We start from the raw sequence: 121,015 nt of genomic DNA on the forward strand, positions 1-121,015 counted from the left end.
GGAAATTGATATTCTTAGTTTTTTTCCAACTTATAGGAAGATATTGGGGGACGGGCAGAAACCCTCACCCCCCCCCCCCCATTTTCTTTCCGGTCCTTCCAACTAAAGGCAGAATCCACCTTCCGGGTCTTAGGGATTTAGAGGGAGATGGGAACCCTGCACCCTGGGGTCCCCACGGTAGCGAAACAGGCGGGAACGCAGGCTCGCGGCCGACAGCGGGGGCCACGCTCCAGCCTCCGGTCACGTCTCTCCCCCAGAGGTGCTGCCTCCGCCCTACCGTCTGCAGCAGGTGGCGGTGAGCGTGGTGGAGAACGCCGTCTGTGACCAGCAGTACCACAACGCCACCAGCCACCGCTTGGCGGGCAGGAAGATCATCCAGGACGACATGCTGTGTGCGGGGACCGAGGGCCGGGACTCCTGCCAGGTGAGCCCCAGCCCATCCCGGCCCCCACCCCGCGCTGGAGGCCAGCCGGGGCTCAGTGCTCTCTCTCTCCTTCCTCAGGGCGACTCCGGAGGCCCTCTGGTGTGCAAGACAATGGGTGCTTGGCACTTGGTGGGAGTGGTCAGCTGGGACCAGAGCTGTGCCCTGAGCAACTGTCCCGGGGTCTACACTCGCGTCGAGACGTACGTGCCTTGGATCATGCAGCAAATAGGGAGGGGCCTCTGACCAGGGCCCGCTGGCCGTCCGCCCGGCTGGGCCCGGAGGACCGACGCCTTCCTCCCCCCAGAGCCTGCTGCTTCAGCCTCTGCGCCCCCGTCCCTGGCCTGGGCTCCGCCTTCCTTCTGGCCTCCTCAGTGTCCGGGACTTCCCTGACTGCTGGGGGAAGGAGCAAGAAGATGCCAGGGGGCGGGCGGGAAGTCCCTGGGGCCCAGGGTGCCTCGCTGTGCTGTCTGTCAAATTAAAGAGCTTGAGGAATGACCAGAGTGCGGTCAGTCTCTGTGGAGTGGGCTCTCCGTGGGAGCGTGTCGGCCAGCCCCGAGGTACAGGGGGCCGCGCTGGGGCTGGTGTCCTACCAGGCTTGGCAAGGGAGAGTGAGGATCTCAGGGTTGGCTCCACTCTGCGGCCACAGCCCCCAGCTCTGTCCTGCACCGGAGGCCACCACGTGGTTCCAACCTTGCATCCATTCCTCCTTCCATCCCCCATCCTTCCAACCATCCATCTGTCCATCCCACTTCTCTCGTAAGGCAAGGTCTCTTCTGGGAATTAACCAGTTGCCACGCAAAAGTGACCTGGATATGATGCCAATTTGTCCTCCCCTTTAGGGACGTGCTTGCCCATCTGGGTACCTTCAGGTGAGGGTCTTCGCTGGCTCCCCAGGGGGAGTTGGGTATGAGCTCCATGTTGGGAGCTCCTGGTTGGGTATGAGCTCCAGGTACTGGGCAGCAGGCGGAGAGAAATGCCCGGTAGGCAGCCGGGTGAGGGGCTGGAGACCACGGTGCCCCAGGGCCATGATGTGTGTGTGCTGCAGTGTTAGGAGGTGCCCTGAGCCCATGTGCCGGGCCAGGGTGGGGCAGGGAGGGCCCATTCACCTGCTGTGCAGGCGGGAGGAGGGAGGTGGGAGGAGGGAGGAGCTGAGGGGCAGGCTCCGTGGCAGGCCCCACCTGCTCCTTCTGGGCACCTGCAGCTATGGCTGTCCCCACCATTTGTGCCCCGTGGATCCTGCCCCATGGACTAAGTGGTCAGCTCTGGGCCACACAGGCCACAGCAGGACCAGGGCGGCCCCAGGTGGCCTGTCTGTAAACCCACGTTTGTTTTTCCTCGTCACCTGGACAGGAGTGGGGATGGGTGTCCCCCACCTCCAGGAAGCCCTCCCCGGTTCCCGGGGGGCACACTGGCTCGTCTCCTCTGTCCTCCAGGAGTCGGGTCTTCGGGGCCGCCCCGGAGGGTCCCAACTCGAGGCCCAGAGTGAGCCAGGAGACAGGCCCTCATGACAGGCGTCTGTGCCAGCCCACGCTGCCCACGTCCCTGCCCCCGTGCCCGCTTGGGGTCCCGTGGCCTTCACCGCAGATCAGATGGGCACAGCCCCCAGCTGCCCAGCTCAGAGCATGCGCTTCCTAACCGTCCGCCATGTGGCCAGGGCCTGATGACAGAGCTGATTAGGGGCCCTGGGAGGGGGCTGGACTTGTCTGTACCTGGCCCCGGCTTGAGAGAGAAACTCTGAGGGCCATCTGTGCCCCCCCCCCCAATGTCTCTGGACACGGTGCCGTTTCTGCCCCCTATTTGACAGGAGAGCAAACTGAGGCACAGGGAGGGGGGTCCTGTCCCTAGGTGCCTTCCTTCTCTGGCCACGGGGATGCCCTCCCAGCCTGCTAGGGTCTCTGGTTGCCCAGGGGACATGGATCACGTGGGCCCACGTGGTGGCCTCCGCAGGAGGACCCCTCCTCCTTGCCCTCACACCCACACTAGCCGCTGACTCGGCTCTGGCTGCCCTCGGCCCTGACCTTTCCTGGTCTCGGCTGTGTGGGTTTGGTTTCCAGGCACACCCGAACCCCCCACCTCTGCCCCGCCTGAGGTTCGCTTCATCTCTGATCTGCAGCTCTGGGCGTGAAAGAGCCTAGTCCTGTCTTTCCACCCTCACCCTGTCCCCTCGGAGCATTTCCTTGCAAGACGCGCCTCTGTCCACACCTCATCCGGCCCGACGCCTACCCAGGCCTCAGAAAGTTCTAGAACTCATCACCCCAACAACGGACAGTGACAACCCCTGGGTGGGATGAGGGAAGGTGAAGGAGGACGGATTTCTTGGTTGTTTCTTTTCTTTACCTTGACACGTCCATATCCGCCAAGAGTTTCCAGGGGGCACGTACTACACTTGTCATAAAAATAACTTCCGGGTTAAGAAGAAGGTGCAGCCTCCTTGCCCCCCTGTGGCGAGGTCTCACGTCATATTGCAGCCGAGGTGGTCTGATGGGCAGAGCCGGGGCCCGGTCTCCCGATGCCCCTCTGGCCCCTACCCTCGCTGGGTCCCTTCCCTGAGGGCTCGACGCGCACCAGGGGAAGGTCCCGCCTCGGTTCTTCCACAGCCCCCCTTGATGTGAGGTCAGTTCTAGAAGGAGTAGAGCGCACGTGTGTGAACAACCGAGAAATCTTCAGTCTACATGCACAAACACCTCTGACTGCGAAAATGTTATGCCCAGAATTCATGATCCCCAAAGACCACCAGGGAGTCGAGTCCGATGCAAAAGCAAAAGAGCCATTATACGAGCTAGCTCGAGCTCAATCCCCTACCTGCACCTATGCAGCGGTGAGATACCAGGGAAAGAGAGCGAGTTTCAAAAGGACAAAGGTTTTACTGGGGCCTAGGAGCAGCTGGTGAGGTAATGGCTGTGGCCTCAGCCGATTGGCTGGGGAAGGGTCCGAGTCCTGTGAGGCAGGTGAGCAGGAGGTTACTCAGGGGACGAGGCGTGGTCAAGGTGAAGGACACAGAACAAGATGGAGTTGGCCGGCGGAGGCCCTTTCATTCCTCCCTTGTCATGTAGCTTTCTGACCCAATCATGGGACCGGCTGCATTTATGGTGACAAGGGCAACAGAGTTTGGAGGTTTACGCAAATTTCTGGGAACCAAGTGTCCCTGGGGTGGCTCTGGGAGGTCTGATTAAGTAGTGTCCCTGAGCCGGTGTCTATGATCTGCCAGGTGGTGTTTTGGGGGCGTGGGGACTCCCGGCAGCATGAGCAATGACATGCAGAGTTAATAGAGTTACGAATATTCGGTGGGTGGGCTTGAGCGGGTTGTGTTTATCCCGATTGATGGTTCATTGTGTGACAAAGTCCTTCCGGATCGAGGAGGGGTCCACTGGCCAAACATGGGTGTGATGGACCCAGGTCGCGATGCCGTCTACTTTGAGAGCGGTGGGGGTTGTCAGCACCATGATGTAGGGTCCTTTCCAGAGTGGCTCGAGGTCTCTTGGTGGTGCCTCTTAATGTAGACCCAGTCTCCTGGCCTGTACTGATGAGGTGTCGGGGTCGGGCTAGCCTCGTAGATGGCACGGAGGCGTGGCCAAATGTCCTCATGCGCCCTTTGGAGCCCTCTCAAGGAAAGAAAAGGTTCTTGATCTTTAAACTAAAGGTTGGGAATAATAGGGGGTGGCCTGCTAAACATGATCTCGTAGGGAGTAAAACCCAGTGTAAGGAGTGTTCCTAACCCGGTAAAGGGCGTAAGGTAGGAGAGTCACCCAGTCCCCACCAGTCTCCATGGTTAATTTGGTAAGGGTCTCTTTTAGGGTTCGATTCATTCTTTCTACCTGTCCTGAGCTCTGAGGCCTATAAGCACAATGTAATTTCCAGTTTGCCCCCACCGCCTTGCCTACTGCCTGTGTTACCTGCGAGATAAAAGCTGGTCCACTGTCTGATCCTACCATGGCAGGAAAACCAGACCCGGGTAAGATGTCTTCTAGTAGCTTCTTAGCCACCGTCTGAGCCAATTCATGCTTGGTTGGGTATGCCTCCACCCAGCCAGAGAAGGTGTCCGTAAATACGAAAAGATATTTATAATCGTAATTTCCTGGTTTGACTTCAGTGAAGTCGACCTCCCATTGGGCTCCCGGTCTGGTTCCTCTGAGCCTGGTTCCTTTTTTATTTGATGTGGCCCTCTCGTTGGTGAGTTGGCAGGTCTTGCAGGCAGATACAACTTGCTCTATTCTGGTGTCCTGTTGGTGAATCTTGATTCCGGCATGTCGGATTAAGTCTTTTAATTTTCGGGCCCCCATGTGAGTAGACCGATGCATGTGCTCTAATATTGAGACCCCGAGCCGGTCTGGCAGCACGAGCTCCTTGTTAGGTGTATACCACCGTCCCTTTATCTCCTGGGCCATGGGGGGTTTCTTGATCCGCTGTAACTCCTCCTGGGAGTATTTGGGCTGGTCTGGTAAAACTGGGTCTCCCCAGTCCGATAGTTGTTGAGCCGTTGTCCAGCTCCCGTTAGCACCTTGGTGAGGGCGACGAGCTCTGCTCGCTGGGCTGACGTTCTGGAGGGTAGAGCCTCCGCCCATACGGTGTCCATTTTGGTGACCACCGCTGCACCCGCATACCTGTGTCCGTCTCGCACAAAGCTGCTGCCATCAGTGAACCAAGTAGCCTCGGCATCGGGGAGGGGCCGGTCTGTCAGGTCCGTCCGGAATCCATGTACTCGTTCCAGGATTCCCGCACAGTCATGTAGTGGAGAACCTAGGTCAGGGTCGGGCAGCAGGGTTGCAGGATTGAGGGCTGCACTGGGGTGGAACCGCACACGTGGAGGGTTGAGTAGCAGGCTCTGGTAATGAGTCACACGTGTGTTGCTCATCCATCTATCAGGAGGCTGTTTCAGGACCCCTTCAATGGCGTGTGGGGTCGTGATCCAGATCTCGTGTCCTAGGGTCAGTTTGTCTGCGTCCTTGACTAGGAGTGCTGTCGCCGCAATAATTCTTAGGCATGGCGGCCAGCCGGCAGCCACTGGGTCGAGTTTCTTGGACAGGTAAGCCACCGGGCAATTCCAAGGGCCTAAGGCTTGAGTTAGAACCCCTTTTGCTATTCCCTGATGTTCGTTTACAAAGAGGTGGAAGGGCTTCGTAGTGTCTGGTAGGCCCAGGGCTGGGGCACTTAGGAGGGCCTTTTTTAACTGATTAAAGGCAGTTTCTTGTTTTTCAGCCCATTTCAATGTTTTCCCCTGTTTGGTAGCTTCATATAGGGGCCTGGCGATCTCAGCAAAACCCTCTCGCTGCGTATGTGAGCCTTCTTCGCGGATGCCCGGTACACTAAGGCCCCCAGGGTAGCCAGCAGGTCCTGGGTCCCTCGCTCACAGTCTTTGGCCATGTCGGCAGCAATCAGGATGTCATCTACGTACTGTAGGAGGGCGAGGCCAGGGTGCTCCCTTCTATACTCACCCAGGTCCTCGTGTAGTGCCTCGTCGAAGACGGTGGGGGAATGTTTGAATCCCTGAGGTAGCCGTGTCCAGGTGAGTCGCCCACTGTGGCCCTCCTCCGGATCATGCCACTGGAAGGCCAACAAGGGTTGGCTCTAGGGTGCCAGCGGCAGACTGAAGAAGGCGTCCTTTAAATGTAGTACTGTATACCAGACCCTGGAGGGCGCCAAGGAGCTCAAGAGAGTATATGGGTTGGGAACAGTTGGGTGTATGTCCCTGACCCTCTTATTTACTTCCCGGAGGTCTTGTACCGTTCGGTAGTCATTTGTGTGAGGCTTTTTGACCGGCAGCAGGGGGTGTTCCAGGCAGACTGGCAAGGAACGAGTACCCCTAGGCTTCGTAGTCTCTGGATGTGTGGCTGGAGCCCCTTCTGGGCCTCCTGAGACATGGGGTATTGTTTGATCCTTACCGGACTCTCTCCTGGCTTGAGCTCTACCAGGACTGGGGTCCTGGGAGCGGCTAGTCCTATACCCGCCCCCCCCCCCCGCCCGTCTCTGCCCAAACCGAGGGGAATTCTTGAAGCCATCTGTCTATATTATCCTCTCTCGGGAGCGCCTCCTGGTGGAGGCGGTATTCATCCTCCAGTTTCATGGTCAGGACGTGGATGGGGTGGCCCTTGCCATCGGTGACCTGAGGCCCCCCTTGTCTGAAAGTTATCTGAGCTCCAATCTTGGTCAGTAGTCCCGTCCTAACAGCGGGTAGGGGCATTCTGGTATTACCATAAAGGAGTGGGACACTCGGCCCGTTCCCAAATCTACTGTTCTTTGGTAGTCCATGTATACTGGCTCATACCAGTTGCCCCTTGGACCCAGGACTTCTTGCTGGCTCGTTTTCCTTGTGGGGTGCGGAGGACCGAATGTTGTGCTCTGGTGTCGACAAGGAAGTCAACAGGGGTCCCCTCCACTTTAAGAGTTACCCTGGGTTTGGGGAGAGGGTCCGAACCCCGACTCCCCTAATCACTCAGTTCATCTAGCTCTAGGACGTTTACTCGAGCAGTCTTGCCTCCCTTCCCGCCGGCCATTTTCAGACAATCTGGGGCCCAATGCCTTATCTCCTTGCAGTATGCGCACTGATCCTTCTGCAGCCTCTGCTTCCCCCCCTCCACCCCCCCTTGGTGGTTCCTTTACCTTTTCTTGCGTCATCTGCCAGCTGCCGGAGACGGTGGTCTCGTTCCTCGGGGGAGTCAGCATTGGTAGCTAGTAGTATTCTGGCCAGGTCTCGAGTCTGTTTACTGCTGGCAGCCACCGTGGCGCGAGCCTGCTTGTCCTCAGGAGGCTCCCAGTTATTATATACATTTTCGGCTACCACAGTAAGCCCTGCAGACTTTTTCTCCTAGTCTATCTATTTTCTGTAATTTTCTCCTAATGTCTATGGCCGATTGGTTTACAAAGGCCATGATAACAGCTGCCTTGCTTTCCGGAGCCTCTGGATCCAGGGGGTATAGGTACGGAATGCCCCCATGATCCGTTCTAAAACGGCAGCCAGAGATTCATCTTTTCCCTGTTGTACATTTCCTACCTTGGCCAAATTGGTTGGCTTTCTAGCAGCCATTCGGAGACCCCCCATTAGAGTCTGGAGACCCCCCATTAGAGTCTGGAGACCCGGAGCCTCTCCTTACCTTCTGCTGTGTTGAAATCCCACTGGGGCCGCGTTAAGGTGGGGAAGGAGGCATCTATCTGAGCCTGGTTGGTGGTGGGATTCCCATCTGTGCCCGGAACTAGTTTTCGGGCCTCATTGAGGATTCTTTCTCTTTCTTCAGTCGTGAACAGGACCTGCAAAAGCTGCTGGCAATCGTCCCACGTGGGCTGATGGGTAAAAGGAACAGAGTCTAATAAATCAATAAGCCCTGCTGGTTTCTCAGAAAACTTAGGATTCGGAGGTTTCCAATTGTAGAGGTCACTAGTGGCAAAAGGCCAATAGTGATGGGGCCGATTCCCCTCCGCGTCTGGGGGTCTGGTGGCTCGCAGGGGAAGAATGGTGGAGTCGGCGGCGGAGGTGGATTGTTCCTTCTGAGCCCTTTGTCTGGTAAGGGGTGGGCTTCCCACTGGAGCGTTTCCACCTCCCGCTCTCGGAACAGCGTCTGCCTCCCCCAGAGGGGAAGGATGGTGTTCTTCCGGCATCCTAGAGGGGTTATATGGGGGACGAAAATTAATTCTTCTTCAATCCCCCTCTGCAAAGCAAGAATGGGTTTTGGCTCCAGAGGGAGTGGGGCTAGGAAGGGCTTAAGCCAAGAGGGTGGGTAGAGGGGTAGTCTGAGTCTGTCCCATAACGTCCGTCCAGTAAGTCCACAGAACAAAACAGAGAAACACAGAAACAGACAAACAGAGGGCGCTTAGAAAGTCTTCCAACTCCATGGAAGCAAAACTGAAAGCTAGCTTAGACCTTTGAGGGGATTCCACGTCCCTCCAAAACCGATGAGGGGATTCCGCGTCCCTTCAGAAGGGAGGATCGGAACGTCTTCCGAAACTCCCGGCCCGTGGTCCTCCAGTGTATCCACTTAGACCACGTCGGGCACCACCAGAATTCCAGAAATGAGCTCACACAGAAAAGACGGAACGAACAGACATTAACCGTGGCCAGTCAGGCTCTCCGGGTCAGGGGTCCCTCGGGGGTCTTGGGGACCACGGGTTGAGCCCCCAAATGTTATGCCCAGAATCCATGATTCCCAAAGACTGCCAGGGAGCCGAGTCCGATGTAAAAGCAAAGAGCCTTTATTCGAGCTAGCTCGAGCTCAATCCCCTACCTGCACGGACACAGTGGTGAGATACCCTGGAGAGAGAGCGAGTTTCAAAAGAACAAAGGTTTTACTGGGGCCTAGGGGCAGTTGGTGAGGTAATGGTTGTGGCCTCAGCCGATTGGCTGGGTAAGGGTTGGAGTCCTGTTAGGCAGGTGAGCTGGAGGTTACTCAAGGGGAGGAGGCGTGGTCAAGGTGAAAGACACAAAACAAGATGGAGTCGGCTGGCTTGGGCCCGCCCTTTCAAAAAGCACACAAAACGGCTTGCGCCAACTGTGGACAACAAAGTGTTGACGCATCTGGCTGAAAATCTCAGAATGAGGAGAAGGCCAGAACTCTGACGAAGAGGCACCGGGCCACCAAAGGAGACACCCCCCGGCGGCGCAGGGGATTCCAATCGTGGCCAGAAACGAGACGGGTGCGGGTCTCGAGCCGACACGGCAGAAGGACGTGCTGGAAACAAGGCAGTTCCCACACTGGCTGCCTAAGTTGCTTACACCAACCCCACCTTCCTGTGCTCTGGCGAGACTGGCCTTCTAGGTCATTCAAGGTTGCCTCAGTCCCAGTGGAGCTGGCCCCTTCCCCAGAAGACCAGGTGAAGCCCATGACCACACCACCTCTCTTGACCAAAGAGTTGTGCAGGCCTTCACTTCTAGGAGCAGCCGTTTCAAGGCCATTTAGCAAGCAGATCAGAGCAGACCTAGATCAGACTCGCCACATTCTGGCCAAGGACCCTACCTTTCCCATACAACTGCCCTGAAGGATAGCGCAGCCAGAACACAAAACAGGGCACGCAACACACGCCACAGACACTCCATGAAGTGCCAGGCCCTGGACATTGGATGACCTCCTCTTCATAAAACCATTCAACTCACAGGCAGGTAACACAATGAGCTTTGGTAACACAGAGATGGCACACACTCAACCAAAATTCCAAGACAAGAGGAAGGCACCCCAAATGAAAGAACAAGATAAGGTCATGGGCAGAGAAATGGAGGGAACACTTCCAAACTCATTCTATGAGGCCAGCATGGCCTTGAGTCCAAGCTGGACAAAGACCCCACTAAAAAGGAAAACTACAGACCAATTTCCCTGATGACCATGGATGCAAAAAATCTCAACACAAAGTGGCAAACTGGATCCAACAATACACAAAAAGAATTATTCAGCACAATGAGGTGGATTTTATTCCTGGGATGCACAACCGATTCAATATCCTCAAATCAACTGATGTGATATATCACGTTGATAAAAGAAAGGATAACAACCACATGAGCCTCTCCATAGATGCAAAATAAACATTTGACAAAATGCAGCAGCATCCTTTCTTGATGAGAAAAAAAAAAAAACCCTCATGAAACGAGGGATAGAAGGATCGTGCCTCAATATGAGAATGTCCAGATATGAAAGTCCCACAGCTAATAACATCTTCAATGGGGAAAACGTGAGAGCTTTCCCCCTAAGGTCAGGAACACGACAGGGATGTCCATTCTCAGCACTGTTATTCACCATTCTGTTGGAAGTCCCAGCCTCAGCAATCAGACGACAAAAAGAAATACAAGCTGTCCAAGTTGGCAAAGAGGGGTCAAGCTTTCCCCCTCACAGATATGATGCTCTCCGTGGAAAATCCAAACGACTCCACCAAAAAACTTCTAGGACCGATACAGGAATTCAGGAAAGTCTCAGAATATAAAATCAATATACAGAAGTTGATTGCATTTCTATACACCAATAATGAATCAACAGAAAGAAAATTAAGGAATTGATCTCACTTACAACCGCACGGAAAAGCATAAAATACCCAGGGATAAATCTAACCAAAGAGGTAAAAGATCAGTACATTAAAACAATAGAGGGGTGCCTGGTTGGCTCAGTCGGTTAAGTGCCGACTTTGGTTCAGGACATGATCCCGCGTTTGTGGGTTTGAGTCCTGTGACGGGCTCTGTGCTGACAGCTCGGAGCCTGGAGCCTGCTTCAGATTCCGTGTCTCCCTCTCTCTACCTCTCCCCTGCTCACGGGCTCTTGCTCGCTCGCTCACTCTCTTGAAAATAAATAAACATTAAAAAAATTAAAAGAACAAACCATACAACATCTATGAAAGAAGGTGAAGAAGACACAAAGAAATGGAAAAACATCCCATGCTCATGGATTAGAAGGACAAATATGGTGAAAATGTCAATACTACCCAAAGCAATGGACAAATTCAATGTAACTCCTATCAAAATAACACCAGCATTCTTCCAGAGCTAGAACAAACAATCCTAAAATCTGTATGGAACCTGAAAAGACCCCAAAGAGCCAAAGTAATGTTGAAAAAGAAAAAAACAAAACTGGAGACATTACAATTCTGGACTTTACGATGCATCAGAAAGCCGCAATCATCAAGACAGTATGGGACGGGCACAAAAACAGACACATCGATCAAAGGAACAGAATAGGGAACCCAGAAATGGACCCTCAAAATTATGGCCAAGTCATCTATGACCAAACAGGAAAGAATATCCAAAGGAAAAAAAGAGTCTCTTCAGCACATGGTACTGGGGAAAATGGACAGTGAGAAGAATTAACCTGGACTATGTTCTTAAACCTCTGGGTCTCTCTCTCTGTCTCTCTCTATCTCTCTCTCTCTCTCTGACTCTCTGTCTCTCTCACACACGCACCTCAAAAGGGATGAAAGATCTAAGTGTAAGACAGGAGACCATCAAACTCCCAGAGGAGAAAAAGGGCAACCTACTTCTTTGATCCTGACTGCAGCAACGTATTGCTTGTCAAGACTCCAGAAACAAGGGCAATAAAAACAAAAATGAACTATTGAGACCTCAAGATAAAAAGCTTCTGCACAGCAGAGGACACAATCAACAAAACCAAAAGGAAACTGAATGGAATGGGAGAAGATATTTGCAGGTGACTTATCAGATAAAGGGTTACTATCCAAACTCTATAAAGAACATATCACACTCAACACCCAAAAACCATATAACCCCGTGAAGAAATGGGCAAAACACATGAAGAGACACTTTAACAAAGATGACATCCAGATTGGTCATACATGAGAAGATGCTCAACCTCATTCGTCATAAGTGAAATACAAATCAAAACCACAATGAGATATCCCCTCACACCTATCAGAATGGCTAAAATTAACATCTCGGGAAACGACAGGTGTTGGCAAGGATGCAGAGAAAGGGAACGCTTTTGCAACGCTGGTGGGAATGCAAAGTGGTGTAGCCATTCTGGAAAAGAGTATGGAGATTCGTTACAAAAAACCGTAAGAGAACTACACTACGACCCAGCAATTGCACTAAGAGGCATTTATCCAAAGGATATACTAACGCTGACTCGAAGAGGCACATGCACTCCAATGTTTCTAGCAGCATTATCAACAATAGCTAAATTATGCAAAGAGCCCAAATGACCACTGGGAGATGAATGGATAAAGAAGATGTGGTATATTCATACAGTGGACTATTACTCGGCGATCAAAAAGAGTGGGATCTTGCTATTTGCAACACGGTGGATGGAACCATACTTTATTATGCTAACCATAATAGGTCAGAGAAAGACACACATCATACGATTTCTCTCATGTGTGGAATTTAATACACTGATGAACATAGTGAAAGGAGAGCAAAAATAAGATACAAACAGGGAGGGAGTCAAATGATAAGAGACTGTTAAATAGAGGGAAGAAGCTCAGGACTCCAGGAAGGTTTCTGAAGAGGGGTATGGGCTAAATAGGTGATGGGCACTCGGGGTGGGGGCACTTGGGATGAGTACTGGATATATTTTGTAATGGATGGATCACTAAATTCTAATCCTGAAACTGTATTCCACTACAAGGTAACTAACTTGGGCTTAAATTTTAACAAAGAAGAAATATAAAAATAGGGAAAGAAATGTACTACCAGTCAAAAGAAAAGAATATTTAAATCAGACTCTTGGAGTGGAAATGAAAGACCAAACGTGTTACAGACAAGAAAGGATCAGAGAAAACATCAAGAAACAATGGCAAAACAACTAGTAGAATGTCACTAAATATATACTTATCAATAATTACTTTGAATGTAAATCCACTACATGCTCCAATCAAAAGACAAGGATAAGGGTGTCAGAATGGACAAACAAAAAAAATAATAATAATAAAGAAAGAAAAAAAAAAAAACAAGGTCTATCTAGATGCTGCCTACCAAGCCTTATTTGGACATATGTCACCTGCACATTTAAAAGGAGGGAATGAAAAAACATTTATCATGACAACAATGTCAAAAGAAAGCCAGTAGCGGGACACCTGGGTGGCTCAGTCGGTGAAGCGGCCGACTTCAGCTCAGGTCATGATCTTGCAGTCCGTGAGTTCAAGCCCCGCGTCGGGCTCTGTGCTGACAGCTCAGAGCCTGGAGCCTGTTTCGGATTCTGTGTCTCCTGCTCTCTGACCCTCCCCTGTTCATGCTCTGTCTCTCCCTGCCTCAAAAATAAATAAAACGTTAAAAAAAATTAAAAAAAAAAAGAAAGCCAGTAGCAAAACTTGTATTAGGCAAAATAAACTTTAAAACCGAGAGTGTAGTTTGGTACCCTTTGGGTCAATACCTAGCAGTAAAATTGCATGCACCCAATATTTATAGCAGCATTATCAACAGTAGCCAAACTATGGAGAAAGCCCAAGTATCCATCAACTGATGAATGTATAGGGAACTTGTGGGGTGTGTGTGTGTGTGTGTGTGTGTGTGTGTGTGTGTGTGTATGTATACGCATATGTACTCACGTGTATGCTCATATACACATACATATATACATACGTACATACAATGAAATGTAACTCAGCTTCAAAAAGAATGAAATCCTGCCACTTGCCACGATGTGGATGGACCTAGAATGTGTTATGCCAAGTGAAATATGTCAATCAGTGAAAGACACATATATGATTTCACTCGTGTGGAATTTAAGAAACAAAACAGATGAAAACATGGGAAGGGGGCAGGAAAAGAGAAGAGTGGTGACAAACCACATGAGTCTCTTAACCGTAGAGAAGAAGAGTGAGGGTTGATAGAGGGAGATGTGTCGGCGCTGGGCTAGATGGCGGACGAGTATTGAGGAGAGCACTTGTTGTCATGAGTACTGGGTGTCGTATGTAAGGGATGAATCACTGGATTCGACTCCCGAAACCGAGAATACACTATATGTCAACTAAGACTTATATTAAAAAAATAACTAAAGCTGTAACAAGAGATGAAGACAGACACTATCTCATGCTCAAGGGGACAGCCAAACAAGAAGATCCAATGCTTGTAAATTTTGATGCGCCCGCTATGCAATCACCAATATATAAAACACTTAATAAAACCATAAAGGAGGGGCGCCTGGGTGGCGCAGTCGGTTAAGCGTCCGACTTCAGCCAGGTCACGATCTCGCGGTCCGTGAGTTCGAGCCCCGCGTCAGGCTCTGGGCTGATGGCTCGGAGCCTGGAGCCTGTTTCCGATTCTGTGTCTCCCTCTCTCTCTGCCCCTCCCCCGTTCATGCTCTGTCTCTCTCTGTCCCAAAAATAAAAAAAAAAAAAAAAAAAAAAAAAAAACCATAAAGGAATTTATAATAATATAACGATAATAGAGGACTTTAACACATCAGTCACATCAATGGACAGAACCTGTAAACAGAAAATCAACAAGGAAACAATGGCTTTGAATGACACTCTGGACCAGATGCATTTAACAGATATATTCCGAACACTCCATACTAAAATGGCAGAGTACATATTCTTTTCAAGCGCCCATGGGGCATTCTCCAGAAATGATCACATTCTATGTCACAAATCAGACCTCAACAGGTACCCAAAGACAGAGCTCAGACCAAGCATCTTTTCTGACCACAAACCTAGGAAACTTGAAGTTAACCACACTCATACACACACACACACACACACACACACACACACACACACACACGGGGAAAGGCCACAAATCAAGGGAGGTTAAATAACATGCTACAAAATGAATGGGTCAAACAGGAAATCAATGAGAAAATACACTGAAACAAATGAAAATGAAAATATGCTGGTAAAAACCTTTGGAATGCGGCAAAAGCAATCTGAGATGGAAGTATATAGCAATACAGGCCTACCTTAAAGAGCAAGAAAAATCTCAAACACTCCTAACTTACAACTAAAGGAATGAGAAGAACAGCAGGAGGAAGGAAATGATTTTTTTTTTACTTTTTTTTTTTTTTAATCATCCCTTCAGTTTTAGAAACTTAGAGGTAATGCTTTATAAGGCTTTCTGGAGGTTAGTTTGGTTTTTTTTTCCCCAATATATGAAGTTCATTTTCAAATTGGTTTCCTTACAACACCCAGTGCTCATCCCAAAAGGTGCCCTCCTCAATTCCCATGACCCAGTCTCCTCTCCCTCCCACACCCCATCAATCCCTCAGTTTGTTCTCAGTTTTTAAGAGTCTCTTATGCTTTGGCTCTCTTTCCCTCTAACCTCTTTTTTTTTTTCCTTCCCCTCCTCCATGAGTTTCTGTTAAGTTTCTCAGGATCCACATAAGAGGGAAAACATATGGTATCTGTCTTTCTCTGTATGGCTTATTTCACTTAGCATAACACTCTCCAGTTCCATCCATGTTGCTACAAAGGGCCATATTTCATTCTTTCTCATTGCCACGTGGTACTCCACTGTGTAAATAAACCACAATTTCTTTATCCATTCATTGGTTGATGGACATTTAGGCTCTTTCCATCATTTGGCTATTGTTGAGAGTGCTGCTGTAAACATTGGGGTACAAGTGCCCCCATGCATCAGTACTCCTGTATCCCTTGGGTAGATTCCTAGCAGTGCTATTGCTGGGTCATAAGGTAGGTCTATTTTTCATTTTTTGAGGAACCTCCACACTGTTTTCCAGAAGGGCTGCACCAGTTTGCATTCCCACCAACAGTGCAAGAGGGTTCCCGTTTCTCCACATCCTCGCCAGCATCCACAGTCTCCTGATTTGTTCATTTTGGCCACTCTGACCGGCGCGAGGCGATATCTGAGTGTGGTTGGAAATAATAGACATTAAGGCAGAAATAAGGGATATACAAACCAAAAAGACACTAGACCAAATCCATGAAACCAGGGGCTGGTTCCTTGAAAACAGTAATCAATATGAAAACCTCCTAGGCAGAGTTTTCACAAAGAAGAGAGAAAGGACTCAAATAAATAAAATCACAAATAAGAAAGGAGAAACAACAGTCAACACTACAAAAATACAGTTAGAAGATAATATTATGACCTATATGCAACAAATTGGACACTCTGAGAAAAATGGACAAATTCCTAGAAACACAAAAACTACCAAAACTGAAACAGGAAGATACATAAAATCTGAAAACAGAAAGAAATCAAAGCAGTAAGAAAAAAAAAAATCTCCCCCAACACAAGAGTTCAGGGCCAGAGGGCTTCCCTGATGAAGTCTACCATCCATTTAAGGAAGAGGTAATATGTATTCTCCTCGAATTATTACAAAAAGTAAAAAAGAAGGAAAACTTACAAATTCATCTTATGAGGCCATCATCACCCTGATACCAACACCAGATAAAGCCTCCACCAAAACCGAAAACTGCTGGGGCGCCTGTGTGCCTCGGTAGGTTTACTGTCCAACTCTCAATTTTGGATTAGGACATTATCTTGCGGTGCGTGGGTTCGAGTCCCACATTGGACCGTGCATTGACAGTGTGGGGCATGGCCAGGATTCTCTCTCTCCCTATCTCTCTGCCCCTCCCTCACTTTTATGTACTCTATCTAAGGAAAGAAAGAAACATTTAAAAACATGTTAAAAAAATTTAAATAAAACTGCCGACCAACAGCCTGATGAGTATGTATGCACAAATCCTCATTAAAATACCTTCAAACTAAAGTCAACAATACATGAATAGAATCATTTACCATAATCAAGTGGGATATATTCCCGGGCTGCAAGGGTGGTTCCACATTCACAGATCAATCAACATGATGCACCACAGTAATAGAAGAAAGGATAAGAACAATATGATGCTTTCAACAGATGCAGGAAAACCATCTGACAAAATGTCACATCCATTCATGATAAAAATCCTCAGCAAAGTACATTGAGACTCAACCTACCTGCAAATCATAAAGGTCATCTAGGAAAAACCCACAACTCGTCTCATCCTCAATGGGGAAAAACTGAAAGTGTTTCCTCCAAGGTCAGGGACAGGACAGGGATGACCCCTCTCACCACTATTATTCCACATAGTACAGGAAGTCCTAGCCACAGCAATCAGACAAAAAGAGAAACGAGGCATCCAAATTGGCCAGGAAGAAGCAGAACTTTCTCTGTTTGGAACTGACATGATGCTCTCTATAAAAAACAGGAAAGACTCCAATGAAAATTGCTAGGATTGATATACGAATTCGACAAACCACAATGTACAGAAATCAATGCACAGAAATCTATTTCATTTCTGTAGACGAATAATGAATTAACAGAAAGAGAAAGTAAGGGATCCATCCCATTGACAGGTGCACCAAATACCCCAAGATACCTAGAATGAACCTAACCAAAGAGGTGAAAGATCTGTACTCTAAAGGCTGTGAAACACTGATGAAAGAAACAGAAGAGGATACAAAGAAAAGGAAATAGATTTCACCCTCATGGATGGGAAGCAGAAAATACTGTTAGAATGTCTACACTCCTCAAAACAATCTGCATATGTAATGAAATCCCTATCACACTAACAGAAACATTTGTCACAGAACTACAACAAATAATCCCAAAATTTGAATGGGACGACAAAGACCCCAAACAGCAAAAACAAAATTGAAGAAGAAAACAAAAGCTGGTGCATCACAATTCCAGACTTCAGGTTGTATTAAAAAGCTGTACTGAACAGAACAGTATGGTCCTGGCAAAAAACAACATCATCATCATCATCAACAACAACAACAACAACACAGACGCAGAGATCAATAGAACGGAAACGCAGAAATGAACTCACACCTATATGGTCAATTAATTCTCAACACAGCAGGAAAGCATATCCAATGGAAAAAAAAAAGATAATCTGGGGACTCGTGGGTGGCTGCAAAGTGTGTGATTGTGGGTTCAGCTCAGGTCATGATCTCAGGGCAGTGCAGAGCATGTGTGGGATTCTCAGTCCCCATTTCTCTCTGCCCCTCTTCTGCATTCTCTCTGTCTCTCAAAAATGAATACATAAGGAAAATCTCCTCAACAGATGGTTTTGGAAAAACTAGACAGCAACCTGCAAAACAAAACAAGACCAACAACGGACCACCTTCTTACAACATACACAAAAGTAAATCCAACATGGATAAAGACCTATGTGTGAAACCTGAAACCAGAAAAATCCCAGAGGATAATTAACACAGTCAGTATCTTATTTGACATTGGCCGTACAAACGTCTTTGTAGATACATCTCCTGAGTGGAGGGAAACACAAGCAAAAATAATGGGACTTCGTAAAAATAAAAAGCTTCTGTCACCAAGGAAATAATCAACAAAACTAAGACACCTACAGAATACTATTTGCAAACGACATCTGATTAAGGGTTAGTGTCCAAAACAAATAAAGTCATACAGCACCCAAAAAGGAGAAATCCGATTAAAAATGGGCAGAAGACACGAATGGACATTTTCCCAAGGAAGACATACACATGGCCAAAGCCATGTGAAAAGATGCTCAACAATACTGATCTTCAGGACAATACAATTCAAAAGTACAACGAGATAACACATCACATCCGTCAGAATGACTAAAATCAATGAAGGTTGAAACAGCAGGTGTTGCCAAGGATGTGAGGAAAGAGAAACCCTCTTGCACTGTGGGTAGGAACGCAAACTGGTGCAGCCACACTGGAAAACATCACGGAGATTCATCAAAAAAAAATGCAAATGGAAGTACCTTACGATCCAGCAATTTCACCACGAGGTATTTACACAAAGAATACAAAAAAAAATCCTTCAAAGGGATACATGCACCCTGATGTTTACAGCAGCATTTTCTACAACAGTCAAATTATGGAAACTTCCCGAGCATCCATCAACTGATAAATGAATTGAGATGTAGTATATGGAATGTAATATTATTTAGCCGTGAAAACAGGAAATCTTGTCATTTGCCACGAGGTGGAGGAGCAACAGAATGTTATGCTGGGTGAAAAAAGCCTTCAGAGAAAGACAAATACCAGGGGATTTCACTAACACGTGGAAATAAAACAAAACAAATGGGGGGGGGGGTGAAGGACACAGTGACAAACAAACAGACTCTTCACTGGGAAACAAACTGAGGGCTTCCACAGCGAGGTGGGGAATGGGTGAAACAGCTGCTGAGGATTACGAAGTGCACCTGGGATGAGCACCAGGTGACGCGTGCAAGGGTTACTCTATATTGCACACCGGAAACTATTCCACTGGGCCTTCACTCACTGGAATTTAAATTGAAAGATAACCTAAGGTTAATGACAGGTACGAACCAGGTTTTCTGTAGTTTTCAATCACTTCACTAGGTTGGAAAAATAACAACGAACTTTTTAAAAAGCATGTATGATGTGGGGGACAGTTGTGCCTTTACCTCCGTCTCTGGTTCCAGCAGGACGCAGAAACTGGGTCCCAGCTCATTCTTCTAGAAGGTCCTGAGACGAGCATTTCATGTGTTCACGTCCTAACGGAATGCAGCTCCCGTGCTTCTCAACTTCTGTCAGGGTTTCTTCCCAGAAACGAGCCTGAATCTGGAACAAACCATCGACTGCATCGATGAGGTGATGTCGTGGGACCCCGCAATCCACGAGACCTTTAGTAAAATACGTCTTGTTCAAATACTGCCCGGGAAGGGGAGGAATGAAACACGGGAACAGCCCAGAAAATGCAAGGGCCTGTGCTGCCCAGCAACCAGCTTGCCCAGGGAAGCCACCCAGCGCCCCCTCCTCAGCACTCAGTACAACAAGGCAGCGACTCAGGAGATGCCAGGTTGCTGCAAAGCTCCCAAGGTCTCCCCAGGGGTGGGCGGCAGAACGCGCTGGAAAGGCAGCTCTGCTCTCTGTCCTGAGGCAGCCACAAGAGGCCCTGAGTCCTCTGGGAGCAACAGCGACCCTTCCTGCTCTGAGGTGTCCTGGGTCAGAAAAGCCGATGGTGCGCCCTCTGCTGGCCATCACTGCCCAGGCAGAGGAGCCCGCCCCTCCGGGTCTGTGGTGCTCGAGCTCTCTCTGCTGGTCATCATGGGAATTCCTGCAATGTTGAAGGCCCTGGGGGCTCAGCTGAGGGACCGAAGGTGCCCTGGGCAACCCAGCCTGTTCTCCACATTGGGAAGGGTCTTAGTGACAGCGCCTGGGACACAAAGAAATCTTTTCCTTCTCCTTTCTTGTGAGTGAAGAATGAAACCGAATTTATTAACGTAATGACATCATTTGTAATGCTTTAAGCAATGTTCCCAGAAAAATAGACCGCCAAACTACACATGCTGAACAAGAGGTAATGGTGTTGACCACCTAAGTGTGTAGGTTAGATAAAGAATGGACACCTTTGAGAGAGAGATACCGGCTTCCAGCTATGGAATGAATGAGCCTAGGGATACAAGGGACAGCCAATGGAAGAGAGTCAATCCTGTAATAATACTGTTGCATGCTTTCACAGGATAGCTACACTTGTGCTTAAGTACAACATAATTTGGCCCCAGGGATGTTGAGTCTTAGAGTCATGAAACTATGATGCCCATGATACCAGCCCTTTCTGCCCCAACACTCAGAGCCACTTCACACATCCCCTCTCCCCTGGCCCATCTCTCCCCGTCCATGTACCTGGACCAGGTCTCCACTTTTCACCTTGTACTTCCTCTTTGTCTCTGTTTCTCTCTAACCAACCTCTCTGTGTTTCTTCCTTTCACTCTCTCGGTCTTGCCCCATTCCCCTATCACTCATCCAGTTTCTCTCGCCTTACCTGTCTCTTTGTCCACCTCTCCCCAGGCTTCAGGCTATCTGCTCTGTGCATGCAGCCCTGTCCAGGAGCACAGGGCACTCCTGTCTCTCTCTCGCTCGTCATGGTTTGTCCCAGGCCCTGATCACAATGGGGGAGAATCCCCCATACAGCAGCTGCTCATATTGACATTTGCTAAAGCAAGGCTGGCAGCATGTGGACAGCCAGACGTTTACCTTTGGTGGCCCAGCCAGGACCCCAAAGCTGCTGGAGGGCTGGCTGCTTCCCTAAGCTGGAAGGAAAAAGGGGCTCACAAGGTTCAGGGTCCCTGATGTAGATTGGATTTGCTGATGTAGAAGGAGCCGTATGCTTACACCCAACTCTCCTGGGTGGTGTCAAAGGAACCTATCTTAGCCCATGGACCTCTGCCCTCCCCATGCCTCAATACGGCATCAAGGGGAGCTTTAGGGGACACCGTGTGACTCACCACAAAAATTGCGTCATTTGCCCCCTTGGAGGCCACCTGGATGGGTGCTATTGGTGGCAGCTGGGAAGGTGGGCTGTGAAGCCGGGTTTGTCCACTCAGGATGGGGTGGAGGCCAGGGGATGGGGACCCTGTGCCACGTGCGGGGGTCCGTCCGTGGCCCTGACGGCCGGGCCAACGCGGGGGAAGAGACGTGACTGCACTGGCCAGAAGCGGGGCAGGGTGGGTGGACAGCGCCCCGGGCCGGGCCTGCCATGGGCTCTGCGGCCTCTGCTGCTCAGACGTGTCGTGAGAAGCACATTCAGCCAGGGGTGGGCGGCCAGGGTGGGAGTCTGGCCTCCTGGGTGTGTGATGGGGAACCGGCTCCCCACCCCCCTGAACACACTCTGCTGATGCTCGGCGGCCTTCTCAGAGGAGCAAAGGTCTCCCTCCTTCTGGAAGCGCCCGAAGTAGGAACGTTGGCCGGGGCGGGGGCGTCCTGGACCCTGGGAGTCCGCCCACCCTGGGGGAGAAGGTCTGCCCACTGCGTCACCACATGCCTGAGGCCTGGGGACCCGTGCTCCGAGCTGGGGGTGAGGAGGGGTGCCTCCCCGGCCTCCGGGGAGGCAGGAGCCTGCCTTGGGGCGTGCGGGGATCTTCCTCTTTTGGAGACACTGGTGGGGGCCAGTCCGCGTGGCTGAGGGCGGCCGAGTCTCAGGTGGGGCTTGGGCCGGAGACGGCGTATCCAGGTGGCAGCCGCCCCCGGGCTCAGCCTGACACCCGGCTGCCTTTCTTCCCCAACCTCCACCCCCCCCCCCAAATGGAGCACTGCCCAAGTCGCCCGCCCACTTCCTGTGGCCAAAAGATAAAGGACCTCGGGGGCCCCCAGAGCAGAGACCCGTGGAGCCTGGCAAGGTAGGGGCACTGTCCCCTCTCGCACATCTGCAGAGGCCCCTGGCCCCCTCCAGCCCTGAGCTGTACCTCCGTGCCCTCTCTCTTCACAGATGCTGTGGCTGTTGCTTCTGACCCCCTTCTTCTCGGGGACCTGCGTCGTGGGGAGCCCAGGTGAGTCCTGATCCCACGCGGGTCCTCCCTTCCCAGAGGCTCTTGTAACCTTGTCTCCAGTTCCAGTCACTGGGGGGCCTTGGGGCTGCCTGTCCGTGCCCTGGGGGGAGGCCTAGGTGGGGACGGGGCTCGGCCCCGGGCCCCGAGGCCCGGCCTCCCTCCCCCCTCATGTTGCTGCCTGGCCTCCCTCCTCCCTCATGTTGCTTCCTAGCCTCCCTCCCTGAAAACGAGCTGGTGGGCATCGTCGGGGGCCACAGTGCCCCCCAGGGGAAGTGGCCATGGCAGGTCAGCCTGAAAGTCTACGATTATAACTGGGCCTCCTGGGTGCACATCTGCGGGGGCTCCCTCATCCACCCCCAGTGGGTGCTGACCGCCGCCCACTGCCTCGTCCGGTGAGTCCCGCTCGCTGCCGTCCAGCTCTGGGTGAATCAGGAGGTGTGGGAATCCGGGCTCCAGGCCGGGTTTGACCTCCCCGCGGGGCGGAGGGGGCTGCCCTCGAAGGACCCGCCTCCGTGGCTTCTTTGCGACCCCAGGAAGGACGCCGACCCAGCAGCCTACCGCATCCATGCCGGGGACGTGTACCTCTACGGGGGGAGGACGCTGCTGAATGTGACCCGCGTCATCATCCACCCCGACTACATCTACGTCCATCTGGGTGCGGACGTGGCCCTGCTCCAGCTGTCAGACTCTGTGAAATACACGGCTAACATCAGGCCTGTCAGGCTCCCGTCGGCCCCGCTTGAGGTCACCCCAGAGGACGAGTGCTGGGTGACCGGCTGGGGCAACATCATGATGCATCGTGTGTACGGGGTGGGGGTTGGGAGGGGTTCGGGGCCGCGCGAGGCATTTCCAGACCTGGCCACACGGAGAAGTCCTGGCGGGTGGGCGGCTCCAGGTTCTGGAAAGGAATCGCCTTCCGACACCCTCCTCCACCCACCCCGTGTGCGCCCCAATCGGGAGATCCGACCCCAGAGGCTGGAGGGTCCCTGAAGCACAACTGAGCTCGGGACCCAACACTGTGACGAGGAAATTGATATTCTTAGTTTTTTTCCAACTTATAGGAAGATATTGGGGGACGGGCAGAAACCCTCACCCCCCCCCCCCATTTTCTTTCCGGTCCTTCCAACTAAAGGCAGAATCCACCTTCCGGGTCTTAGGGATTTAGAGGGAGATGGGAACCCTGCACCCTGGGGTCCCCACGGGAGCGATCCGGGCGGGAACGCAGGCTCGCGGCCGACAGCGGGGGCCACGCTCCAGCCTCCGGTCACGTCTCTCCCCCAGAGGTGCTGCCTCCGCCCTACCGTCTGCAGCAGGTGGCGGTGAGCGTGGTGGAGAACGCCGTCTGTGACCAGCAGTACCACAACGCCACCAGCCACCGCTTGGCGGGCAGGAAGATCATCCAGGACGACATGCTGTGTGCGGGGACCGAGGGCCGGGACTCCTGCCAGGTGAGCCCCAGCCCATCCCGGCCCCCACCCCGCGCTGGAGGCCAGCCGGGGCTCAGTGCTCTCTCTCTCCTTCCTCAGGGCGACTCCGGAGGCCCTCTGGTGTGCAAGACAATGGGTGCTTGGCACTTGGTGGGAGTGGTCAGCTGGGACCAGAGCTGTGCCCTGAGCAACTGTCCCGGGGTCTACACTCGCGTCGAGACGTACGTGCCTTGGATCATGCAGCAAATAGGGAGGGGCCTCTGACCAGGGCCCGCTGGCCGTCCGCCCGGCTGGGCCCGGAGGAGCGACGCCTTCCTCCCCCCAGAGCCTGCTGCTTCAGCCTCTGCGCCCCCGTCCCTGGCCTGGGCTCCGCCTTCCTTCTGGCCTCCTCAGTGTCCGGGACTTCCCTGACTGCTGGGGGAAGGAGTACGAAGATGCCAGGGGGCGGGCGGGAAGTCCCTGGGGCCCAGGGTGCCTCGCTGTGCTGTCTGTCAAATTAAAGAGCTTGAGGAATGACCAGAGTGCGGTCAGTCTCTGTGGAGTGGGCTCTCCGTGGGAGCGTGTCGGCCAGCCCCGAGGTACAGGGGGCCGCGCTGGGGCTGGTGTCCTACCAGGCTTGGCAAGGGAGAGTGAGGATCTCAGGGTTGGCTCCACTCTGCGGCCACAGCCCCCAGCTCTGTCCTGCACCGGAGGCCACCACGTGGTTCCAACCTTGCATCCATTCCTCCTTCCATCCCCCATCCTTCCAACCATCCATCTGTCCATCCCACTTCTCTCGTAAGGCAAGGTCTCTTCTGGGAATTAACCAGTTGCCACACAAAAGTGACCTGGATATGATGCCAATTTGTCCTCCCCTTTAGGGATGTGCTTGCCCATCTGGGTACCTTCAGGTGAGGGTCTTCGCTGGCTCCCCAGGGGGAGTTGGGTATGAGCTCCAGGTCGGGAGGCCCTGGTTGGGTATGAGCTCCAGGTGCTGGGCAGCAGCCGGGGAGAAATGCCCCGTAAGCAGCCGGGTGAGGGGCTGGAGGCTGAGAAAGGAAGCCGGGAGTTGTCTCGATAGAGCTGACGCTCAGACCCCGGGGAGCAAAGGGGTGACGATGCCATAGGATTCAAGGGGGGCAGGAGGAGGCCAAAACATGGGTGTGCTTTCCTGGGCTGCCCCAGAGCGGGCGGCCCGGCCACACTGGGGGAGTCTCCCAGGATATGCAGATACCCCCTACCCTCCCCCCACCACACGCTGGGTCTCCCCCGAGGCACAGCCGGGTGAAGCAGGAGGCTACGGTGCCCCAGGGCCATGATGTGTGTGCACTGCAGGGTTGGGGGTGCCCTGAGCCCATGTGCCGGGCCTGGGGTGGGGCAAGGGCCCATTCACCTGCTGTGCAGGGGGGAGGAGGGAGGAGGGAGGAGCTGAGGGGCAGGCTCCGTGGCAGGCCCCCCCTGCTCCTTCTGGGCACCTGCAGCTATGGCTGTCCCCACCATTTGTGCCCCGTGGATGCTGCCCCCTGGACTAAGTGGCCGGCTCTGGGCCGCACAGGCCACAGCAGGACCAGGGCGGCCCCGGGTGGCCTGTCTGTAAACCCACGTTTGTTTTTCCTCGTCACCCGGACAGGGGTGGGGATGGGTGTCCCCCACCTCCAGGAAGCCCTCCCCGGTTCTCGGGGGGCACACTGGCTCGTCTCCTCTGTCCTCCAGGAGTCGGGTCTTCGGGGCCGCCCCGGAGGGTCCCAGCTCGAGGCTCAGAATGAGCCAGGAGAGTCAGGCCCTCGTGACAGGCGTCTGTGCCAGCCCACGTTGCCCACGTCCCTGCCCCCGCGCCCGTCTCAGGGTCCCGTGGTCTTCACCGCAGATCAGATGGGCACAGCCCCAGCTGCCCAGCTCAGAGCAGGCGCTTCCTAACCGTGTGGCCAGGGCCTGATGACAGAGCCGATTAGGGGCACTGGGAAGGGGCTGGACTTGTTTGCACCCGGCCCCGGCTCCCGGCCCAGCTCCAAATCGCAGACCAGGTGGGAGGGTCCCTCTGAGACCCTCTAGGTCAGTGAACCCTTTAGGTGTGGGGAAACTGAGGCATGAGGGGGTTTGCCTGATGATCTGGCAGGATGAGGCTTCTCGGGGCACAGACTTGTGTCTGCTGCCAGCTCTTGGTTCAAAAGGCATGTTCGTCATCTGTCCTGATGAATGAGGACAGTGACACCAGCTGTGTGCTGGGGCCTTTGCTGAGGCCATCATGGCCACCCGCCAGATGGTGAGCCTCGGGAAGGGGTGACCTGCCCATCAGCCTGGTTGGGGTGGGCGGCAGGGTCAGGCCCAGGAGGCCTGATGTCACCCAGTGCAGGGGCGGGTCTGGAGACACCCAGGCACCACCCCCAGGTCCCCCCAGGCATGACTTTGGGGCCGTCACCTGTGCTGGCTCCACCAGTGGGGACCCCTCTCCCCACCCGTAACCCCTCACGTGGCTCCCCGCAGAGCCCTCAGCTTCCCTGGACACCTGGGTCTGTCGAGAGAGAACCTGGACACCAGCCTTGGAGGCCCCTGATGTCTCTGTGGCGCCGTGCCGCTTCTGCCCCCATTTGACCCGAGAGCAAAGTGAGGCGCAGGGAGGGGTGTCCTGGCTCTAGGTGCCTCCCTCCCCTGGCCCTGGGGATACCCTCCCGGCCCGCTGGGGTCTCCTGTCGCCCGGCGGACACAGTGGCCCTCTGGGAAGGGCCCTACCAGCACGGTGGGAGGGCTGGACCCCCCACAGCTCCCTCTGCCCCTAGTACCCCCACCCCCTGCACCTCTCTGTCCCCCACCCTCTGCAAGCTGCAGGAGTCAGGGTGGGCTGTAGAAGGAACCTGGTGGACCATTCCAGAATCTCACCGCTAAGGACAGAGACTTTAGATTAAATGCATGTGTTTGTGTCTGACAACCGGAAGGAGAGAGGTGAATGTTGATCTAGAAAGCTCCTTCTGGCCCAGAGAGCCCAGAAGACTCCCCGAAGGACGGTGGTGATGTCATTCTCTGTGTGTTCGGGCACATGGCTGTGTCTGAACAGCCAGGAGACCACAGACTCAAAGGCAAAGGTTAGCGCTGTCTACCTCACAGAAAGACCCGGAAACGAGTAAACAGTCTGCGACTAGAATTGCTCAGTTGGGAGAGGACAGGAGGAGTCTGCTTGAGTGACTGTGTTCCCGGCGCGGCCGCGGGGCAGGGCCCGCGGGGGGAGGGGGGCGGGGGGGCAGGGGGCAGGGGGGCTGAGGATGGCAGGAACGGCCGGGGGCCCAGGGAGCCATCTCCGTGGGGGCGTCTGTGCTGAGCAGCGTCTGAACGGCAAGGCCGCTCCACCTAGAAGCCAGTCTGCGTGCTGGCGTGAGCGGTGACGGGGGGGCGGGGTGCGACCCCCAGGTGCCCAGAGGGAAGACGGGACGGGTCGCAACTGGAACACCCAGCAGTGGGGCCCTTGGACCCTGTCCGGTGTTGCAGGTGGACCGCCGTTCCGCTCCCTGTGCCGAGGCCGAGGGCTCCAGTCGCCCAAGGGACCCCTCTCGTCACAACTCACGGAGATGCGAATTAAAACCTTAACGAGGTGCCACCCCCGACCAGCACGGTGGTCTGCGGGGTGGGGTCGGCCGACCACTCTCCCCGTTGCTGCGGGTGGGAGGTGGCCCACGTGGCCTGTCCAGCTCGGGTGTGCACACAGGAAGGGCCACAGCCGCCCGGCCCTCAGACCCTGGATGGGGACACCCCACGCCCCCCGTAGCAGCCTGGACAGCAAGGGTGAGCGCGGCCGTGAGAGGTGAGGGCGTGCAGGGAAACGCGAGGCTCGGGGGGTGTCTCACGGGGGGAGGAGGGGACGGGGGTGCGGGACGTCCCCTCAACCTCCACCTCAACCCCGTCTCAGTGCCTGGGGGTCCCAAGAAATGTCTTTTCAACGGTCCTGGTTGCTTTCTCTGTCCCCAAGTGCATGTTGTCACTCACCAAAGAGACAAGCGAGTGAGCTGAGAAGCGGCCCTGGGTACAAGGGCCTGGGCAGGGCACGGTGGTTGGGGGCTGGGGACCCCACGGTGACCGCAGCTGCACCCGGCCGTGCCCTGCGCCCCCTTCCCTCTCCCTCAGTGACCCCCCCACAACCGGAGCCACGGCGACAACCACATGTATTCTGCAGGCACCGTAAGAGGATTAGCGCCCATGGCCTGCTCTCCGGGCAGGGCGCGGGGACGAAGCAGCGATCGGGGGCAGCAGAGGGCTGGCAGCTCCGGGGACGGCTCAGGGCTCTTCGGGGACATACCGGTGGACTCAGTCCAGGTAGTGGGTGACCCGGGTGTAGATGCCTGGCCAGTCGGCCTGAGCCCAGCCATGGCCCCAGCTGACCACGCCCACCTGCAGCCGGGTGCCCCTCACCTTGCAGACCGGGGGTCCTCCAGAGTCACCCTGCGTGGGGGGGGGAGGGTCAGCGGTGGCCCGTGAGGCAGGGCGTGTGGGGGCGGCAGGGGGTCACAGGGGGGCAGGGAGGCCACACCTTCTTCTTAACCCGGAAGTTATTTTTATGACAAGTGTAGTACACGCCCCCTGGAAACTCTTGGCTGATATTGACGTGCTAAGATAAAAAACAGAAAAAACCAAGAAATCTGTCCTCCTTCCTCCTTCCCTCATCCCACCCAGGGGTTGTCACTGTCCGTTGTTGGGGTGATGAGTTCTAGAACTTTCTGAGGCCTGGGTAGGCCTCGGGCCGGATGAGGTGTGGATGGAGGCCCGTCTCGCAAGGAAAGGCTCCGAGGGGCCAGGGTGAGGGTGGAAAGACGGGACTAGGCTCCTTCATGCCCAGAGCTGCAGATCAGAGATGAAGTGCACCTCGGGCGGGGCAGGGGTGGGGGGTTCCCGTGTGCCTGGAAATCAAACCCACACAGCCGAGACCAGGAAAGGTCAGGGCCGAGGGCAGCCAGAGCTGAGTCAGCGGCTAGTGTGGGCGTGGGGGCAAGGAGGAGGGGTCCCCCTGCAGAGGCCACCACGTGGGCCCACATGACCCATGTCCCCTGGGCAACCAGAGACCCCAGCAGGCTGGGAGAGCATCCCCGGGGCCAGAGAAGGAAGGCACCTAGGGACAGGACCCCCCTCCCTGTGCCTCAGTTTGCTCTCCTGTCAAATAGGGGGCAGAAACGGCACAGTGTCCAGAGACATTGGGGGGGGCGGGCACAGATGGCCCTCAGAGTTTCTGTCTCAAGCCGGGGCCGGGTGCAGACAAGTCCAGCCCCCTCCCAGGGCCCCTAATCGGCTCTGTCATCAGGCCCTGGCCACACGGCGAACGGTTAGGAAGCGCCTGCTCTGAGCTGGGCAGCTGGGGGCTGTGCCCATCTGATCTGCGGTGAAGACCACGGGACCCCGAGCGGGCACGGAGGCAGGGACGTGGGCAGCGTGGGCAGGCACAGACGCCTGTCACGAGGGCCTGTCTCCTGGCTCACTCTGGGCCTCGAGCTGGGACCCTCCGGGATGGCCCCGAAGACCCGACTCCTGGAGGACAGAGGAGACGAGCCAGTGTGCCCCCCGGGAACCGGGGAGGGCTTCCTGGAGGTGGGGGACACCCATCCCCACCCCTGTCCGGGTGACGAGGAAAAACAAACGTGGGTTTACAGACAGGCCACCCGGGGCTGCCCTGGTCCTGCTGTGGCCTGTGTGGCCCAGAGCCGGCCACTTAGTCCAGGGGGCAGCATCCACGGGGCACAAATGGTGGGGACAGCCATAGCTGCAGGTGCCCAGAAGGAGCAGGTGGGGCCTGCCACGGAGCCTGCCCCTCAACTCCTCCCTCCTCCCTCCTCCCACCTGCACAGCAGGTGAATGGGCCCTCCCTGCCCCACCCTGGCCGGGCACATGGGCTCAGGGCACCCCCAACCCTGCAGTGCACACACATCATGGCCCTGGCCCCGGGGAGGCTGTGAGCCCCCAAGAGACTGGGGTGAAGCAAGGAGTGGCTGAGCCTGAGGCCCTTCACTGTGTGTCCTCTGCCCACTGGGGTCAGTGTCAGAGAGCTTAGGTTGGACTGTGGCCCCAGACCGGGTGTTGTCCCCCTGGGTCACAGCACATAAGCTCTGTCCTCAGCCAGGAGGAGCCTCCCACCACACAGACTACCCTGGAGGCAGCCGTGGCCGGGGGGCCACAGTGGGGTCCTGCTTTGCCGTATGGCAGGAAGGGCCTGGACCTGGCCCCGGGGCTGGTCTGCACTACCCTCAGCCACCAGCGTGGTCACAGCTGTCACCCACAAGACTCTGGAGCCATCCCAAGTCCTATCCTGTCCCGGCCCGTCTATACCCGCTCTCATGCTGGGAAGGAGCCCTGGGAGGCCAGCGGGGCACTGGGGAGGTGAAAGGTCAGGGCCAGAGTCTTCGGGGCAGGAAGAGGACCGAGTGGGCAGACGGCGCAGCCTCAGCAACTTGCCCCCCAGCACCCAGCCCTGCTGGGAGCCCTGGCAAAAACTGGCCAAGTTTCCCCAGAGTGTGAATGCCCACGTGTGAACTTGGTTCCCCTCTCGTGAGCCTGGCTCTTTCTTTCTTCCAGAACCAGAGGGGGGCCGGGCCAAGCCTCCGTGGAGACTCCGAGGCCGGCCCGGGAGCATCACCCAGCCCCACTCTCGGTGAGGCAATGGGCCCGCCGCGCTCCTGGCAGCGGTGAGGGTCCCGAAGGCGATAACCCAACGCGTTTCTTAAATAAGTTAATATTTATTCCCCTTTGCTTTGCCCCCCACCCCCTTCCCCCTTCCCCCTTCCATTAAGCAGCCAAATTTCCTGTATCAGATTATTGCAACGTTTAACCTGAATTTGTCAAAGAAACGTCCGCGAACCGCAGGGGCTTTGCTGCAACCTCCCAGCCCGGGCGGGGCCGCCAGCAGAGACGCCGGCTTATTGCACGGACCCCACTCCCTGTGGACGCGAGCGTGCCTCGATCGCCCCAACACAGATGCTGGGCAGCGGGCCCAGGAGCGGAGGCGGACAGAGGGGGACGAGGAGGGGGGACAAACAGGTGAGGACTCAGACCGTGAGCAACAGTGAAGCGTGGCCGTGGTGGCCTCGGGGACCGAGCTGCCACCAACCGGAGCACAGGTGGCCCCGAGCACGTGTTCCCTAGAAAAGTAAGTGGGTGTGAGGACGGGGCTCTGCTGGGCAGCCTCCGACTTCCTCTTTTTGGTCGTTTTCTGGTCTTTGTCCCAGGGATGCAGCGGTCGCGAGGGGACCGCTGACCAGGCCTCAGACCGCCTTGGCGGAGCTGGGAAAACCCAAACCCGAGCGCACCGGCCGGAGGCTCCCAGGCCGACGGCTACCCCCTGTTCTGCTTCGTCCAGACCCGGCGTCTGCCTCCCTCTCCCTGGGCGGACGGCCTCCTGGGCTCCTCTGCCTCGGCAGGGCCCGAGCTGGGGTCCACGCACAGCCCTGCCCGGGGCCACCACCCTGCCGGGTGCGCCCCAACCCCAGTGCTAAAACCTGTGTGGCACCGTGCCCTCAGCTACACGGGCTTGTCTACGTGGTCACCCGGGATGGGGGTGGCCGGGGGGGACCCCGCTTTCTTTGGGGGGCTCTGGAGAACTTTGAGGTGCAGCCCCCGTCCCTTCTCTGGGGGGTCGCTGGAGAGCACGGGAGGCTCTGTTTTGTGGGGTTCAGGAGGCACTGTGGCCCCCGAAAGGGAAGCTCTGGGTTCAGGGGCCACGCTGTGGCCGCTGTCCGCAAACAGGTCTCCGCCAGGGCCCCCCACGTCCAGCGGCTCAAAGGCGAAGCTGGGGACGGTCAGGTGCTCTGCGCGGCAGACCGCCTGTGCGCGCCGCTCCCCCTTGGCGGCCGCGTCCGCCCCCGCCCCCTCCACGGGCTCCAGGGAGTCCCTGTGTGGCGTGGCCTCACAGGACGGGGTTCGCCGTCTCAGAGTGCCACTGCCCTCTGCCGCCGGGGGCCGCGCGGTGCCCTCGTCCTCTGCGGGGGGGTCTACGGAGATGCAGGGGGGGCTCATCTTCTTCTTCCTGCGGGCCCCTGAGGGGGGCTCTGCCTCCAGGACCCGGGCCTTCACCTCCCGGACCTCTGAGCGGCCGTCCCCTCCTCCCTGCTCCGCCGAGGGCCGCCTCTGCTCATCCGCCTGGCCCGGCTGCCCCCGGAAGCCCTGAGCGTCGATGCCGCAGAACCCGTGCAGGTCCGGCTCACCGCCCGCTCCCGGGGCATCGGGGGAGGCCGAGGGGCTCTGCGCCGAGCTGGTGATGTGGCTGACCTCCTCGTCAGCAGGGTCCGGGACCTCGGCCTCCTCCCCTCCTGGGGCCGGCGGCCTACCGGAGACGCAGCGCTGCCCAAAAGTGTGCTTACGGGCGCGGACGCTGGCGGGCCTTGGGGAACGGGGTGGGGACCGTACGGAGGTCCCCAGGGACGCGTGCCTCACGGGGGTCTTCCCGCCAGGCTCCGCCCAGCCTGGGCCACCATCCCTGGGGCCGGCCATCTGCCCTTCCAGGGAGCTGGTGCGCACGGCCTCCTGCAAAGATACAGGGTCAAGTGACCAAGGAGGCCGGGCAGGACCCAGGCAGCAGCCAGGGGCGCGGGAACCCCCACCCCACCCGCAGAGTAGGACCGAGACTCCCCAGGGCGAGCGGACACGCCGTCCCCCGGCCCCACCTATGCCGAACGCACCGCTCGTGCTGGGGGCACAGCGAGGACAGAGGACTAAGGACCTGAACTCCCGTAGGCAGAGCCTGCTGTGGCCCGGGAGGCCCCGCTGGGCACAGAGCCCCCACCCTGCACAGCGCCAGCAGGGCCCGGAAGCCCAAGCACAGGGCACGTGGCAGAGAGAGGATCTGAGGCCGCGGCAGGTGGAGAGTGCTCTCAGGGTATGGGCGAGGCTCAGGGGTGCTGCGCTGCACGGGACTGAGACTAGTGCCCGAGGAGACGCGGTTCCTGGGCTCTGTACGTCGTCCCAGACTGCAGGGACGTGCCCCCCTCCCCTGGTGTCCCCGCTACTCATCTTTCAAACGGGAGGGAACCACGGTGGGGCCCCCAGGCCTGGGCCGCGGGACTCGGAGGGCTTCTCCTACCTGTCTGCGGAGCAGTCGGCTGAGGCTGGGGGAGCGGGTTGCGCCCCGAGGGGACAGGGCACCGAGGGCGTCGCTGTCCCTGGCTGGGGACGGTGCGGCCGAAGAGACCCGGAGGGAGGTGCAGGGCTCCGTGGGCAGGGAGTGTGCAGAGGTGGACAGACCCGGGGCAGGCCCTGGGGCAGGAAGGTGAGAACGCTGCAGCCTCGGCCACCTGGCGGAGGCCCGGCCGCCCCGTCCCACCGGCCGCCTCCAGGGGCCTTACCTGAGCAGGTTTCCGCATCCGCTTCCGGCAGCGGGCGAGGGTGTGGGGCGGAGGCGGGCGCCACGGGCCGGAACATGTAGCTGTCGTTGGGCAGGGACAGCATCCGGGACACAGACACCTTGCGCACGACCAAGAGGCCGGGGGCGTCCGGGCTCTGTGGGGCCGCGGGCCTGGGGCGGGCGGGGGGGCCTCGCGCCACCTCCAGCTCCAGCTCGGCGTCGAGCTCGGCGTCCTCGCGGGCCTCCTTGTTGCTCTCCTCCAAGTGCTTCATGAGCACGGCCACCACCACGTTGACCAGCACGAACTGCGCCACCAGCACGAAGGTGACGAAGTAGATGGGGGAGATGGCTGGCAGGTACGTGAGGCAGTGCTTGTCCTCGCGGGCGCACTCCCGCAGCGTGTCCTGCGGAGGCAGAGCAGGCGACTGCAGGGCGCCCCGCCCCCCGCCCCCCTCCCCCCCATCCCCTGGGTGCCCCACCCCACGCAACGGCTCAGGTGCTACCTTCATGATCCCGTTCCAGTTGTCCCCCGTGGACACGCGGAACAGCGTGAGGAAAGCCATGCCGAAGTTGGAGAAGGTGGCATGCCGGCTCAGGCCCTCGCAGGGGTTGTCGTCACTGCACTCTGCCGGGGAGACCCTCGCTCGGTCAGCCCGAGGGCTCTGCAGGGCGGTGTGTACCCTGGGCCCCGAGGCCACACAGGGCCACGCCGGACCCAACCGAGAGCCCTGCCCTCCCCCAGGGAGCAGATCGCGCTCTCTTGGGGAAAAGGACCCGCGCGCAGCTCGGGGGCCCTGGCAGGTGGGTGCTGGCCTCTGTGGGGGCCGTGTCCTTTCAAGGCCGGGGGAGGGGAACAGGGCTGCCTGGAGCCCCACCCCGACATGTGAGACTTTCCAGGTGGACACGGTCTGCGGGTACACAGGCCAAGCCCTCCGTGGCAGCCGGTTCTGGCTGAGCCCCAGCAGAGGGCACCCCTGCTCCCCAGGCCTGCCTCTCAGGTCAGCATGCCCTCGGGCCCCAGGGCCAGGACGGACACGGCTGCCTTGTCGCAGGGCACAGGAAGCACCCCGAATAGGGGGCTGGGGTCTGGGGCACCAGCTGCCGAGTCCCAGGATCCCCTCTGGGCAGACCCTGAGCTGTGACGGCCACCTCCGCCGCCTTATAGACAAGTCCACGCTGGCAGCTGCCGGAAGCCACTAAGCACTCAGTGACATCGGGTGTTTTTGAGGAGATCCCAAGGGACTGGGCTGTCCTGGAAAGTCCCCACCTGCTCCCTGGCCATGCCAGAGCCTCGGGCCTGGGGGGTGGAAAGAATCCCCGGTGACCATTAAAAAGGACACGGGGCAGCGTTTGTATCCCAGGGACCACAAGAAGCGGGGAGACGGGTGCATGTGCCTGCGAGTGCGTATCTGCACGCGCACACTTCCTCACGCTCACGTATGGCCCCGTCCTCCTGGCTAGGCGTGAACACGTGTGTATCCGTGCACGTCCGTGTGTGCATGCGTGTCAGGGGTCTGGCACCACGCTCCTGCGAATGCGCGGATGCCCCTGTGTGAGGCCGATGCACGGGCGGGTCTTGGGCAGCGAGGGCTGATGGGGGCGGCGGCCGGGTGAGGACACAGATGGGGCAGGAGGCGGGTGGCCGGTGTCTGCCGGGCGGGCACCCGGTGCCCGGGGACCGCATGCGCGTGGGCGAGGCTGCGCACACTCACCGAGCCTCCCAAACAGCTCCACCCCCAGGGCAGCATAGATAAAAAACAGGAGCATGAAAAGTAGGCCGAGGTTCCCTACCTACACGAAGAGAGAAGCAGAGTGAGGTCAGGGGCAGCCTCAGCCCCCACCCGCTGGGCTCTCGGCGCCCCACCTCGCCGCCCTCACCCACGCTCCTGGCCAGGCTCCCGAGGCTGCCTTCGAGCCCCGTTCTCCACCCGTCCCTTCAGGCCCTGGAGCTCTGTGGCCCCCGGGGGCCCCTCTGCCAGCACCCCCACCTCGGTCCCTCCTCCGTTCAGTTCCTCACACCCACCCTGCACCCCGGGCCCCACCGCCCCCTGCTCCTCTGCTCCTCAGAGCCCCAGGCCACCTCCAGCCTCAGGGACCCCACTGGGGACTAGCTATGCAGACCTAGGGCGTCCTGCCCCCTGCCCAGCCCTGGCACATGCCGCATTCGGCAGGGCGCCCTGGCGTCCTGTGACCCGTGCCGCTCCTTCTCTAGCACCCATCCCCCTGACTCCTCCACCCCTGCCCCCCATCACTCCTGCTGGCACGGGCCTCAGGGGCCGCAGAGGGGACAGGAGGGGGCTGGCCGAAGGTGGGAGGGGGTGTGTGGTGTGCAGATGGCTGGAGAGGAGGGGCTGTGGGGGTGAGCGAGCGGCTGGATAGGAACGTGCTGGGCTAGCAGACGGACAGCTGGCTGGGAGAGCTGGACATGGACAGAAGGACACGGGGGTGGACGGACGCCCTGGATGCGGTCCTCTGAACTCAGACAAGTCCTTCTGGTCCACATCCTCTGCCCACCGCATCCAGAATCGGACTGGGGGAGGTGCGCCCTGGCCTCCAGCCTTTCCCAGAGGAACCGAGGCCCAGAGAGACACAGCCCTCCTCTCTGCCAGCACAGCAGAGGCGTTCCCTGCACACGTGGGGCAGTTACCGGGGCTTTTGCAAGACCGCTGACCATGTTAGCGAATGAATCGCGTCGAGTGAGGCCCCCCCCCCCCCCCCCGCGTCTCGTGGTCTTGGGGGCGGCTGTCATGCCCACCTCGGGGCCGTGAAGCGGACCCGGGCCCCGGGTCGGGGAGCTGCTGACCTACCTGGGGCAGGGCTTGAACCACCGTGTCCAGCAGGGCCCGCATGCCTGTGGCCATCTTGAGCAGCTTCAGCACTAGGGCCAGGAGCCGAGCATCAGTGGGGGGCGTGGGGCCTGGGCCAGTCTGACCCTCCCCTGCTGCCGGAGACCCCGGGCCCACCCCCATCCCTTACGCTCCCCGGCCCCCAGACCGAGCCCAGGGGGACGCCGCAGGGCGAGCCGAGGAAGGACGCTGGGCCCGGGCCGCGGAGGCCACGGGCAGGGGTCCCCGGGCGGGACAGGCGGGGGCGGCCTACCGCGGGCGATACGGAGCACACGCATGATGCGGATGATGGTGGGGTTGATGGGCAGGGCCGCGTTCATCTCGATCTCCTCCAGCGTGATGCCCATGATGGACAGCAGCACTATGGCCAGGTCCAGCTGGTTCCACCTGGGGCAGGAGGCGGGCGGGCTCAGGGCCCCCTTCCGGCGCCCCGGCTGCGTCCCGTACCGCGACGCGGCAGGACCGCGTCGTCGGGCCTCGGGCCGGGACCACGGGGCGCAGGGCTGTGGCTCTCACCCGCCCGTGCCCCAAGGGTCCTCCAGGCTCCGGGGCCCCGCCCCACACACCTGTCCTTGAAGAACCTCCGGAACCCAAAAGCCACCAGCTTCAGCACGGCCTCAAAGACAAAGACGATGGTGAACACGTAGTTGCAATACTTCAGGGCCTCGTCCAGGGACTGTGAAGAGAGCGTCAGGCTGCAGGGCCCGCCCGAGGTGCCTGTGTGCCAGCCCCACCCCCCTCCGCCCCAGCAGACCCTCGTCCCTCGGGCCTGGCCAACAAGCCCTTGTATGCAGGGCAGCGCCTGGTCTGGCGGCGTGGACAGCCTCTGGGCCGAGGGCACCGGTCCCTCCCAAGCCCAGACCGCTGGCCCAGCCTCAAGTGGACCCCTACCCACATCCCAGGACGTGGCCATGCCACACCCGGCGTGGCTTCAAGGAAAGCCACGTAGGTTCAGGGTGGGAGGCTCTGTTGTTCTCGTCCCTTCCTCTGCAGGAGAAAGACAGCTGTCCTTTCTTTGATGAAATGGGGACGCAGACCAGATCAGGGTGAAATAAAAAGCCGACTGCCTTCCCCCTGCCCGTCCCCTGCCCAGCTGATGCCTGGGCAGCTGGATGTTCCCACAGACAGCACTACTGGGGGGGAGGGCCCTCCTCATTTGCAGATGGCACCATGGAGGTAGAGGGGGAGGGCCCCCCAGGGCACACGGCCCAGGGAGGTTCAACCAGTTCTAAAAAAAGGAAAACAAGGACGCCTTGCTCAAACCGTAGCTTCACGTACCCCACCGACCCCAGCGAGGGCTTGGGAAAGTCTGCAGACGTGGGACCCCCGCCCCTGGCTCTGACCAGGCCCACCCCGCTGAGCGTCAGACCCCACCAACGGCCCTCCCAGGGCTTGCGTCCTCGCCACTGGTCCTGCGGACGGCGGTGGGGGGCGGGGGGGGCGGGAGTCCCCAGGCACTGAGCCCCACCTTGGGCTGGTTGTAGTGTTCCACGGACATGGTGATGACATTGACCCCGATGATGAAGGTGACGAAGAGGTCAAGGTAGTGGCTGGTGCACAGCGAGTGGATGGACCGGCGGGTGGGCGAGTAGTCCGCATAGTAGGGCCGGCGCTGGGCCTCTGCAGGGAGAGGGTGCCGTGAGCTGGGGCAGGGGGCTGCCTGCGCCCCGCGGCACCAAGATGGCCCCGTTCGTCTGCTCGGAAGCCGCGGTGTGCGAGCTGCTGGGGAAGGGCCTTGGGCTCAGACACGGGGGTTTGCGCGAGCCTCGGGGGAGAGTTTCTCCCCAGAGAGGGGGCACCATCTGGGGCAAGCAGTGGCTCCCTGCGCGTCCGGCTCCTGCTGCCGGCTGGAACCACGGGAGGGGAGGCCTGGGGGACTGGGTCTCAGGAGCATGTCGCCCATCTGATCAGGGGGCCCCAACCCCAGGGCAGGGCCTAGGAGTGGGCCTGGCAGCCGAGACCCCACCTGGGCCCTGCCCTGGGGCCCCGCTCAGTCCCCACCCTGCCGGGGGCTCCCAAGCTGGGCTTCGTCGTCGGCCCTCCTGGGCTGACAAACACCAGTGCAAACGCCCTGACCAGGAAGCCTGAGCAGACAAGGGCCTTCCCGGGCGGCAGGGTCAGTCCATCCCCGACCCCAGCCGCCACAGGGCAGGCTGGCCTACCCCCTGCGCTCTCTCTCTCTCTCGTTCCGGGCATGAGCTGGCCCCGGTCGCCAGGCCCAGAGTCCCTCCCTCCTCGTCCTCCAAGGGGCCAGTGGCCACCGCCTGCTGTCTGGGCTCTGCCGGACCTCTGGTCCATCTGAGGTTGATGGCCACGACCTGGGGCGGGGGTCATGCGTCCTCCAACGGTTCTGCCTGCACTAAATGCTGCCTGCAGTCACCCCGTTAGAGCTTATTGGTGTCGGCTGAGCACCAAGTGAAAGCACAGCTGCCCCCACCGCACACAGACACACTCCTGGGCCACAGCACCCTGCACAGGCATGGCCAGGGTGGCAAGAGCTATGGCGGCCCGAGCCAGATGGCCCAGGGCCTGGGAGAGCAGGGGCTGCTGGGAGCCGACCCCCCCCCGGGACCCTCATGCTCCCTGGGCTGGCGTGCAATCACTAGAGAGCTTGGCTTAGCTCACAAAGCCAAAAAATGCAAACAGCCGGGCGGGGCAGGCCAGTGCCGGGGACGGGGAGCGGCCACAGATTGGCAGGTGCCCCAGGACACAGCAGAGCTCCAGCCATGCAGGCAGCCAGGTGGAGGGACGAACCCGAGCTTGGAGACCGCAACACGGACACCAGGCAGGTGAGCCAGCGGATCTTCCCTCCCGCCGATGCCTGGCGCCCACCCCCCAGCCATCCTGGGCCCACCCCGCGATGGACCCCAGCAGGCCCGGCACCAGCCTGCCATGTCCACCCGTCCCCATGGCAGCAACAGAGCAACGGAGCCCAGGCCAGCCCGTAGCCCCGTGCACTGGCTGGCCGAAGCGGGAGGCGCTAAGACATGCAGGGCGGGGGGCAGATACCTGGGCTGGGGAAGGTGCCTGGAAAGACAAGGAGATGGTCTGAGCTGGCCTCGGGGGGTGGGGCATGGACACTCCACACGGGGCGGGGCAGGTGGGGACACCCAGCAGGCCCCCTCCTGCAAGAAGCCCTCCTTGCTCCCCAGCTGGCTGGGACTCCCCTAAGACCCTGTCTGACTGACGGCTTCGCTCGCTCTTCCCTCGGGAAACGGACCTGCCCCTGTGGCAACGGGCGCTGGAAACCGGGGGTCTCGTTCGTGTCCTGTGCCCCTTGGGAGAAGACCCCCGCGCCACCTGTCCCCGGCGCCCTCCCCTGTCCTGGCCCCTCCTTGGTGGGGGGGGGGGGGGGGGTCCGGCCCCCACGCAGGCCCAGGACGAGGCGGGGCACTCCGGTCCCACCGCGGAGAAGCTGCTGGGGCCCGCGTGGGAGGGAGACCCGGCCGGAGCCGTTCCGCAGTCCCACGGGCACGGGGCTCCCGCGGGTGGAAGGGGCCCACCCACCGCCACCCGGAGCGCCTTACTCCTGCGTTTCCTCTCCAGGCGCCGCTGCCGCTTCTCCTCGCGCCGCCGCGCCTCCTCGGCCTCCTGGTGCTGCCGGCACTTGTGGAAGTTCTCCACCACGACGCCCACGAACATGTTGAGCACGAAGAAGCTGACGATGAGCAGGAAGGAGATGAAGTAGAGCAGCATCCACGGGTTGTGGTTGGGCACCGGCTGTGGCACACAAGTGACACGTGGGTCCCCGTCCTCCAGAGGGCACCTGTCCCCAGGACGGCCCACGCACGGCAGGATCCGAGACGGGGCTGCCTGGGAGAGCTCTGGCCCCACACGGCCGCGAGTTCCGAGGCCAAAGGCAGCCTCTTGGGGTCATGTTGCCCGAGACAACCCAGAAGACACGGAGAAGTGGGTCCCGGGAGGCCAGGCCTGCCGCCCCCCGCACCTGCTGATCTATGCCCACGGCGTCCAGCCCGTCATACATAATGTTCACCCAGCCGTCCTTGGAGGAGAGCACGAACAGGGACATCAGCGCCTGCGGGGCCGGAGCAAGGGTGGTCACCACAGCCCTGCCTTCACCCCGAGACACCCGAGGGACCACACGACCCCCCGCTGATGGTCTCCGGCGCAGACAGACCTGACCGTGACTGCCGTCCGGGGTTTCCGTTTTTCCCAGAAGGAGGAGGGCAGCCTGCACCCGCTGCCTGCACCCCATCCCTGCCCTGCCCATCCCCCACCAGAGCCCCGCCCCGCCCACCTGGCCTAGGTTGTCGAAGTTGTACTTTCGCCGGACCCAGCGGTAGCGCGCCGCCTGGCACTCGGCCTTGGTGGAGATGTTCCTGGTATCGGCGCCTTCGCAGTAATAAAACTTCCCCTTGAAGAGCTGACCAGGGCGTCGGGGTCATCCGGAGGGCCCCGCCCTCCTGGCTCCCAAGGCGGCCGGGACTTCCCTAAGACCCTGACTCTGACGGCTTTGCCTGCTCTTCCCACCGGGTCGGAACTCACGGGGGCGGACCCACGAGCCCACCAGACCCGCCCCTCACAGCCCTCCCAGGGCTGCCGGGCTGCTGCTGACCACAGACCACTATCCCACAGCCGGGACACCCACGGGCAAGCAGGGTGCGCACCTGCACCCCCAGGATGCCGAAGATGATGAAGAAGGCACAGCAGATGAGAACGATGTTCCCGATGGGCCTGAGTGACGATATCAGAGTCTCCACCACCAGCTTGAGGCCTGGAGCACGGCTGATGACCCTGGACGCAGAGCAGGGGCCCATCCTTGAACCCAGCCCCCAACCCCCATCCCCCATGCCCCCCCTCCTTCCCGCTTCCCTGACTCCAGGACCCGCCCCTCCACAACCCCACCCCCACCCGGCAAAGGCCCCGCCCCTTCCCCCACTCCTCCTCTCCCTGCCTCCTCCTTGACTCCAGGCCCCACCCCTCCCTGGCTCGGCCGAGGCCCCGCCCACCTCAGAGGCCGCAGCGTCCTTAGCAGGCGCAGCACTCGCAGGATGCCCAGGATCTTGGCGCCACCGGCGGAGGCCATGGCTACCACGATGTCGACCAGGGACACCAGGACCAGCAGCCCGTCCAGCACGTTCCAGCTGCTCTGCAGGTAGGCGTGATCGCCGGAGACCAGGCCCAGGGCCACCACCTGGGAGGCGCAGAGGAGGAGCCCAGGTGGGGGGCACATTCAATTGGGGGCTGGGACAAGTACAGAAACTGGACACTGCTGGGCCCGCTGGTACCTTCACCATCATCTCAGCCACAAAAATCGCCGTGAAGATGTAGTTGGAGACGCTGAGGAAGACACGCTCCTGCAAGGACAGGCTGGTGAGAGGGGCCGGCGGCACTCAGCCGTGCCCCCACCCCCCCCCCCGGGCCAGAAGGGCGCCTCACGGTGCTGCTGGGGTCGATGTCAGGCCTTTCCAGGGCGATGGTGATGCAGTTGAGGAAGATGAACACCAGGACGATGTGATCGAACATCTTGTGAGCGATGATCTTCTGGCAGGAGACCCGGAACCTGGGCGGTTGGGCACGTGAGGCAGCGTGACCCGCTCCAGGGACAGCATGGCTGCTACAGCCCCAGAGAAAACAGCTCCGGGCGCAAGAGACCCCGAGGCCCAGGGACGCTCACTGCGTAGAGGGAGCGCAGGAACCCAGGGGGCGGAGTCAGCCCCTCGCCGCGTGCCCCTCACCTGTTCTGCGGGGAGAAGAGGTACAGGGCCCAGGGCTCCCGCCTCCGACACCACGCGGGCTTGTAGGGCTCCAGCACCTTGCGCAGGCGCAGGCAGCAGCTCTGGGGGCAGAGGACGCAGGTCCTCAGGGCCCCTCCCAGCCGGCCCCCGCCCCCCACCGCGGGCCCTCCCACACTCAGGGCCCGCCTCCTCCTTAGGCCCAGCCCCATCCTTCTGTCTCTGGGGTCCCAGCAGTTCCAGCCTGGTCCTCCCCACCCACTGACAGAGACCCCCGCTGGGAGTCCAGGGGACCCCTCCCCCAGCTGGCCCCCATCCTGCAGAACCACCCTGAAAAAGGGCCTCACTGAGAAGGTGGCCCTGCCCTCTGCATCTGAGGAGCTGCCTGCCAGGGGCTGACCTGCTCAGGGCTCAGAACCACCCCTCAGGTGGGCGCAGGGTCGAGCCCGGGGCCAATCTGCTCCAGGGCTCCGGTGGATGAGCTGAGGCCATGTCCCGGGACGGCATCAAGGGCTGCTCAGCCTGTCCTGCTCTCCCCACCCACTTGTCTTGGGGCACCAGGAGACCCCACGAGTGACGTGCCCTGGGTCCCCGCCTCAGACTCTGCTTTGGAGAACAAACCCAAACAGGAGGGAGGTGTGGAGGACGGCCCCGCTCACATTCTCCACGTCGTCGTCATACTCGGCCGAGTCCTCCTTGTGGCTGTCGATGCGCAGAAAGAACTCACTGGGCAGGGCGAGCACCTGCCCGTTGCAGTCGTGGAACTTGCTGGGCAGCAGCGCGGCTGGCCGCGGGGGCCGCAGGTCCAGCGTGCTGCGGTGGTCCAGGGACTCGGCGCGGCGCAGCGGGACGGTGCGCGTCCCCGGCGAGGCCCCCGCCCCCGGCCTGCCGTCCTCCGCCTCCTCGTCCGTGCTCCCCTTGCCCTCCCCGGACAGCAGCGACTCCCGCTCCCCGCACTGGCTCCGGCGCTTGAGGCTGGGTGCGCGGCCCAGGCTGTTCCAGCTGGAGCGCCGGCTGCTCCAGGCGCTGTTGGGGCCCCAGTGGGCACAGGGCGAGCTTCGGAGGCTGGACTGTGTGTGTGTGTGGGGGGGGGGGGGGTGAGGAGTGAGCAGGGCCAGCCCCCCGCCGAGACATCCCAGGCCCTGGGCACCTGGCCACAGGGGCTTTTCCTGACCAGCTGCATTACTACTAACGCTGTAGGCGGCATCTGTCTGTGGATCACCTCCTGTAACGCGCACACAACCCTACCAGCGAGCAGACTGCGTTTTCAGTGGTCTGCCTGTGGCACAAAGCCGGTCAACGAAGAGCCTGAGACAGCCAGTGAGTGTTGGGAGTGCTGAGTTGGGCTGGGGCTGGGGCTGGGGCTGGGACTGAGTTGGGGCTGGAGCTTGGGCTGAGCTGGGCTGAGGCTGGGGCTGGGGCTGAGGCCGGAGCTTGTGCCAGGGCCCGGTTGGGGCTGAGGCTGGGTTGGGGCTGGGATGGGGCTGGGTTGGGGTTGGGGCTGAGGCTGGGGCTGAATTGGGGCTGAGTTGGGGCTGAGCTGGGGCTGGAGCTTGGGCTGAGCTTGGGCTGACCCGGGCTGAGGCCGGGGCCGGGTTGGGATTGGGACTGGGCAACTTTGACCGTTCTGGCCTGGAGAGCAGGTAGGGGTGCTTATCAACAAGCCTGGCACCAGCACTAGGCCAGACATCCTCAGACACTGGTAGAGCTGCTGGGTGGGCCCCCAAATCAGCTCCTAACTGGCCACCGTTGGACTTGTACAACTGTTGGGCTGCTGTCTCAGAAGAGACAAGGGTTTTGCCTCTGCCTCCTTGCCCTCTCCGCTGTTACTCACTTCTACCTCCTGGGGCCAGCACGACGCTGCCTGTCCCCCTCCCTCGGTCCCCAGCATCCAGGCTGGATGAATCAGGCCGCTATGCTGCTGCTCGGCTGAGTGCTTCTCGGTGATGGCCACACTACGTCCCATCTTCCTGCTCTGCCTCGACTTTCCTGCGTGTACACGCCCCGCCCACCCCTGGCTTCCCCTCGGCGGCTAGCTTCTCCCACTCTGCCCCCCCTACCCGCCCCTCCCCTGCCTTCTGGAAGCAGGGTGGACTGTGTCTGCTGGGGCGGCGTTTCCTGGGTTTGCATGGGGAGCCCCCGCCCAGCTTCTATCATGTGTCCCCCCTACCCCCCGGCTTCTATCGTGTGTCCCCTCCTTGCTATCTCTTTCCTTTGCCCTCCCGAAGTATGTCCTGTGCTCTACCGGCTTTTATGTTTCACTTCGGTCGGGAAGATGAACTGCCGGGGAGGAAGGGATCGCCACGCGCTCCCACGTATGCTCCGCTCCCGCTCCGTCTGCAAGAGCTGCCGCTCTGGCTCCACGTACGGGAAAACGGAGCGCCTGTCTCCTCCACTCGGGGATGGGGACCCACGGGGTGGGACTGTGGCACGTGCAGGACCCACACTCATACTGGGAAAGGCCCCAAGGACCCGTGTGGGTGAAGCCTGGAGCCGGGGCAGGGGAGGGTCCCTACCAGTGACTTCTGGTCGCCCAGCTGGGGGTCCACAGAGCTGCTGCTGCCGCGCCTCGACTCCAGGAGGCCGGGGGCCGGGTCCAGGTGTGGGGAGCTCTTGGGGGTGGGCATGGGCGTGGCCGCTGTGCGCATGATGAGGGGAGGGGGCAGGCTGCCTCGGCCCTCCAGGTGCCCGTTGGGGGTCACTGCCAGTGGGTACATCTTCACCTCTGCAAGACAGGAGGCGGGGATTTGCACCCCCAGAGCTTCCAGGAAGCGAACGTGCCCCCTAGAACTTGCCCACGGGAGCCCGTGCTAGGCCAGGATGGGGTGAATGGCACCCCCTCGACCCCCATGGTGCAAACGCTCACCCGTCGCCCGGGCGTCTGGGAACTTGTCAAAGTCCTCCTCCAAGTGGGCGGATGTCTTGTCCTCGTCCGTGTCGGATCTATTGGCGTCACCCTGTGCCCGCAGACAGAAGACACACGTGAGGCTCCCCTGGGACAGGAACCATCTGCGTCAAACACCCCCACGCAGGCCTCCTCCCTGGGCTAGGCTGGCGTGGAGTTGGGCGTAGCCGGGAGGGCTCGGCCCGAGATTACTGCCAAGGGCAGGTATGGTGGCAAAACGACGCTCGCTCTCCATGTCTGTCTGGTGGGATGCCCGCCCCTCACCTCTGCCTGAAAGCCCTCCACCAGGATGGCCACCAGGAGGTTGAAGAGTACATAGTTGCCGAAGGTCATCAGTGCCACGAAGTAGAGGGCCGCCCAAGAGGAGGTGGAGGCCATGCCGTTGTAGAGGACAACATTCCAGTCCTCCTGGGTGAGGATCTGCGGAGAGGGGCCGGTTGGGGCTGGAGATGCCGGGGAGCCTTGGGGGGCGGCTTCACCGCACTGGCCTCAGACAGACCAAGGCACATGCTGGGGCTGCCCCGAGCAGGGCGGGGGGTTCTCCCGGGGACCGCCGTTCCCGTCAGGGGATGCCTGCCCACCCCGGCTGTACCTGGAACACGGTGACGATGGCCCACAGCAGGGAATCAAAGTTCTTCCTGTCGGGGACCGTGTCTCCGGTGTCTGTTGTCAGGCTGAACTTGCACCCGAAGAGGTGCATGCCCAGGATGCTAAGGGCAGGACAGGATGGCAGGGAGGCGGGCAGCAAGTGAGCAGGTGCAGCGCCACGTGGCCATCCCTGCCCCCAGGGGTTGCCCTTCCACGCCTTCCCCATTGGCCCAGTCCCCAGCTTCCTGCTTTACAGGGGCCTCCCTGCCGGTGCCCATGGCCTAGCCACCTCCATCCTACAGGTGGGAAGACGGAGACCGGGGTGGGAGAAACCGGGGCCTGTCTCGCTCAGCCTGCCTGGGCCGTTCTCTGCCCCAGCCCATCCTTGAGGCTTGACCCCACGCCAGGCTGGCACACAGTGGGTGCTCAGCACACAGCAGGTGAAGGCTGCCCCCACTCCTTCCCTGATTTCCTTGGGGCACAGATCCTCATCCATCCATCTGGGGGTCCTGCCCATCCCCCCACCCGGCTGCGAGCCTGCAGAGTGGAGCCCACTCTGGGGTCCCACAGGTCCTGCCAGCACACGGAAGGCCAGCCAATGAAGTTTGAACAGAGAACCAGTGACGGAGCCTCCGCAAACAGGGGGCAGAGCGGTGGGCGGGCCGTGCCCGGCACGCGTCCTGCGCTCCAGGTCCCGACCACGCAGCCCCGCAGAGGGGGAGGACGGCTCCCCGGCAGCCGGCCCACCTGAAGATGAAGATGAAGAGCATGAGCAACATGCAGAAGGTGGCCACGTTGTCCATGGTCTTCATGAGCACCACCAGCTGGCGCCGCAGCGCGGGCATGAAGCGCACCAGCTTGAGCACCCGCAGCAGCCGGAAGGTTCGCAGCACCGACAGGCCGCCGTCCGCCTGCCCGACGATCTCCCAGACGCTGCGGGCCGGGCGGCGGGTCAGGAGTGGCCCGCGTTGGGACCACGCCCCCTCCTCACGAAGACCACGCCCCCGCCTTGGCCCCCCCCCCCCCCCCCAACACACACCCCCTGCCATGCCCCCTGGCCCCTACTCTTCCCAAAGCAGGAATGCCAGCCCGGGAGCCTCAAGTGGCTGAGGAGAAGTTAAGCTGTGTGTCAAGGCGACTAGAGCCCCGCGGGGGGGGGGGGCGGGGGGAGGTGCGATTCGCCATCTAAATAGCTGCTGTCGCTGGTGGCTGCCGGCCCCCAGCAGCTGCCAGAACTTGGGCTCTGATCTGGTCAGAAACTTCTCCATCCGGGGCCCTTTCCCCATCCTGTGCCTCTCACAGCGAGCTCTGCCTACCTCTTCTGCTCCCACTCAACCCTGTCCCCGCCAGGGGGGACCCCCTTGACTCCCGAAGGCCCTGCTTCCTCCTGGGGGGAGACAGGTATCCCCAGATTCTCCCACTCCTTCCCATGTTGACGCCATGCAGCAGATATCCCAGAGGGAAGCTGGCCTTCCTTGCAGGCACGGAGCCCTGAGTGGACTCCAGCCAGGAGGCAGAAGGGCCGCCGAGGGTCTACGCTGTCCCCACAGGCAACGGCTCCACCACATTCTGGAAACATTCTGAAACGTGGTGGACTGCGTGCAGCTGGCAGCGCCAGTAGGAAGGGACCTGGTCCCAGGGAGGGGACCCCGCCCTGCCCACGATGTGTGACCCTGTAGCCTGCCAGAAACACTGCCAGCAAGCCCTCTCCCTCCGACTGGGGCTCTGCTCTCGGGGCGGGGTGGGGGTGCGGTCCCGGGCCCCGTGGCCCAGGCGGGAGACAGGGGACCACCTGATGACCACGATGATGCCGTCGAAGATGTTGTAGGGGTTCCGGATGTAGCCCAGCGGGCCGCAGGCCAGCAGCTTCAGCAGCATCTCCAGGGCGAACACACTGGTGAACACGATGTTGCTGATCTCCAGGGCGTTGGTCAGCTCGTCAGGCTGCGGGCAGTGGGGAGGCCGTCACGCCCCACCCACGGCTCCCACCCCTCCGAGGCAGGAAGGCTCCCTGCCCCCAGGAATCTGAGCGCGGGCTCAACTACACTGATGCAGCGGCTTGGAAGCAACCTCACTGGCTGCCATCTGGAGGAGGAAGCGGATCCCAGCCTGCCTGGCCCTCCCGCCCTGACCGTCTCTGGCTCCCCTAGGCCCTGCCAGCATGTCTGAGACCGGAGCAAATGGAGGCCACGGGAACGTGGGGACACCAGCTCCAGGGTAGGCGTGGGGGACCTGCCTTGCACCTGCTTCCCTGGCGTCTGGGGGCCTTGCATACCCCTTCTTGCTGGCAGGAGGTTCCAGAGGTCTTCTTACTGGGGACCTGCTGACTTATCTGTGTGTGTGCCTGAGCTAATGTATATGTTCCCACGCATGTGAGCACGCCTGTGCACACACGACACGTGTCTATACCCGTGTTCCCATCTGCACGGGTAGGTCTTACACATGTCCACATGCACTCACATAACCACACACACCGGCGTGTGCACGTGTCCACGTGTGCAGAGGCTCTTCCTTACCAAGGAGTCCCCTGAAGTCTGCTCACGTCCCTGTCCTTGGCTCTCACCCTCCCGAAAAGAGCCTCCCCACACGGGGCCTGCGGAAAGCCACCACTGCTCGGGTTTTCCCTAAATCCTCCAGAACGAGAAAAGCCGTGTAAACCCCTGGAAAAGCCTGAAGGATGGGACACGAGGAACTCCATTTGGTCACCCTGAGTGAACCAGCCTGGTCCCTAAAGAGGACGCCTTCTCCCTGTCAGACCCGGCTGCCGCCCTTCCTGCAAAGGCCTCGGTCCAGGGCTGGGGGGGGGGGGGGGGGGGGGGGGGGTGAGGAGGGCTTCAATGGCTGCTGAGGGGCCAGACAACCCCATCACAGGCTCCCAAGGGCCATTCTACACTTTGGGCTTCCGTGGCCACGATGAGCATCCCAGAGGGCCTGGCTCACGGAAGGGGAGCCCTGATCTGCGAGAGCTGAGCCCATCCTCAGACGAGCCACCAGGTGGCCTGGGGAACGCCCTTGGCCTCTGCTAGGTCTGTGGTGCTCTCCCCGGACCCCAGATGGGTAGAAGCTCCACATGGGAGGCACGGCGCGTGTCCGTGCTCACTCGATGAGGACCCAGTCCCAGAGAGGGACAGGAGCGTTTGTCAAGCGACTGAGCAGCCACCGTCCCTGGCCCCGCCCCCACCCTCAGGTGGGCCCGCGGCCACCTGCCTGCTCGTGGTACTCGACGCCCATGCTCAGCGTGTTGGTGAGGATGGCCACCATGATGCCGCGGTTGAAGTACTTGCTGTCCACGATCCGGCGCAGTTTGCCACCGAAGGCGGCCCAGACGCGGCCCGGCCCGCCCCGCTCGCCCGGGGCCGCCCGCCGCCGCGCCCGCTGCCGCGCGCTGCCCTGGCCTGGCGCGTCCGCCGCCGCGGGGGGCCGCATGGGGTCACGGCGGTCCCCGTGCCGCACGTCCTGCGTGAACTCGTAGACCCCGTTGCCTTCCGAGCCCCCGCTCTCGGAGTCGCTGAGCTCGAAGTCAGGGTCCTCCGGCGCGCTGGCACAGTACGGGCAGCTCTTCAGTTCACAGGTCAGCGTGCCCGCCTGAGGGCTGGGCAGGGGGCAGGGTACGCTCAGGCCCGACAGGCGGCTGGGGGCCCGGCCCAGTCCTGCGGGGGGAAGGACGCGGGCGGGGTCAGGCTGCCGGGCCGCCCCTGCGGCGGAGGCCTCCGCGGGGTGAACGGCGCACGCGCGCACACCCGGGTGCACGCACGCGCACCCCGCGCTCACTCCGCCCACACCCAAGGGTACGGGCTCGAAGGAGCAGAGTGGCCGATCGGCCCCACAGCCACGCCACCCACGCAAACAGAACGCGAGCCACGGTCTCGGACTTCGCGAGGCGTAACTCATTGCAGCATCCCGAGTCACTGCTATCTGAAAACCTCCGTCACTCTGACACAGAAGAGTCACAACAGTCGCCGAGGAGCCGTGACACCGCTCTCCTGTGCTGAGTCTCTGGGACCCAGGGCGGGCTTCACCCCGACGTCACCCTGCAGCTTCAACCGCAGCTCACACTCCCGGGAGGCACCCGGCGGCCCTGCCCTGCCTGCTCCGGATGTGCCGTGGCCCGCGCCCTGCACGCACCCCCTGGGAAGGCCCTGCAGTCTACAGGGGACCTGGTGTCCCTCCACCTGCCTATCCGAGGTGGGTGCCGCGGAGCTCCAGTGGGGAGGGACCGTGAGTGTGTCAGGGGACATCCCCGGGCCCTCGGGGGCTCCGTGATCTCTCCCTCCCTCCCCCTGCCCCAGCACCCCCACCTAGAAGGGGACCAGATGCTCTTCCAAAGTGGTCAGCCCTAGACATGGGCAGGTGGTCCTTCCTGGGGCCGGGGGGGGGGGGGGGGGGGCGGGGGCGGCAAAAGGACACAGGCTTGAGGTTTGAGGGGTTCTGTCAGCCTCAAATTCTCACACCCTCGTGGGCAAATGCTGGTGTGGCACTTGCACTGAGGCTATGTGGGGCTCGCTATAGACCAGGTGCTGTCCCCCTGCCACCGGTCGTGTCACGGCCCAAGGGGCCCGGGGCCTCCCCGGGGAGCACACGGGCAGGGCAGATGTGAGAGTCCCGCCTCCTCTTGGCTCACCGGGCCCAGGTCCCACCTCCTCTCCACAGGCCGGGCCCGGGGTCCTTACCGTGCTCCCCGACCAGATGCTGGATCTTCTCATAGGGATCAGGGCCCCTCAGGCTCAGGGGGCTGTGCTCTCCGGCGCCCGGAGGCCCGCCGGCCCGCTTCCCCTTGGGCCCGAGGCCGGTGCCGCCTCTGTTGCCGCCCACCGACGAGGGCAGGATGGTGGGGTAGTTCATGGCCCCCAGCCCCGTGGCCAGCTTGAGGCCGGCGGCGGCCGCGGCCGCGGTGTGCGCCACCCGGGCCCTCTCCTGCGGCCCCTCCACGTGGCAGTCCGCGTGGTACACGCTGTGCACTGACTCGGCATCGGGGGGCCCGCGGCCCGGCGAGGGCGGCGACGGCAGCGCTCCAGCCCGCACCAGCCTGGTGTCCTCGGGGCCGGGCCGGCGCGGGCTGCCGTGGCTGAAATGGTAGTGGTGGTGGTGGTGGTGGTGGTGGTGGTAGACCAGGTGGTGGACGGAGGCCGCGTGCCTGCCCGCGCGCCGCGGCCGGCGCCCGGGACCCTGGCCGTGCAGGGCGCCGCCGGGGTCCACCTTCTTGCGCCAACGGCTCTGCCAGCGGGCGTACAGGCGCAGGCCGCGCCTCTTGACCTTGCGGCAGACGTGGCCCACGTACTTGAGCAGCTCCTCGTAGCAGCTGCCAGGCTCCGAGAAGCTGGCCAGCGTGCTGTCGTTGGACAGGTAGCGTGCGCGCTGCTCCCGCATGAGCTGGTTCTCCCGCTGCTTGGTCTCCGAGAACTGCGTGGCGATCACCACCAGGCACAGGTTGATCATGAAGAAGGAGCCCACCTGCGGCAGGCGGGCACGGGTGAGCCTCCTGTGGCCCGGCTGCTGACCCAGGCCGTGGGGGAGGGGGTCACGGGCTGTCGGGGTCGGGCGGGGTGCCCCTACGACAGAGACCGAGCCCCGGGGGGAGACGCCGGAGAGCCACCGCACGGTGGCCGAGGACCCAGCTGTGAGTGAGGCTGGTGGGAGCACCCCAGGATGGATGGGGTCCTTGCTGATGCGACGCCGAGCCCCAGCACCCACCGCGGGCTGCACGGACCCTTGCCCCCATCTGCGCACATGTGGAGGACACGGCGGCTGGCGGGGTGGGAGAGACCCCCCTTCCCGTCACCTGCACGGCTCGCCCCCTTCCCCACTCGCTCTGTTCCCGACGAGACCCTCTCGACCGTGGCCACCGCCCGCCTCTCCAGGGCGGACCTTTCCAAACCCCTCAGCTTCACTCCCTCCGTGGCAGGGTCACCACGCGATGCTCTCCTCTGCTCACACTTGTGGTCAGAAACGAGGCAGGGTGTCTGCCTGTCTCTGTGCACAGCAGGGTCTTCACAGACCCCGCCTCGGACACCACGATGTCTGGAGGCCCATCTCCACCGTAGGGAGCTGTGCCTGGTGGGGCACCTACGCTCCAGAGAGCCATGCCTTTGGGGCAACCTGTTCTGCGGGGAGCTGAGTCCGGAGGCTCGTGAACACCGTGGAGGGCCGTGACCCCAAGACACGGTCCGGAGTCTTCTGCAGCCTCCAGACGGGACCTGGCCGTGGGAGGGCCTGACGAGGCCTCCCGGAGGTGGGCTTTCTCCTCCGACCGCCTCCCGCCGGGAGCTCAGCGGAAGCCCCCCGGCCCTAGCACGGGCAGCCCTGGGTCTCTTTTGCTCTGGCCCGCCCTGCAGCTCGCCTAGTGCAGGGTCCCCGAGGGAGTCAGCAGAGGCTCGGATGGCGCAGCCTGAGGACGTGGCGACGTCCACCGAGAGGGGAGTTGAGGGGTCTGCGGTCAGCTGTCACGACACAAGGGCACCTCCACCCGCTAGCGCTGGCGGCCACAGACATCCTGCCCAGCCCCCAGGACTCGCCCCGTCGCCCACACTCACGATGATGAGCAAAATGAAGTAGATGAAGTTGTAGAAAGAGTGGGCGTCCATGACGTAGTACATGATGTCCACCCAGCCCTCCAGCGTGATCACCTGGGGGGGCAGGCGGCTGCACACACGGATGGCCCTGGGAGGGTGGCAGGGGCCTCCTCGCCTGCGTCCCCTCGGGGCCCACCGTGGGGCCGGTAGGGCAAGTGAACCGACCCCCCGGGGCCCCCCCACGCTCGGTGCACCCCCTCGATGGGGAAACCGAGGCCCAGGCCCTGGGCCGCAGAGCCGGGACCCACCTGGAAGATGGCGATCCAGGCGTAGCCGATGTTGTCGAAGTTGATGGCGCCGTTGTGGGGGTTGGAGCCGCCCGAGCGGCACACGTTGTAGTACTGGTTCCAGTTGATGCAGGCGTTGCGGCCCGCGCCAGCCACGCCCTCGGCCTGCGACTGCCCGTAGGCCTCCCAGCCCAGCGTGCACTCCACGCGCAGCTCACGGCGGCTGGGGATGTGCGAGCACTTCTGCATGCCGTTGTCCCGGCGCGAGGAGCATATAAAGGGATTGTCCTCGCCCTCCTCTGTCTGGTAGTACGGCCGCAGGAAGGTGAGGTTGTTATTCCTGCGGGCGGGCGGGCGGGAGGGAGACACAGAGAGGGAGACACAGAGAGATGTGGAGAGATGGAGAGAGAGAAGCCAAGATACGCAGGAACACACGCAGAGACAGACACAGAGAGAGAAAGACACAGAAGGAAGAAAACAACGAAAGACAGAATTGGGAAACACGAAGGCAGTGAAAGAAAACAGGCGGACAGAAACAGTGAAACACAAGCGGATTAGCAGAAAAACAAAACCAGACCTAAAAACAAAGAAACCAGAACCCCAACCAGAAATAGTCTAGAAAGGGCAAGTTCCTAGAGCTTAAGGCTGGAGAGGAAGAAGCCTTCTGGGGGTGGAGCATTGGGTGCTAGACTGAAAGCGGACTGGGGGCGGAGCACTATCCTAGGCTGGGGGAGGAGCCTGCTGGGGGTGGAGCATCAGGTGCGAGGCAGGAGGGGGCGGAGCCTTCTGGGGGCGGAGCATCTGGGGCTGAGCTGGAAGGGGAGGAGTCTGCTGGGGGCAGATCACTGTCCTGGGCTGGAGGAAGGAGCCTGCTGGGGGCGGAGCATCTGGGGCTGGGCTGGAAGGGGAGGAGCCTGCTGGGGGCGGAGCATCTGGGGCTGGGCTGGAAGGGGAGGAGCCTGCTGGGGGTGGAGCACTGTCCTGGGCTGGGGGCAGAACGTCAGGTTCTGGGCTGGAGAGGGAGACGCCACCTGGGGGTGGAGCATCAGGGGGGGCCGGGCCACAGGGGGAGGAGCCTGCTGGGGCGGAGTCTTATCCTGGGCTGGAGGCGGGGCATTGTCCTGGGCTGGGGGAGGAGCCTTCTGGGGATGGAGCATCAGGTGCCAGGCAGGCGGGGGAGGAGCCTGCTGGGGGCGGAGCATCTGGGGCTACGCTGGAAGGGGAGGAGCCTGCTGGGGCAGAGCCCTGTCCTGGGCTGGGGAGGAGCCTGCTGGGGGCGGAGCACTTGGGGCTGGGCTGGAAGGGGAGGAGCCTGCTGGGGGTGCACAACCCACAAGAGCCCTTAGGGCCACCCACCTGGCAAAGGTGCTATCCAGAAAGCAGCGGTTGCGAAGCAGACCAGCCCAGAGCTGTACGCCCACGATCCCGAAGATGAAGAAGACAAAGAAACAGAGCAGAAGGACGTTCCCGAGCATGGGCAGTGTGTCCAGCAGCAGCGTGACCAGTATCCGCATGCCTGCAGGTGGCAAAGAAACAAGTCAGCAGGGCAGTGCTCTCCTGGGGTTCCTTTAGGCGCCCACCCCTCCTGTGGGCCCTGCACCCTCCAGCTGTTCATACATGGGTATCAGCGACTCGGGGTGGGGGGAACCTGCACTGTGTCCCTACACATTCAGCGGGCGAGGCACAAGGACCCCCGTGGATCAGACCTACATAAAAGACAGTAGGGCTGTGGGCCTAGGTCTCGAGGCTGATGGGTTCCCCCCACTCCTCCTGAATGACTGCCAGAGCCCCAGGGGCCCCAGCAGCTCAGGCTTTGGGCTGCCTCCAGCCCTCAGGAGCCTGGGGTCTTGCAATGGAGACAGGGCTGGGAGCATTTCTTTCCGTGCTCTGCGGGAACCATGCAGAAATGGGCCCTGCACTGGAGGGAGGTAGGGGGGTCGCACGGACACCCAGGGCACGTGGTGGTTTTTCCAGAGAGAGTTTTGAAGCCCTTGTTGCCTGGGTGCTGGGGGCTGTGAGAGGGTAAGTTAATTAATCCAGTCACCCAAGCCCTGTGTGCCCTCTACTCACTTACACCTGTCCCCTCCCAGACCTGAACAAGGGTAAGACAAGCAAGGGCCAAGGCTCAGGCAGCAAACAGTACCCTCGGTCAAGGGGTGGGGGAGGGGGCAGGTGCCGAGGCCTCAGAGCAGCACCTGTGAAGTGGCAAATGGCAGAACGGGCACCTGGGGTCACAGGGGGTGAACCATAGCCAGGAATGGCATGGAAGTTTCAGAAGTGGCAGGGAGGAAGATTTTTTTAATTTTTTTTTTTAACATTTATTTACTTTTGAAAGACAGAGAGAGAGCACAAGCAGGGGAGGGGCAGAGAGAGAAGGAGACACAGAACCTGAAGCAGGCTCCACGCTCCGAGCCACCAGCACAGACCCCGACGCGGGGCTCAAACTCGCGGACCGCACGATCATGACCTGAGCCGAAGTCGGCCACTCAACCGACTGAGCCACCCAGGGGCCCCAACGGGGAGGAAGATTTGTGGGACACGCAGCCAGACATGAACTGGCTCAAAGGGCCACAGATGTGATCCAGGGATCAGAGTGGACCCCAGGAAGCCAGTGAGATGGAACTCCGCCTAGGGGAGGTGTGCAGTTTGGGACAGGGAAATGTCCCCAGAGGGAGGCCAGGCTTCCGGGAGCAATTCTGGACACTGCAGACATTTAGCCTGAAAAGTGAGTTCTGCAGAAATGGGCCGTGTTGTGGCTTCCCTGCTCTCAAAGGTGGACCCAGGTGAGCAGACTGCATGGTGGATGCCAGGCACCGAGCTGAGAGCCACACACACCAGCTTCCCTCACGCTCACAGCCACCTGGGGGGGGGGCGGGGTACCACTAGTGTCCTGCTGTTACAGTTGGGAAAACCGAGGCTCAGGGAGGTCAGTACCTTTCACAGGCTCACACAGCACCTGAGCCCCACCTGAACCCTGAAGACAGAGCCAGCTGGGCAGGCGGGAAAAAGACCCAGGGGTCCCCCAGCACAGCACAACTCCGTGACACCTGCCCTCTGGTGGAGCTGACGGGCCCGCGGCAGGGGGGGTACTGGTCCCTGGCGGGGGGGGGGGGGGGGCACACCCTTCGGGGGGCTGTGGGACAGGCCTGGGTGCCGAGGCCGCCAGGACTCAGGCCTCCCTGCTGGAGAGGTCGTGTGCACACGGTACGCGCAGACCCGTGCACACACACGTACACACACGCCTTACGTGGTACCGCGGGCACTGCCCTCCTGCCCAGGAAGAGGAACGGCTGAGTTCAGACGCGACACCGGAAAAGACTCAAACCATTCCCCCGCATGGGCAGGTGACCTGTGTAAGGGCGGGCCGCTTTCCAAACAAGCACCCACGTGACTTCCCGGAAGCTTCTCTACGCTGTCCTGAAGCACCAGATGCCTCTGGCGGAGACAGGACCAGAGAGAGTCAGTGGCATGCCCCCAGTGTGACCCAAATGTCGTGCACATGAGAAGCCCGAGGCCCAGAGCATCCGGTCACCCCGCCGCACTGTGGGGAGCCAGGACCCCACACTGCCTGCCTGTCACACCCCAACATGGTCCAGGACGGCTCTGTTCTCCCCAGAAGGGGCAAATCCTCCAGGGCCCTCCTCCCCCAGGACGAGGGTCTGTGCTGGGGCCAGAGAGTCCAGAAGCAGGCGGTGTGCCCTAGGGGACCCTTGAGAGCTGTCAGTAAGGCCGGTAGGACACCCAGTCCTGTCCCACGGAGGGATCACTTACTGGGCACACGGTTGATGGCGCGGAGGGGCCGCAACACACGCACCGTCCGGATGGCGGAGAGGCTCACGTTGTGTCCGTCCAGGGAGTACTCCATCATGCTGGTGGGAGGGACAGCGGGACACAGAGGCTCAGGGGGTGCCCACAGCCCCGGGGACAGAGGTGAGCACAGCCCTTCTCCAGGGCACCCGCCAGCTGAGGCCAAGAGGCCCAGGGCAGGTTGACCACACGTTGGGGGCCCGCTCCCTGAGCTGTACGCCGAGCCTCCCTGGGTCACCACTGGGGCCCCTTACCGCTCACCCCATCTGCCTGTCCTGCCACCCCCACTGCCAGCACAGGGAGCCCCAGGACCGCGTCCCGCTCCCTGGCAGAGGCTCCCCACCCTCAGCCTCCTCCCAGATTAGGCTTTGCGGGGGGGGGGGGGGGGGGGGGGGGGTCGGGGGGGGGGGGGGGTCGGGGGGGGGCCTGCAGAGGGCACCGCCCATCCCCCTTCCTGGTGGGCCCCAGGGGCTCCCAGCCAGGCTCGGTCAGGCACTGGCGCCACCGCGGGGCAGCCCTAGCTTTGGGGGCCAGGGGGTCCGTACCCCGCCATGACGATGAAGAAATCCAGCCTGTTCCACGTGTCACCCAGGTAGCACTTCTGCCCGAACAGCCCCAGGGCGACCATCTTGATGATCATCTCCACCGCAAAGAAGGCGAAGATGAAGTCGTCGAAGGCCTGGCGGGAGGCGGGGCCTGAGAGGCGGGGCCTGGGAGGCGGGGCCGGCACGCCCGCACCCAGGGGCTGCCCCCGCACGCCCGCACCCGGGGATGCCCACCACGGGCCCACCTCCAGGATGCTGCAGCGCTCCGACTGGCACTCGACGTCCTCGCAGGGCCGGAACATTCCCAGGGTCACGCAGTTGAGCATGATGACCAGCATGCTGACGTGCTCGAACCACGTGCGGCAGGCGGTCGAGTTAAGGGTGGACGCTGGAGGCGGAGACGGCCGCGGGGCGGCAGGGCAGGGGGCGGGGGCACCCCTACGGCCGCCACGGTGCCTACAGGCACGTCACGTGCCGAGCCCTCAACAGCCCCCGCGCCCACCCCGTCGGCCAGGCCTCAAGGGGCAGAGCCCTGGCGCTGGCCACCGCGCGCAGTGACCGCTGCATCCCCGCGTGGGCCACTGCTGCCACCCCCGCGCTGTGGATGACGGCTGCGGCCCCTCTGCCAGGCTCTCCCCCCCAGTTCGGGTGTTCCAGAGTGAGGCCACACACTCGGTGCCCAGCCGGGACACCAACACATGCTGCGGACGCACACGAACCATGAGGGGGACTCCACGCTAAACCCCACGTGATGCCAGCAGGCGCGGGGTGCCCTGACCACAGCAGCTGGGATGACGGACGCGGGCTTTAGCTCAGCTCAGCGACTGTGCGTGGAGGACCCGCAGCCCTCCTGTGCGCCTGGATGGATGGGGGCCAGGGAGGCCACCCCAAGCGGCCTGCAGCGACCGGCCACCTCCAAGAGTGTCCTGCTGGCAGGAGAGCGTCCAGGTGGCGTGGGGGCCTCGGGAGCTGGGTCAGCAGCCACCCCCAGGTACTCTGCACCTCGGCCACCCAGACGGGCGAGAACTCCCGGGCATTCTCAGAGCAGCCACCAGGTGGCGCTGGGACCCCACGCAGGCTGCACAGTGGCCTGGCCCACCGTAGCTGTCTCTGCGAAGGGGTGCATCCCTACACCCAGCCCAGCTGGATCTCCAGGAACTCAGGGAGCCCTGTGTGAGGCATGGGGAGAGAGCCAGACAGCACAGGGGACGGGGGCTCCACACAAACCCTGTGGACGCACGCACTCAGTCCTCGTGGCCCGGAGGGCTTGGCGGTACTCTGTGCACCGCCCCACCCCATGTCATCCCCATGGCACGAATCCCTGGACCCACCTCTGAGGTGGGCTTTCTGTGGGGCTGCCTGAGCTGGAGAACAAAGGGAGGAGAGCAATGGCCTAGGTGCCCAGAACCTGGGGCATGGTGGGGATAAGGCCTGGGGAGCTGAACGGGGTCAGAGACACAGGGCATGAAGGAGACTCTTCTGCAGGGGCTGGAAGCAGCCCGTGCCCTTGTCTCCCCCAGCCTCCTGGGCAGGGGCAGAGCCAGCAAGGCACAGTGCAGGGGCAAGAGCGGGTCAGGGCCAGCAGGGCACAGTCCGGCACGGTGCCAGGCCACCAGGGTAATTATGTTCCCGCCGAGAGCGCCATAATTACAGTTAATGGGTTCAGCAGTAACAAGTGTTTCTGCTGTGGTCTGGCTGCAGAAAAACAGAAATCAGCTTCCTGCTAAGGCGGCACCCTGGCCCCCAGGCCCCATGATGGGTTGTCCGGGAAGGACAGGCTGACACCCTGGGGGGTTGGGGGGGTTCAGACAGCTGGGCTAACGGCAGCACCAAATAGCCAGGGTGCACCTACTGTGCATAAGCCTGGATCCATCTGGGGATCTTGGGGACCCCCTGCACAGATTGGGTCCCATGCTGTCACAGCGTGCTGAGACTGCACATGGGTGCTGGTCCTCTCCACCCCTCAGGCACCACTCTGCTGGCCTCCCGACCCCTCTGTCCCTCCACTGCTGCGGTAATAGCTCTGTGGAGAGCTCACGCGTGGATAGGACGCGCGCGTGTGTGTGTCATGGGGACAGGGCTGTGGTCAGTGACACAGAATGGCTCAGCAGACCGGCCTGCAGGGAGACAAAGCCCCACATCCCCAACAGGCATGGCAGGTTGCTCCGGGTAGGCGACAGTGGGATGGTGTGAGGGAGTGCATCCCACCCCACCCCTCCTCCCTGACCCAGGTAGACCCTGGGTCTTGCAGGTGCACGCCCCGCCCCCACCTGGCAGGGAGGCAGCATACACGAGCCTGGGGCCCCCAATGTGCGTGTGCAGCCACCCGTGCAGGTGTGGGGACTGTCTGCCTCTTTGGAACCGGGAACCCCCTCTCTCTGTCCCAGCACCCCAAGCTCTCCCAGGCTGGGCTGCCTCCCCAAACTGGGAATCCTGCTTCTCCAGCCTGCTTGCCTGACTTCTCCCAGGCTTGCACCAGTGCTCACTCAAGATCCCCCTGGAGACCCCCCTGTAGGAACATCCAAACCAGGGAAGGTGTCCTCAATGAGGTGATGAATGTGCATGGTGGCCCTGCACCTGTCCCAGAACAAACCCACCGGCTACCCCCAAGCCCCTAATCAGCACTGCCACAGCCACTCCCACCAAGCTGTGGTGTGGCCCCCGTTCTGGACCCTGGGGCACAGGGCCAGGCAGGGAATGAAGGGGTAGGTACAGGCATCTCCTGGCCTGGGGGATTCTTGCAGGGGACCTGATCTAGACCCCGGAGCTGGTATCAGGCAAAGCGGAGGACATCTACCGTCAACAGTGGGCAGGAGGCAGACTATTCAGTCCAGGAGCTGGGAAGGGCCCTCACTCCCCAGGAGGAGACACAAACCAGGCCCCCAGGAACTTGAAAAGACAGCTCTCCTGGGGGCCCCTGAGCTGGGGTCCTACCTCCCCTGTTCTTCCCAAACTGCTGGCAAGCCATGCCCGCCCACCCGCTTCAGGTTCCTCCTGACGGTGCTGCTCCTGTGGGCCTTGGCCCGCCTGCCCCACCCATGAGGCATGTCCTGGGGCTCAAGACCCCTCGGGCAGGAGTCTGGGTACCCATCCTGGAGGGCATGAACACAGGTTCATCCAAGAAGTGGGACACTATCGGCGTGTGTGTGTGTGCACGCGTGCGTGTGTGGCTGGGATAACCACGCCGGTCAGCATGGCTCCAGCACCTGGAAAGTTCTCCATCCATCACTGAGATCGCTCGCCCTTGTGGGGCTACTATGCTAGTGATACAGCCTCTATAGCCTCTGCCTCTCTCCCCCACAACCCCAAACACACACCTGGGAGGGAAGAGATCCTAGGGTCCTGCACCGGGGCCCCGAGACTTTGCCTCGGTCCGTGTAAAGCAAGGTGCACAGGAGCGTGTGTGGTCCTCACAGGCAGCACAGGTCCTGTGGACAGCCAGGAGGCTCCCCCGAGACAGGGGTCACAGGGATGAATCAGCCCCCCGCAACAGCAAGGCCACCTTCCTCCCCAATCACACCTTAGTGGGTAGCTGAGGACAGGCAGTGCCACCCAGCTACCCATCCAGAGCCCAGTGACTTCTGGAGACTTAATTACACAGATGGGTTTTCTGGATTTTAATTAAAAATCCTTTAGGTTTGGAACCAACTTCTGCAAATTAGAGTCAATTTCCACCATGGGTCCAAGGAAGCCAAGCTGATGCGCAAGCAGGAGGAGGCAGCCACTCCTGCATAGGGAGGGGCCCACAGTGCTGCCCAGGGCCTGGCCACAGAGGCTCCGGGGGCTTGAGTCCAAAGCTGAATGAGATGGTCTTGCCCACAGGATCCCAGAGCCAGCAAGGCTCTGTCTGGCCAGCAGTGAGCCCTCTGACCTACACTCTTTGAGCGCCCTGGTCCCAGGGCCTCCCTCAGGGCTGGAGACCCCACCAGCAGCAGGGGCAGAGGTCCCATCTGTCGGGAGACCCCTCAGGTGCCATGCCCACGCTGTGAGCCCCACACTCCGCACTCAGAGCCCTTCCAGTATATTCTGCCCAGCCTGGCCTGACGCCAGCCTTTCATACCTCCCCGCTCCCCTTCAGGCCTTTGCTGAACCAAGGCTGCACCACCTCCCCACTTCTGGCAGCCACGCCACGGCTGGCCCCCCACCCCTGGCGGGTGTGGAGGAGGGGCCCAGTCCTGTCCTGAGGCTCTCAGTGCCAACTTCCTGACCTCTCCGACCATGGCTCCAATGCACCCCACACAGACACCCCAATGCGAGGCCGCAGTGGCGAGTAGGTGGTGGCCGCTGTCCGTGGTGCTGAAGCGGCCCTGCCGGGGCTTGCTCAGGGCTGGGCCACTTGCTGGACAGCCCGGGGGATGCTGCTCGCCTGAGGGACTGAGGCTTTGCTGGGAACCGCTCCATCAATCCAGCCTTCCTCATTCTCAGACTCCCAGCTGGTTAAGAAAAGCACACCAAGAGAGTCTTCGAAGATGGCACTAGCCTGTGAGCCCCATCTCCTCCTGTCCCGGGCGTGGGCACTGGGTGGGAATGTCCCAGAAGCGGGGGTGACCCCAGCGGGGGTGACCCCAACAGGGCTGGAAGCCAGAAGGGGCTCATGGCCACTCAGCCCCCCACTTTCACTGCCATCAGGGACCCTGATAGTCCGTGACACTGCCCCTCCCCAGTGACCGTGGTTTCTAGGGTCCCGGAAGCAGGTGGAGTTCCCCGCAGACGCCTGCACGGCACGGGGCAGTGTGGTCCAAAGGGTGGTCCTGGACCCCCGAGCCAAAGCCTCATTGTTAACATGCAGCTCCCCATGGCCACCCAGCTGGCTCAAGGCCCCAGACCCAGGGGGTGGGCCGTTTCTCCCCGTGCCCAGCTCTGAGCCAGAGGACGAGAGCCTGACGCCGGCAATACCACTGCTTGCCCCTCCTCTTTTCTGAGCCTCGGCTTCCCCCCACCCCCATACGATGGGAGTGTGGCAGCTATATTTCAGGGGCTGAGGGAAGCACCCAGATTCCTTACCTTCTGTGGGAGCATCCAGCAGGCTCCATGTCCCCCCTACCCTCCCTCATCCTGAGAATGCCACTTCAGCTCCCCTGGCCGGCCCCACACACGAGGAGGGAGGGGATGTGGTGTTTTCACCAGAGGGACAGGGACAGGGGGCTGGACACCCCTCACTGAGAGACACACACCAACGGGGAACCCAGCAGCTGGAGGGGCCCCTCTGCAGGGCATGTGGGGACCAGGCCCTGATCCCACAGGCTGGGCTCCCTGAGGGGCTGTCAGGAGATCACGCGGATAGATCTGCAAAGCTCTGTCTCCGGAAGATGAGAAAGCCCCGTGCAGCCCAGCCCCGCCCACCGCCCTCCAGAGCAATCTGCTCAGCCAGCTAAGCTCCATTAGACCAAATCCACGACAGCTTGGCGTGAGTGTCCTCGTGTCTGGGGGGAGGGGGGGAGGGGGGGCAGCGGGGCAGGAGCAGCAGGAAGCAGGGGGCCCAGGGTGGGGTGGGCCAGAGCCCCCTCCTCACCATGGCCTCAGTCAGGTCAGGTCCCCCGTCTGCCTGTCTGGGACCCACAGCAGCCGCCCCCGCAGCCGAGAGGCGGCCTTGGGCCGTTGTGATCCCCCCCGTACACGGGGAGTGCTCAGCCCAGACCCGCACGCGAGGCCCTCAGACACCAGCCTCGGACCCCGATGGGCCTTCAGTCTTCCTGGGTAGTGTGGACAAGTGGCCTGCACGGGCACATGGGGCGTAGGGGTCAGCTCAGCCAGTCCAGGGGCTCCACAGGTGCACACGCCTGCCGCAGACACACAGCGGCCGATGGAGGTCCCACATGCTGGGCCAAGGGCCCCACTCCGGTTGGACCACTGACGGGGCAAGCCCTTCCCAGCCCTGGGGGAGGTGGTGTGGGGCCTTCCGTGCCGCTGTGCACACAGGGCCTGCCGCCCCCGCCCCCCAGCCTTCATTCTCCTGAGCATTCAAGCTTGCTCTTCCATTTTGCTCCAGGAGAAAAGCGTATGTTTATTCATGGGGGAGAAAGCCCATCCTACACGGGAAAACAATTCTGGGCCACTGAGAGCAGACGTCTACTGTACCCCACACGGCTGAGTGGGTGGCTGCAGACAGAACAGCTGTGGGGCCGGAAGAAACACCCCACGCAGGCCCGAGCCAGCCGCAGACCAGACCCTGGGGCCCCGTGGGCAGCACGGGAGACCCCAAGAACCAGCCCACGTCTCAGTCACGGTGTGGCCTTCCCCGAGTCCAGCCCCTCCCGGGCGCTCCACCCACACACCCACCGAGAGCCGGGAAGTTCCTGGGAACCAGTGAGGCTGCGGGCCCGGCGAGCCAGGAAGCACCACGCGGGGCCCCTGAACATCAGACCGTGTCCACGGACAGGGTGCGAGGCTGCAGCGGGGCCGCTGGCACTGGCACAGAAACACATCCTGGGCAGACGGAGAGCCACCATTCATGAAAACAGCCACCACGTGGAGGCTCGCTCCTCTAGGACGTGGCTTGACACACGTGTACGAGAAGACACGGGAAAGTTCCGGCAGAAACCCTCACGGGGAGGGAGTGAGACAGGGTCCAGGCCGGGGCCGGGCTGATGGGGCTGGCAGGAGTCGAGAGGCCACTTTTGCTGCCCCCTACCCCCGCCCCCGTGCCCTCTCGGTCCCCCAGTTCAGTCTGTGTGATTACGCATCTTGCGTGTTCTTACCGGAGATACACGCGTGACGGGGCTTCCCCGACGCTTCCCTGCAGCCCCCATTCCTCTGCACCACACGCGGACACCATATCCAGGCCTCCAGGCGGGGCGGGAAAGACGGACAAGGGCTGAGCTTGGCGTCAGGGCCCTCTGGAGACGGCCAGTTCCACATGGAGCGTAGATGGCTGCTGACAGCACCACGGACCCCATGTGGGCGCAGCTCCCCCCCAGGCGCACCCCAGTTCCTCAGACCATCAGGTCCCCACACGGCTCGGCACACCCCGGAGAGAGGAGGGCCCTCTGACAGACATGCACGGGCTCACGGCTGCCCACGGGAGGAAACAACCCAAACGTCCACTAACACACACGCGGATAAACAAGGCGTGGCCCATCTGTACAGTGACACATCCCTCTGGCGGAGAAGAGGAGCGGAACCTCCGCACCTGCTACCACGTGGGTGAATGGCACGGGTGGGGCGCTCGGGGACAGAAGCCAACGGAAGAGGACGAGGGTTGTGGGACCTGGTTCCAGGACCTGTGTTGCCTGTGTCCACAGCAGGCAAATGTGGACAGACCATGGACTAGCGGCTGCCAGGGGCTGGGGGAGGGGGGCAGAGAGTGAGAGCTAGTGGGGACAGGTTCCCTGTGGGGTGATGGAATGTTCTGGAACTAGGAAGAGCGGGAGGTTGCACCGCACCGTTAACACACTGAACTCCCCAGGACGTGTGCGTTTCACCTCAGTGACTGAAACACACAGGATACTGGGGATTCTTTTTGACCACTCCATCTTGCTGGAGCCTCCAACCTGTCCTTGCTGTCCCTCAAATCCAGGCGGAGACTCAGGACCGGCACCTGGGTGGGCATGGAGGGAACCACCCCCCCGGCTCCTCCGCCACGTGTCCTCCCTCCCTGCAGGGCGCAGCAACCCCCCAGCTCTGCGCAGATGGGCTCCCCAGCACTCCAGGGTCCCCCTGGTGGCTTCCCATCGTGGGTCCAGCTGCCCGTGGGGATGGCATTGAACGACGCCTCCCAGAGCTCACAGCGGACCAGGGTAGCCGGGCCCCTGGGACCCTTCAAAGGCAGAGCAGGAGCTCCAAGTAGGGTACTAAGGCAAAGCCACTTGCCATCCACCCTGGGCTGTTGTAGCCCAGGGACACCCTTGACTCTCAAAAACCTGGCCTGGCCACCCCTGGTCCCGGCAGGGTCCAGGGCTCCAGCCCCACACCGCAGGGCCTCAGCAGGTCCACACCTGTGCACCTGCTAATGAAGCCCAAAGCCTGTGGGGACTCAGGCCTGGCGGGAGCCGCAGGCAGGGGTCTGCTCCCTGGTCTCAGGGGTTTTGGCAGGGCCCCTGCCCTTGGGGGACCCTGGTCTCCTGGGACCGACTCCTTCTCTGAAGCCCTGAAGGCCCCCTTGCTCAGCAGGTGTGGAGCGGAGACTTTTGGGGGCCCCGCCTGCACCCTATGGTGTGAACCACCTTGTGGTGGTCATCCATGTTCCTGCCGCCAGCATCCACCTTGTCATCAGTGGGTCCCCCGAAGTCTTATCGCTTCTGCCCCAGCCTGGGGGGTCAGGCACCACCTGAAGGGAGAGCACGCCCCCACCCAAACCCCGGGCAGATGTACCTTCCCTGGTTCCCGGTGACGATTATTCCATAAACACTCCTGCTTAATTAACTAGCGATGAATCAACTGATTAAGGCTTCAGCCGCCGTGACGGGGCCCAGCCCAGGGTGGGATGTTCAACTGCAGATTAGGGGGCCTCGGGGCGGTGGCACTGAACAGGAATGCGGGTGTGCCCGGGCTGGGCTCCCACACGCTGGGCCCCCAGGGAACATCTCGGTCATCTCAGCAGTGCTCGGGCTCAGCCGCTCAGACCTCTGCTGCACAGGCCCAGCACCCCTCACCAGAACTGACGGTGAGTGATGAAGCCGGTGTGGCCGAGACCCGTGGAGGACGGGGTGGGGGGGGTGGGGGGGGGGGCCTGATGCTCTGGACAAAGCAGCTACCCAGCACCTGCCACCATGCCAGGGCGCCTCGTCTAACAGCTGTGGGAACGGACGATGCCCCTGGGGCTCCTGGAGCAGGGCCTCTGTGCCACCAACCGTGATGCCCACAGGGGCACAGACCCCATGCTCCAGTCTCACGTGGGGGCCTCTCTGAGGAGGGAGAAGCAGCCACTCCAGATCTCACCATGAAGGAAGTTTGTCTCCTGCCTGAGGTTGTTGCCATGACAACAGGCTGCTGAAAAGGTAAGGAGGGGGCTCTGGGAAGGGCCCCCCCCCCAGCTCACTCCCTCCAACAGCCCCCCATCTCCAGCCTCCCCACCCACCCCTTAGGCCACCACCGCAGAATTTTAAGTGAGGGAAGGGGGTGGGGTCCCAAAGATCCTGTCAGCTTCTGGGAAGAAGGGGACGATGAGGGGAGGGCCTGGGGGCTCAGGCCAGGTGCGCCTGCAGGCAGACTATTTCGAAGTCAGAGACACAGTGGCCTTCTCAGCCTGTCCCCACCACACACGTCCACGCTGCACAGGAAGGGCCCTGGTTCCCTGTGGCCAACTCCCATTCACGCAACCCGTGGGGACACAGGACCCCTGCCCCAACCAGCCACACGGGCCCTGGGGAACCACAGGTCTGCCGGCCCATCAAGAACTCCCTGGACGTGGCTCACCCAGCACCTTGGCGACAGGATCTGCCACAGCCACTGTGGGGGGCAGCGGTACCCGCCCCCCGAATCTGACATGGGCCCTGCCAGCCTCTGTGTCCGCCTGTCCCCTGGCCTCTCCCAAATGGTTCCTCTGCTCCGAGCCCCAGCCCCCTGCTGCTTCCCCTCCGGCCAGACTCAGGCTGCAAGGAGCCCTCCTCCCCACTCTGTCCCCGTCCCCATCCGCTCGCCCCGTCCCTAGGCCGGTGTGACTCATGCTCACTGGGCTTCAGCTGGGGTGGGGAGCCAGGAGAGCTGGCCAAACATGGAGCTGTTTGCTCTGGGCCTGCGGCTCAGGGTCACGTGGGGGGAGTTCAGGGGGGCCGGGCCGTTCCCGGGAGATCGCCTCCCCTGGGAAGACAAGAGGCTGCAGGCCCCCTCCCCATCGGAGCCGGCCACCCACCCCGGCCACCCACCCCGTGATAGGAGCTCATCACCCCACCCGTGCACACCTCCGGCCACTGGAACATTCTTTCTCTGTTCTGAGAGCTTCTCCCTGTACCGGCGGCCCTGGACACTTCCGGAGCTGTGCTCTGGGACTCCCCAGGAAGCCAGCTCTGACTCAGCAATGAACCCCCTTCCCTAACCCCTGGGCACGCCTGCCCCCGCGAAGCCCAGGGCATCCAGGGCTGAGGCCCACGTCCTGCCCAGCAGAGCCCAGTGCCCGGTTCTGTTCTGAGCAGTTCGTGGCACCGACGCCCCTGCTGCCGGCCTAATTTCTGAGCTCATCTGGGCACCGTGTTGTCCTCGCCCTAGCGGCATCCACACCCATCTGCCGCCGAAGCAGCCCCCTGGACCCCGGCCGAGTAGGGCCCAGGGCAGCCAGACCCTGGCAAGAGACCTAGTCTGTGCCCGTGGCGTGCCTGTGTGCTGAGCACTGGAGACCAGCGTCTGGGCATGCGTGTGTCCGCTCAGGTGCGTGTACTACCCATTCCTGTGTGCCGTGCATGCCCCACACACGTGCATCGGAGCAGAAGATGTGCGGGCAGAAGATCGGAGCAGAAGATGTGCTAACACGATCGGACACGTACAGCCGAGCTCACCTTGCCAGGAGGGGGGTTGGAGGTTGGCTTTTCTCCGGAAGAAAGAGCGCCCCCACCCCAGACAAAGCGAAACGCTCATTTACACAAACATCCTGGAGCCCGAGCACATGCCCACAGCTCCCTCTAATTGTGCACAATTTGAAAGACCATGCTAATTAGGAAGCGCGCTAATGTCTCTGCTTAGCTCTTAATAAGGAGCTTGATTTCGGATTTTTTCAAGGCATAATTGAGTGGAAAAGCACCCCGTCTCCACTTCCAATTATCATCCCGCAGGAAGCCTGACTGTGCTGGCCACGGACCCTCATGGAGACCCTGCCAGCCACTTGGTGGCGGCATGTGAGAGTGAGTTGGAGGCCCACAGCCCCCCTCCCAGGCCATTTTCCCGTCGGAAAGGGGAGCTGGCCCCCAGCTCTGTTCCTTTCCTGTATCTCAAGCTCTCCTGATGGATCTCCACGTCACAGCTCTGGCTTGGTTCCTGCTGGAGCAGCTGAGGGCTTGAAAACTCCTAGGACCCGGCCATCCCTTCGGGCTGGCTTTGTCCTGGATGCAGAAGGCGGGTGGACTGGCCTTGCCACGTGAAGCCTCCTTCCCAGCGAGGCTCCTCTGCGCAGGCTGGGGCCCCCTGCAGGGGGCTGTGCATAACCACCCGCCCCCCCCCCGACCTTGGAAGGGAAAGGCGTGGGTGGGGGGGGGCACAGAGCCAGGAGGGCCCCCGGGGAGGAGGACAGACCGCCCATGGGGACAGGGCTTCGGGGCCTGCTCTGGGCAGGAATTCTCCAGGCCAGAAATAACTGCCTCGGCACCAGTGCACAGCTGCCCAAGGCCCGAATTAGCGACCCCGGGGGACTGGACGCTCCTTCCCTGGGAACTCGGCCTGGGGAACGCGCCTACCCCACCCCCAGCCGGCAGGCCGCCCCGAGACCACGGCCCCAGGGTGTGTAGGGGCTGAAGGCAGCTCCCTCCAGCAAGAGCCCGGGGCCACACCCCAGCAGTGACCGACCCGGAGGCCGGGAGCCCACGGGTGGGGCCTGGCTTCCCCAGCTCTGCCCCACGGAGGGCAGGGCCAACCCCTCACGGTCCCACGAACACCCGACACGTGCAGTGACCACCGCATCACATGCAGATATACATCTCTGCACACATGAGAGTCTGGCAAAGGGGCCCCCGCAGCAGGACTGTCCCCACGACCCTGCCCACGCCAGCCGGCCCCTCCCTGAAAATCCCAGCCTCCCCCCAGGCATTGCCTGGCAACTGGGCATTAAGAAGGAAGGGCAGGGGGCGCCTGGGGGGCTCAGTCTGTTGGGCATCTGACTCGATGTCGGCTGTGGTCACCATCTCATGGTTGGTGGGATTGAGCCCCGTGTCAGACTCTGCGCTGACTGCAAGGAACATGCTCGGGAGTCTCTTGTCTCCCGCTCTCTGTCCCTCTCCCGCTTGTGCACGCGCGCGCTCTCTCTCTCTCTCTCTCAAAATAAACAAACATTAAAAAAAAAGGAAAAGATGCTCCTCCATGACACCCCCCCCCCACCAACAGCTGGGCAGCCAAGGCCTCCTTCGGGGGGGGTTGGAACAGGGGAAGGGCCCCCAGACCTCCCACCCGAGGTCAGGGACCAAGTCCAGCTCCCCCCCCCCAACAGACACGACACACCCTCTCCAAGGGCCCACAGGGCACCTTCCCCAATGTGCTGGTAGCCAAGAGCCCCCAGGCACAGGACAGTTAGGAGGCCTGCAGGGCACGGGGGCTTTTAAGTCCCTGGCAGGTTTAGGAAGTAGCCCGCCAGCAGGAGGGCTGAAGTGGGGACAGCCGCGGGGGCCACCCACTCTCCTGAGCCGGTCGTCCACTCAGTGACTCATCCACCAGCACTACCAGGCGTCCCCGTCAAGCCGGGACCCCTCTCACAGCACCAGTCCCACTGGATGGGGCCTGCCTTCTCGTCAGGGGCCCCGGGGCTGCCCAGAGGAGGATGTTTGGGCAGAGCCCCAGGCTCGGGGGCTGGAGGCCCCAGGACTGGGAGCAGAATCTGGAACCAGGACCGTGATCCTGAGAAACCCGCCAGGGCGCGGACTCCCATGGTGATCAAACACCCGCCGTGGGAATCGTCCCTGAACGGGGCAGAGGCTCAGGCTGGCCACTGGCCAGAGCCCACGACAGAGACCCAGGCGGGCCCTCCGTTCTGACTCCTGGAGAGAACCCGGGGTTGGGGCTCCTGGGGTAGGAGTCACGAGCATGTGCTCCCCACACAGACCTCTAGGGGCCCCTGTAGCCCCTGCTAGGGACACACCTGGTGGCAGACTGCCTTCCCAGCACCTGGCCCGGAGTTCAAATCCTGCCTCTGGAAGCAGCCCGAGCTTGGTTCCTCCCCCAAGGGCACCAACAGTCCAGAACCCGCCCGTAGGGCAGCCAGAGGGACCCCCGAAAAGGCTCACCCTGAGCGGAGGGGCAGAAGTCCATGGACTCTGACGCCTTGTTTCACAGTGGAGCCCAGAACCCAGGGACAAGAAAGCTCCTGGTCAGACAATAAGGTCAAGGCCCAGTGGGGTCGCCCGTCTTAACCGGGCCACCTCTTCTAGAGCTTGGAGAGCCCCCTGCACCCAAGCAGACCTCCCAAATGTGCTGCTCAGCCAAGCATACGACTGCGGGCCCCAAGCCCTCAGGAAGGCCCAGGCAGCCACCCCTTACTCCTCACGGAGAGCCACTCCCCCAGCCCCTCAGCCCGGCACCGGACCCCAGAGGCCCTCTGGCCACGGAGGCTGGGGTGCTGGGCCTCGGGCCTCAGACCTGGCCCTCCTCCCACCACGTTATTAATAGCGGTGACATTTAAAAAGGATGGCCCAGAACCTCAGAATGCAGATTTCAAAGTGAAACCAGCTGAACTTGAGCTCAGCACCCGGTGCTGCCTCCATGCCTCCAGAGACCCCTGCCGACCCCTGCCCATCGCCTGGCCCTGACATTTCCACACTGCCGTCACCGCCGGCGTCCTCACAGAGCCCGTCCCAAGCCCAGGGCCGACGTCCCTTTGAGCTTGGAGGAATGGACAGAGCACAGCACGGTTCTGACCGCAGCTGAGGGTCACGGACATTCATCTCAAATAAGAAGTCACGTTCCAGCCTGGGCCGAGGGGAGGGCAGGATGCGCTCATTTGAATTGTCCTGGAGTCAAGGTGCAAAGTGTCCCCGGTGCCAAGCCATAGCCAGCTTCCTTGCTCAGCCACCAGCGATGGGCCATTCACTCCCACGCTAGACCTGCCCAGCCCCGTCCCCCGGCCTTCCTAGGGGCTGAACTGTGTCCCCTCCAAATTCCTATGTTGCAGCCCTAATCCCTAGGGCCTCAGAACGTGCCTGCATTTGGAGACAGGGCATTTTAAAGAGATGACTTATGTAAAATGCGGCCATGTGGGTGGGTCCTAATCCTACCCGACTGGTGTCTTTACAAGAGCGGCTCAGGACGGACACGAACACAGGGACAGCCACGAGAAGACACGGGGACGGGTCAGCCACTGCACGCCAAGAGAGGTCTCAGGAGGAGCAGGCCTGCCACGCCCGGATCACAGACAAACTTCTGCTGCTGGAGCCACACGATCAGTGGTCACTGGTAGTCATTACAGAAGTGCTGAGCACACAGACACAAGTCCCCAGGCGCTGTCACTTACCTGGGGGAACTTCCCTGTCCCCTTGGCCGGTCCTGGCTCACCCTGCAGCTGACCCCGATGCCCCGGCCCCACCAAGCTCCAGAAATCGTGGTGAAGAGACTTGGGGAGTGGCACTGGGGATCCTGATGCCCAGACAGACGGGACGGTTGGGACAGTTCAGTTTCTGAGCTCTTTGGCCCCGTCTGTCCCGAGGGGTGGGGGAGGGGCCCCAGCAGCAGCCAGGTTCTGCCACGATGGGTGTGGTACAAAGGGCTCCCGGGGACCAAGGAGGACCACCGGGGACCAAGCTCGTCACCACTTCCCACAAGAAGACCCAGCAGCCCAGGTCGTGCACGGAGAGGCAGGCTCCCTGAGCTGCCTGAGGGCACAGATGGCTGGCCCGCAGCTCCCTACAGACAGGACCCCCCCAGACCCAAGCCCCCCACCAGGCGGGCTGCATGCAAGGTTGGCCTCCAAAAAGCCACCAGGGTAGGCAGGTGGGGACAGGTGCCCCATCGCCCCGCGGGCCAGGACTGGGTGATTCTGAAATGTCAGTGGCCATCCTCGGCACAACACGGGAGGGACACGTTCCCACGGGTGATGCCAGCTCCCAGTCAGGCAGCAATGAGAGTTCCGTGCAGCGGCACACGGGACGCCAACAGCCAGGGCAGCGGCGGCACAAATATTTCAAACAGCACGGCGTTGATGCTTCAAGGGCTGAAATCCTTTAAGTCGAGAGCCCCGCTGTGCCGTTAAGCCGGCCGACCTGCAAGAAGTCAAGGCCACCGCACGCAGAGACTGCTGAACGAGACGCACCCACGTGACTGGAGAGGAGGCTCGGGGGGCCAGGGGCCTGGCCACAGGGGCACCACCCCCTTAGAAGGACACCAGGATGTCCCCGAAGCACGGCAGCCCCGGGCCAGCTGCGGACAAGGACCCGGGGGCAGAGCCCAGGCGGCCAGGGGTGGTGATGGCGGGGGAGCTGGTGGGAGACGGGGGCCCAGATGCTGCTGACACAGGTGCGTGTCAGTGGGGCCCGCCTAGCTGACGTGACCACCTGGGTCTAGTCCTGATGGGCCCCCTACCTGCAGCGCACCATCGGCTTTCCGCCTCGGGAACGCTCCTATACATCCCTCAAAACCCAAAGCGAGGGCCCATCCTCCAGAAGGAGAGGCCTCCTCTCTGCCTCACTGAGCACCTACTGTGTGTTAGGGACTGCTCCGGGTCCTGGATGCGGGAGGAGATGAGGGCCAGGAGGAGTAGTAAATGCGGTGGGCACAGGCCCACTGGGGGGGAGGGGTCCTCCGGGGCCTCCTCAGGGCACATGGTGCTCACACCTCACAGAGGAACAATCTCAGGACACCTCTGCACACACAGTAGGAAATCGTACCCTCAACAGGCTCTAGTCACGTGTGGCTTGGGCTCACATCTGCACACACGGCAGGCTCTCATTCAGCGGACCCCACCTCAGCCGGGGCTGTGGACGCAGGCTTCTGCACACAGTAGGGCTTCATCTTCCAGGAGGCGCACGCATCCCCGGTGCCCCGTGACCCAGCCTCCCCCCCCCCCCCAACGCAGCAGACGACCCGGCCGGGCCTGCCCACCTGCCCCAGCCGCAGGCCGGCCCTGGGGAGTCTCGCGGCTGAGCTGCGTGCCACTCGGCCCAGCCTGGCTCCCCTCCAGCCGCCCGAGTCAGAACTGACCCCCTAATAACTCGATCCATTATGTCGGAGCAGAGTTCCTGGAAACCAGCAGGAAGGGCAAGGCTTCTGTGAATCATCTGAGCCGTTTCTTTTAAACCAACAACGGGACGCCTCTCCCCTCCCCGTTGGCTGCTGCTGCCCCTTGCCGGGAGGCAGTGGGCGACCCGCTGGGTGGGGGCTGCAAGCAAGTCTGGACCCCAGCAGCCCGAGAGGAACCGGGTCATCCCTTCCAGAGCGCCAGGCCCCACCCCTCCCCCTCTGAGGCCTGGCCGAGCTCCTCCCACCCCGAGGTCAGCCTGCCTGGGGACTCGGGCTGCCCGCCAGTGGCAGTATCTGCATGATGGCACCTGCCCCCCACCCCCCTCCAGGAGACAGATGGTGGAGAAATCAAGGGTGGGCCCCAGGAGTGGGGGCCTGCCGGTGGCTGCAGGGCCCAGAGCGACCCACCCAGACTCATGGGCCCAACAGCCCGCTGCTGGGATGAACAGACGGGCCTGCCCCTGGTCCGGGCGGTGGTCAGGCCCCTGGGAACGCCGTCCACGTTCTCAAGGACGCCCGGGGACCCAGGCATTATGTCCATCCCAGGAGGCGGCGTCTGGGAAGGGGACCACCACTGTTCCAGGCGGGCGGGGGTCCTGATCACCCCCACCCCCATCCCCCGGGGGAGCAGGGCTCCTGACCTAACCCCACAACAGCAGGAAGGAGCCCGGACTCCTCTCTGGAAGCGGGCAGTCGAGACTCACCAAACGGTGCAACGCTCTCTTCCCGCTAAAGCTCTGTGCTGTCACAAAAGAAACACTATGTTAACACGTAACGGGTTTTTACTGTTCTACACGGATTCCTACGCGAGGACTTTCAGATCTGTTGCTTCTGAATCCGAGGAAAGCGAATAAGGAGACCACGCGCAGCACAGAGGCTCCCGGGCCGGTCCATCTGCAGACCCCGCGGTTTGGGACCTCCCGCTCCGGAGGGTGGCTCCGCTGTCATCAGCTACCACGCTCCGCAGTATCTGGGCCTGAGTCACCTCGAGCCAAGGGCTCCCACGTGCCAGAGGACATCTTCCAGCGCCCAGCTGGGGGCTCGGGCCCAGCCCCACTGCCTGCTGGGTCCCACTGGTCGCGCTGCCCCCAGGTCCTGAACCCCTGGTCTCTCAGGGACCCTCCCCCCTGACGGTGGCCGGCCCCTCCACAGTGTGAGTTCCGACTGGCCTCCAGGGGCGACCACGCCACCACATGCCTCCGACGTCCACAGGGACAGAAGCTACACGAATGAACGCGTTGCCACACAAAGGGGTCCCCACGCCTCCAAGGAAGGGTGGCCCCGTCCCGCCAAGACCTGCCCAAGGTTGAGCAGGCACCACAGGCCTGGGCCTGAGGGTTCAGGTGGGAACGGGTCCCACCCTTCCTGTGGCAGGCCCTGGCTGTGCTGGGCCCTGAGGCGACCCTTCCCGGGCAGGAGCCCCACAGCCCGCCCCCACCCCTGCCTCAAGGGCTGGCTGCCGGCAGAGGGCCACACTGTGTCTCTGTGGCTGTAGGAAGCCAGCACAGAGGAAGCTGGTGCTTTCATAATAAATCCCGTAATTAGGGAATCCCCGAGCTCTGAGGAGCGCGGGCATGTGGTCGCCTGCTGTGCCCACGTCTCCGGGTTCCCGCCGCCAGGCGCATGGCGTGCTGCCCAGGGGAGATGGGCACAGCCCTGTGGGTGGGAGGGGGGCCCGGAGGGCGGGGACCAGCCGGAACCTAGGGATGCCGAGCTCCGGAGGAAACGCAAGGGCCGTTCTTTGCACTCGGACATGGAAGACACGTTTGGAGGAGGCTCTGACACCCCCTACCCCACTGGCACATTTCTGGAAGTTTCCACGAGGCTGAGGTTCAGCAGCGTGAGGCTTTGCAGTACGGCTGCAGGCTCCACGTGGAGTGGAGGTACCAGGGAGGCTGGACCGAGGTCAGCAGGAGGGCTGAGGGAAGGGCCGTCGTGGGGTCTGGAAAGCTTCAGGCTGGCCAGGGCCGATCCTGGTTTTGGCCTGGCCTTCGCCCCCCACCCCGGGCGCCCCCCCTAGGAAACCGGTGCCCTCCAAACCTCCAGGGCCTCCACCCACAAGAAGTGGGGTGCTGTCCAGGAGGCATCCATGAGGAAGAGGCTGCTGGGTGACACGGGGCCCCAGAGCACACCACGGGAGAACGGTTGGGCAGGCACCAGTGTGGGTGGAGAGCTCTGGACCATCTGGGGTGAGACCAGGATGGGGTGGCCAGAGCTGGGCTGAGGCCTCTGCACTGGGTAGGGGTGATGGGGGCTGGGGAGGATTTGGGAAGGGGGTGGGGGCTGAGCTGGACCTGGGGACCCGGCCAGCAGGGCCCCACGAGTTGCCTGCGTGGGGCTGCACCGAGGGACCGAGGCAGCTCCTTCCTTCCCCAATCAGTGCACAGCCTGGTGGCCCCAGGGCTTGGTGGTCAGGAGCTGCAAGAACCAGGGCAACTCCTCCTACCCCCGGTGGCTGTGAGGGACCCCCTCAGCCCAGTGCCCTCCCGCTGTTACCACGGGGACGCCCCAAGGCTAGGACACAGCAGTGGCTGGGCACGCCCACACAGGAAACAGGACAGCAAGGTGTCCACCCCCCCCCCCCCCCCCCCCCCCGCTCGCCCCAGCCCCGGAGGCCCTAGGGCCCTCTCGCTGCCGAAGCCCCGCCAAGAACCCTCTGCAGAGCATGTGCTGGCAGGGGACACCAGAAGGGGTGCAAACCCGGTTGGCATGGCAACCAGGAAGCCAGCCGGGGCCTCAAGCAGATTGTTGAGCGCCGGGAGAAAAATGTATTTCCTAATTAAAGTCGGAGAGACAACGGTGATTCTGGGGCAGCATTGGTGACTTGGAGAGAACTCTGCTCAGGGGAGCGGTTTAGACGCTTTTAATGACCTGGTCCCCGCCCCCTCCCTCCCCGTGTCTCTCTTTTACGGTAAAACTCCAGACAAGACCAGAGACCACAGCAGAGTCGGCCAGGCTGCCAGATTCCTCAAAGCTCCCAGGTCCCACGGGCCCGCCCCCTGCAGCCCTGCTCCTGGGGGGCCAGGCCGCAGACCCCCAAAGGGCCGGAGGGCATAGGGAGGTGTCCACCCCTCTTGAGGGAGCAGGTGGTGCCTGGCTGTCCACACAGAGATACGTGGGGGGCGGAGGGCTGGCTGGGGGTGCTCGGTCCAGAGGCGAGGTCCCCCCTCCCCATGCCCACCAGGCAGCTGCAGTGCGTTGGAGGCGGGAGGCACCCTCGGAGGTGGGGGGGGGGGGGGCACCGTCTCTTCCCGCCCGCCCTCCAGAGCTCTGCAGATAAACAGTCTAAATTAGGAATTAAAACATCCCTTGTTCCCACCAGCCGGCAGGCCGTATTTCAAACGTGCAGGAAACACCCCGGCCGCTGCCTGGAGCCCCAAACTTCCTAACATAATTCTGCAAGATCTCCAAGGCAGAGGGGAGGGGGCTCGATGGGGCACAGCTCAGTCACCTGGGGCCAGGACTATCTGAGCCATGGGGCACAGGCTGGGGTCCTGGGGACACACCCCTCCCCGCGCACACTGGAGTCAAGCCACCCTGCCCCGGCCTCCCTTCAGCCCCCAAGAAGAGGGGCAGGGGAGCGCGTGGCCCCACAGCTGGGCTCCTCCAGCTGGCCCCCTGGGAGGTGCCTGGGGCACCGGGTGCCCATTGGTGGAGGGCACGGCGCTGGGAACCACCACCCTCCTGACCGCCCGGCTCTCTGCCCAGGAGGAGGCCTGGGTGGGCACGGGGCAAAGACTCCCACGCTCACGCACGGCCTGGGGCTCCCCTGCACTGAGGCTTCCTGCCCCCCCCCTGCTCCCAGTGGGACCTGCGGGGGCCCTGCCTGGAAAGGGGCACAGCTCTGGGACAGAGGGAGCTCCGTGGCGGAGAACAATCCTCCGACAGAACTTAGGGCCTCGCTCCAGAGTTCCAGACGCCTGGCCCTGAGCTGGGGGCCGCCTGCTTCGGCAGGGGCCTGCGGGTGGGCCTGGAGGCAGGCAGGGGAGGGTACTGCGGCTGGTAGGGGGGCCGCCACCTTCCTGGGGGTGGTCCTGGGAGAGGACCCGGGGCCAAGGCAGAGATGGGGGGAGGCAGCGCGTCAGGAGCTGAGAGGCGGGGTGTGGGGGTGGGCTTCTCTGAGAGCCTCCTGTCCAGCATCTGAGTCTACCCCAGGGCACGAGGACCGGGTGACTTCTGGTGCGTCTGCTCCAATCTCTTCACCAACACCCTACGCGGGGCCCCTGTCCCCCCACACCCATCGGTCCCAGCCACAGTTGGCAGTGTGCACACGCCCACAGCAACCGTGAGAGGGACGCGGTCTGACCCACAGGGGCCAGACGCCAGGGTGCATGCCAGGGACCTGGCCCTGAACGCCACCCAGTCGCCTCGGGCCGGTGTGGGGGGGCCACACGGCCCCCGCGAGACACCCATTCTCAGGCCACTCACCGAATGTCTGCTCTGACCCCCCGGCCACAGAGGAGTCACAGCTGCCCAGGACCTACCACCGCCTTTGACGGAAGGCCCACTTAGCAAGTTGAAGTCGACATTCCTTCCGGAAGCAAAACCTGACGGTGCTCAGAAGCAGGACTGAGATCCCAGTGGTGAGAAAACACGGGCTGTACAGACGCCCACGGGGCCCCCCTGCACGCCTGGATGCAGCTGGACAGCAGGGTACAGCTGGCCCACCGATCCTGGTCTGATGTGGGGCCCCGGTGGCCCCAGGCATGAAGCCACCAGGCTGCCAACTCCAGGGAGCCGGCCAGGAGCACGTGGCCACGAGAGGCCCCTGGGGGACCACCCTCTGACCTAATGGCCGACCCTCAGCCCACGGTGTCAACCCAGGGAGGGGACACCCTGAGGGTGAGGCGGACTGGTGGCGGGGACAGGGAGCCACTCAGGCCTCGTGCCTCTGCTCCCTGCCTGCACCCATCCATCCAGATCCTTCTCCACCACCCAGGACCTCACAGGCCACCAGGTGGCCGTCATTACTGCGTGTGGGATAAGGCACCAGCCTCCTCTCTTCTCAGGACAGAGGTCCCACGGCCTCCTGGTTGGCGCAACGTGAGAGTGTCCAGGCCTCGTGGGACCTGAACAGACCGATGCAACCACGGGCCAAAGAGTTCCAGCAGCGACGTAGACAGCTGAACATGTGACACCTCCCTCCCTTCTCTGCTCCCCACTCCCCAGTGGCCCCCTGACATCAGGAGATCACTCTGCTATCTGCAATTCTCTAGAACCTTCCCCACATCCTCTCTGCTGTCCTGAGCACCCCTGAGCCATCAGCCTTAGGCCTGGACGGAAACAGCCTGTCAGCTCACCCCAGATGGGTGAGGGGTAGAGGGGCGGGCTCTCCAGGGCCGGAGGCCTCAGCCTGGGCTCATCTCCACAGGCTGCTCGGTGGGTGGGGGTCCCAGGGGCCCCAGGGAGGGCTGCCTCCCCCTTCACCCGAGGTCAGTAGGACCCCGCGAGAGGCATGCTCTACAAATGCAAGCCCTGGGCAGGGTCACCCAGAGGCTGGGGCCAGCACGAGACTGTATATGCAGCTGGCAGGGGCCGTGAGAACAAGTGTTGCCCCAGTGAGCCCTATTTTAGGCCCGCAGCTTAGCTGCTCACTGCCAGGGTATTTCGGAGCGGGGTGTTGCCAGGGGGCCCCAAGGCGGGTAGCAGAAGGTGGACGGGGGGTTTGTGTCTGGAGGAGTCCACATGGGCCAGGAACTACGTGTCAGGAGGGCGTGAGGGAGGCTCGGCCCCACTGGGAACCCTGCCCTGTGCTTCGGGGGACCAGAGATGGCAGGACCCAGCCAGGGCTGCTGGGCTCTGGAGAGGTGCCTTCCAGAAGTTCCTACGTTGAGATCCTAGCTCCTACGACCTCAGAACGGGATCATGCTCGAAGATGAACCTTCCAACCAGCGATGCAGGTAAAACGAGGCCGCTGGGCAGGGACTCTTGTAACAAGAGGAGACCAAAACAGACACAGAGGAATGACTACGTGACGACAGAGGAAGCAGACGGGCACCAGCCCACCCAGGAGAAGAGTCTCAGGAGCCCGCCCGCCTCCCCTGGACCGCGGACTTCTGGTTTCCAGCATCGAGAGACAGTAGATGTCTGTGGTTTAAGAGTCTGGTCTGGGGTTCCCCCATACAGCAGCCCAAGCTGATTAATACAGGGGTCGAGGCTCCAGGTCGCCCCCAAACAAGGCAGCCCCACACAGGAGTTGGGAGACGGTGTGCTCAGGAGTCTAAAGGGCCTGGTGCTCCCCAGGAGAAGGCTGAGTGGGATTCAGAGCTCATCCCCAGGGCGTGAGGGAACTCTGGGGGGAATCAGGGCCTATAGAACACACTGGGTATTACCCTGATGGAGACCTCCATTCCTACCAGAGCCGCCTCCTCCAGGAAGCCCTCCCTACCGACACCATCGCATCTCCTATGGGACACAACCTGGGCAGAGCCGCCTACCTCCCCACGTAGCACCCACTCAGGCAGCCAAAAGGTGTCCCAGAATGACCCGAGAAAGAGCCAAAACCCCAAGTCAGGAGCCTCCCTGTCTGGCTCAGGGTGGCAACATGGTGCCTCCTGGCATGGCTGAGCCCTGGGCAGATGGCCGGACTACCGGGAGCAGAGTCCACCCGCTTCACATGCCTGTGCTGAGACCGCCCCCCCCCCCCCGCCCCGGACGCCCACTCGAGGGGAAGAGCCAACGAGGGGATCGGGGACACCCACACGGTCACCCATCACAGGGAGCCCCGGGCCTCAGGCTGGCCGTGGCAGCAGGCTCCTGGGGGTGAGGTGTGACCGCAGATGGTCACTGTGGGCATTCCTGCCTACCCACCCTTGCCTCGGAGGAGTGTGGTCCACCTCTCAGGATACAGGTGTCCACGCTCCTTCTAGAACGTTCTCCCACCACCAGGTCTGGGGCAGACAGATGCGTGGGGGCCTATTTCCCACGGCTGAGGGACCACGCGTGTGGCCCCTGGAGGCGGGGGAGGGGGGACGGCAGGTGGCAGGGATGCTCATGGAGATGGGTGTCCGAGGAGGTGGGCCGGGGGCTGACCGGATTCGCTAAGTTGCTTTATGTAACTCGGGCCAGGCCAGGAAACCGGAGCCGGGCTGGGGATTAGTGACAGGCGTCGCCATGGCAACCTGATTAGTGGGAAACACGTCGTGTTTGGGAGTGCAGCTCAGCTCAGCAGAGGTAAAAGGAGCCCCAGAGATTCATTAGCAACAGGGTCCCATGGCAACCGCACCAAGCTCATTAATAATTTTTTCTTATTCCAAGTGTGGGTGTTGAAATTCTCCAGAGAGCTGAACGGGAACGGAAGCCGGACGGACACACACACGCACACACGCTGCCCGGCGCCGCCCCGCCCGGGGCTCCACACCAGCACACGCCTCACCCCACCTGTGCGCCGGTCTGTGTGCCAGGACACGGCGCCCGGCACCCGCGTGGGCCCAGTGGCCCTGCCCTGCCTGGGCGGTCCCTCCAAGGGAGACCCAGCTCAGAAGTGTCGTTCTGACCCCGAGTGGGGGTGGGGGGGCTGCCAAGACCACCTCCCAGGGGATGCTCGTCCTTCCCATCAGCAGGAAGGAAGGCGGGGAGGGTCCTGCTTCACCGGGCGTCAGGCGCTCCCCGGCTGCCTCCTCTGGGAGGACCGCCAAAGTTACGGCAGAGCCTCGGGCTCAGAGAGCCCAAGTTTGGTGGGGCAGAGGGTTAGCACGCACGCCCCTGAGACGTCCCCTGGGACACAGCAATTCTGCTCTCAGGTGTGCACCCCAAAGACTGGAAACAGAAACCCGCATACGACCGTGCGATGCCCACAGGCGGAGGCAGCCCCAGGGCCCCCAGGGCTCGCTGTGGTGCGTCCACACAACAGGACAGGGTACGGCCACCGAAGAGAACGAAACCCTGGCAGGCGCCGCTGTGTGGACCCGCCCAGAGGACGTGACCTCACGGACAGAACAACATGTAAAGGGCCGCACGGCGAGGGATTCTATTTCTGTGAAACGCCCGGAAGAGGCAAATCTGGGGACAGAACGCTGACCGGTGGGGGCTGGGGGAGGGGACGGGGTCTCCTTTTGGGGTGAGGACAAAGTTCCAAAAATGATGGTGATGGCTGCACGGCTCTGCAGAGACAGTAAAAAACCAGTGAATTCCGTGCTTCTGCGCACGAGGCGCGTGAGGTGTAAATTACACGTCAACACGTCTGTGAAGGAACGAGCGTCTGGGCTCCGAACTAGGGAGACCGAGCAGAGACCTGCCCCGAGCCTCAGCTTCTCCCAGGACACAGAACTCGGGTGACGCCGGCGAGGGGCTCCGCACGGCAAACGGGGCGGTTCCCCACCCCTGTCCCTTTGCCCCAGGGTCAGAGGGGACCGGTGCCTGACCCGCAGGGCACACCCACCTGCCGCAGGTGGGAACACGACTGGCAACCCAGCACGGGCCCCCACCTCCGTGCTGGCTGTGCGGGGCGGTCTGCCCCTTGGCCCGTCCTGGCACCGTCCCAGAACACCGGCAAGTGCAGGGAACCCCTGCCACTACGCAGCGCGCTGGGTCTGGACTGGGAGACGGAACACTTACCCTGGGGGCACGCGTCTGGGAGGCGGCTCTGGGGCAGACACACGGGGAGAGTCCTCACCCGGGGCACACCGGCCCGTTCCACGCTCCGGCCGTGCGCCGCCATCCACGCCATAGTGCAGCCCATGACCCAATCAGTAGCCACACACACCCAGGGGCTGCTCTGTCACTCTGTCCCACTGAGCAGGCGGGCGACGGCTCCAGCCCCGAAGGGAGATCGCAAACACGGCAGGGACGGGCGGGAGGCCGGTACGTCGCTGGACTCTGGACACCAGGAAACCGTGATGCGTAGTGATGGTGGCCCCTGTGCATGCTGAGGGGTCAGCCTGGGCCCCCCCCCCCAAGCCCCCAGGGCCCAGACACCCCTCCTCTCTGCCCCAGGGCCCCGCCCCACCAGGCCTGACCAAGGCTCGGCGCGTGCAGGGCCAGACCCCCTCCCCGAGTCCGCCCAGCCTCTGCCTGAAGACTCCCAGGGTCTGTATCCCCCCTCCTTGTTCAAGTGACCCAGATTTCATGGTAGATTAAAAAAAAAAAAAAAAAAAAAAGGCTCTGGAACGTTGAGGAAGAAGCGTCGGGAATGCCCAGTTCTAAAACGAGACCGTAGTCGGCAGATTTCACTTTGTGAGCCTCTGTGCCGCAGGCCCAGCCAGCCAGCCGCGCCCCCCGTGCCACTTCTGACCTCCGATCACATTCTTCAGACTGTGGCACGTGCCCCCAGCCCCCAAACTACCACAGCTGAGGGGGCTCCCAGGACACTCCCGACCCTCCAGGTAGACCGTTCCCAGGGGGTGGCCCCCTGTCCCTGCCCCAAGCCCCCACCTTCAGCGTCCTCCTCACCGTGACTCCTCCTGCCGTCCCCCCCGCCAGCACCTCAGTTCCCCGCATGGGTGGGCTGTGTGAGGTGTCCTCTGGGTCCTGGAATGGCCCCTGAACCAAATATTCCTGGCCCACACCTGCAGGGCACCCACGGGCTCAGAACCTCAGGCGCCCGGCCTGCCATGCCCGAGGGCACATCAAGGTCTCGCCAGACAGGTCCCCCTTTCAACACCATGGGACGCACGGTGCCTCCCTGTGGCCAAGCCAGTACGGCCGCCCTGCCAGTGGCCCGGGCTCCGGGCCGTGTCCTAGTCCCCCTCCACGAGGCGCTAATGCAGGCTGACTCATCGGACTGCGGCCGGCTGGCGACCGACCGCTGCAAAGACAAAAGGCCGCACGGCGGGGCGGACGATGGCGCGTGGCCCCCACCTGGCCCAGGGGATGCCCTCTGTGCTTCCAGACACGGGTTCCCATCTCTGTGGCAGGGCAGGGGCTTCAAGAAGCAGTGGGCAGGGCCAGCTGTTCAGTGGACACCCAGGCCACATATACGCCAGGCGCCCCCATCTAGAGGGAACAGCCAGGGCTCTCTGCCCCCCAACCCTGTGCCAGGTCCCTGACCCGACCCCCTGCTCATGGCCACCCCAGCACCCGGAGGCACCCCTCCCCCAGGGGACTGTCCAGATTGTCCTCGGCCGCAGCAGGGCCCGGTCTCACCTACCTGCCCCTGCCACACAGCCAAGCACTGCCCTGGCACCCCGAACAAGGCCCTGGGAAGCTAGGGGTCCTGTGCCTGAAAGGCAGGGAGCAGCACTGTCCTCAACCATGAAGCGAGGGCTGGGCTCTTGGGGTCGTGGGAGCCCACCCCAAAACGGAGGCAACCTCTTCTCTGGCCACCCCGTGGGCAGGGCCACTCTGTGGCTTCTCAGATGACAATGTGCCAAGGCCCCCCAGAACCCCCACTGCCCCAGAACGGGTCCCCAGCTGGGAATCCGGCCCCGATACCGTCAGCCCCGGCACCACTGTGGCCGTGGGACCTAACTGTACCCCCGGGGATGCACGAGAGCCCCTGAGAACACGGGGGGGGGGGACCCTGGCTGAGTGGGGACCTCAGACTCTCGGAGAGTCTCCCTTGTCCTGCGGGGAGAGGCCCGAGCAGCGGAAAGGATGGTCCAGGGCATGTGCTCGACACCATGGATGACACTCCCTGGGGGAAGCCCCCCCAGGAGCCCCCGAGGACAGGAACACACAGCCACGGCCACTCCCTGCCCGTCCTCACGGTGGGGCCTACAGCAGGAGGGACACCCCAGGCCGGGAGCCCATGCCTGCCTCGCTGCCTCAGACGTCAGGAACACATATTCCGTCCACCCCAAATCGCTCAGAATGACTGATTTCACGGTTGGGTTTCCCTCTCCCTGGGTGGCTCCTTGTTGCAGAGCCTGACGAGGCACAGGTGACTGTGATTCATCCTAAAAAGGACTCCCTCCCGCTAAGACGTCCCTCACCTCGAGGATCTCCCCCCAGGGGGACCGCAGAAGGCAAGCCCAGTTGGGGGGGGGGGGTGCCAGCTGGGGCAGGTGCCCTGGGGACCACGAGGGAGGAGGGGTCCAGGTGCCCCCAGGTTCTGATGGCTGTGGAAGCCCTGGGCAGCCCTGGGCTGCAGACACATCACCCCAACATCTGCCTGCATCTTCCCAGGACCTCAGTCTTGGTTCTGAGGACACAGCCATTGCCCCGGGGCTCCCCCCTCTCCAGATTCACCTCAACCGCAAAAGCCTGACTTGCACACATATCCACGTTCCGAGCTTCCCCGGAGATGTGAGTTTGGGGGACGCTATTCAAGCCAGCATGGCGGCTCACACGTGCCAGCTAGTGTGGACGCTGCGCCTGCCCTCTGCCCACCGTAAGCACACACCCTGCTTGCCCGACTCGAGCACCTGCCCCGGTGCACAGGAGGGGTGCCTCCTCGCCTCGCCCCAACACCGCTGCCCTCGTGTTTGTTTCCCTTCACCCCCTTCACGGTCTCCCTGGGGCCAGCGAGGACCCGTCCCCAGGCCGGAATCAAGGGCAGAGGCCAAAACGCACACACGGCCTGAGGGATGTGCACGCACCCCTTTTACCAACACAGGGATCGCCGTAACCGAGTGGAAAAGGTCAGCTGAAGGCTGGCCACTTGGGCTGCCCCAGAGGCAGTAGGGGTTCAAAGGTCGCCCCCGGGGCACTGAGTGGGTGGGGTGGGTGGCGGCCTTGGGCCTGGGTCCAGCAACACTCGCCATGTGGTTCCATGCCCAGCGTTGGAGAGCCTGGAGCGGGGGGCGGGGGGAGGGGGTCCGGGGGGGGGCTCGCTCCTACAGCCACCACCTGGAGGGTCAGGGGCTGGAGGGGCTGGTCCCTCCGGGCCGGCTTGTCGGGCATCCTCCCGGGGGACGTGCCGTACTCGGCCAGTGGTCCAGACGATGGTCTCAGGGTGGTGGCCCAAGTGGCCCCCACCTCTGATACAATGGTGGGGCCTGGCATCAGAGAGACGCCCACCCCATGCCCCAGGCTCAGAGGCCACCTCCGCCTGGCTGCCTTGGACTCCAAGGACCCGAATCCCGTCCACACCACTGGCTCTGCTGCCTACTGGGAAACACCCCCGCCTCTCCCTCCTCCGTTAGCGTGTCCCAGACTGCACACCCCATGTGCAGACGGGGGACGGGATGGAGAGCAAGTCCAGGGTCTTCGAGGCCCTGTCGTCGGCTAGCCGGAGACTGGACTGGGCCCTTCAGCACCCGATCCGGGGCCCCCAGTGAACCCCACATTATCAATGACCAACAAGGACGATCAGATGTGACACAAGGGGAAACCAAAGAAAGCACGGGGCCACCACCACCTGCACGAAGGGACCATTAACCCCCTTCCTTGGCGGCCAGGGAGAGCCAAGGAATCGTAGAAGGCCCCGGGGCCTTCCTCCAGTGGGGGGACACTGGCTTCAGGCCTGCCCCCTGCAGAGATGCTGTCCCCCCGCCCTTGCGGCCCCCAGGCCAAAGAGGAGCTGAGACACAGGGCTCCTGCCGAAGACCACTGAGGTCCGGTCCAGAGAACAGATGCTGAGCCCTGTCCACCCCGATGTCCCCACTGTGCCCGTACTCTGACTTCCCCTGGACGTCAGCCTCAGCAGGGGGGGAGGGCAAACAGAGTCCAGAACAGAGAGGACAGCGTGACCACACCGGCTTGCTGCCCCTGGCCCGGCGCGTCTTTGTGCCAAGGCCAGGGTCAGGCTCTACCGTGTTCCAGCAGGACGGGCCGTGTGCCCACTGAGGAGAACCAGCGTGCGCGTGCGTGCCCACACAGACAGGTGCATCGGGAACGTCCACTCCCTCCCTGGCCTAAGCCGTCCAGACGGACGAAGCTGCGGCCTGGCCTGGGTCCATCCGACACGCGTGAGCAGCCAGGCCTGGAGACCACCAGCCGCACCCAAACCTCAGGAGCCCGGGCAGGGGGTTCTGCGGTCCCCTTTCTGCCCTCAGCTTTGGCGAAGAAAGGCCGTGGTGGAGGCCGGGGACTGGGGAGGTCTGCTCTGGGACACGGACCTGGTCCTCACACGCGTCGCAGGCAAGGAAAGGGGCTCGTCCAGGGCCGACACCCCCCAAGAGCCAGGAGCGGCCCCCAGCCAGAGACGCAGGCGGCTCACAACACAGAGCTTCCTGCTGCTGGCGAGGACACAGGCGGCCCCCCCCTCCTCCGCCTCCCCTCCCCCCCGCACGCTCTGACTTCGCACACTCATCAGCTGCCCCGCTGATCACAACCCGGGGCCCTGCCAGCCCGTTCCCGCGGCAGACGAGGGCGAGGGCTCGGCGGCCCGGCCCGACTCAGGGAAGCACACCCTCACCTCCCCCGCAAGGCGTGCGTCTGCTCCGTGCGGCCCCGCCCCGGGCAGAACGAGCTGCTACTCACTCGGGGAAGACAGCGCGGCAGAGTGGCCCCCATCTGTCACCCGCGGCAGGCACGGCGCTCTGGGGATGGTGCCCAGACCCGCTGCCAGCTCTCGAGGGCCAGGCTGTCTTCCCCTGCACCCCATCCTGTCTGGGAATCCAAGGCTCCGGATCACCGCGTGGGGCCTTCGCCTGACTGCACTCCCCAGGTCCACTTGCCGGGGAGTCGACCTGGGCCCGCGCAACTCCTGGGTGTCGCCGCGGTGTCAGAATTAACCACCAAGGGAGGAAGGGGGTATCTGGCTCCTCTGAGGCTCCCCCCCACCCCCGCCCGCTCAAATACCCACTCGCAAGCAGAAAGAAAAAGGACCTTCCTGACTGGGCCTCCCAGGCTGTGCCGCCCCCTTCCAGGGCGGGCTCTGGACACAAACAGGACACCACGTTGGACGCCCCGACCTTCACTGCTTGGGGCCCAGCCTGGCTGCCCTGAATCCACCCCTGGGATGCCAGACAGGCTGGCCCATCCCCCGCACTCCTTCACATCCTCACTCTGCACTCGGGAGTCCTGCCAGCAACCCCGGGAGGCCGCTGTCTGGCCTGCCGCACCACCGGCAGGCGCGGGGAGCGACCCTGGACCACCCCGAGGGCTCCACCATGCCAGGGAGGGCGCCCAAGGCCTCCCTCGGCCAGACCAGATTTGGGGGGTCCGAATGCGACACCCACACAGTCCAAGGGCTCGGTCTGGGTGCTGGTGCCGGCTACGCCCTCACCTCAGTCCCGCCTCCAGGCCTCTGCCCCCAGGGCGCTCTGTACCTGCTCTTCTCTCCCTACCTCACCACCATTTCCCCCAGCCCGGTCTCCACACTGCCCCGACCTTGAGAAATAAGCCCCAAGGCCAGCTGGAGGCAGAGCCGTTCCCTGAGACCCAGGCCAGCCCGCCATCCTGCCTGCCATGCCCACAAGGCTTTCCTAGCCTTGGCCTCCTGCCTCTCCCTTACCTGGGCCTCCTCGCAAACCCCCAACGGCTCCAAGCTTCACGGATACGTTCCCCCTGCCTCAGGACCTTTGCTTGTGCCATTTGCTCCCCGGCCAAGGACGTTCCTGTCCACGTCCTCCCACCCAAGTCCCTGTCCACTAAGCTTCTAGCGCGCCCCTGACCCCCAGGCCCCAACAGCCTCCACCTGGCCCACCCACCCCAACGCCTTCACTGAGATCAGTCCAGCCACACTCAGCTGCAGAATGGCTAATGGCCACACCTGGTCTCACCGTGACACACGCACCCAGCACTGACTCTGTGCTTCCTGGCCTCCGCCAACGAATCAGGCCACCAGTGAGCTCAACCAACACCAAATGCTGCCCTAGCTCAAAACCCCGTCAGGGCTGAGGTGCGGGCCCTGGACAAGCCTGAAGTCTAGGCCACTGCAGAGAAAACAAGCTCTCGGCCGAATCCCTTTCTGGGCAGTCCCAGGGCACCAAAAGCAATGGGGACACGGCCTGGTCCCTCGAAGGCGGACAAAACTCAACTCACACTAATTCTCCTTCCGAGGCCTGCCCCCCCTCAAAGGCTGCTTTCCTGTGGGAACCAGAAACCCATAAAAGCCTTCCTTTTCTTTCTCTACCACCAGCTCCTACCCATCCACACAGCCCAAGCCAACCTCACTTCCTCCAAGAAGCCCTCCTTAGCAACCCACAGAACCCAGGGAGGTGACACCTTACGGCCCAACTCTCACTTAGGAGAAACGGGAGCTCAGGTCAGTGTTCAGAGCCCTCCCCCTCAAACCCTCCAGGAGCAGCCACACTAAGAACATGACACCCCCAGCCCTGCCTCTGACGAGTACTCCGAGATCCGCCTCTCCACCGCTGCCCTCTCAGGTTTCGGGGACAACACCACCTCCCCGTGAAGCCCCCACCACGATACCCCTGTCTCAGCTGGGGGAGGGCAGGTGTCTCTGCATCTGATCCCCTCCGCCCAGCCCCAGAGAGATGCTCGGGGTGAACGTATGCCCTCGGGACCTCCTTCTTCACGAGCCGTGAGCTTCAGCCTCAGGGCCGCAGGGACCTGGCCTGCAGGCTGGTGACCGTGGGCCTGGGGCAGATACGCTACACCCCGGCCGGCCCAGAGGGGCGAGGCCCTCACACTGCGCACACCATTTCTGTTTGTGTCCCCTAATTCTACCCGGGCCAGGATGGCCTTCCCATCTGCCCCCCCCCCCCCAGGGGGGTTTAGTGCCTGCCCAAGAGCCCCTCCCGGCCTCTGGGAAGATGCCCGTTCCCCTGGAAGGGCCGGCCTAGGGACGCCAAGTCCAGGGAAACAGACACACTGGTGCCAGACGAGGGCCCGAATCCAGGAACAGCACACTGGGATGAGAAGGAGCTCGGAAGAGGCACCCCAGGCCTGCATCCCCAGAGCACACGCAGGAAGCCCCGTGTGTGCGTAAGACAAAGTGCTCAGGGGATCACAGCCACGAGCTCAGGAAGGTGCACCTGTCCTGTTCCCGTCAGGTTGGTGGGGACACAGCGGGCTGCGGGACGGAGCGGGGGCTGCCCCGCGTCAACTCCCCAAGTGTCCTGGCCAGGACACCCACACCCACCATAAGCCCCAGGCACGGGTGGCGGTTTAACAGCCGGAAGCACGGGGTTCACCAGACACCTTCAAAACGCTGGACTTGTCCGGCCTCACGCCCCTGCCAAACGCTGGGACCTGTGAGTCACACAGGGCTCACCCAGCTCTGCCCTCCAGCAGCCGTGTGACCTTGACGCGTCCCTCTGGCTTCTCCGAGCTCTGTGCCGAGGTGTGTTCGGCCCCCGGCCCCTGGAGGTGCACGCCACCCCTGAGCCCCCAAGTGCCTCCTCGACCACAGCCTAGTCCCTCGACACCTTTGCCGGGCTGCAGCTGGCCTCCCCGGGGGCCCCCTTCCCAACCGGTAAGCGTCCCCGGAGGCCCCGCCCGGCCTGGGTGCTGGGACCGCAGCAGCTGCGTCGCGCGTCGCAGGCGCCTCGGAGTCAGGAACCCTGGGCGAGCCCGGGCAGAACATAACCCAGCCACGCGGGCTACAACACACAGATCCCACCCACCTCCCTCTATAAATAAACCTGTGTAGGAGAGACAGCACTTGCCCCAAAAGTTCCAGCACGGTTATATTTTCGAAAAGCAAAGTAAATCAATGAGGGCACGGGCTGCCCCTGCAGGCTCCCTCGCTCTGCGTCGGAGGCCCCCTTAAGGCAAAAACAGATCAGGCGCGGTCATTTGCGCCGGGGTCATCCACTTAGTGCTCCCAAAGGGTCGGGGGGCTTAAGGAAGGCCCCTTCCTGCATTCCACTCGCTGACGGGATCCGGGCTCGGCCCGGGCTCCACGGACGTCAGCTGGGATTCTGCCAGCGTCTGGAAAGCAAGAAGCTGCTGCACGGAGTGTGGGTTCCCAGAGCAAACCCAATTACCCCATTTCCCTTTGACTTTGTCCTCTGCAGCGTGAGAGGCTCCCCAGGATGGGGAGGGAAGCAGCCGGAGGCGGCGGAAGTGCCCCGTGGCTACAGGACGCCCCACTGTCCGGCCAGGGCCGGCCCTGCTGACCCAGGGAATCTCAAGTGCTCCGAGCAGCCGTGCTGAGGCCCCGCAGACCCTTGGAGAGAACCGAGCCCCCCCTGTCCAAGCGCGCCAGCTTATTCTGAGTGCCCCCCAGGGCTGACGCACGCCCCCAAGACGCGGCCCTGTATCTGCTGGAGGTCAGCGGCCGTCCCCGAGACCAAAGGCCGTGACGTGCCCACCCCGCATGACAGATGCAGAATTTGCACAGAGGTAAAATGATCCCAGGATCTGAACCCCTGACCGCCCCCCCCCCCCCACAGTTGGAGGAGACAGTGAGCTCCCCCGGCTGACAAACCCTCCCCCTCCAGGGTGGTCACAGGGAGCACACACACAAGGACACTAACCCAGCCCTGCCAGTCCCAGCCCCCACGGCCCTCTGGGCTGCAGCCCACCTGCGCACGGCTCCCCACCGCACCTTCCCTGCGCCCAATAACACAAACAACCTCGTCAGACGCCCTCAGGGACACAGCCTGCCTTGAAGGCCCGGGACACCCAGCACCCCCGGGGTCAGCCTCCAGAGAACGCCCGCAGCCAGGCACGGGGGCTGTCAGAAGAGACAAAGTGCAGGCCTCGCAGACTCTTTCCCTAGCTGGTCTCTGCACGAGCTTGGAGAAGCCGGTCCCGTCCCAAACCAGGGCCTCGGGGCACAACCCGCCACCACACCCACCACTCCCGGCAAAGTGTGGTGACCCGGCCATCTCCAGGTCAGAGTCCCAGAGAGAAGGCCAGGCCGGCTGCTGTGCTGGAAGACAAGCCTGATGTCTGGGGGGGGGGGTGCCCCCCGAAGGCCATCACGGGTGCAGAACACAGGCAGGCTCTGAAGCCTGCCGCCATGCCTGAGGCCGGCCTTGGGACCATGATGACCTTCTTGACAACCAGAAGGTAAACTGGACTCAGCCGATGTTTAGATTTCGGAAAAGAGGAGCATGGGTTTTATTACTTTTCTTCCGTACAGATTCTTCTTTCACGTTTAATATTTACACAGTTAAACACACAAGGTAGAAAAAATATACACACACATTGCTCATTTTCACCTCGGTCTCCATTCTGACAGGGAAAGTTTACAGGCTGGTCCCCACCTCCGTCAGCCTCCTGGCCTCGGCCCTGTCCCCCACTCCACGGACCCTGTCTGCCCAGTGTCTCCCTGTGGAAGGGCAGGAAAGCAGGGCGCCCACAGCCCGGCCACCTGGAAACCACTTCCCACCAGTAAGAGCCAACGTTCAGGATGGACAGGACCCCACTGAGACAGTCCCCAAAGGTCACCTGCTGGGGGGCCACCAGACCAGCTATCTGCATCCCAGAAGTGCCGACCCAACGCCAGTCTAGAACCTTCTCTGCCACTCTGGCCAAGAACAGAAAAGGGGCCCCTTCCCAGGGAAAGCACTAGAAGAAGGGACTCCACAGTGCAGAGCCAGCTGCGTCCCTGCCCCCCACCCCCAGCTGCGCATGACTTAAATCAGCCCCAGCACCGAGTTCAGCCTGGAAAGGCGAGTTCACAACCAACGTCACGGCATCTCTCCCTGGAAAAGGGCCGGCCGCCGCGCACCGCCTCCGGCCCCACCGGTCGATCTCCCGCGACGCTCGCTCGGAGGCGCAAAGCACAGGCTGGAAACTTTGCTCCCCTTACTCTACTTCCTTCCGGCCTCCCCCTCCCCTTCCCCGACAAGGGTCCCGCCTCTGATGGACATTCTGTCGGCCCCGGGGGCGGCCTTCCCCTCCTGGCCGCCACCCACGGGAGCCCTGGGAGTTCCGACTTCCCGCCCCGCCGACCCCTCTCCTCTCCAAGTCCGTGATGGCCTCGCCGCTTCTCTCCCACCCTCTCCCATCCCGGACGGACTCTGGACCCGAGACACTCCATTCGGGCACGCGGGGACGCCCCTGGTGCTCCCACTCCCGTGCCCTACGCTGCCCGTGCGCCCAGCCCGCTCCGGCCTCGCAGGGGCCACACAGAGGAGGTCCCGCGCTCCGGACCCCACGCCTTGCAGCCCGGCTGCCCTGGAAGGATATGGGTTACAAACCAGCCGGAGACACCAGCTGCGCGGCCGCGTGGTCTGCCCGAGGCAGAAGAAGACGGTGGCCGCCAGCGCCGGGTACGGGACGGGCTGCTCCTCGTCGGCGCCCAGCTCCGCGCCGCGCTCGGCCGCCGGGCTCTCGGGGGGCGACGCGCCGGCCCCGGACCCCGGCTCCGCCTCCCGCCCCGGCGCCCCGGGGCTCGCCGGGGACGCCCCTGTCGCCACCGCCGAGCCCGCGGCCGGAGCGCCCAGGGGCACTCGGACCTCGTCGGCCGCCTGCGCGCCCTCGGTCATGGTGGCAACGGGCAGCACCTGCGGGGTGACAGGCGGTGACCGCGACCCGGGAACGACACTCCTCGCCCGCCTGGGGAACGGCGGAGCTGCGGGAACAGCCGCGGTCGCCGGCATGTCTTTGTCTTCCCTTATTAGAGACAAATGCGCCCCCCGCCCCCGCCCGCCCCCTCCCTCCGGCGAGGGCTGGGCCGCCCCTCCCCCATCGCCGGGGCGGGGGGGCCCCAAGGGCGCCCTCGCCGGCTCCGCTAAGTTGAAGAGGGTCCCGCCGCGCAGTGGGGCGCGCGTCCCCCGCCGTGTCTCACCTCGCTCCGGCGGCCGGCGGCGTCCCCGCGGGCATCGCCCGGGCGGCGCGGTCACCGCGGACCCGGCACGGCGCTCGGCCCCGGCTGGAGCGCGCCGCCCCCGGCCCGCGCCCCCGGCCCCGGCCCGCCGGCTTCGGCTCCCGCTCCGGCTGGCCCGGCGGCGACGGCGGCGACCCCGGGGCGGAAGGGGACCGCTGGGCTGACGAGCCGGGGACGCGGGGCGCGGGGCCGGGGGGCGCGGGGCGGGGGCGCGGGGCGGCGAGCAAGCCCGGAGCGTGTCCGCGCGCGGCGCAGGAAACTTCGGAGTGAGCGGCGGAGGGCGGGGGCGGGGCCGGCGCGGGGGCGGGGCCGCAGGGGCGCCGAGAGGGAGGGGCCGCCCCCGCCCCCGCCCCGAGGCACGCGCGCGACCGACCCTCCCCCATCGCGGGGGGCACCCGCCCGTTCCCAGGGGCAGGGAGGGCGGGGCTGGACCCCTCCGCGCCCCCCACCCCCTCTCCGGGCGCGCGGTGCGCCAGGGGGCGCGCGCGGAGAGGCTCGGCGGGGGGCGGGGAGCGGCGCCAACGTTCTCCCCGCCCCCCGCTGCGGGGGCGGCCCGAGCCGCGGAGGCGGGCTCTCCCCTCCCCCTCCCCCTCCCCGCCGCCGCGCACCGCCCCCTACACCCGGGCGAGGCGGGCCGGGGTCGCCGAGGGGGCGGGGCCGGGCGGGCGTGGGCGGCCGCGGCCGTGACTGCTAGGCTGCGTGCCCCTCCCCCTCCGCGTGTGTGTTTTGGGTGTGACCGTGCCCGTGTGATGTGCCGCTGTGTCCGTGGGTGGGATTCTGGGTGCGCCCGCAGCCGCATCTCCCCCAGCACCCGCGCGCGCGCGCGTGCGCGCGCATACATGTGGCAGTTTCTGCGAACTTGTCCCGTGCCCACCCCTCCTGGGTGGGGACACGTGAGACCCTGCGGCCGGGCCGGGCCCTCCTGCAGCCCCCAGTCTCTCACACTGAGCACACGCAGAACAGGTCACTGAAGCTCCTGTGTTCCAGGGGTCCTTCCATAGAGGAGTCCTCGTGGGACCGTCGCTACCTCAGCGCCTGGACCAGACCAGGAAGGCAGGCCCCCACCAGGCACACAGGGAGACCTGCCCTCCGGGTGTCAGAGGAGGGGGTGGGGGCCGGGCCGGCTCCTGACTCCTCCCCACCCCAGTGCCCCGCCTGGAGTCAGAACCAGGACCACCGGTCACCACGGGTCACCATGGGACTACTGCTCTGGGAGCACCTTCCCCACCCCCCCAGCCAGCCTCCTCGGAGGGGCGGCTCCCTCGCTCCTGCCAAGCCCTCCCGCCCCCCCACCCCCCACCCCCCACCCCCCACCCCAGTTAGCGTGCAGAGCCCCACCACCTCCGGACAAAGAGCGGGCAGCTGGCCGGTCCTCACATGCTGCTCCAGGAGCCTTAGGCCTCACCGGCTGCTGGGGTGGCAGGGAGTGAAGGCCACCTGGGGACTCCCAGACCTGGCACGGCTGCCGCCCTGGGCTTCTCCACCTGCAGGGGGGGAAGGTGCTGTGCGAGGTCTCGGGGAGGCCCTGGGGGCAGCTGCGCCCTGGGAAAGGCACAGCACTCTGTGGGGTGGACGAAGGTACGGGAAGGCGTGCCCACAGTAGCTGCCGGGCAGGCCCCAGGCGGTGCCCTCTGCGCAGGCTGCTCACCGCTGAGCGGCACCCCCTCTTGTATATATGAACTTTTCAGGAAAAGGAAAAGATTTACTCTATTTTATAAATGCCGCTACTTAGCGGCCGAGGGCCACAACCAGTAATTAAAGTCCTCAGACAGCAATTAGGGCTCTGGCCGCGAGGAAGAAGGCTCTGGAAGAGCCCAGGGGCCTAGACCTCAGCCCTGCAGGGAAGCTTGCAAGGATGGGACAGTCACAGAAGCCGAAGCAGGTCCTTAGGCAAGGGTCCCTGGATCCCCTGTTCTCCACACTCCTTACAATTGAGGGGGAAGCTCCAGATGGGTTTCAGCTGGAGGCTCTTCGTAGTTTGCTGGACAAAAATTAGCGAGAGGTCAAATGGGTACCGGGCCCTGGGAGGAACTGGGGACCCAGCGACAGGGACCAGTCCAGGCGCTGTTCTTGTTCCCCGAAGCTTCATTCCAGCAAGGAGGCAGCCAGTAACACATCCTTGGATGCAGGATGAAAACATTTACAAACTGTGTTAAGTGCCATGGAGAGCTGAGAAAGATGGGGAGCAGGAGACATATTGAGAACAAGAAAGCAGCCAGAAGAGGAACAGAGGGTTATTCCCAGCAGGGCGAGCAGCCTGTGCAAAGGCCCTGTGGCACACAGGAGATGGCTGAGGAGTAGAAAAAACCAGAGAGAGCCTGGGGTACCTATGTGCTAGGCCAGCCTTGAGGTGGGGTGCTGGGGAAGGGGAGGGCAGGGCACAGTTTCCACGGGTCCCTTGGCACAGGGAGAAAGCTGCATGTCATTCTGAACGAGACAGACTGTCACCCTTTTCTGTCACGCTCTGTCCTCTGGATGTCTGCAGAAAGGGCAGAGCCATGGATTTTTTAAAATAGACATTATTTTTTAAAGACAACATCTGTAACCTGACAAGGCCCATAGCCTTCAGAAACCCCGTGGCCCGTTTACAGACGGGCGGGGCCGTGCCGTCCCTCGAAGGGGCATTTTCTACCTCCTACTATCTTCCACTCCATCTGACCGAGCTGAGGGCCCGCCAGAACCGGCCTCCCAAGGCTCTGCCTCCCCCGGGCTGGTGCTCACCGACTCCCGCGTTCCCAGCATCCAGCGGGACTGCCCCCAGGAAGCCACGGGCTTGCACCGGGCCTCCATGAGGCTCAAGGTAGCACAGCCGAGGCCGGCCGTCATCGGCGAGAGGGGGTCTGCCCCACGAGGGGGTAGCCTCGCCCGGGAGGGAAAATGACGCTGAAAACGCCGAGACGGTAATACGTTCACGTTGCTGGAAAGGAATGTTCAGGAGACACGAGGCATAGGACGAGTTGGAAATTGGCATTAAAATTGTTTAATTAAACTGTACAGAGTGTTCAGATGTATTGTCTTTTAAACCCTCCAGGCCTCTGGAAAATTTGGTTCTGCTTTTTGCTATTTACTCTGTTTTTTTAAGGGCAAAGCTTTTCCTGGACAAAGATCTGGCGTGTGCGTGGGGTGTGGGGGAAATGGCCCCTTAGCTCAGTGGGAGGAAAGTAGAAACAGGCTCCGCCCCCCTGGGAGAAGGCCTCAGCCCCTTGAGGTGTGTGGCTGTGGAACATTCCGCCTGCCTTGGGGGGCCCTCCGCTTTGACAGTCCGGGCTGCGGGGCAGGGGGCAGCGTGGCCACCTCTGTCAGGACCCCGGGGGCAGCCTCCGGAGCTCAGGGGCCTGTCCGAAGCTGCCTCTGCAGTGCTCACCTTGCCGTCTGCTGGCCCTGTTTGCTTTCTGGGCCAGACCGTGGCTTCCTGTGGGGTTGGCCCGTGCCTGTCCCAGGTGGGTGGACAGGAAGGGCTTAGCCCACGCGAGATTGGTAAGAGCCATGGCCAGAAGCCAAGGCTTGGGGAGGTGACACCTGGGTCACCCGGCAGGTGAGTGTGCCGGGCCGGGGTCCTCGCAGCGCGGCCGCTTGGTGGCTGTCGGGCACGAGTGGAGGTGAGCCCCACTGAGCCCTCTGGGGTGCTGAAGGGAGCTCAGGCCTCCAAGCAGGGGCCTGGGCCGGCAGGCGGCCGACCCACCTTGACCTCCCCCAGCCCCTTCGAGCCCGACGCCGAAAGCCAGGCCCACAGGTGCTCCCCTTACTGTGCGTGCGGCTGGGCCAGGCTCCACAGAGGGTGGCCTTCGGGACGGGCAGCCTGGGCCCCTGCCCAGCCAGGCGGCCTCCAGTGACAGGTGCTTCCCATGTTAAAATACACGTCGTCGGGGTGCCTGGCGGGGGCTCAGTCCACTAAGCGTCCGACTCTTCATTTCGGCTCTGGTCAGGATCCCAGGGTCACTCAGCGTGGAGCCTGCTTGGATTCTCTCTCTGGCTCTCTCTGCCCCTTCCCCGCTCATGCGCTCTCCTCCCTAAGAAAAAAACAAAAGAACAAGTTGCCCAGTTAACTTGGAACGGCAAAGAATGAATACTTTTTAGTACAAATATATCCCATGTAACGTATGGGACGTACTTGTACTAGAAACAGTGTTTATGTCTGAAATTCAAATGTAACTGGGTGTTCTGTATTTTCTCTGGTGACCTTCCTGCCGGCAGCAGGAGGTGAGGTGTGACAGAGCTGGGAGGCAGACCGGGAGGACTGAGTCAGGCGCCTTCCGTGGGGCCCCAGGGTGCTCACCCCAGGAGTCCGTGCACTCTGAAATAGGCACCGGGGAAGGGGGTGCTGTGCTGGGGCGGGCGGGGGGCACCTGACTGGCACCAGCGAGCTGGCCCTCGCCTACCTGCTCACACGCTACAGGCTCAGACGGTTCGGTTCCAGCCCCAGGCCTGCCAGCTCAGATCACCTGGGGTCGCTGTGGAGGGGGGCTGGAGGCCATGGGGTGTGGCTTCGGCCCCCCAGTCTCCACAAGCAGGTCACTCCGAAGTGTGGAACCTTCCAGACCTTCATTCTGCAGGTGCACAGCTGCAGAGGGGGCTTAGAGCCCGAGCAGGTGGGGCGGCTGCGAGGTGCCTGGCGCACAGCGTGCACGGAGGGGCGGGCGCCCACTGGAGGCCGAAGGTGCCCGCGCTCGATTTGGGGCACCCACCCGCCAAGGTGTGCGTGTGCACCACGGGGCCGGGGGCCCGGGGACTGGCTGGCAGTTGGCGGTGGGGGGGGGGGGGGTCCAGGGCCTCTCAGCATTTCGGATGTGGCCTCGAGTCTCAACTGGGAGCGGTAAGGTTTCCATATTAGATGATGGAGTCTTAAATGGAGCTGAGCACAGAATCTGTCCGTTTTGTTACAGGTGGGTTGAAAGGTGGTGGAGGGGCTACACACCCTCACCATCACCGCGTGTGGGGCTTACCCTTTCCCGTCCCTCTCCTCCTCCTGTCGCTGTTGTTCGAATACGCGGAGCTCCAGGAGGGTGGAGAGAAGGTGGGGGGCACGGCTGCTCCAGGCCCGAGTCTCACTCCCGTCTGCGGGAGCCCTGCCCTGCCCTGGACGTGCTGTGGGCACAACCCACCGAGGGGTTTGGAACGTCTCCCGAGCCCCAAGGTCCCTGGGCCTGATAGAGGGGACGGAGACCATGCACACGATGCAGCATCCCTCAGCCGCGAACAGGAGTGTGGCTCTGGCCGGCGACCTCGTGGGTGGACGTGGGAGAAGCATCTGCCTTGCAGTTCTGTCTACACCAAGCGTCCGGAACAGGCGCAGCCGCAGCGAGGTCGCCACGGGCTGGAGGGAGGGGGACGGGGACGAGCGTCCTTGCGGTGATGGAAATGTTCTAGAATTGTTCTAGAATCGGACATCCTTGTGAATGTGCTGGGAACCGCCCGCACGCTCTACACTCCAGGGGTGCGGCGCGGGGGGAGTGAGTCGGATCTCCGGAAGCCGCGGGGCTAGAGGGAGGCCCACGGTGATGGACCGTCCTCAGCAACCTGACGCCCTCGGGGGTGGCCTCCCGGCGCTTGCCCATCCCTTGGGATCATTGGCGGCCTAGGGCCTGGGGAGACGGCCCTGCGGCAGCATCTGACAGGGGTGGACTCGCGGGAAGGAGTCGGGGCGTCTCTTGGGTGGTTTGGGTGGGATCTCCTTGGAGGGCACGTCCCAGCCTTGAATCCAGGGGTGCAGCCCCCTGGGTGTGCAAGGGAGCCAGGGGGAGTGCCCCCCAACAAAGTCGAACCCGAGGGGGAGGGGCCTTGGCCGACGTGGGGTGAGGAAATGGGAGGGGGGGAGGTCACTGGCCAGGGTGCTTCCCCAGAGGACTTTGATGGGGCCGTGGGAAAGCGGGACACCCGAGGCAGATGTCAGGCTTCTCTCCCACCCCCCCGCCCCCATTTCCTCCTCCGGCCCCCCTGCGCGACCGGCCCCCCTGCCTGCAAGGAGCCTGGGCCCGGCAGACTCACTCACAGGGTCCCCGCCAAAGTTCAGGCCTTGGAGTGAGACCCTCAGAGGTCAACACTGCCAGCCCCTCCTCCGCCTGGCAGGCAGTGACTCCCCTATGGACGCCCCTCGAGAACCCAGGAGAGGCGACTCATACCCGCTGGGGACTGAGAACCCTGAAATGTGGTCTGCATGCTGACCTCTTTCCCGGATTCACCCTCCCACCCCCGCGGGCCGAACGCTTGGGGTTCATGGCCCAGCCAGCAGGAGCCCCTCAGACCAGCGTGACTCAGCCCCTCCGGGAGCTGCCACCAGCTGCCTGGGGACATGTGAAGGGTGAGCCCGCCTCGGGCAGGCCGGTGATGCACGAGCATCCTGCGGCCGAGGTGGGCCGGCGGCTTCATTCAGCCGTCGGGTCGGAGGGTGGGGATGCCGGGCTGCAGGGACGGTGGGGACCCTGCCAGGAGGCCAGGCCGCCTCTGATTCCTGTCTCCTTTCATGCATTCACCCCAGGGCACATTTTTTTTTTTTTAAATCTGTACAGTTAAATGGAGATTTGAGCAGCCCTTCCTGACAGGGATAGGGAATCCCGCTCTAGCTGCAGCGACAGGGACTGAGACAGCAGGTGAGGTGCCCCCACACCAGGCCACCACGGGGGCCTGGCAGAGGCCGGGGCTCCGAAGGCATTCACATCACTTACGGTAAAGCATTCCTGCTTTGTTTAATGTTCCGTTGATTCCCCTTAACACTGGCTTCCCCAGCACCCGCCCGCCGGGACGTGGCAGGCAGGGCTCGGTTCTAGATGGGGAGGGAGGCTGACGCACCACAGCCGCCAGCCCGCCCGGCCCCGGGGGACGCCTGCCTCCCCCGGAGAGAATTTCAGATGGCCCCAGACCCCGCCTGGGAGAGCTGAGCTGTGGCGAGCGGCAGTCTGGCCCTGAGGGCCTCGAGGGAGATGAGGCGGGACACAGCCAACCTGTCCCTGAAGAAAACCGTGTCCTTGAAGCCAGACTGTGGGCAGGCCAGCAGCCAGAGGATTCCAGCTTCAAGTGGAGACTTCCAGAACCCTCCTGCTTCCTCGCCGGGACAGCACCAACTCCTGGCTAAGGCCTGGATTGTGTCCAGGCTCCTCTTCTTGCCACATGCCTGGGGACACCCTGGTGGGACTAGCCGGGGGGGGGGGGGGGGGCGGCATGGAGACAGCAGGTGGAGGTGTAGGCCCAGCCAGGAGAGGCCTCCGGCAGGTGCGGCGGGGAATAAGGGAGTGTTGGACTAGTGCCCCAGGGTTCCCGGTGCCCGCATGGACCCTGCATTCTCTGAGGCCACGGTGACATGGCACACACCACACCAGCCCCCACTGTGGCCCTCAAAAGCTAATGTCACCGCCGTGTGGTGGAAAGGGGCAGCCTTGCTTCTCAAGCCTCAGAAAGCGCCAGGCAGCGCCAGCCTTCCATGGGAGCCCACGGGAGCCACAGCAAGGGCTGAGGTGCAGGACGCAGAGGTCCTGTGGCAAAGGCAGGCAGCCCAGAGACACAGCCCCAGAAAGCGCCCAACCTCCCGTCCCTGCCTGGGCACCTGCTTCTCAGCCAGTGGGAGAGATTGGTGCCCAGGGAGCAGGGAGGGGGCATTCCCACACCACCAGTCCCTGCTGTTGCCCCGTTGTCCCTCCAGACGTGAGCCTGTATCACCGAGCCACCTCTCAGATCTGTCAGCAGCTGTCTGGGCGCTTAGAATAACCAGGCAGAACCCCCCGTCCCCCACCCGGAACCTGCTCTCGGCCTGGTCTCCACCGGGACCTGCCCCCAGCCCCGGGGAGGACCCGCCTCGGCTCAGGGGCAGGGCCTGCTGCGGGGCACACACTGGGGTCTGCTGGGGCCAGGCTGGATTGGGCCTGCGGGGACCCCCACCCCCCGGGGGAAAGGAGGGCACGAGGCGGCAGAGTGGGCCGGGCCACACGCAGCGTCCAGCTGGAGTCAGGAACCAAGCGCTCCAGGGAGGAGGTCCGGGACGACCTCACGACATAAAGAGGGGGTTCCCTGGCACCCAGAGCTGCCCCCAGGCTGGGGCTTGGGGGGTGGGGACAAGCATATGAGCACCTGAGCTGGAGCCAGAGGTAGCTGGGGCCAAGCCCAGGCTGAGGTTGGGCCTGGTGCCAGGAGCACAGCCCCTCGGAGGGGCCTCCCCTTCCGTCGGAGAGGCCCCGGGACAAGGCCGCCCCCCGTACCGGCAAGACCCTCGGGACAGGGCCCCTGGACAGTCCAGGAGGGCCAGTGTGGGGGTGGGGGGCACATCCTCTCGGATGCCGATTCTGGCTCCTGACCCCTCCCTTGGCCGGAGAGCAGCTGCAGGAGGCACGGGTTTCTGTTCAGCAGATGCCGACGCTTTAATTTTCCTGGATTTATGGCCTCTTCTGTGGCTTCATTACTGAGATAAGGACGGAGCCCATCACCGTCAGGCTCCACTGGGGACGTGCGGCCGGCCCCGCGGACGGACACTGGTGCCGTTCGTTCCATGCGGCACAGCAGGGCCGGGGCGGGCGGCCTCCCACCGGGGCCACGTGGCCCACCCGGGACCTGATCAAGGCGTCAGTCATCACCCTCGATGGCGAAGGACCGACGCTTCTCCCGGAAGACCAGGAACGAGACGAGGATGGTCACTTCCACTCAACCTCGTCCTGGAGGCTCCACCAGGCCCGTCAGGCAACAAGAGAGAAAAGGCTGAAAGTTTAGGGGCGCCTGGGGGCGCTCCGTCGGTTGGGCGTCCGACGGCGGCTCAGGTCATGATCTCACGGTCCGTGAGTCCGAGCCCCGCGTCGGGCTCGGTGCTGACAGCTCGGAGCCTGGAGCCTCCTTCGGATTCGGTGTCTCCCTCTCTCTCCGTCCCTCTCCCACTCGGGCTTGCTCTCTTTCTCTCTCTCAAAAATAAATAGATACATAAAAATGCTGAGAGTTTGGGAAGGAACAAGAAAAACTGTCTTTACACGCAGGCGTCATGATGGTAGGGGGAATCTTGCGGACTCGACCGCACACCAGCGAGCCCCGGTACGGATGTTAGTGGGGGCGGGGCAGCACACAGCGTGTGCCTCTTCTCTCCTAAGGACGCCGTCGTTGGATTTAGGCCCCACCTGGATAACGCAGGATGACCGCATCTCGAGATCACTCACTCACGTCTGGGACCCTGCTTCCAAATGGGGTCCCATCCACAGGTTGCAGGGGTCAGGACGTGGCCACGTTCCTGGGGGGGCTACCACCTGGCCCATGTCACGGTCCCAGGGTCCCGAGGCCCCTGCCCGACGGGCAGTCCATCGCCTGACCGGCCTCCTGTGCCCACTCATCCCTGCAGACCTGGCCGTCCGCCTCCCTCACAGAGCCCGGTCTGTGGCCCCGGGAAGGTGTCCCCAGGGAAAGCCTTCCTCTCACCAGCCGTCTTCTTCATTGCAACTTCCCTGCGGCTTTATTGAGCGGCTGCCGCGGCCGCCTGGCCGGGGACCTCCTCGCGCTGCCGGGACTGGCACCTCCCTCTCTCTTACTTTCGCAGCGGCTGGAACACAGATTACGTTTCGGGTCCCGTCGGGTTGAAAATGCTTGTTCTGGGTCCCCGGAGCCCGCGTGGGCTGCTGATGTGTGGAGCTGCGGCTTCCCCATCCCCGCGGTCTTCGGGGGGCATCGAGAGCCGGCTGAGGGCCCCGGAGCAGGGCGGCGGGAACCCTCGGGGAGCACGCTGGAGGCCCCAGGGCAGCAGCAGTGGGGAGAAGAGGTTCACCTGAAAATCTCCACCAACAGCGCCTGGAGATGCCGGTGAAGAGAATAGGGGGAGAGAGGATCCGGGGGCGGGGGCGGGGGTGAGGGTCCAAACGTCACACACACGGGCCGGGAGACCGTCCGCGCTGGGAGCAGGGTCTCCCTGGCAGACGGTGAGACCGAGAGGCGAGTAGGTGCCACAGAGACCCTCTGCCCACCCCCACCCCCCAGCCTAGAACATTCGGATTCCTGCTCTCCAAGGACATTCGGAAGGAGAGCACATGGTTGGAAACAGGGTAGGCAGTAGCCAAGCCGTGGGTGAAGGGTGTGGAGGCTCAGAGTCGGAAACGTGGCAAATCCCCAACACATTCAAGCGCACGCCGCCTGGGGACGCCACGCGAAGAGGGGTCGTGGGGACAGGCAGAGAGAGTCCCCCGGTTTGAGGTCTGGCAGGAGAGAGATCGCAGAGCCGGCATCAGCTGGGAGAGGCCGCGACGGGCGCCCGGCAGACAGGAAGCCGCTCAGACGAGCCCAGGCCGGGAGGGGGCCCGCGTCAGAACAGGGCAAAACCCTTATTCAAAGAAGATACAAAAGAAGATCTAAGTAAACCAGGCGCTCTGATCCGCGTGGACGGGAAGCCTCCACGTGGCAGACGCGGAGATGCTGCCGAAACTGCTCTATAAATTCACGTCCGCCTCCATGGAGCCTAACGGATGTCCGGTGAGTTGGACCAGCTGAGCCCACAACGTCTCGGATGGATGAGGGCTGGGGGTAGCCAAGCCCGTTCCCGGAAAGGACACAGGGCAGTCCCCTCGCCCAGACGCCAGGATTTCCCGTCGCGCCGAAGTCGTCAGGGCACCTGCGCAGCCAAGCCCGAGAAGGAGGCTGGATGGGCCGCCAGCAGGAGGCCTCCAAGGGTGAGCGCTCGGGCCAGCAGGTGTCTGGCCGGAGCCGCCCGCGGCTGGCCCGTGTGGGCCAGGGTCACGTGTCCCAGAATTTGGTGGTGGAAGCGGCCGGCACAACGAGCAGAGCCATGCACGGACCGAGCGCTCCACGCTCAGCCCAACGAGCATCACCCGTGCAGGGTGACAAACGGTTGGACAGAGGGCCGCGTGCCAGATTTAATGACCACACACCTGGGGGCACGGGGCTGGGTACGGGCGGGCTCTGGGCACGGGCACGGGACGAGTGCGGGGGCGGGGGGGCGTCCCGGGAACGGCTGGCCGCGGGGGACCACAAGGAAGACTGCCGCGCGTTTTATTGCATTTGCAAACTGTGTGCTCCGCGTTGTCTCGGCAGCGTTGGGAAGCCGTCGCGGCGGGTCCCTAGACACAGACCTTTGTGAGTTGCCCGGTGACCCTCACACGTGGAGCGCAAAAGGCCGCTCGCGGAGCGTGCATGCAGTGCGCCCGTGTCCGTGCGCATGCGGCGTGCTGCGGGAGAGTTTCCTCTCCGAGGAAGGTCCGGGGCGAACTCGGATATTCTCTGCGTTGTTGGTCCCGCTTGAAATAGCTCATCATTTGAAACTGGCTTCAAACAGAGGTGTCCTCCCTCAGTGGGGCGCTCCCACCCCCCGCCTGGCGGGAATGCTTCCACCCACGCCTGGCCTTGGCAAGGTCGCGTGGGCTCACGTGATGCCACGTGCCGGAGTTCAGGATAGAAGCTTGCTCCGAGTAGAGAGAATCGTTCTCCGCGTGCCGGGCCGTCCAGCCTCCCTGGGAGCTCGGGGAGCCCCAGGGAGGGCACCGGCCCGGCTGCCTCCCACCCAGCCTCCAACAGGGGCTCTGAAGGCACCGTGGCCGGCTCAGCACCCCAGGGGTGAGGGCCCTCCCCCGCCCCCAGGCTCCTCTGATGTTGGGGAGGCAGAGTGCCAGCCCAGATACAGCACAGAATCGATCCAGTTGTAATTGGGACTTGGAAGACGTTTAATATTTAACTGGATTAAATATTTAAACAGGACAAGATGACAGGGAGCACGGCAGCCCCGGGAGACGGCAGCAGACGGGGTCTGCAGATGCGGGGCAGGCCCCACCCTCCCGGGGAGGGAGGGCCTCAGACACCCAGGCCCCCCTTCCAGTTATGGCGGCTGACAGGGGGTTTCCTGCTCTCCGCTGGATGTGCACCCAGGATGTCTCCAGCTGGCCCTTCTGAGCGCCAACTGTATGCCAAGCAGGGCTGGGGGATAGGACTGCCCTGCAGGCACCCTCAGGAGGTTATGAGTGGCTGCCTCCTTCAGGAAGTCTTCCTGGACTGAGCCAGCTCTGCATCACACACACTGTGACCCTCCTACACCCTTGTCACTCGTCAGGATGTACGTGAGGCTGAGTTTGGCTCCAGTGCACCGGATGCTCTGGGGACAGATGCATGGCTGTCCTTATGGGGCCAGTGCCCCGCATGCAGTCAGTGCTCAGCACCTGTCCCTGACCAAGGGGCTCCTTGCCTCAGCTGGGGCTCCCAGCAGACAGCACAGGTGACCTGGCTGGGGGACGAGAGGCTGCCGGGAAAGCCCTGTCCCCGACGCCTCCCTGCCCCCGGCTGTCTTCGGGCAGGGACAGAGTTGGGGCGCTGGGCTTGAAGCCCGTGACCCACTCGTGTCCGAGACGCTGCACAGGTTGGAGGGACACGGTGGGGCCAGACTTGGCTCCGACCGTGTTTTCCCTGCTGGGGAGGCTGGCTGGGGGCGGGTGCTCGAGGGACAGCCACAGGGAGCAGTGTGAGGACCCAGGTGTGGGCTTCCTGGGGGGGCCACCTTGAAGTCCGAAGGCCGGAGAGCTGTGGTGATGGCGTCCCAGGGCCGCGCTCCCTCTGGAGGATCCAGGGCAGGATTCTTCCTGCCTCCCCAGCCTCCAGCATGGCCCTTCCGTGGCTTGTGGCCTCAGCACCCGACCTGTACCTCCACGGTCACGCGGCTGCCTCCCTGTGGGCGTGTGTCTAAGTCCCCTCTTCTTAGAAGGATGCCAGCTGCTGGCTTAGAGCCCACCCAGATGACCTCATCTTAACTCAATCGTCTGCAAAGACCCTCGATCGTCTCCAGATAAGGTCCCATTTGCAGGCACTGGGGGTTAAGATGTGGACTCACGTTTTGGGGACACAATTTGCCCCACACCCTGGGGTCACCCCCACCAATGGCGGGCTAAGGGGTGGGCCCGGGGAGGTGGGGAGCAGGTGTCCCCAGCCCCTCCAGAGCCCGTGACGACCCCTCCATGCGGCTGGGCAGGTGGGGCTTGGCCTGTGGTCACCGGCTCTTGACCCCAAGTCCACGGAGTCGAGAGTGGGGAGCAGAGACCTCCTCGGGTGGTCAAAGACGTCGGCCTGGGGCCCCCCACCTGCCCCCCTCCCACCGGAAAGCACTAGCAAAGTGGGAGAGGCTGCTCTAGAATTCCCAGGTGGCACCAACCCCACCCCACCCCCAGCTCCCTGCAAGGGTGTCCTGAGTTGGGATCTGGGAGAGATAGGACAGCCAGGCTGGGGGGAGGGCATGTGTGTGTGTGTGGTCCCCTGACCGTTGTGGCTGGCAGGAGGTGGCTGTCCATTTGCAGGGCCCGGGGTCCCCCCCAGGGCTCTCGGCAAAGTGTCTTGCCTCACCGGGACCGCATCAACTCCTCGGTTGGCAAGGCCCTGCAGCCCAGGACGCTGGGATCTTAGGGCCTCTTCTGTGGCTGGAGGGCTCTGGGCAGCGGGACGGCCGCCCCCTGCCAGGCGGGGGAAGCTGGGGCCCCACGTCCCTCTCCCCCGACTGCCTGCCGGGCGGCGGGGCCCCCGGGGCCGGCTGGCGGTTTCCTCCCACACGCGGCACCGCACGTGGACCGGCCGAGCCAGGTCTGCAGAATGTCAACTCGGGGCAGGAGAAAGCACGGGGCGGCCGGGCCCCGGTGATGACTTGCAGACCCCAGGGGCCCAGACAGACAGAGCCCACACCCCAGCCCGGGACCACGGCGGTATTCCAGGCCGACCCCGGCTTCCTGAGTCAGTCCAGGTCTGGGGCTGGACCTGAGGGCACGGCCAGGCTGCAGGAGAAACCAGAGCGGCAAGGGAGGGGCCGACACAGAGCCTGAATCCTCATGGAGGGGGGGGGGTTGGATCCAGAGCAGGGACACCTCACCCATCTGAGCCTCGATCTCCTCGTCTGCAAGACCAGCCCAGTCGCTGTTCATGCTGCAGAGGTGTTCGTGGGCCCATAAAACAGGAGCAAAGTGCTGGGGCCGGTGCTCCCGTCAGCTCTTCGGGCCTCCTGCTGGAGGGGTAGACACACAGACGGAGAAGGGCAGGCCAGGGGCAGGAGGAGGGGAGCAGGGGGAGAGGAGGCCTGGCTGTTGGGGGTCTTCCACAGCCTCCCCCCACCCCCGCCTTGGATGTGGGGAGGCTGCAAAGCCCGGGAAAGCCGTGACCCAGATTCCTGGACGCTGCCGGCCTCCGCTCAGGAGACTGCTCACGGTCCCGCCGCCCTGGCTCCTCTGTGCCCTGACGTCCGTCCATTTTACGGAGTGTCTGTCTTCTGCCCTGCAGGCCCCCAGCCCTGGTGTCTCGCCCGGGACTCCTCGGAGGCTTGGGGGGAGGTGCGGCAGGCAGGGGGAGGCCAGCGTCAGTTGGGTCACTCTGTCCCCCCAGGCTGGGCACTTGGGAGGAGGGAGGCCAGGACAAGCCTGCCCCACTGGTGGCCTGGCGGGCTGGGGCCCCTCCACTGCTGAGGCCTGCGCAGTGAGCACCATGGGCTGCAGCCTGGCCCAGCCTGGGGACAGGACTCCCAGCTGTCTCTCTCAGGGGGTTGACCCAGCGAGTCCCCCGTTCTGAGCACCCACACCGCACACCCCTTTCCCACCCGGCTTCAACCCTGGGAGGGACAGGGCACTTATGTCTTGGTGTTTTTCCCAAGCACGGGCTACAGTGGGGAGTGGGTCTCTGCACACAGCAGCCGTGCAGAGGCCCACGGAGCTGGGGAGGAGCAGAGGGGGAAACTGAGGCACGGGGAGGTCGAGGTCGGTGTCAGGCTGGTTTTCGGAAGCAGACTCTGACAAGAGGGTTCTCGGGAAGGCTTCCCAGGGAAGTCGGCCGGGTGGATGTGCTGGGTGGGCGAGCGGGGGCGCAGCAGGAAGTGAAGGAGGCTGGGCCAGGCCAGGCACTAAGGCCACGGAAGGGACCCAGGACCACTGCAGTGCCCCATTCACGGACAGTCCTCCGGTTGCTGGTCAAAGGCGGCTCCCATCATGTGCAGGGTATGCACCCTCCTGCCCCGCCGTGGGGTCGGTGCTGGGAGGGGACGGGCCGGCTAGGTCCTCGCCCACCTCCTCCCCCAGATGGGCTCTGGGTGTCGGCTTGTGGCGCACGTGGCCTGATCCCAAAATAAAATATTTGGCTTCCAGGGCTGAGAGCCTTGAAATGCAAATACTGCTTCCCTGTTTCCAAAAAGCAGTCACATCCGGGCCTCCCGGAGCCCCCGTGTCCTGAGACAGCCGGCGTCCGCGGCCCTTGAGGGGAGCCAGGCAGGGGAGGCTCCTTCCGCCTCTGGGACAATCCGGGAAGCAGGTGCACGACCACCCCCAGCCCCACCGTTGTACGGGTGGGTGGTATCCTGATGTCCATCCCAGGACCCCGGGGTGCAGCCTGAACAGCCCCTTGATCGCTGTGTGTAGGGCATCAGGAAAGGTCAGCCTCCTGCCCTGAAGTCTGAGGACACTCGGGGGCATGCGTCCCCGACACGGTGGGGTCAGGGGGTCTCAGGGCAGAGGAGCAGCCAGGCCCTCCTCCCCCGCCACCGTCCTACAGAAGGGCCAGTGAGGTCCCCGGAGGAGAGGGCGGCCAGGTGGGCCTTGCTCAGGGGACGCAGGCCTGCATCGGGCCGGGACGCTGGGCCGCCCCCTCCACCCGCCTTGGGACAGAGGGGAAACGGACGTCTGTGGCCAGTCTGCTTCCAAACGGGACCTCAGGAAAGAGCCCCCAGCCCCCAGGCAGGAGGGGGGCCGCAGGGAAGGCAGGCTTAGGCCCCGGGGTGGAGGGCGCCGGAGGGGGCCGGGCCTGGGCTGGGGGGACAACAGCAGGGGTGAAACGTGGCAAAGGCAGCGCCCCCCGTGGCCAGGGCGAGCTCCGTCCGGGTGGGGAGGGGGCTCCTCTGTGTCCCGGCTCAGCACCCGCGCTGGCCTCGGCGGCCTCCGTCTCCAGGTTCCACACTGGAGCGGCCCTGCCCCGGCTCTGACGAGACATCTAACTGGGAGCATCACACCCGACCGGGTGAGCCTCAGATCACACGTCCCGCGTCGGGGGCACACCGCCCGCTGGCCTAAAATCACATTTCCGCTTCCCAAAAAAGCTGTCTCAGCCTCCGATCGGGAGCTCGTGACCTTGGCACGGCGCAGCCACCCCGCGCGGTGTCCTGGTCTCAGGATGGCCCAGAGGCTGGAGCGCCAGAGAGCACGTGAGGCTAAGGCGGGCCAGCGAGCCCCTGGCGGGGTGGGGCCCCGTTTCCCCTCCTCTTTCTGGGGTCTGGCATCGTCTGCCATCTGACAGCCCCCCCCCCCCCCAGCCCAGGAGCCCTCCCCACCGGAGCTCGCAGCCCCCGGCCCAGCCCAGGGGTGCTGGTGGGGCAGGGGAGAGCTGCCTCGCTCATCTGAGACACGGGGTGTCCTCTCCTCCCTGTCCCTCCCACAGATGGACGGGCTGGAGGTGCTGAACGGAGGCAGGACCGGCCTGCGTGGGCGCGGGGGCTCGGGCCCTGGCCGTGGGGTTGCCAGGCAACCACCAGTGCTCACGGCTGCATCCGGGCTCCTCCTCCTCCTCTGCGAGGAGCCCCAGGTTCGAATATTCGCACTGTGCTGCTTGCTAAGGCGCTGTGGCTCTGGAAGGGAGCAGGAGACAGTGTCCTCGGGGCACGTCAGGAGCGCCCCGCCCGGGTGGCCCAGTCCCTGGAGGGAGAGAATGCTTGCTCAGTGTCCCCAGCACCTGACCAGGTGAACCCAGTGGCCCAGCCTGGCTCACTCGGGACCCTGTGGGGGGGCCGGGTTTTCCAGCACCTTCTGTGGTTCTCTTTCCTCCCCGACCCGGGGCCTCCTGCCAATCCAGAGCGGTGGCAGCCGGGTAGTGACAGGGGTTCACTGGCTGTGACCTGATCCTTACATGGGGACCACTGAGGGGCCAGCCCCCACCCCCACCACGTAGGCACCGTCCAGCCTCGGCCTCCCCAGGCTCTGGGGGGCCTGTGCCGGTTGCACACCTGGGCCCCCCTCCACCTCCTCATGCAGACCCCCACTGGGGCCGCCTCCGCTAAGGACCAAGTCAGGCGGATGGGGTCCTTGCATACAGCAAGGGGCAGGGCGACTGCACAAGCCCCAGCCCCCCTCCTTTCAAGAGCTTTGAGGAGAGGCACCCTGAGGGAAGCCCAGAGGCTGAAGACGTCTTCCTGGGACAAGCTTGTCTCAGGGGAGCAGGGACAGGATGACCCCCTAGGCCCGAGTCCTCTAGGTCAGGGCCCCGGGGGTCGGAGATCTCCACGCCCTCCATGCCAGGCAGGTCTGCAGGCTGTTGAGGGGGGGGAGTTCTCCGCATCTTGGGTGGCCCCCGGCAGGGGTCAGGGTGCCAGCTCCCGGAAGCACAGGGCCTCCCCCCCACTGGCTTAGGGCAGCTGGGAACCAGGGCGCACAGACACCCAGGCCTTGGTCCCCCCTCGGCTGAGGCCCCCCCGGCAGAGCCCCCGGCTGCCCGACACTGCGGAGCCGGTGAAGTCACAGCCCAAACAAGCAGATGGACGTGGCCTCGGTAGCAGTTAGGAGGTGGAACCATTGGCGTGTGCAGATTTCCACACACGAGTTACATTCGGGAGTTTCCCTTTATTGAGCATAAAAGGCCTGCGTAAGTTTCCAAGTAGGACACGTTCGTTCTGTCTGGTCCCAGGTGCCGGCCACTAATGGATACCCTTCGGAACTGGGGGGTGTCCACGCAGAGAAGGTGCCAGCCAGCCCCCACCCCACCCGGGGCCCAGACACCCACCGTGCAGCCAGGACCCCCCACACGCACGGCACGCTGCCGCCCTCCAGCCCCCCAGCCCCTGCAGGCCCGCGTCCAGGACGGGGTCGGCTCGGCTGCACGTGGACTGATGGGGAGCCCTCCCTCCTGCCTGTGACTGATGAGGCTCACGGCCCCCGGCCTCTGTGTAAACCTCAGGCTCAGTCACAGGACAGACATGTGGGGAGCACGTGCGGGGATGTCTAGGGCCCCAGGGAATGTCCCGGGTGCCAGAGACCGTGCACTGTGGGGCCCAGGAAGAGCCGGTAAGGGGACCCAGGAGCTGAGGCCCAGAGAGCCCAGGCTCCTTGAGGGGCCTTCAGAGGGAGACGGGGCCACCCTGCCGTATCCCCACCCCCGGCCAGTAGCATCCGGGTCTGTCTCCAAAGGGTGACCACAGGCCCTGCAAACCCTTGTCCCCGGCCTTGGGGCCTCTGCTCACATGGGCCTGTCTCAGAAGCCCCCGAAGGAACCCCTCCGACTGCACCCGAGAGCTGGGCCGGGGGCCTTTGCCACCGGGGGCAGAGGATCTAGGATTTTCCCTTTGGGCCGCTGACCGGCCCTGCCCGCCCTGGAGACTGTGGGCAGATGGCCGCCCCGGGGAGAAGACTGACCTGGATGGGGAAGCGGAGGGACGTCTCACCCCTGCCCTTGGGATGAACCAGTCCCAGTGTCGGGGCCACTGCCGCTCACCGCCGCCTGGCGAAAGCCGCCCTGTGGGAGCCCAGGGGCCCCGTTAGAGACGTGGTGCTTGTACGTCACCCCCTGAAGCTGCTCTTTAATGTTTCGTAGACCCGGCAGTGAAGAATCTCGAACCGGGGCCATGGGACCCCTCTTCTCCTCGGCTCCCACACAGGCTCCACCCTGGCCACGGGCGCCTTGTGGGGAAGGCAGCCTTTCTGTGGGGGCTCTGAGGCCCTCGATGCCTCCAGGAGAATCCGAGCAGGCGTGGGGCCCACGGCATCCAGCTCCCCAGCCCTTTGGGACCCCGAGGTACACCCGAGCTCCCCCTGCTCCGACCCCCCACCTCTGTCCTTCCAGAAATGACTTCCTGGGTCACCGAGTCTCCAGAAACTTCTGGAGTGTTCAGGTTGAGCTGGGGGCACAGACGGCAGGGGCCGAGGTGGGGGTCGGCCTGGCGGTGGCCCCGCTAAACCCTGACTCTCCCTATTGATCTGGGGACAATTACCCGACGGCAAACCCCATTAGGTCTCTCGCGCACCATTACCATTACACCGTCCGGAAATCGCACTTTATCCCTGACGCCACCAGTGGGACAAAGTTCGGGGCAGGATGCGGGGTGCCCGGCTGTGTGGAGGCGCCTGCCACCTCCGATGTGGGGCAGGGGTGTTGTAAACCTGGCCCCTCCCAGAGCTGTGCCCTGGCCCATGTAACCCCGCTGCAGGGCCCCTGGTGTCCACCACCCCCAGAACGCAGGGGCACCTCCAGGGGTGAGCCCCCGCCTGCTGCTCCGAGACGAGGGACCCTGTTGGCCTCCCCCCCACCCAACCCCCAGACCCCAGGCCTGGTGAGCCAAGATCGGGAGGTCCGTCGTCATAGAAACAGACCACATTCCCAGAGTAAACCCTGGCCATCTGTGTCCCTCTGTGGCCGGGGCCGGGAGTGGGGAGGAGGGACAGGCGGCCTCTCCTCCCCGGATCTGCTCAGCGGGGAAATGGGGGCAGGTCCCCGCTCACACCCCTGCCTGTGCCAGCTTCCCATCAGGCAGGAATCCCATCCCACAGACCCCTGGTCCCCTCTAACACAGCACATGGGCCCCTAGACCCAGCTGGCCAGCGGACACACCCAGGCGGAGCCCATCCGGCTTAAGGAACAGTATTAGCCACTAGCCAAGGGACACTGGGAGCCACCAGAAGCTGAAAGAGGCAGGAAGGATCCTCCCCTCGAGGCTCCAGAGGGACCACGGCCCCGTGACATCTTGATTTAGAGCTTGTGGCCTCCAGACTGGGAAGAAATAAATTTCTGTGTGAAGCCACGCTGTTTGTGGTCCTCTGTTGGGACAGCCCTCACCAGCCGACACGTTTCCTTAAACAGCGGTTATCGTGGTAATCCCGAGCACGGACAGTTAATACCTTAGGTACAATGTGAATAAAGGCATCTTTCAGTCTTTTGCTGCTTTTATTAATTTGTAAAATACAAAGGGAACACACACACTGAGGACGGCCCCTCCGTCTGCACCTTTTCCAACTGGTCAGGCTCCCCTCGCTGTCCCCCACGCGATCCCGGACCACAGCGCCAGCCCTCGGGGCAGTGGGAGGTGCTCAAGTGCCTGTGGCCTCACTGTGACCGTGACCCGGGTAGTCAGCCGGCCCGGGGCTGGCCGGGGCTCGGCCAGCCCTGAAGGGCCAGATGCCCGCTAGACTCCCCTGGCTGCTCTCTGTCGGCCGGTGGCCACCCCTCGGGGGCTCTGGCAACGGTCACGGTGTGGAAGGGGCATGCTGTCTCAGCACGGTGGGGACTCGTATGTGTCTCTGCCCGACCAGGCCCTCGTACTCATGGGCCCACTGGCAGTGGGAGGCAGAGCCGTGAGTGGCCCTGGAGGACCTGCTGGAGGGCCCGGGAGGAGCTGAGGATGGCCCAGAGAGCTTTCTGGAGGGGGGTCCAAGGCCCAAGTCCTGCAGACAGAAATAGGAGGAGGGGGCGGCCCCGGGGGGAGAGCCTGGGTGGAGGGCTGCAGGTGGTGCCCCGGGCCCTTCGTCCCCACGAGGTCAGCCTGAGAGGAGGAACCCAGGGCTGGGGCAGGTGGGAGCAGGTGCTGGGCACTGGGGTGGGGGGGACGCTGGCGGAGCCCACAGGGAAGGAGCTTCTGTTATACACAGAGCAAACGGCATCAGGACGAGGCGCCTGCTCCCTTCCAGGGGCGGGAGCCCCAGAGCGCCTCTGTCTCCTCCAGGAAAGCAGGGCGCGAAGTAATGCGGAGCGCATTAGCTGGGCTGCAGGGCTGAGCCCACCCCACGGCCAGCCAGGCTCCCTGACGGCCGCTGAGAGCCACCGCGGGCAGTGAGGGAGGCTGGGAGGGGTGGAGCTGCCCCCTCCCCTGCAGCCCAGCGCCCCAGGCCCTGCCTGGACGGTGGAGAGTCCCTTCCTCCCTGGCGAGACCACACCTGCGTCTCGCCCCTACCCACAAAGACCCCAACTCCTGGGAACCTGCCCTTCAGGGGTCCCGGAGGGTGGACCTCAGTTGGGTCCGCCTGTGGGGTCGGGGCCGGTCCGCACGCCACCACCGTTAACTCTTGGGCCCTGCAGGAGACGCCCACCTTCTTCTGTCCTCACTCCCGCCAAGGCGCCTGCGGACTGCGTGGAGGACGGACCCTCCCCACTGCCCAGCGATGTCCACCCTCCCTGCCCCTCCTTCCAGCGACCCTCAGCTCCCAGGCCTCCGATGGGCTCAGGGCCTGGCACCCTCAGGACCCCTGCCCCATGGCCCTCGGGGATGGCCTTGCAGAGCTTCTGGAGTTCAGAGGACAGCGACTGAGCCCGGCCTCTTGGTCCCTCTAGGGACCACGCTTGTGGCTGCACTGACTTCTGGACCTTTACCTGCCCCCCACCTGTCCGGGCCAGGCAGAGGCGGGGCGCGTCCACAGACTCTGAGACCCAGCGACCCAGGGGTCCCAGCCGCGCCTTGGCCTGCCTGCTTGCGGGGGCATCAATCCCCAGGAGCCAAGCTCACATCTGAGGACACTTCAAACATCAACTTGCATTCAGAGGATTTGAGAAACTTGAATGGGGTGATGCACATGACCTGGGACTGCTGTGTCACCTCTGACCTCTGTGCTCAGAATACCCCGCAGGGGTGCGGCCAGCCGCGCACGATGCACCTGGACCAGGCCTGGCTTTTCAGGAAGGCCCGGGGCAGGGTGCCCCTCACGGTGGCCCTGCCCTTGTCCTAGCACTTGGCCGGCTGCTGCTTCTCCTGGTGGAGACGCCGAGGCTGCAAACAGCCTGGGTTCCATCTGCTAAGTGGCTCCATGCCGCGTCCACCGCTCCCACGAGGACTGTCTGGGCTCAGTGCTCCTGTCCAGCCGACGTCATCTGCATCTATTTTCAGGGCCTCTTTGGGCTGAGTGCTGGGCAGAGCCCGGCCCTCCTGCCAGGGCCCCGAGAGGGGCTTGAGCTCGGGTCAGTTTTCGTCCTCTCTGGGGCCACGGGCACGAGGCCTGGGCTTCTGGTGCCGCCACAGCCCGGCCACCCCTTCGGATGCACTGGGGATGCCCTTGGGCTGGCGATTCTAGGGAACACGGTCTCCTCTTTCCTGCTCGCAAAGTGTTATCGTAGAGAGAACGTCTGTCAACAGAACACCTTTCTCTCAGGACCTCCAGCAGGAAAGAACCGGCTTGTCCTTTCCAGGGCAGGGTCTCCCCCCACAACACTGCTAACACTGGCCAGACAATCCCTAGTTGTGGGCCTGCCCTGGGCGCCCTGCAGCTCTGGGCCATCCTCCGTTTCCTCTGCTGTGACAACCAAAATGCTTCCAGATGTTGCTAAACATCCCTTGGCGGCAAAGTCACCTCCAGCGGCAAGAGAATGTCAGGCTCCCGACCCCACCTCTGCCGGGAAGAGGCCCCACCCCTGGGGTCCCCACAGGCCCTGACCCTCGCAGGTTATGGGAGGAACGTGGGACTTCTCTACGGGCCTCCCGGATGGGCCCCTGGAACTGAGGGGGGAGTGGAGGGAGGACAGGAGCCGTCAGGCTGACCACAGCCCCGCGGCCTACCAGGCTGAGGGCCAGACACCCATCGCGGACACCCCAGCCAGGGAAGGGGCCGCGGCTCCCGGTTTGCAGATAAGGCACAGAGAGGCTGAGCTGGAGGGAAGTCACACAGCTCACAGGCAGGATGTGGGGTCCGCCGGGTGGCCTGACCCCAGGGCAGCTCCATGCCCTTGACCAGCGGCTCCACGGGGGCTCAGGACGAGAGGGAGGGGCAGACGGGAGGCAGGGAGTGGGTGGAAACACATTCTCCGCTGTCCTCCGTATCTGCCCTCCAAATGACCCTCCGGGCTCTTATCTGGTGCCCACACACCCCTAATCGGCTCGCTTACCCACAGAAGCGTTTGCAGATGATGTTTCTGGAACCTCTTAGTGTCAGAAGCAGCTCAGAGCAGCGCTATTCCCTCCTGACAGCTCCGTGGGACAGCTCAAGGTCGCTGAGGGCACAGCTCACCTGGGGGTGTTGGAGAGCTGGGGGTGGGGTGCAGGGCGCCCCACAGGGATGTCTGAGGGCACGCAGTCAACGCCAGCTGATGGAGGCCCCGGGGACGCCCCGAAGCCCCGGGGGTCCAGGGTTTCCACCAGGGCCACTGTGAATTGCACTCACTTTGGGGACCTCCCCGGCTGCCCTGTCTTGTCCCTAGGGCTGGGTCCCTCGGGTCAGGGCCGCATTTGAGGCCACGCCCCAGTCCCCATTGCCTGCCTGGGGTCTGAGGGCCAGGAAATGCCGGCCTCGCCGGGCCTCGGTTTCCTCATCTGGGAAGCGGTCGGCTGCTTGGGTGTGGGCGGGTGAAATCCTGCCCTGCCCGTGACAGGGTCACTTGTGTGCCCACCCCAGCCAGGGCACGGGGACCCAGGTGACGGGGATGGGGCCCGTACGGGGTGGGGGACAAGGGGAACACGGGCACGTGGCTCTGCCCACCGGTCATCCTTGCTCAGGCTGAGGAACTGCCGGGCCGGAGACGGTGTAGCCGGGCCAGGTGGGGGCTAGACGGCCCCTCCCCACTGCCCACCCGCGCCCCCCGGCATCATCAGCCTCGCCACGTCAGCCTGTTCCTGGCCCTGCTCGGGCAGACGCGAAATCTCTCCTAAATCCCGTATTTAATTTTGTTCTCTGGGAAATCGTAGGAGGTTTTGGAGATAAAGCTGAGCTGATAAATTGGGGATTTGGCGGTTCCTGCAGAAACTCCTGAACCAGAGGTGGGAGGCAGGCCCAGGATGCCCGGGTCAGCTGGACCCCGCTTAGGGGGGCCCCCAACAGCATGCTGGGTCAGCGGGCTCCCCAGGGTGACCGGCGTGAGGGACACCAGGGTGATCATGACACGCACGGGGGCCAGACCGCAAGGGACACCCCCTAGGTGCTGTTAAAGGTGAGTCCACGCATCACAAGAGCTGGGGGGCCGAATCACGTGGCCGATGTCAGCCACCCCTGGACCCTCTTCTCAAAGTCGCGCCTCTGCAGACCCTTCCCCAAGGGTGTGCTGTCAGTCCCTGCCCTTGCTGGCCGTTCTGCCTTGGGCATGCCCCACTTAGCCAACACCCACCTTCTGGAACATTCTCCTCCAATCTCCTAAGCACGTTCTGGCCAGCGTGGAGGGGAATAGGGTTATCGCGTCCCTCATCTGGGACGCTGTAACTCCTCTAATGTGACCCAGATGGCATTTGGTTTGTTAGCCTTGAAACCCATTGGCTGATGTCCCCCCCCCCCCCCCCCGGGGGCGTCTCAGAAACCTCCGTGGGTAGGGAAGTTTTTGTCTGGTTTCCTCACCACCGTTGAGTTTGTCTTTTCATACTGAGGCGGCCTTTGGTCAGACGTCCCCGCCCGGAACACAGGCAAGTGATGCCTGGGGCCTCAGAGCACACCCCGTCTAGGGCACCTGACCTGCGCGGGCTTCCAGGGTCCCTGGCCCTTCCGCATTGCCTTCACGCTCCTCAAGCTCGTTTCTTTCATTTCCTCAGCTGGGCTGCGTACCTTTTACTCACAGCAAAGGCCTATCAATGCCAGGACGTGCCTGTGCGCCTGGGCCACCGAAGGCAGACAGAGGAGGAGCCAGTTCAGATACTATGAGAGGCAATCAGGGCAGCCTTCCTGGAGGAGAGGTGAACTCGCAGGAGGTGGGGCCGACGGCACTCCAGGACTGTGGGAGGTGGGTGTGGCGACGCCTGGATGGCCTGGGGCCCGGCTGGGCCTGAGTCAGTCAGGATGGGCCAGGTTTCCTTGCGGTAGCAGAGGTCGGGTCACCTCGATGGCTTCCCACAGCAAAGGTTTATTTCTTGTCTTGCCCCAGGTCCCTCGTAGATTGTCCTGGGCCCTGCCCCATGACATCCGCACTCAGGGACAGGGAGTGTCACCGGTCACCTGGCAGGGGCAGGGCAGATGGAGAGGCAGCACTGGCTCTTGAACACTCTGCCCGTGAGTGAGTTGGGTCACTTCCCTGTTTCATCAACCAGAGCGGGGGCACGGCCTCACCTCTCTTTAGAGGGCCATTGGGGGCCTCCCCTGTGCCTGCTGAGGGCACGGGGCCAGTGGGCCGTTTGTCCAGCTCCCCAAGTGCCAGGCTGGCTCCTTGGCCCAAGGGGAAGGGGCAGGGGGCCCCCATCAAGTGCATGGAGCCTTGGGTCCCCCTGGGACCTCAGGACCTGGAGGTTCCCCTACTGGGAGGTGGGGTGTGCTCGAGGGGGACAGAGATCTGGATTGAGCTCTGGCCTCGGGCCCCTGGGGTCAATGAGTATAAAAAGCCTCGCGGCCGCATGAGGCTCACTTTCTAGAAAGAAACGTCATTTACAAACCTGCCTTGAAATTCCGGATGTGAAAATTGCCTTTGGGGACAGAAGTGAAATGCCATGCTGTAGCCGAAGTGGACAGCCCACGGCCGGCCCACCGCTCCTGGGGAGGGTCCGGCCCAAGCCTCTCCCCTCAGCTCCTGCGCAGCTGCACCCCTGAACCCCCAGAAGGCCGGGGAGTTTAAAACAGGCCAGGCACTGCCCCTACAGCTGTGCCCAGAGAGGCCCCGGCCTCAACCCTGGGAGAAGGTTCTGGAGTCTTCTGGTCCCTGCCGTGTGACCTTGGGGTGACCTCACAGCTCTGTGTGTTTCTTCATCATAGTTGGGGACCCACAGCACCCCCAGGGTGAGCGTCCAGCAGGTGCTGATGGGGGCCGACGGAGGCTTGGAGTGGGGCTCTTTGGGTGCGGGCATGCGCACGGGCTCCGTGAGGGGTTCTGCCAGACACCTGCTGGGGGTCGTTCGCTGGAGCCCCAGGACGGGAGCCCTGGCTCTCAGGCTCCACGTGCCCAGAGGGGGACCAGGCCAGGAGGGACCAGGGCGTGGGCAGGCTGCAGGGCATGGGTGCCCAGCCTCACAGAGCCAAGCGGGCCCAGAGCAGCCCCTTTCTGGAGCGTCCGCACCGAGGTCTCTTTAAGCAGAGCGAGGTGGGCCTGCTGCACCTGAGGCGCCTTCTCCTAGCAGCTGCTTGGACCCCTGCAGAAGCCGGCGGGGACGTGCTCCACGGGAGCAAGGAAGACGTGTGCACAGGACCGGCTGCCCGGGCCCCAAGCCCCGCGGTCGGCGGCGAGGAGACATCTGGCAGGGACGACGGCCACTCTGTGACTGACCCACCCTCCCTGATCCCTCCGCCATTCCCCGGGGTGGGCAGACGGGGTCCAGCTCTCAGGGACTCATCTCTGATGGGGACTGGAGGCGGCCCTCCCTCCCCGAGGTATCCTTGGGTGTGGGGCTCAAGTTCGCTCCGGCATCACGGACAGCCCGTCCGGTTCCAGCACTCTCCACTACATCCTGACGCGTGGCTGCTTGAACTCCTCCGAGGACGAGGAGCTCACTCCCTGAGGACAGCAGAGCCTTGTACTCACCACGCGGTAATCAGAGCACCAGGCAGGCGGCTCTGTGCTGCGTGTCTTAGCGAGCTGTTTCGTGGACACGTCTCAGCGCCGTCCCAGACCCCAGATGCCCTGAGTCCACGGAGCTGAACCTTCCCAGGGGTTCATCCTGCTCACTGTTGGTCGTCTGGCCCCTTTCCTCCTTGTTCTGATTACAAATCTCACTGCTGAGTTGCTTGGTATGGTGACATTTTCCTCTCCTTTGAAAAATGCCCCCTATTTGCCATTGCATTCTAGGGCTGGATTTAAAGCACCAGAATTGCGGGCTGGACGCAGGAACAGCTTATGTCCTTCAGTGCCACCCGACAAACTGCTTCTAGAAAGCTCCCCCGATGGGCCAGGGCACACAGCCCGCCCACGCCGGGCGCCCAACTTCCGTGCCTTGGTCGATGGGGGCGTGGTGGTGGCGGGCCGTCGTTAAGAGCCCCTCACTAAAGTCGTGGGCTCTCGGGGTTCTCCGTGGTGTCCGGGAGATGAAAATGTTAACACACCCAAAGAATGGAAAATAAGCGTTCAAACAAAAACTTGTATGCCCACGTTCACCACAGACACAAGGCTGTCCTTTGGCGGGTGCATGGATACGCAGAACGCGGTCCACCCCGGCCGTGGGGTGCTGCTCAGCCACGAAAGGAAGGGAGCCCCTGCTGCCACACGGATGGGCCCCGGAGACAGCAGAGGTGACGGGGGCTGATGTCGCGGGACCGCGTTTCTATGGAATGGGCAGAACAGGCAAACCCAGACATTTGCAGAGTGGAGGTGGCCGGGGGCTGGGGCTGGGAGGGGCGAGCAGGGGAGGGGTGACCGGTGATGGGGACAGGATTCCGTTGCCGGATGAGAAAGTTCTGGAACCAGATAGAGGCGGCGGTCGTGCAAACTTGTGAATGTACTGAGCGTTGCCAGACCGAACGCTACCCGGGCAGGTTTTCTGCTGCGTGTGCTGGGCTGGGATAAAAAAGCAGCAATGACGGTGACAGTCCTCGAGGCCCGCGGCTGCCGACTTCCAGATGCGGATGGCAGGAGGGGCAGGCGGCTCTCCCGGTCACTCCCCTGCTGGCGGCGGGCTGGCGCCCGTCTGGGCCTCCCTCCCTGTCTGTCGTTGTGTGGCCGTGCCCACGGCCGTGTCCTGGCCGAGGTGTCCTGTGGCCGGGGCTCTCCTGGACGGTCCTCTGGCCATGCAGACGGGGTCCACGAGCTCACTTCACCCTGCAGTGTCACAGCTTCTTCTAAAACGCCTTTAATGCGGATGTATCCGGAGACACTTCTGGAGGATGCAGGTTCCCAGGGGTGACGAAGGCCAAGGGCACGTTGTCCGGCTCGCAGCCCCCCCGAGGCGCTTTTCTGGGTGGGCTGGGGGCCCTCCCAGCCTTCTCTCCCTGCAGACAGACCACAGACTGTGCCCGGGAAGGACCTCTTGGGAAGTGATGCAGACAGAGAGCCTCCTGGGGGGAATGAGGTCGGGGTCAGGGGTCAGGGCGCCCAGGCACGGGGCCGGCCACACCGGGAGCTGCCCACACACCATGTCACTTCATTCTCAAATACCCATGAGGGCGGGGTTGCCCTTATCCCCAGCTCACAGGTGGGGAAACCGAGGCACAGTCCCTGCAGCCTCCAGTGCCGTGGCCTAGATCTGCCGCCACCCCTATGACCTCCAAAGCCTCAAATGGCAAAGCGGGGCCGTGCTGGTGGGACGCCTGGGTGAGTGGGCCATAAGGCTGCCAGGGGTTGGGGGAGCCCTGGAAGGGGACACAGCTGCTCAGAGTGGGCGCAGGGCGCACAGGGGAGCTTCCACGGTCTTGAGTCCCCACCTTCTGCTCAGGGCCCGGGAGCCGAGGGAGGGTGAGCCCCCAGCCTGCCGGCCACCCTCCCGCCAAGTGCAGGGAGGTGGCTCGGACCCGTTGGGACGGGCAGCCGGGCCTCTGGCACACCCGTCCACACTCACATCGTCCTCCTCCTCCTGCTCGTCCCCTCCTGCTGCAGCACAGGAAGGGCACTTCCACAGCTGCCCAAGGCCCCCTCTCATGGCCTGGGAGGAGCCCCAGCCTGGTCTGGACTCTGCCCTTCAAGCCCCGGCCAAGGGGACTCTCCCTCCCCTTCTGAGCCTCCCTTCTCTGGTCCACCTCTTGGGCCCCGTCCAGACTCTGTGCTGCTGGCCCAGGAGGGGGGAGAGTGCCCTTCCGCTCCTGCCTGTGGGGTGCCCCCCCACGCCCACCGGCCCGGCGGCATCTGCTGCGACTGTGACCAGCTAGGCTCGGGGCTGTCTGAGACGCTCCAAATCCTCCCGTTAATAAAAGTCCCGCCCGCCCCAGGAGACGGGCAGGGGAGCTCGGGAAGAAAAGTTCCTTGAGTTGTCACTGCGAGTGGGAGGGTGGAGGGCGTGGCTGGGCTGGACCCTGCCGGGGGAGGGGGTGGGGGGCCCTTCTCGCCAGGCTCACCCTTGGTGGTGCCCGTGGCGGGCCCTGGGAGTCAGGGGCACAGATCACTTGTGCCAGAGTGACTCCGCTGTGCGCAAGCCCTGTATGGGGACCGGACCCCAGGCCCCAGACCTACGGGCCAGGCTGGGGTCACAGGCCCCGCCCCCGCGAAGGCAGATGGAGAACTTGGTGCGCCTCACCTGGGCCGCCCGCACGCGGGGCACCCTTCTGCGTAGCTGGGGTCAGGAGCTCTACACCCGAGACCTGGCGGGGAAGGGTCAGGGCTGCCTCCCCCTCCCTCTGGGTCCCACCCAGGCCCCTCACCTGCGAGGGGCTTCATCCTTTCTGCTGGAGTCCTGGTGCTGAGGCTTCCGCCACGCTGCCTGTGACTCAGTGTCCCTCCGCGCAAAGGGAGACTAGCTGCCTGGGGTCACGTGAGAGCCAGATCCAAGCCCCAGGTGAGCTCTGGGAAGGGCATCGTTACTCAGCCATCCCCAGCCCCTCTCCTCCATTCACTCTAGGGATCAGGGCCAAGGGCTGCAGGCCCAGGCCAGGCCCCCCACAGGCCTGGTAAGGGTTTGCGACGGGACCAACGCCAGAGGCAGGGGCGCCTGAGGGGGGTGTTCTCCAGCGCTGCCTGGGAGGAAGGGAGCACCCCGTCCCTGGGGGCGTGCAAGCAGAGTCTGGAGCGGGGCGCTGGGGGCCCCAGGGTCTCCCTGACCCTATCGCAGATTCCCAGCCGCTGTCTGAACACTGCCAAGGAGGGGGCACCCGGCACGTACTTGCCCTGGGAACCTCAGTGTGTCCCAAGACTCAATTTTCTCGTCCCAAATGCAATTTAGACACAAATCCAATAAGCCTGCACATCACTCAGCCGCTGCTTCGAGCCCCCACGCTGGCGATCGGCCTGACTGAGGATTCAAGCCCAGAGACCCTGCAAGGCTGGGAGGCTGTGTAGGGCGGGAAGGGGTGGGGAGCTGCAGTCACTCCCAGCACTGGGCACCGG

The 121,015-nt window shown here is 62.9% G+C and overlaps 3 protein-coding genes across 6 annotated transcripts in view; 2 read left to right on the forward strand and 1 right to left on the reverse strand.

Annotated features, from left to right (window-relative positions):
- The window catches only part of LOC144614795 (serine protease 29-like), a 2,131-nt gene extending 1,212 nt beyond the window's left edge, over nucleotides 1-919 (forward strand). The window contains exons 5-6 of the mRNA XM_078440336.2: nucleotides 258-424; nucleotides 503-919. Of these exons, the coding sequence (XP_078296462.2) occupies nucleotides 258-424; nucleotides 503-667 (332 nt within the window). The 3' untranslated portion in view covers nucleotides 668-919. The remainder of the gene's footprint in view (nucleotides 1-257; nucleotides 425-502) is intronic.
- A 20,964-nt stretch (nucleotides 920-21,883) lies between these two features.
- Nucleotides 21,884-24,012, forward strand: LOC132674540 (serine protease 29-like). The gene is made up of 6 exons (XM_078440348.2): nucleotides 21,884-21,919; nucleotides 22,009-22,069; nucleotides 22,281-22,461; nucleotides 22,603-22,868; nucleotides 23,351-23,517; nucleotides 23,596-24,012. Exons 2-6 carry the CDS (start codon nucleotides 22,009-22,011, stop codon nucleotides 23,758-23,760), a joined length of 840 nt encoding a protein of 279 aa, XP_078296474.1. The 5' UTR covers nucleotides 21,884-21,919; the 3' UTR covers nucleotides 23,761-24,012.
- A 6,179-nt stretch (nucleotides 24,013-30,191) lies between these two features.
- On the reverse strand, nucleotides 30,192-91,670 carry CACNA1H (calcium voltage-gated channel subunit alpha1 H). 4 transcript variants are annotated; one of them, XM_078440342.2, is made up of 35 exons: nucleotides 91,241-91,670; nucleotides 90,640-90,956; nucleotides 56,211-56,322; nucleotides 55,966-56,099; nucleotides 55,385-55,482; nucleotides 52,970-53,129; nucleotides 51,635-51,953; nucleotides 51,348-51,440; nucleotides 49,488-50,268; nucleotides 48,025-48,467; nucleotides 46,610-46,761; nucleotides 45,565-45,750; nucleotides 44,822-44,939; nucleotides 44,494-44,649; nucleotides 44,191-44,281; nucleotides 43,841-44,049; nucleotides 41,984-42,394; nucleotides 41,328-41,428; nucleotides 41,029-41,152; nucleotides 40,878-40,946; nucleotides 40,599-40,783; nucleotides 40,257-40,383; nucleotides 39,887-40,012; nucleotides 39,575-39,664; nucleotides 39,156-39,348; nucleotides 38,638-38,655; nucleotides 37,097-37,248; nucleotides 36,195-36,304; nucleotides 35,882-36,015; nucleotides 35,586-35,660; nucleotides 34,495-34,569; nucleotides 33,286-33,407; nucleotides 32,784-33,186; nucleotides 32,522-32,694; nucleotides 30,192-31,965 (listed from the first exon to the last, which is right to left on the reverse strand). In XM_078440342.2, the coding sequence occupies exons 2-35, from the start codon at nucleotides 90,936-90,938 to the stop codon at nucleotides 30,964-30,966; spliced, it is 7,041 nt and encodes a 2,346-aa protein (XP_078296468.2). In that variant the 5' UTR covers nucleotides 90,939-90,956; nucleotides 91,241-91,670; the 3' UTR covers nucleotides 30,192-30,963. The 4 variants fall into 4 exon arrangements, with proteins under 4 accessions (XP_078296468.2, XP_078296469.2, XP_078296466.2 ...); XM_078440343.2 differs by lacking the exon at nucleotides 90,640-90,956 and having other exon boundaries at nucleotides 56,211-56,891; nucleotides 91,241-91,665; XM_078440340.2 differs by lacking the exon at nucleotides 91,241-91,670 and having other exon boundaries at nucleotides 90,640-91,111.
- Between the last annotated feature and the right edge of the window lie 29,345 nt (nucleotides 91,671-121,015).

The sequence above is a fragment of the Panthera onca genome, chromosome E3 (genome assembly GCF_046562875.1).
Source record: "Panthera onca isolate mPanOnc1 chromosome E3, mPanOnc1 haplotype 2, whole genome shotgun sequence".
NCBI lineage: Eukaryota > Metazoa > Chordata > Mammalia > Carnivora > Felidae > Panthera > Panthera onca.

Coding starts and splice junctions, on each gene's coding strand:
- CACNA1H (XM_078440340.2), bottom strand. CDS start 91,052: ATGCCGGCGACCGCGGCTGTTCCCGCAGCTCCGCCGTTCCCCAGGCGG. Junction 46,762..48,024: donor GCGTCGAGTACCACGAGCAG/GCAGGTGGCCGC, acceptor CACTGCCCGCAG/CCTGACGAGCTGACCAACGC. Junction 36,016..36,194: donor CGGAGGTTCTTCAAGGACAG/GTGTGTGGGGCG, acceptor CTCCTGCCCCAG/GTGGAACCAGCTGGACCTGG.
- LOC132674540 (XM_078440348.2), top strand. CDS start 22,009: ATGCTGTGGCTGTTGCTTCTGACCCCCTTCTTCTCGGGGACCTGCGTC. Junction 22,869..23,350: donor GGGCAACATCATGATGCATC/GTGTGTACGGGG, acceptor TCTCTCCCCCAG/AGGTGCTGCCTCCGCCCTAC. Junction 23,518..23,595: donor AGGGCCGGGACTCCTGCCAG/GTGAGCCCCAGC, acceptor CTCCTTCCTCAG/GGCGACTCCGGAGGCCCTCT.